The sequence below is a fragment of the Porcisia hertigi genome, chromosome 8, assembly GCF_017918235.1.
Source record: "Porcisia hertigi strain C119 chromosome 8, whole genome shotgun sequence".
NCBI classification, from domain to species: Eukaryota; Euglenozoa; class Kinetoplastea; order Trypanosomatida; family Trypanosomatidae; genus Porcisia; species Porcisia hertigi.
The window spans coordinates 3,431-125,326 of NC_090567.1; the positions used below are offsets into that span (position 1 = coordinate 3,431).

Genomic DNA, 121,896 nt, shown 5'->3' on the forward strand with positions numbered 1-121,896 from the left:
TCTTTCCCCTTTCTCCTTTTCTCTTCCCCCCCCCCCCTCCACCCTCTCTTAACACGAATGCTGCTGCTGCTGCTGCTGATTTCTTGTGCCGATGTACTTGTGGGATTGTTACACTCAATGTTTATATGTCCCCACCCCCACCCCACCCCACCCCACTCCACCCCGTCACCTTGAGACCCGACAGCGTACATGTTGTGTACGTGAGTATGTGTGCACGCATGGCGGGCGACACCCTTGCGCCTCACCCTCCCCCCCCTCCACCCTTACACACACACACTCACTCACCGTTGTGTCACTCTTGAGCCCTGCCTCCACCCCCCCCCTCTCTCTCTCTCTGTCCTCAACCTCTCCTCTCTTTCCGAACGCATGATAATGCCACTATGCTCTTTGCTTCTTGCTCGTTTTTTTCTATTTGTGCACCGTTGCATTGTCTGTGTGTGTGTGTGTGTGTGTGTGTGTGTCTGACCACGCCCACGTACACTAACGGATACACTCAAGTCTCCTGCGTGCATGAAAAATCTTCATGATCGTGATATTCGTCTCATCCTTCCATTGCCGCTCCCCTGCACACACACACGCACACACTGCGCCATCCCGTGCGACGACATCAGCCAGCCACCGTCATCCTCCCGTTCTCGTCCAGTAATGCGCGCGGAAAAGGCGGCGACTACGACAACGCAGTACACCCGATCTGCGATCTTGGCGTGGGCAAACGACGCTCTAGAGACATCCTACGCCTCTTTCCAAGAAATTCCAAGCCACGAGGTGGGTCTCCTCCTCTACGGCGCTCTCCAGCCCTCATCCCTCCGCGCCGATGTTTCGGCGGGTGGCCTCGGTGACTCTACCGCTGTTGCCGCGACAGCGAGCAACGGTGATGTACCGCTTCTTTCCGAGGAGGAGCTACACACCCACCACCAGCGGCACCAGGCCACGTGCATGCGTTATCTTCAACTTTTGCAGTTCCCTCCTATACCTGGCCCCGCCACACAAACTAACTCTGCTGTGGCAGCCGTGATATCGTTGGCCACAGCCGCCACCCCATCCCTCTCCACATCACCAGGCACACAAAGCGGCTCCACCTCCGCTGTGGCCCAGCAGCGCAACGCCGAACACGTTCTCGCCATGATTCGGGCCCTCAGCGCTGAAGAAGCGCACCTGCTGCGCTCCGAGGCCAGCGATACACCAACGGGTGGTGGCAGCGGCAACAACAACAACAACACCGCCAACGTTGTCTTGGTTCTCGGACCCTCATTGACACCGGCGACGTGGCTGAGTGGCGGTGCTTTCGTAGAAGAACTGAAGCTGTGGCGATGGATTCGACTCATGGCCGAGCGGCACCGCAGCTCGACCACCGCCATTCGCCGTGTGATCCGCGCCTACCTTCAGCACGAGGAGGGCGTCGCCCCGCCAACGCCAATGCCCGCAAAGGGGGTGCAGGCAAGTCCGGCAAACTGTGACGAATCACGAGATGCTTTGCTGGCGACGGGCTCGCCAGTCGTCACGGCAGAGATGGACACAGACGAGGCAGTCTTGCCGGAGATGAAGCGCATGCGGCCCGACATCCCACCACCCTTTGCAGCTGCAGAGGCAGCGGTGTTGAGTGCTGCGCCCCTAACTGGGTCTGTGTCGCCCGTACAGGCGCTGCTCTCCCCCATGGAGGAGGCTAAGAATGTAAATGGCGCACGTACAGATGACGGCAGCGCAACAGGCTTGAGCTATACGAAGCCTGACAATCGCCTTCACACCGCCTCCACAGCGACCATCACGCCGTACGTGGCCCAAGCTCCACAGTTGCAGGCGATGCTTTGCAGTGCTCAAGTAACACTCCAGAATGAGCTGACACTGCGCCGATCACAGCCGCAACCAAGCCCTCCTCAGCCGCCGATATCGGCGTCAGGAAGCACGTCCCACCGATCCTCTGGCAGTGACATACCCGGCGGTGCTGGCGCGATTCCCAAGGTGCCCTTACTGACGACGCTGGCGATGAACCCCTGCGAGGTGCAGGAGAATTCGTGCCGCCGACACATGGTGAACACTGTATTGTCTCAGATAACCGATCTCCAAGGTGATGCATCGGTGCCATTGCCCGTCCCCGAGGGGCTTACATGTGATGTGTGCCCGTCCATCATGGCGCACGCGATCCAGTGCAACCTCGCTGCCATTGACAACCTAGAAGATATTCGCGCTCGCGCCATCGCAGCGTGTCTCAAGAGAGACCCGGTCGCGTTGCTCGCCGCGCTTCAGAGCATTGTGTAAGAGAGAGGGTGGGAAAGAAGACAACTGTGTGTGTGTGTGTGTGTGTGTGTCTGCTCATGTTGCCTACTATCTTTTCGTGTTCATCTTAGATCTCTTCCCTGTTTTTTCTTTCCACTCACTGGATGCCCCCCGCCTCTGCCTCTCAAATCTGCGCAGGTGTGTGTGTGTGTACGCATCCAACTCAAGCAACTGAGCGCACCAGCTGCACAAACACCAAAACAAAATGCATTGGTACCTCGCAAGGGAGGGGGGGGAGGGGGGAGGAGGCCGAAGAACCCCACGCCTTTGATGTGCAACGCCAGAAGGTGATGACTCACCATCACACACACACACCTCCTGCTATCTTCCATCATGTGATACCCCTCACGTCCATGAGCACTTCCTACAACACGCCCTGGTGCTGTCGAAAAGTGGTGGCCCAAAAGGAGGAGAAACTCTGCCGCTACCATCAGCACCACAGTCCTGGATGATCTGACCCACATCCGTGCGACGCGCCTCCCTATACCCCATCGATCCCCACCCCTCCCCACCCCAGCTCACCACCACCACCACCACCACCATCACACCGTGTCACTCCAATCTGAAATATATCTGCTGCTCTGTAAGTGTAGTGCTTTTATTCTCCCCATTTTAGCTTTTTTTTAGGATTGTGCGGTTCGGGGAGGAGAGGATTAGAAGAGTGAGCACCAACGCACACACCACCACCACCACCATCACACAAACACGCGCACACACACGCGTACATATATGACCATCCGCCCTTTTAGGGACGGAGGAGTACACTTGTAGCGTATCCCTGTACATTTATATATTTATATTTATATTTCTTTTTTTTTATCCAAAGTAGCATCACGTTTAGTTGTAGCCATCGTTACCCTCCCTCCCTCCTCTCCCCCCTCCCCCCCTCCTGTTCTTCCTAGGTGTTGGACACAGCACGCAACAATGATGCGTTGTAACGGTGGCGCCGCCGCCTCGACGGCGACAAGAAGTGTCAACGTTGCTCTGCTGTGTAGCGCTCGCTGCATTGCGAGTGAATTCAAAGACATGCGCTTGCGCTACGGTGGTGCTGCACCACCGCCGTCGATCAGCCACAACGAGCCCATCTTGCCAATGGACTTCAATCCCCACATTGAGTGGTTCGAGTACCCTAAAGAGATATTCGATCCCAAGTACCCCTACACACGCGAGGAGAGCATCCGCATGACGGAGGAGTCCTGGGAAAGCACGATGAGCGAGATGGCAAGCAAGTATGGCATGCGTTTGAACATGTCCTCCAAGCCAACATTTTGGATGGCGTGGTTTATCATGTTCTTCTACAGCTGGTACACCCTCTGGGGCTGCTATCGTGCCATGGGCACCGAGCCGGGTTGGTCCCACTTCCGGAATGCCGTGCTAAACCAGCCGGTGGTGCCGATGCTGGAGGAGGACGACATATTCTTGGATCAGTGGATGCGACCCGAGATGAGAGAAAAATTTAGCCGCTACGACCGCTTCTGGAACTGGAAGCCACTAGTGAAGCGTGACGGTGCGAAGACATCGTGGCAGATCCCAATGCAACACACCGACGAGTCAGAGTGGCGCCACATGACAAGCCGCTGCTAAAACTTAGCCGCTCGCACGAACACACACGCTGGTGGTCTGATGGAGAGTAACTATTCGACAGACGAGAGAGGGGAGGGGGGGGGGATGAGAAGGGGCCGCCAAAGCTCGAACAACCGTTGCTTTCCTTGGTGTGTGCGTGCGTGGTGCTCCTCTTCTCCATCTCTCTTTCCGATGAGCTTCCTACAACCTGTTCTCGTAGATATCGAAACACGTTGTCTGACCCCCTGTCTCGTCCCCATTCTGCTGCTTTTTTTTTCATATCGCCTCACAAAGCAGCGCGCATCAAGACAGGCACTCGATAAAGCAAACGTAGGCTGTGTGGGGGCCAAAGGGCCGCAACAATATCCCCCCCCCCCCCCCCCTCCCTCCCCTCCTCTCTCTCCCCTCCGCACCCACACCCACCCACCCAAGAAGGGGGAGGGGGGAAGAGGGGAGGAGTCAAAGTCCACGGAATACACACACGCACATTCACGTAGATGGACACGCCATGCGGGGATATCTATCAAAATGTATATATATATATATATATCAGAATATGCACACAGAGAGACAGACAAGTATAGGTGCGGTTCTGTGTCTGTGTGCGAGCTAGGAATGTCAGGCTTTCCCCGTCTCTTTCACATCCCCTCCATCCCTGCTCCCCTCTCCTCCCCTCCCCTATTTCTTCCGTGCCAATGATATATGTGTGTGTGTGTGTGTTTGTGTGTGTGTGGGGGGGGCTCCCTAGCAGTGTAGCCTGCAAACCCTTATACGACGCGATCATCACCACCTCCCACCTTACATACGAACTGCGTTTGTCAAATCGAGGGGTAGAAGCCCGATCGACGTGTACCTTCCTGCAACTGTCGCCGCACGTGCGCGTGTGTGCGTGGAGGGAAGGGGGGAGGTGGTGGTGGTGGTGAACACTTACAAAGAGGGTATGAGTGTCTGCGCTCCCACCTCCATTCCTTCTTTTTTCCGTCACACACCCCTGTTGTTCCTGATTGTTCTTTTTTTTTTTTGAACGTCACGCCGGTGTGCGGGGTACTCATCTTCGCCTAATGGTCCCCACGGACTCACTTACCTTTTCAGATGCCGGTCGCGTCTGTCCTCCGGTCGACAGCGAGAGTACCGACAATGACACCGCTCATGTCGATGCTCCGAACCCTATCATGGCTGCGTCGATTCCCCTGCTGCGTTTGCGGTCGGTGTCGAACTCTGTGGTGATCCCGTGCAGTCCGCAACCTCCTGTACCCCGCATACCCTCCTCCACGTCGCGTATAACCCACTCCCGAATTGGGGGAAGTCGTGGTGCGGGTGACCTTCGTCGATATGAGGCGGATCCCGTGCCCGCTTGTGAGGGCGCCTCACTGGACTACGCGGTCTCTGACACCACAGCCTACGCGTCACTCTCGCGTACCGCACCGTGTAACAATGACAACACCGCAAGCCCCGACAAGAATGGATACACTCGATGCGAAGAGGCCGCCGATGGGTCTTTACAGGCCACCATGTCCGTCAGCCCGGCACCGCGATGCCTGCCACCAACCGCCGCAGCGGTCGCTAGTGGGCACAGAGAATCCCCGACCACCACGGTGCTGTTGCGCTACTCATGCGGTAACACAACACGTATTTTGTATGCTGATGGTCATGTCGAAACAAAGGTCTCCATCAATCCAAAGAATTTGACCGCCGCACGTCCACGCCCGCCCGCCTCGCTGAACTGTCGTCGCCGGTGCGCTGAGGACCCGAAAACGGCCCTGCCGAGATCGCCGCCGGGCACCGTCACGAAGAACAAGGCGGACCCCCCCACGCCGATTCCGGCGAACCAGCCGTGGCTGATCGAATCCTTTAACGCTGTGGCACAAGTGTACCAACAGCAGGCGCTGCCCCCCCGCCTCGATTCTATCACGCCGCAGTTTGCCCGTGTCTCTCTGTTCTCCGACCGCTCCTCGCATGCTACTGAAAATCGTCTGCTCTCGCCGAGGGTGTCAATGCCAAGCCCGTCGACGGCGACGTACTCGCCGACATCCCTTGCTACCGCCCAGACGCCGCCGTTGAGCCTGACGCCAAAGCAACCAGAGCTGCGATCTATGACCGATGTCAACATCCCCTTCTCTTCCCAGGAGACGTTGTCGCAGCCCTCAACTAGCTCGCGTGGCGACAGGGGCGTAGTTGGAGGCCCAAGGGGTTCAGCAAAGGGCGATGATACGCATGGCCGTCGGGGCAGGGGGGGCCTCCCTCCGGTGGCACCAACTGAACCGTCTGCAGTGGCCACAATCGCCTCGGCCAACCCTCACACGGATGGCTGTGAAACCACGTCCACAGCCGAGAGGCACAACGTGGTGGCGGGACCCCACTTCAGTGAGAGCGTGGCTGGCAACGCCGCCTCCACAGAAGCCTCTGACGACGGCACACGAGCGAAGATTGTGGCGTTGCAGCAGAACATCCGCACGGAGCTTGCGGTGGAGCACTGTACGCGGGCGCACACCTTTGCGAGCCGCTACGCCCGCGATATCTCCGCTTCCCCGTCCCTCTTCTCCGTTCGCTTCCCCTTCGCACCCCTCTCAGAACTCTACGCGTTCGAGGATCGTCCTCCCGAGGATCGCATGGCGGCCCCCGCGGCGTCGTCTGGCATGCTGACATCTGATCTGCCCAGTGTATCGTCCCTCGGACCCCAGGCAACACTAAGCACCTCAAGTGCAGTCGGGGAGAGGGCTCATACCTCTGCCGGATACGCATCATCGAGGCACCTGATGCCAGACGTTCTTCTGCCACACGCACAGACCACTACCCCCTCCGGCTTCACCATTCCGGAACTGCTTCAGGACCGCCTGCTTCCCCGTGAGCCTCCGGCTCTGCAACTTAAACTGAAGGAACTGACAACGACTCGCAATCTCATCGGCGCGCATGACTCACCGGCGTGTCGCCTCATTGTTTCGTTTGTGTGGTATGCCATTCTGCGCTGCCGAAAGGCGCACCGGGAGCAATCTTTGGTCAACGACTTCCATCGCCTGTCGCGCGCCCTTTCCAACACGTTCCCGCACGTCCTGTTGGGCGATGCGTTGCCGGCGCTGGATGTGCTGCAGCAGCTGCTGGTGGAGCTGCTTACGTGCTCACGCTACTCGGCAGACATTGAAAAGGCACGCAATGGTGAACAGAGCGCTGCCGCAGCAACGAGCGCCGAAGGCCCTGACAAGGAGACGAACACGACAGGAAACCGAGAAAACGCGAGTCCAGCGCTGCCACGGATGTCCATTATGCAGAGAAAAGGCACAACTCGCCAATCGGTGGACGCCAACACGACTCCCTCGATGCTGCCGCTGCACCTTCCGCTGCACGAGCACAGTGCCCACTTCCCGCTGCTGTTGAGCCCCGCGTGGTCAAAGTTGGTCCATACAGGGGCCGCGCATCCTACCAGTAGCGATCGTCGTCCAGAATCAAAGCCAGGGCACACAGAACAGCAGCAGAGGCCTCTCCGACACAAGGAACGAGGGATACTCCCGGCTCCCGGTGACTTGGATACCCTCTGCAGTGTGTATCACGATTTGTGGCTGCACCACAGCGAGTACGTGCAACTCTGTCTCTACGAGGAACTCCTTTACAAGCAGTTGGCCCGGCAGTTCGGCGACTTCGTTCGTCATATACACAAGGGACACACAAGCGCCGAGGCAGCGGTAGCGCTGACTGCCACCACCACCACCACCACCACCGCCGCCGCCGCCTCTGTCGCTCCACCTGAAGTCATTGACAGTGTTCTCAACTCCATGCTGCTTCTCATGTCCCACGCGACTTACTACAACTGCGTCTTCTGCTTTCCCAACGACTTCTACTCCGGCCTCTTTGACGAGGGGTTCCGCTCGGATGTGATGCGCTGGCTTTCCTTTTGCTGCCACGGTGTTGTCCTGACGCATGTCCATGTGCGGCACTGGCCGGTGCCAATCAAAGGTGATCACACGGATGCGCAGATCAAGCGCGAGGAGGCCCTGAAACGGGAGCTGGAAGCGCTAGGGCTCGTGCCACCGGGGGAGCAGCTGCCGGCGGGAACTCATCATCAGGCCGCTGTTGCCATCAGTGGACAGGGAGTGCCACAACCCACCGTCTCGCTCGAGCTGGCCACGGAGAGCGGGAGCCTCGATCTCAGCTCCGTCGCAGAAAACAGCGAAGCTCGGCTGGCCTACGAACTCGACCGGTATGGCCGCTCCGTTGCACTGCACATGGCAGACCTCAAGCGGTGCATGGCACGCCTCCAACGCCGCCACGTCACGGTGGACTCCCACTCCCTTGGTGGTGCCGAGCCCCTGCCACGCGGTGTAAGTAGTGCTGTTCGCACCCCCCACATCAGCTCCTCCAGCTCCACGGCAAGTACGACGGCAGCGTCGACGCGGCGCCCCTCGTGCTCCCACTTTGGCGAGAAGATAAAATCTCTAAAAGGGTGTCCCCGGCCGGAGGAGCACAAAAACAGCGTGACTTTGCGATGCGTCTCGCTGGTGGCGGCGAGGGTGGCGGGGGCGGGCACTTCTCCACGGCAAAGCACCGCCAGCCCATCCATGACAAAAAAGGGCTCATTGGCACCACCACCCACCTTTGACGCGCGCAGAAAAAACCCGCGCTCTCGGGGGACGTCCTCGACTTGTGGGCCAGCCGCTCCGCCTCATCCTGATCGACAGGAAGGGACCCGCTCACAGTACCGCACGAGCGCCGCCGCAGCGGTGGGCGAAAATCTCGTCAAAATGGCCGCGGAGTTGCGAGGCGTCGGCCACACGGGGGGTGCGACGGGCGCGGCGTTGCAAACAGATGGCCATCAAAGCACCCGCGGAGAGGGTGCCCCGGCACGTGCGAACCGAGGCCCTAGTTTGACTCTCAGTACCAGCGACACTGTGAGTGCCGGCTCTGCAGAGGTGGACTTGGCACATGACAATCCAGATGAAGGTGCCGTGACGATTGGCCAGGGCAACCGACGCAAACCATCCGAAAGCTCTCTGTTGTCGTCGTACCCGCTCTGCGTCTGCCCCAGGCCCATCCGCGACTACTGGCTGCTCATGCTCTTGCGCACACCTTTTTTGTGGACAACGCGGACGGCAATGGCGACAGCGGCTGCGATAGCCGGCACCGAGGTCTTAGCGGCACGTTACGAAGTGCAGCAGCTGAGCACGCAGCTCATGCTCTGGCCATCCAGGCCGATCGGCGCTGATGGTGAAGCCCTGCCGCAGCAGGATGTGTGTCGCTTACAAGTCGAGCCCTGGCGGGCGCTCTTCTCAGCCGTGATTGCGGTGCCACCAATCAGCAAGGAGGCTCGTCAAGCAGCGGACCAGGTCGAACTCTACGGCAAGGTACTCTCACAGCAGCAGGCACACCTGTACAAGCTGGTGGAGCTGCACAGGCACACTCACCACGTAAACCAACAGCGTTTCTCGCCGGAGGATTCCAAGGAACGGGTAGTGTTGGCGCTGGCCTCGTTGACGCCGACGGTGACCTTGGATATGATGCTGGGTGAACCTGCCGCTGGCTTCGACACACTCCAAACGCTGAGCTTCAGCGCCACTGGGCAGGGCAGTGGCAGCGCAGGAGGCGTCGCGGACATGGGGCGCGGGGGCCTTCCAGCGTTGCCACTTATTGCACCCGAAAGCTCGACGGCGCTGGGCACGTCAACGGCGACACCGAGGCCGATGATGCTCAACTCCTCCTCCCCTGCATTGAACCAGCGACGCTACGGCAAAGCGGGGACGTACCAGGGCAGCACGTCTCCCTTTTCTATGATGTACTCCTCCTACTTGGCGGCCTCTTCGTGCCTGCCCTCCATTCCTGTGCCCAACCTACCGCACCGCATCGGCGCGGCCGGCACCAACAGCTGTCGTGACTCAGTTGAAGGGACGCTGCCGGGCACCACCCCAATACTGTTCGCTTTGGCGCCCTCGAGTCGCAACTCGCCACTCGATCAAGGTATCGCTCCTGGCACCGACGCCACGGCCACAACGCCGGTGGTCATCGTCTCGGCATCGACGACACCTTCAGGAGAAGCGAAGATGAACAATCGTAACCCTGGCCGCAGTGAGCCCCTTCAGTCGCGCGGGTTCAGCGGCAAGGGTAGTAGAACCAGAAAGACGAAGATCGCAAAGAATCGCTTCCACAACACCTTCTCCATTACAGCCTTCTCGTCCGAGGAGACGAAGCTTCCGTCAGGTCGGATGGGACCACTGATGAAGGAGGCGACCGACCGGCACGTGCAGCTTCTGGCGGACATGGAGATGATCCAAAAGCGAGATCAGATTGCCCGACAGCACTACATCACTCAGCACCTGAAGCTGTCCAACGCCGTAGCCTACACTGAGTCAGAGGCGATGGTGCGGCGCTGTCGCGCACTCAGTCGTTTAGCGCTGGAGCGGCTCATGTGCGCTGATGTTCCGGATGTATCAACGACCCGCGGAATGGCGAAGGGACCAAAGGACTTCAAACTGTAAGGGGGGGAGGGGTGAAGGTGCATAGATGTATGCGCGCAGCTTCCCCCCCCCCCGCCTCCTGGTGGTGCTGCTCTTGCTGCTGCTGCTGCTGCTGTTGTGTGTGTGTGTGTATTATGTCTAGATACAAATATATATATACACATCTATAAGGTTGCTCGCTTGTTTAGTTTGCACATGTATATCCCTTCGGTATTCCCATGGACTCGTTGTTTCCCCACCTCCCTCCCCCCCCCTCCGTCTTCCCACACACACACACACACGCTGCTCGTGTTCACAAATAGGGGGCTACAGCCCACAGATGGACAATGTCTGTCTTTCCTGCCATACTTGGCTCACTTCGTACATAGATATGCGCACGTGTGGGTGCGTACCTGGATGGTCCCTCTGTTCAAGGAGTACATCCTCCGATCCCTCTTCACCTCTCTCTCTCCGATCCCCCTCTCTCTCTCTCCCTCTCTCTCCATCCGCGCATGCACCGCACCGCGCTTACACCCTGCCGCCTATGTGTGTACGCGTGCGTGCGCATCCGCCCCAAAACATTTTTTTTTAGACGCACCTCAGAATACAGACAGGAGAGGGACTGTGAAACCGGACGCGCGTGTATATGCGCACGTTGATTCACAGAAAACACGCAAAAGTGGGGGGAGAGAGAGCGAAAAAAAAAGTAGCGCACCGTTACCTGCGCGAGTCTTCGTTTTGGGTGTTATCGTGCGCTCCGGCCCCCGCCCTCCGTCCCTTCCCTCGTAGACTTCGCTCATCTCCTCCTTGATTGAGTCACCACCACCACCACCACCACCGTCTGTCTACCTCCTATCCAGCCCACTGTTGCTGTCTTCTTCTGGTGCGCTGCACACGTGAACTACTTGAAGGAGCACCCGCCATCATGCCTATCGCCACCCTCTCCTCGTCCCAGTGTGACACGCACGTCCCATCGGCATCGCCGTCTAGCCCCAATGCTGCCAAAGTCGATGCAGGTCCTCCTTCGTTGTCGTCTACTACATCACCAACAACAGTAGCAGCAGCATCCTCATCGTCAAAGGTGGTGGGCACCGCTCCCCCTCTCGACTTTATTCACTGGGACGCAACCACCATAGTAGAGGCGCTGCTGAGGATGAACGGTGGTGATCACAGTGGCCCCCAGTGGCAGGAGATAACGGCAGATGCTGCGACCCAGCAAGCCAATCGCAGCGCCACGCCACCCGAGTCAAGTGAGGCGCTACCAAATGTATCGCATGCGCCGCAGCCGCAACGGCTTTCTGCAGCGGCAGGGCTCTCTCCAGAGAGCCGAGAGCACCCCAGTCGTCTACAGCCTCAAGCAGCAGACAACCCAACTCCATCGCTAGCGAGGGCAACACAGTCGCATCATTCCCCCTTGCGTGTTTTGTTTTCGTCTTCGGTGCCTCTCGGCCAACAAGAGGCTACGGTAGCACCGCACTATCAAACGCCAACGCAGCAACGTGTTGCTGCCGCGCACACAAATGACGCGGAGATGAGCATCGACAGCGAGGAACGAAGAGATGTCGTTTTACGTGCCGCCCCTGCCACTGGTGTCACCTCTGCTGGACTGGTTTCTTCCAATGTGGCTTCACGGAGCGCGACGACACCCATCTCACGCCAGTCACTGGAGGAGGGTCAGGTGCTCCAGGCGGCTGCGCAGCGACGAGCCCCACCTGTTGCACTGAAGTCGCAAACCCACTTCGCTGCCACTGACCCGCCTGGATCTGCTGCTGCTGCTGCTGCTGGAAGTACTGCTGTGAGCGTCGATGTGGGTGGTGTGGTGTGGCAAAAAGCCTTCGCGGCGCACGCGCAGCAGCTGCTGTGTGAAACGCGGCAGCAGGTCCATGAGCTGCGCCGGTACCAGCAAAAGGCCCTGCGAGAGGCGCAGCGGGCGGACTCCCTGGCGGCTGCCAACTGTGCACTCGAAGCACAGCTCATTGAATGTAAAACGAAGCGTGCCGAAGAGCGCACGGCACACAAGGGTGCCGTCACCGCGCTGTCCCAGCAGGTGCTGCTACTCGAGGAGTCCCTGGGAGATCGAGGACGCGAAGCAGTGGAACTGCAACGACAGATACGAGGGATTCAGGCGGTGCTGGCACATCAGGAGGCGGTCCATCAGCGGGAACTCCAGGAGGTGCGATGTGCACTCGAAGGACACGTTGAAAAGCTCGTCGCGGAGCAGGACCGGCAGCGAGAGCAGTGGCGCGAAGAGCGACAGTGCCTGGAGAGAGAAAAAGCAGAGCGGGCGTCGGCAGGCGGCACCGCATCGTCCGCACATGAGACGTGCCTGGATACGCGTTGCCCTGAACGAGAGCCGCCACGCAAAGATGAAGCACCCACATCGCCGCATGCGACATGGGCGTCTACCTGTGAGGAGGGGAAGGAGCTCACCGCAGCCGCTACCCGATTTGATGCGGCCACCAGTATGGACGAGATGCAGCTCCACACCACGCCAGCCACATCACTGGAGGGCGATGCTTCGCCATATTCACGTGTGCATCGAGACGTTTTGGCTCAACAGCAGCCGCGGGAGGGAAAGATGCTGTCTCAGCCCTCCATTGGCGAGGCCACACTCCAGCCTAAGTCAACCCAGCAACAAGTAGCGGAGAAGTGTGTGGTTGAGCTATTGGAGCAGAACGAACACCTGCGAGACGCGCTGGCGACTGCACGCGCGGCTGCTGTGAGCACTGCTGGACACGTGTTGGAGCCGGTGGGGAAAGAGGAGGCGGCGATGCGTGCCGATAAAAGAGGCAGAGACAGCTTCAATACGACTGACGAGGCCACACTTCACTGCATCGCGGAGCATGATGTCGAGCATCCGCAGCACCCGCAACACGGACTGCTACAGGAGATCCGGGATGAATACACGGCACTTCGTCGAGAGAGCGCCCTCATGCTTTCGCGGCACAAAGCGAGGCAACATCAAGAGACGGTGCGGTGGACTGCCGTGCGATCCGCTCTCTGTGCTGCCCTTGACGCCGCGGGGTTACGTGACGCTCAGTGCGCTCTCGACGCTGCTGGCGCTGCCACGGGTACGTCGGACTTGCGCCACGACAGCGAATCCACCATTCACTCAACGGAGGGCCTGTTCAAGTGGACGCTGGCTGCGCTCGACACTCTGGTGGGCAACTTGCGCTCGCAGCGGGAGGCCGCCGCGGCAGAGGAAGCAGTGCGGCTCGAGCGGCAACGCTTGTCGGCGCTGGAGGAGGCCTTGCGCGAATTGCAGGCGCAGAACCAGGCGCACATCGCCTCCCTGGATGCCACCAAGGCTGAGCTGTACAATTCAAGGTGTGAACTTGAGGCTTCGCAGCAGAGCCAAAAGCAGCTCGCAGCTCGCCAGGACGCACGAGATGAGGCGTGGCGAGCTGGAAAAATGCAGCTAAAGCGGGTCACAGATGTTCTGCAGCGAGCCTTGCGAGAATACGCACGACCTCTGCCTGCGTCGGTGTCAGCGTCCAGTTTTTTGGTCGAGGATGGTGCGAGTGAAGATGTCCATGGAGCAGACGGGCGCGCCGTGAAGAAAAGAGGGAGTCGTCCACTAAAGCAACTGTCACGTACTTCACCCACCCCTGCCGCGGCCGATGCCGTTGTGCCATGTGAGGCGGCGGCCTGCGCGGGGTACAGGGAGGACAACACCGAAACGGTCGCTGATAGCGCGGACACATCCCCCTCGCAGTTGCCCTACGTATCGGATGCGAGCTTCGCCCCCTCATCCCTGGCCACGCACCTTACGTCCAAATCGCTCGACGCTGATGGCGATGCAGAAGAGAGCAACATACGTCACGATATGGCAGCGTTGGAGCAGGGCCTGCTGAAGCTGCTCACGGCATGGCGTCGTCGTCAACACACACTCATAGAGGCAAACAAGGCGACCCAGCGGTATGCCTCCAACTTGATGGCAGAGAACAGGGCCCTGTCAGCAAAGCAACAAGAGTCTGATGCGCGCCGTCAAGAGCAACTGCGTCTCTCTCGTGCTGCGGGGAAGCGCCACACGCACCAACTCGAAGAGGCACAGCGAGCACTAGAGGAACTACAGCAGCAGGCTCGGCGCGAAGGTGCGCAAGCACGCCAGCAAGCGGCAGTCTGGGAGGGCGAACGTGACGCACTACGTCGGCGTCTCCGCGTTGCCGAGGAAAAGCTGGACCTTGCCGAGCAGACGCTCGTAAAAGTGGATGTGGATCAAAGGACCCAGTGCGCCTCCCACGCAGCGCAAGCGCATGCGTTGAGCGACGTCGCGGCGGCGCGCGATCGACTTGAGCGCCGTCAGGCTGACCTTTGCGAACACGTTGAGGATCTAGAAACACAACTACTAGTCTCCGAGCGGGCGCAGAAGGCGCTTCACGCGCTGATCACGACCGCCGTGGCGTTCATTGTGAGACTCCTAGTGGACCACCAGCAGCTGCAGGACCACTATCGAGTTCTCCGCGCGCTCGCGGCGGTGGATGCGCAGACAGCGAGCATGGTCGAGCGCGTGCTGGAGAGCAGGTACTTGAGTAATGACGGGCAGGCGACCGCGGAGGGCTGCGGTAAAGGACTCACGCCCCCAATGGGAGCTGTAAGTGAGGCGTCTGCTTGGCCCGCGGTGACGGCGCCGCCCCTCATTGCTCCTGCTCCTCGCTTCCGTGCAGCTGTCCACGCGGTGCGGGCTGTGCTGCGGCTATCGTGGCTCCTCACTGCGCGCCAGTGTTTGCGGTGTAGCGTGGATGCACGCCGCCGTGATGAGGCCGTACCCTCGGCAGCAGCGGTCACCCCAGCGGCCTGGCAACCCCTTCTCGTCGCGCTCTCCTCTGCCTTCATGGGGAGCGCTTCGGCCCCAGTGCCGAGCAGCGCGATGACGCCGTCCCGCCACAATCTGCTACGGCTCTACACGGCAAGTCCCGACTCCTGCGCACTCCCTGTTGTCCACCTGCCACCAGCGCTGGAGCTGGCATCCATGGCGTTCCTTGGCACCTCGGAGGAAGAGGAGGAGGAGGTCGGGGGACGTGGGGAAGGCCCCAACGCGCGTTTCGATCTCGGCAGCTGCGCGGGCGGGGCAGAGGAAGGGGAGAAGATGCACATCAGCGCTGGACACCAACAGCAGCAGCAGCAGCTCGTGCAGCTGCTGGCCGTCGCCAAGCTTGATGTTGAGGCCCCCACAACGCAGCACCTGTGCGCCAAAGCGGTGGCCGCCGGCTCTGTGAGCGCGCTGGCCGCGACAGAGCTTCTGCAGCTTGTCCGAATGCGCCGAGCCTTTAGCGAGAGGCTGTGGATGCCCCGGGTGAGGAAGAGTCTGTCGCTCCTCCCCCCCACACCAGAGCCGGCGCTTCGGGTGCCAGATCTACACCTGCTCCTCCCAGACCGAGTCGCCGTGCTTCTCCAGATGCAGCTAGAGCAGGCCACCACACAGGCCCGTCGAGCAGCGGAGTCGGACACTCTCTTGCGGGATCTAGTGCAGCAAAATGAAACGCTCTTGGAGACGCTGCGCCTGCGAACAGAGCAGCACAACGCCACCTCCGTCGAGCTACAGTCACTCGCATCGCAGCTGGAGCTTCAGCAAGCAGTGCGAGAGGAGCAGAAAGCTGTGCAGGAGCGGATTCTCGAGACACGCTCATCTCTGTTGCAGGAGCGGAGGCTACGCCGCGAGGCAGAAGAGCGGCTGGCAGAGTTGCAGCTGGCGCGACTGCAGTGGCTCGGCGACCAGGAGCGATACAAGCGTGAGGTGTACGCGTTGAACATGGAGCTCGCCAACACATCTGTGGGAAGCCCGTCTCCTGCTGCCGAGCGCGCGCGCACGCTCAGGCCTGCGTGCAGCAACGGTGCTGGACCGGCAATAGCCAAGTCTGCGCTATCGATACAGGTAGATGACACCATCACAACGGACACGGCGCACCGTCCCGAGTCAGGAGTCTCACAAATAGATGTACTTTCGGGAAGTTCGATGAAAGGGAATAGGATCGATGGATGCGATGGCGCGTACCGTAGCCACCCTCCAGCTCTGCACGACGCTCCGGCCTTGGCAGGGGTGAGGTGTCATCAAGACGACGAGAACTACTACTACAAGTTGCTTCGAGGCGACCACCAAAGCGACGACGACGCCGACGACGACGACAACAACAACAACGGCAGCGGCGACGCTCGAAATCGTTCTTCGGGCGGCACCAGTGTGAAGAAAGAATCTCTAATGCGGGATCACGCGCACGGCGGGATTCCTCCGTTGCCCACACTACAGTATCGGCCCCGCAGCAACCTGCCCACGCCGCAGGATCTCACGCAGGATGCACAGTCTGGCGAAGACTGCTTTGATGACGCTGCTGCCAGGACTCCACGGTGGGGCGCGCAGCTACAGCCCAGGGCACTATCGCACACGCGAACCCATTCACGAGCAACGGCCGATGTGTCAACGCTGATCGCTGGAGCGGGTGCCAAGACACCGCCTACACCACGGTCGGTGATGCGTTCAAGAAGAGAGCTCGAGTTATACATACCCAAAGTGGCTCGCCATCGCGAGAGGGCTCGCAGCAGCGATGCCCAGGCGTGTGAAGCACACTGGGTGAACCCCATCGCTACGGCTAATCCAGCGCAGACGGAGGTGCTCAGGAGACCACACGGTGAATCAACGCGTGAGCTACGGCATGAGCATCGACCACTGCAGATGCAGGAAAGTCTGGGGCATTTGCAGCGATCTGCGGCTCACCTCGTTGAACCAACGTCTGCACCGATAGCCTCCGCGCACGCTGCCCTCCCCACGCCACCACAGGGGGGGCCGGCATCGTTGAGAGAGAAGCCCACTCCCCTGGGTTGGTCAGCAGCGTCCACCCTACCACACGATCATGACCACTGTTTGGACCCCGCACGTGACGCGTCCGCAGGAGATTCCCACGTGGCCTGCCACGTCAGCAGTCCGCTCTACTATATTGCCCGGTCAGCGCAATAGCCATACGCGTATCTCCAATGCCTATCAGAGCTCTGCTCTGCTCTGCTGTGCGGCGCACCCCACACACCCACACACCTCTGGGCTTCTCTGCTTTCCCTCTGCCCCCTCCCCCCCCACATCTCAACACGGGGTATCCGCCTTGTACCACTTCTAAACCGCCACCATCGTTGTACGCGCAACGCATAAACTCAATCGAACAAACGTTTGTCCCATCCCCGCCCGCACACACACACACACACACACGCACGCACACTGCCCAGCATGCTTCTTCTTTTACTGGAGCGTTGTGCGAGCTGTGTGAATCGTCCCCCCCCCCCTGCGCTCTCACTAGGGGGGAGGAGGGGGGAGGGAGAGAGACGTGGCACACAATCGACACTTCTGCATGCCGACGAGCATCAATTTATCTGCTGCCGCCACCACCACCGCCACCGCCACTCCTTTTTTTTTTTACATCCCCCTCCCTCCCAAAGCCCTAGCCCCGTACACGCAAGCGCTTACACACACACACACATATATATAAATATATATGCATATCCACACACACACCACCACCACCACCACCACCGCCATCACCATCGCCACCGCCACCCGTTCCCTTCTTGTTGACGTGAGCGAACGGGAGGGGGGGGCGGGGAGGGGAGGTGTGTGTGCACCGCTTAATCGTATCAATGTCATCTTAACCCATTTTTGTGACGTCCTGTATCCCCTTTAAAACCTTTTTTTTGGGGGGGGGATGAAGAGAAGCGAATCGGATGTGCCAACCAGCACTCCCTCAGCCGTCGCTGATACTCCAGTACGGAGCGTGGTGACTCCCTCCACCACCACGTTACAGCCGCCGTTGCGTGAAGTGTCTCCCCCAGCACACTGCACCCAAGATGGCTCGCCCAGCAGGGAAAAGGGCAGGGGCGGTGGCAACGCCGGGGGTGCAGCCTCGCCAGCCAGTGCGCTTCGCTTCACCTGCTGTCGATGCCGTCGCTCAATGGTGGTTCGTCCAGAAATGCAGTGCAGCGCTGCATCAGCAACGGTCCTGGACAACCCTCCAACGTGCGGTGCTGGATGTGTCCTTCAGCCTTTTGATCCACCCATCACACGTCCGAGCGAAGACGATCAGCCCGATCGGTACACGGACGAGGCGCTCCTCGGAGCACTGCCGCTGCATTTCTTTCAGTCAGCGGAGGTGCTGAGCTGGTCGCAACTGGCGGATCTGCCCTCGGCGGCGCAAGGGTGCCACGCTGATGTCGCCTCGACGAGCCTCTTTGCAGAGAAAACCTCAGCGGACAACCATCCGCTCATGTCGTTGCCTGCGCCACAGTCGGTCAGCATCGCCGCTCCATCCTCAGCGTCAGCCACCCCCAGAGCCCCTGCGGTGCTGGCCGTGTCACAACTTGCCTGCCTCGGCGTGCCGGTGCGACGCGAATCCAAGAGAGAGACGCGAGAAGCTGAAGCTGGAAAGGAACAGGATGCCCATGATGCGGGAGCAGCACCAGGAGTACTGGGGCACTTGACACACAAGCCCAACAGCTCCACCTCAGTCGACGGGTGCAGCCAACGTCATTCCACGGCTATTGACGAGTACAGCGGCGAGCACACCGACACCGAGCCACAGACAACACCCCCTCTGCAAGCCTCCAGTACATGTACCCTGCCGCCACCGCCGCTGTCGCCCAAAGCGGAAGAGGGAGTTTGTGAAGGGCGTGCAGCGCTCAGCTGCAGCGCCTCCGCCTCCCCCTGCACACCACCGGCGCACCCGCTCACGGCAAACAACTCGTGCGCCGACCAGTCACCGTCTCGGTTATCGACATCGCCCTCTAGCCCTCCTCCGCCACCCGCACCAGCGTCGGCATCTCACCTGGACCCCGGCATCGGCGTCGCCACGCCTGCCGACGACCTCCTAGCCTCCCTGCCCTTTGATGAGCTCTGCCGCCGCTGGATGCGTCTTCTCACCCGAACGGCTGAGCCGCATGAGCAGCCGCTCTGCATGAACTGCTGGCACGACGCCTGTCTTGTCCCGCTGCAACAGCGCACACGTCTCTCATTTGAGAGCGCCAATGCACTGGCCACGATGGTCTCGAGCGCGCCTGCAGAAAAACAACGCCTCCTCACGATCTGCTACACCGAACCATGCACTACACCGCCGCAGGGGGCCGTGGCCACCCCAGATGGCTTGGGCCGGTGTCCCTGCGAAGCCGCGAAGACGCCGGTGCTCGACTCCAAGGCGGCTGCAGAGAAACTCAGGCGAACTCTGCCGCTCATGTCACTCGATGCGGTGGCAGCAAACCTATTCGGCACAAACGAGGAGGATCTGCTGGGTTCTTTAGAGGCGCTCTCTGCACCACACGGGAGGGCTCTCCCACTCACACGAGAGTCTTCTGCGGCACCACGACCTTCGCGGTGCCCTGCTGAGATCCCTCTTGAGCAACACATAACGACCCCGGCGGGGCGCGACGTGGATACATGGACTGCTTCGTCATGTAGCCACGAGGCACAAGAGCTGATGGCGGAGCTAGAGGACCTGCAGGCTCAGCAAGCAAGCCTGGATCGGCGTGCCGCGGAGCTGCGAGACGTGCTGCACGCCTTGGAGTCTACGGCGGATTCGCAAAGTCAACCCTGGGGACTACTCGGTGACGCCGCAGCACCGTCACCACCGACATGTATAACGCGAGAAGGGTGGCTAGATCTCGCAGTCAGACACAACATACGCGAAGTGCACCTCGCCTTCACCGTTGTCGATGAAGAAGCTGAGCGACGGCACGCCATGGCGAACCTCGTCACACGCCTTGCCTATGTATCTGCGACACCAATAGATGCCCTCTGCTTCCCCATTGATGTCTCTGGACCCGTGGGTCTCATTGCAGGATTACGGCTTGGACTTGTTCCACCGTACTCTGGGTCTCGCAGTGGATGCAGCGGTCTGGGAGACCATGACGTACGCGGCAGCGGCGCTTCAGCAGCACTCGCCACGTCCGCGCACCCGCCGTGGGCCCATGAGGTCGAATCTCTGCCCGAGGAGGCCATGCACCTCGACATGTTTGTGCATCGCCAGGTGAGCTACGCCCAACTTCTGCTCAGCGGCAACACGAGCGCCGATGGCGAAGGACTTCACAGCGCCGGCTCCAAAGGGGCCGGCGGGGATCCGAGCAGTTGCGGGGATGGAGGGCAAATGCGTGGCGGTGGGGCTGCGGCAACAGCAACGGCTGCCCCGGTCGCCGCACCCAGCGTCAACACACGCGTCTCACCGCTTGAAGTGAACGCCGCGTGTGGTTATTTGCTGCTGCTGCTGAACTACCTCGCACACGTGAACGGTTTCTCCTTCCACACAGCTGTGCTGCGGCCTGCTGGGGACCGAAGTACACTGATGCTTCTGAAGCGCGTGCCGGCCCCTGCCAACGCTTCTGCTGCTGCTGCTGGTGGTGGTGGTGCGGCGTTGGTGGCAACGGCGGCATCGTTTTCTCCGCTCAACTTATTTGGGTACTTCACCAGGGGAGGCAACGTGGACACGCAGGTACGCGGTGGCGAGCAATCTGCGAGGCCGACGGCCACGCCTCCGTCCGTATTGGTGGCGGATCACGAGGTCGACTTTTACCTGACCGACCGCTTACTGGCGTGGCGAACGTTCGGTGCCGCCTGTGTTGCGGTGGCTGGGTGCGTGAAGGAGCTAGCGGACGCACTCCACGAGAGCCTGCGTTGCTGGCGGGTGCGTGAGGGCTTGATAGTCCAACATACGTCGTCCACGTCGCTGATGACGCCATCACCTGCGTCGACAGTGGAATCTTCTGGCCTTGCGGAAGACACGGAGGCTGCCATCCGCCTCGCACAATCGCCCATAGCACCAGCAGATGTCGAGGAGGGCATCCGCAACAGAGGAGGCGCAGACGGTGGCACAGTTGTGTGTGTGGACCCCCATCCCCACAATGTCCCTAGGTCACTGCCGCAACTCTTGCAAGAGTTGTCTTGGAGAGACGATCCACTGCACGTCGAGGCTAATAAGCCGGTAAGTTGCAGTGCGAAGCACAAGAGCTCGGGTACTCATGACACACTTGGGGAGTCGGGCACGACCTCTGCAAAGCGCAGAAATCATGACAGCAAGTCAGCAAGCTCGTTCTCCCAGCCGCAGTCGTCACGAGAAGCAACGTCACACCAATACAGTTTGCCTCCTCCTGCAGAAAGAAGTCGGTTCCCCCTTGAGCCCCCCTTTCAAACTCACGGTGACAAGGTCGACGGGTTTTCGGTCCGGCACGGCAGCGTCTCGGATGCGATTTGGACTCTCGGCATGAAAAAACTCCTGGGAAACGTGCAGTGGTGCATGGGAGCAACGCTGGAGCTCGAACGGCTGTACGCTGTCGCGGAAGACACACACAGGCACACAAAGGATGATGGCGACGATGAACAAATAATGTAGAAGACCCCCCCCCCTTTGTTCTCGTTTTGGTGATCCGGCGGGTGTCGTCTCGGGCATGACAAGGGAGTAACGGATGAGCTGCGTGCTTGTGCGCTTGTGTTTCAGATGTCGGGTGGGTGCCAGGAGGGAGGGGGGGGGGGGTTCGACGCCCCATTTTCGCCCAACCGGCTTCTCTGCCCTCCTCCCCCTCCCGCGCCTGTTTGGGGGTTTGGCACACCTGCCCATGCATGAAATCTCCACACGCGACCGCATGTGAACAAAATGAGGGGATCAAGTGGAGGAAATCTCAACCGCCCCCCCCCCTCTCCTCCTCCATCCATAACGATAGCAGGCAGCGAGCGTGCGTGTGGCGGTGTGTCGCACTGCTCCCGCTCAGCCCGCTGATCCGACACAGCCTGACCCGAGCAAAGGGTATAATATGGGCAAGCATGTCGCACCGCCTGTGTTTGTGACAGCTCTCCTCTGGACCCCCTCCCCATTGCGCGTATGCACCGCCTCCCACCACCTCATCCTCCTGCACCCACCCACCCTTTCTCACACACACACACACACGCACACACACTCTGCTCGCGCAAGCAGGGTTGGTCCTCGCTCCCCCCCCCCCATTACCCCCCCCCTCTCTCACACGCTTCAGACAACCCCCTACACTTCCACACTACACTTTGTGTACACAGACACAGACATACACCAGCAGAGAGAGACACACACACATACATACACATACACGTGTCTGCATACAGACGGTCATCGCAACCCTCGTTCCCGCCCGTCGTCTCCCTCCTCCTCTTCCCTGCCCCCCCCCCTCTCTCTCTCTCTCTTTTGCCCTCGCTTCAGGATATAATATATATACATATATATATATATTGTGTGCTCCCCAAACACACACACACACACACCTGCATACAGACACGGACACGTACCTGTGCGGTGGGGAACAGGCACAACCATTACAACGTCTGCATTCCCTCCCTCCCTCCCTCCCACCACCAAAAGACAGGCATGGCGTTGTCCCCCATCGCGTATATCTCTCCTGGCTGCAGTGCGCACTGCCGTCAGTGCGTCAGCGCCAAGCCAAACTCTTTTGCCTTCGCGTCCGCTCAGAGTATCTCTCTCTACCGAGTAGGCACTGCCAATGTAACGATCCCAACGAGCGCGAGCATCAAGCCCTCACCCGGGCAGCAGCAGCAGCAGCAGCAGCAACCGTTGCTAGAGACGGTTGCCATCACAGAATACTCGCTAGGGACAATATTTGGTCATGGAGTCAACGCCATACTCTCTGCCTTTGCGTATAATGAGGAGTACATGGCATGTCTGGTGTCGAAGGGTGAGCCGCTACTCGTGTGGCGCTTGAAAGACGCCGAGCCGCTCACGGCAAAGATGATCAGCAGCACCACCCTGCCGGATGTCTTCAAGCGTGAGGGGAACCCGAGCGCCATGTGCCTGGCTGGGAAGCACCACATTCTCTGCGGCACCACCACAGGGCGTCTCATATCACTCAACACGAGCCTCGACCATGCCGAACCCCGCAGCGTAATCATCCCGCCACCTCAGCACCGCGGGAACGCACAGGACTCCCGCTCACCACTGACACCCAACAAGTCGTACAACGCCGTCAGTGCGGTCGGCGCGCCCAGCTCTCTCAACCCGCCCAACCTGAGCAGCATATCAGCAGCCGCTGTGGAGTCCGTGGAGTGTATAGCAGCAGCAACAGCGCGACCAGAAGCAGTCGCGTGTGGCACCTCGGACGGGACGCTGTGCTTGCTGACACTGAGCGCGAGCACCGGCCTGCGGGTGACGGCCTCGCTGCACCCGTTTCCGCCCAAAGAGAAGAGTGACGCAATCCTGGACGTGAGCCCACTGCCGGTGACGTCCCTCGCCTTCGAGCCAACCTCAGCGCAATACCTCGCTGTCGGCTCGCAAGATGGTGGGCTGGCGCTCTGCGACGTGAATACCAACTCTATGGTGCAAACATTTGACATGAGCAAGATACCTGAGAAGCACATCACCTCCATTGCCTGGATTCCCGGTGAGGCTGGCGCCTTCTACAGCGCCAGCACCGACAGCACAGTGCTGCGCAAGTGGTCCATCTCGAGCACGTTGGCCGTTGGCAGCGTGAGCATTATGGTGGTGCAGCCGCAGCCGCACTCCACTGCGTGCGGACCCGAAGACCTGAGCGACCCCGCCCAGAGGATAGACAGCAGCGGCATCGGAAGCCACCGAATCGGTATCCGCGGTGTGGCCTGCATCGACGCAACACGTGTTGTGGTGGGGTTAACAAACGGATCTGTGAAGGTCTATGACGTTGCCCAGCAGCAACTAGAGTTCGATGTCACTACAGGGCACACCGACGCGACCTTCAGCTGCAAGCTGTCCAAGCATGACCGCGATCAAGCGGCAACGGGTGGCGCAGATGGTATGCTTCGTGTGTGGAACCTGCGCACGCTCAGCCAAGAGTACAGCATCCCAGTTGGGCCCGTGATAGTCCACTCTGTAGATTGGTCCCCGAACGGCAAGCACCTTGCTGCTGCCCTTAGCAGCGGCGAGGTGGTTATGTACTCCACGTCGACGCACCGTGAGTCGTGGCGCACGCCAGTCTTCTCGGATCTGGTCTACCGTATCTGCTGGGCTGCCAGCGACTCAAGTCTCATCGCTGTCACCTCCCGCAGCGGCGTCGCCGTCCTCTCTTCGAAGGATGGAAGGGTGGTTCGACGCTACCCAGCCACCCGCGGTGCCTTTTATGGCATCGATGTTGAGCCCATGCGGGGCAAAATGATGGCCGCCGGCTCACATGATCACCGCCTCTATGTTTTCAATCTCTCCAGCAGCAGCGAGCAACCAGCGTACGTGCTGGCAGGGCACACAGACGCCGTGTGCGACGTTGCCTACAACCCAACAGCGCCGAACTACCTCCTCTCCGGTAGCTACGACGGCACACTGCGGGTGTGGGATTTCTCCTCAAACGACGCGCACACCATCTCCGTCTCGTCGCGCGCCCTCAGCGGCCACGCCGACCGCGTGCGAAGCGTGGCGTGGTGCAGCCTGGCACCCTACTTGGCCATAAGCGGCTCCGTGGATGCGTCGATCCGCCTGTGGGACATTCGCAACGGTGTCGCCATCACAACGGTCCGCGGCCACAACGCAGATGTCGTCTCCATCTCGAGCCACGTAGACCGCCCGCTCATGTTTCTGTCCGCCGCACGTGATAGCACGCTGGTGGCGTGGAACGTGGCCTTGCTGCGGCAAGTCTACCTCGACGCCGCGCTCGGCACTCTTGAGAACTCTCTGGTGGCGGATCCGTCCTCGCTCATGGGTGTGACCACGTCGAGTGTGACCATTTCACAGGTGGCTGGCTCAGCGGTGCAGCGGCTGGTCAAGGAACTCGCGGAGTGTGCAAGTAAACCTGTGGAGCGGCTGCAGAAACTGGTGAACTTCTTCGAGTGCCCGAATGGGGCGGCGGAGGTGGCGCAGATGGCGCTCTACGCGGTAGACCCTGCTGCGTACAGGGCGGCGGTGGCAGAAGGGAAGTCGGGTGCGACAGGACTCGTTATACCGGCGCCGTGCCTCCCTGAGGCGGTGCAGGCACGTGCAACGTACACCAACGAACGTGCCCACGGAAAGACCGTCAACTCCGCTGGGCCATCTTATAAAAAACAGCGCCTCCTGAAGGCGGCTGACGAGCTCCTGCGCGTCGGTCAGCTGGAGGCGTACTGCAACGTCCTCATGGAAGCAGAGGAGTGGGATCGTGCGATTGCAGCGAGCCCAGCCATCTCGCGGGCCTATTGGCGCAGTGTCTGTCAAAAAGCTGCAGAGGCGATGGAGGCGGCCGGCGACGCGCGAGCCGTGACCTACTACATCGTCGGTGAGCATGCCAGCAAAGCAGCGCAGGTGCTGACACGCCTGTCGCAGCGCAACTACGATGCCGCTACAGTGGTGTGCCAGACGTGTCCGCAGGTTGCTGGAGACCCGCAGCAGCAGCAAGCGGCCGAACCACCGCACAACACCACCGTCGACGCAAATAGCGTGACGGCTGCCACGCAGCAGTTGCAGCGACAGCGCGCTGCTGTGCTAAAGCGCTACGCAAACCCGCAGCTCTTTGCGGCAGTCCTGCTCGCCTACGGCCATCACGACGAGGCTGTGAAGGTGCTGCAGTGCTGTGGTGACGTTGTATTGGGCCACCTGCTCGTCCACACGGTGCCACTGCGTGATCAGGCCAGCATCGATACCGCCTTTCGGCTCTCGATGCTGCAGAGCGCGCGTCAGCACAAATGGGAGACGGCGCTCATCTGCGCCACTCGCCAGTCCAACCCCTACGATGCCCTCGCGACAGTGCTGGCGCTCTTCCAAACCACGCAGGGGAAACAGCTGTCGGGGAGGGGCGTGGCGCAGTCCCTCACATCTAACAAGTTGTCGACCTTCCAGAGCGTCAGCGAGCATCTCAAGAACTTTTATGAGCAGGTGCGCGCGGAGTGTGGAAAGCTTCAGCTGCCGCTCGACGGTGCGGCTATCCAGCAGCGACACGCGCACGATGGACTGGCCTCGCAGAACCAACTGGCCGCCATGGTGCTCGCATCGGACCCCTCCTCGGGACCCGTGACGGACCTCGCTGTCCTCAAAAGCTTCAGCGGGTTCATAGAGAGTCTGCTGACCGTGGCACTGCAAGACATTGATGGCACGAACACACCGTTTTACTTGCGTCAGGCGTACAACGTGTCTGCCTACGTGTCGCTGCCACTCGATATTCCAAACAAGGCCGAAGAGAGCAGCGCGGGCCTGTCGGCCTCCACTCTCGCAACCCCGTCCATGACACCAGAGCACCGGCACTTCTTGGCCCTTGTCTTCACCCTGGCAGCACTCATGGCCGTGAAGGTGTACCGCTTCCCGAAAATACTAAACATCGCCTTCGCCAAGGCGCGCGACTTCGCCGCCGCCTCCGGTGCCCCAAGCTCGAGTACGCTCCTCACAAAGGCGCAGGGTGCTCTCGGTACGTACTCACCTCATTCGAAAGAGGTCGACTGCTCGCCCGTCGGCTGCACGCTGCCCGCACTCTCCAATGAGGGTCGGCAAATCATCTCTGCCCTCACCGGAGACCCCGTGTGTGGCGCCGTACACGTGATGGAGGACGGTGCGTCGTTTGCTTCGAAATCGGAGGCCCTCGCGTGGACGTTATGCTCACACTTTTCTCCGCTCGGGAGCGGCGCACGGCTCACCGTACTTTAGAGACTTGCAACCCCCACACCCCATCGCGTGTACCTGCGTATCCAAGTAGAATGCGGATGTCCCCCCCACCTCCCTCCTGTGCTGGGAGCAGACTGGTGCACTTCTTTCTATACTACCGTTGAGGCCGGCATGGGCCTTTTAGATGAGCGCCACCGGCGTGTGTATGCATACGTAAATATGTATGCATAGTTGAATAGTCTTGGGGAGGGGGGGGGAGGGGGGAGGCTACACGCGGCGTTGTTGTTGTTGTTGTTGTGTGGATCCACATTGTATCTTTTTTTTCTCCCTCCTCAATTAACTGCCCTATCGATGTCACTTAGGGGGGCCGACCCATCGTCATGCTTGCCTCCCCCCCCCTCCCCCTCCCGCTACCACCCTCCTCTTACAGATGGCATCGACGATGCAGTTGATACACCAAGGCAACGCGGCCCTACCACCCCACTGTACTCTCCATTAGAAGCACCAGCCATATACACAGGTCCATGTATATAGCGGGGTAATAAGAGGAGGAGGAGAGAGGGCACGTAAACCCCACTTACTTCATTGTGTGTGTGTGTGTGGGGGGGGGGGAGGGGGGCGGGATGTTTGTATGTCCCGCACGCCCGTGACTGTTATCTGTACCACTACAAGTTCTACTGGCTTTCTGTATAAATATATATATATATATATATGGTGTGTGTCGTGTGTGCGTGTGTGCTTCCTATATAGATTTGTTGTGTCCTATCGTCAAGGTGGATGTTCCCCTCTTTTTTTGTTGTTGTTCTCTTCATCCCTTTTTCGCTTCCTCGGTTGCTGCAAACGCAGTGAAAAATATCTGCCGGATGTGTACGCTTGAAAACAAGGACACAAGAACGCTGCAACTTAATCTATAGAATACAGGAATGGCAAAGGTAGATGAGGAAGAAAAAGAAATGTGGGGTATGGAAGGAAGAGAAGGGAGGGGAGAGACGGTGGAGAAGGGTAAGCGTAAGCCCGCGTCTTGAAGACGGCGTGCTGCGCCGATCAACCACCACCACCACCTTCGCGCGTGTGTGTGTGTGTGCCTCCGTATAATATCTATGCGTTGGTGTTCCCCCTCCCTCTTTTTTTTTGTGTGTATGTATGTCTGTGCAGTGTTTTCGTTTATATTCGCGTGTGTGTGTGTGTGTGTGTCTGTGCGCACGCGGATACAACGCCCAGACCGCTTAGACGCCTCTGATTAGAGCGCCGCGAAGCCTGAGAACACCTCGTTGGACATCGTAGAGGAGTAGGGAGAAGAAGAGGGGGGGGGGCGCACCGCACCACCACTCCTCTGCAATGATCGCTCCTCACTCGCCTACCCACTCCACCCCACCCCACCCCACCCCACCCCCTCCCACGGTAATGGATTGATCTCCCTGTCACTCCCCCTCTGTAGAACGTCTGTATGTCGACATGTGCTGGCATCTCTTGCTTTGAGCCCCGCGTAGAGGCGGGGGGGGAGGGAAAAGGTTTGTCACTACACCGACACACACACACGCGTGCGCGCAGAAGATGGATTCAGAAAAGCGAGAGCAGTCGAGAGAGGAGTGCCATACGGAAGGGGGCGATGTGGCAGAGAATCCCACACAGAAGAAAGTGTGGGGGAGAGGGGGGGTAGGAGGTTACGGGGGGGGGGGACCCCCTTATGGACATGCTGTACCATCTTTAACTTTTGCTTGCCTTCTGTGATCCCCAATTCTCACACACACGCGTACACGCATGTATCTCTGTGTGTGTGTGTGTGTTTTGTTTTTTTGTTTTGGGGGGGGGTTTCCTTCTCACTCCTCCCTCCCTCCCTCCCTCAGAATATACCTATATATGGAACGGAGAGAGGGAATAAAAAAGAAGAAAAAAAAAAGAGGGGACGCTGCCCCTCTTACATGTTATAAATCAGAGCTTTGACGAGCGGTTCACATGTATAACTTTCATAAGCGGGCAGACGCTGCCAGGAGGGTGGACGGCAACGCCGGCGTAGAGACGACGAGGGCGAACGAGGGCTGTGATTACGAAGAGGCATCGACGGAGCCACGAAGGTTGCCTGAAGATGGCGGCTGTGATGCGCAGCAGCACTGCTATTCTGAGCCGCAGGGGTACCCAAAAGGGGGATCACGTGCCCCTGTGGAGGGCAGCGCGGAGAGATACCTGGACTACGGACCGGAAGATCCGGGGGCCTACGACATGACCTCATACACGGACCAGGGTAACGACCCACACAAGCAGCCGCAACATCAGCAAGCGTATCTGCAGCCACAGGGATACGCCCAGGGCGGTGAGGCGCAGGGAGAAGAAGAAGATGCACACATGTTCGCAGACTACCGTGGCCCTATCGATGGCGAGCGGGCGGAGCGCTACAACCGTCGCATGCAGCAGCAGAAGCAGTACGACGATATCCCCGTGCCCCCGGACGACGCCAGCCCACAAGAAGTGTTTGCCTACTACCGCAAGCTCATTGGGCTTGTGCACTTCGTGCCACCACGGCACTGGCGTGAGATCCGCTTCGACTTGCCAGCTAACGTCGCGGAGCTGCGACTTTACCCGCAGCGCCGCGAGCGTGTCCAGGATCGCGAGCCGATCAGGCCTACCTCGTGTATCGCCATCTCGCTGAAGGGGATGCTGCCGGAGAACACGACGCCTTCCGAGTACGCGGCACAGATGGTTCAATACATGTTCGACCTTCTCAACTACCAAAACGCCTCCACCGCCATGACGGAGCTGCGCTTTGTGAAGAAGGGAACGGAACTCCTCCAAATGGTGGTGACGCTCGGCAAGGACACGCGGCTGGCGGGGCGGGTGCTGACAGAGCTCCAGGCTGCCGGACTCCGGGCGTACTACGGCAAACCGGTCTTTGAGTTTCCTCCGAACGCGACCTTCCAAGTGGTGGACTATCGCCGCACCCTCCACGACGGCAAGGGTATTTCGGCTGACGACGTTACATTTCTGCTGGAGCCGATCCGGCAGTACAACACCGTGGACATCAACGTCATCGAGGGCTACGAGCCCGGCGTCTTCTACGCGCCCGTCAAGCGACCGGAGACGGTGTACTCGTTTCTGTGGAATTACTTTTGCTCGTACAAATTCCAATCCGACCTCTTCCGTCGCTACGGCGTACTGGTGACGATGGCGCAGTGCCCACACGAGTTCCTGCAGAAGGGCATCCCCTATCACATCCAGAAGCAGCAGCTGGAAGAAAAAATTAGACTGGAACTACAGCGCAAGGGCATGGCCGGACGCGAGGGTGACGGCTACGGCGGTGGTGCTGGCGGCGGCGGCGAGGATGACGACGACTCCGACGATGGTGTGGCAGGCGACGCCGACGGGGCGACCGGCGAAGGTCCACCGCCCGCGTGGGCCGCGAACGCCGCAGACGAGATCGACATCTTCAGTTCGAGCAGCCCTGCGAGCCGAGTGCAGCAACAGTCCAGCTCAGCGGATTTGTTCAATCAGCCCAAGCACGGCTCCGGCCACGGCACCGCTGCAGCGACGGGCAACACTGTGGCGACAGCGATTACCTTTGTGGACGAGGAAGGTCTCGAGGACGTCGATGCGCTACTCAAGCAGTACAACGCTGTGACGGAGCCGCCACCGTCTGCGGCGAAGACACGTAAAGGCAAAGAGGCGACGGCAGCGGTATCGCCAGCGGCGGCGAGTGGTGCTGGTCATGGCAACGAGGGAGGTGGTGATGCCCCGCCGGACGGCGGCGGACCGCGAGGTGGCGCCTACCTACTGCCTCCACCAGCCGCGGAGAGGCCAAGCTGGGGCGGTGGTCATGGCAACTGCGGCAGCGAACAGTACGGCACACTGCCCCACTACGCACCGGACCACGGCGCATGCGAGTACCCGCAGGCGCATCAGCCGCCCCAGTACTGCCCACCGTCCGCTCCCTACGGCAGCGCTGCCCCTGGTGCACCACCAGAATTGTATTATGGCCCGTATCCGAGTAGCGCCCCACCGCCACAAGCCAGCCCGTACCCAGGCATTGCACCGCCCTCTTCTGGGCTGTACCCTGCGCCTCCGTACGTTCACAGAGACGGAAACACTCACAACTCTGCGCCAGAGGCGCTGACCGCCGCCGCCGCCGCTAGTGGTGGTGGTGGCGGGGCTCCGTCAGCGTACCCGCTGCTTGTGGATGAGGCCGATGATGAGCAGAGCGCGCTCCCGCAGCAGCAACCGCCGCTGAGCTCGTGGATGATAGAGAATGGCAATGGCGGTACCCTGACCGAGCAGCAGCACCAGCAGCCGCTGCCTACGTCCTCTCAGGCGCTGGTGCCTGCGCTGCACGAAAATGATATGCTTCTCTCGTGGTCCATGGATGAGGGCCTGGCGAGCAGTGCGGTGCCTGGCTACGCAGGACCGAGCGCCTTCGCCGTCCCACTCCCCCATCACCCTCCGCGCAGTGGCGTCAACGATGTCGGACAGGAGGTCAACGGAGAGGGCAGCGGCATGCAGGGCTACGACAGCTACTGGCCGGTCTTTGGAGAATCACACACGCGTCAGCTCAACACCTTCGAAAGTATTGCAGGTGTGGGCGGTGTGCTGGGGGACTGCGACCCAGCGCCACCTTCGTACCTCACAGGTGAAGATATTGGCGGGTACTCTCAGCCACCCCAGCACACCGCAGCCCCGTGGGGCTACGCCGACGACTACAGTGGTCCCGCGATGACGTACAGCGAGCCAATGCCAATGCCACCGCACGTGCGAGAGGCAGCCGACATCGCAGCAGACTTAGTGGAACGCATTCAGGCTGCCTTTCCTGCCACGTGGGCCGCCGCCGCCGACCCCTCGGCGCAACCGTTCCTGTTGGACGGTGAGGCGCTCGAAAATCACGACGAGTGGGACATCTCGGAGGAGACGAACTCCGTGTTGCAGCACATCCCAGAGGCCGCAGCGGCAGCCGTGTGGGACCTGCCTCCCCCAACCACGGAGATAAAAGAGCTTCTCAGCTTCCTCCATCGTAACGTCAGCCTCGTGGGTCGACTCCTTCATAAGACGACGACGACAACTGTTGAGCAGGCAGCCGAGGTCTCTGTGTTCCGCGCCCGTGTTGCACGCGCGCTGCTGATTGGCGCCACACTGCCTGTTGGCATGCCACAGTCGCCAGCGTCCCCAGAAGCGCTCCACGCTGCTTGGGAGCAGAGCTACGCTGACGGAAACGGGGCACCAGCCCAGGCTTCTGTCGCCACCCAGGACGGCAAGTCCGAAGAGTTGGCAAAGGCGGAGGAGGCCTCCCCAGAGACGCAGCTGCCGGCCCTGCTTCCCTACCTTCTTCGAACCCCATCGGGCGTCGATCTTGCGATGCTGCTTGCCTTCCACTACCCACGCGCCTTCGCCCGACGCTTTCTGCCGTATGCCCCAGCGTACCTCTTCCACGAGAACGTGGTGCGAGTTGTGTTCACAACAGCTCTGCGGCGGGATGCGGCAGCAGAAAACGTACTTGTTCGCCACATACTGGCACATTGGTGTCCACTGATGTTGTGGCTGCTGCGCGTCGCTCACCACAAAACAGGGGCAAAGCCCAACGGCGCCGAGACGAGCGTGACAGCAGTCGCTGGTAAAGAAGGTGGTGGTGTAGCCAACGCCATGAAGCAACTGGCGTCAACCCTCGGGTGCACGATGGACGCCCTTCTCGCAGTGCTTTCTCCGTCGCAACGAGAGGCATGCCGCGCCTGCAGCGAGACACATGGCTATGTAGCCGCGTTTTCTGAAGCAGTGCGCTCCAATGAAGCCCACGGCCAGGTGGAGTGTAGTGGTGCACCCCCACTGCTCTGGGGCCCTGACGGTGCACTCTACCGATCTCTAGTACGGCTCTACGTGAACGCCGATGTGTGCGATGGTGCAAAAGTGGCGGCGCGCATGCTGAGCGTCAACCGGACCTCCTCGTCCTCGTCATCGCCAATGTCTACGTCTCTCGCCAGTGCCGAGGTCTGCCTGACACGAGAGCACTACTACTACTGCGTTGCGCTACTCTCCAGGTCGCACACGGCTCCAGTGCTAAGTCGTGAAACGGCGGCCTTCTGTGGGACATTCCTGAAGCTGCTGGAGCTGCAGCACACGCGGTGGCAGCAGCAGCAGCAGCCGTCCAATGCAAACGAAGAAGGCAGCACCACGGCAACGGCGCCCTCGGTTAGTGAAAAGGAGGCAGAGCAGCTCCTGGATAACCTCTTCAAAGCCATGCAGACAATCGACGTCTACACTGCCTTGCGTGACGCGTACTTGGCAGTCGAAGTCCCCATCACGCGCTTCGAGGCGGTGCTTGCCCGCCTCAGCTCCGCAGTTCCGGCCGAGGCACTGCGGCTCCAGGTGCCGACACTGGAGGAGTGGTACAGTGGGAACGACGTCAGCAAAAGCGGTGGCATGAGCAACCACTCTGGCCACCCGCCGCGCAAGCGTGGCCCGGAGGCACCCCCCATCCCAAACATTTTTTATTATCGACCCCCTCCACGTCGAAATATGCGTGTGAACCAACCGCAGCAGCAGCAGACGTCGTCGTCGCCGTCATCGCAGACGACAGCGAACGCGACTGCTGCCGGAGGAGGCAAAAGTGGCACTAGCGGTAGCGGCAAGGGTCACGCCAGTATTGCCTCCCGGTGGCGGCCAGAGTGGACAGCGGCAATGCGCTCGTACCCGCCGTCTGGGAACCCCTTCGCCGCGTTACCCGAGGGGTGGACGAGCCGACAGAGTCGTGGATACGGGCACTACTACTTCAAGCCCCCTGCTGACCCAGCGTCACCAGCAGATGGCGCGGCAACCGCATCGACCTACAAGCATCCGGTGGATGGAAAGGAGCACCTAGTCACCCCACAAGCCTTCCTCTTGCAGGAGGCGGGAGGGGATGTGAGCACCTCTAGTGCTACCCTCGACAAGGTTCGAACACGTGCTAACACTCTGCATGCAGAGGAAGCCGCGGCGAGTAGTCTGCCACCACCGGCGGAGCTCACTACCAAGGACGCAGAAGACTGGCTTTCAGATCAGCGCCGACGTAACGTATTTCTTGACGTCTCCGCGATGGAGCTGCTGGGCATCACCTATCGCGTGACCACTGCGGCTGCCGCTGGCACTGGCGCTGAAGCCGGCAAGCGCGGTCGTGGCGCTGTGGCGGCGGCGGCGCTGACGCCGGAGCAGCTGCAGCAGTTGCTCACCAAAGCGATCCCCCCCTCGTACCCCCCAGTGGGGGCGCCGTACCCGGCGGTGGGTCGAGGCTGGTCGGTGTACTTCAACTCCGCGCGCGGGCAGTACGGGTTTAGTGGCCCGACTAGTGGACCGAGCCAGCCGCCGCTGTTCATCCACCCCAAGACGCGGATGCACTACTTTATATCGCCACAAGCGTTTGTGCAGCAGCGTAAGGTCAACTTCGACGTGGTGGCGCGTAGTGCCGGTGTGGAGAAGAAGGATGTCGTGTCATGGATGGACGATCAGCGCACCCGACACTTGTCGATTGATGCAGCGGTGGTGAAGCTGATACCAATCACCTACGGCGACGTCGACAAGGCGATCGAGGAAAACGTGACGGCGGCCGAGGTCGCTGGGGAAAGCGCGGCGGCGGCGGCGGCGGTGGCAGCGCCGGTTGCACCCACGCGCGACCGCGACCAACAGAACCCTTCGTCGTTGTCGTCGCGGCACCGCTCCGACCGCGAGGGTCGCGGCAAAAACAACAGTCGAAGACGTCAACGCTACGCGGATAGCGGAAGCGACGCATCTCATAGTGATGATGGCAACCGTGACAGTGACGACAACACCCGCACCCGCCATCGTCGCCGCCGTGAACGATCGCCACGCCGACGTGGGGGAAACGGTGGTGGTGATCGTCGTCGTCGGTAGAACTGCAGACACGCACACACACACACGCACCTCCCCTAAAAAAAAATAAAAAGACATGAACGTCTTCTCTGATTCTGCATCTGCACAGAACAAATCTGCTTGCAGTCGTGCAAAGGCTCGAAGTTCATTGAAGAGAAAAAGAAAAGGGTGAGGAGATTTTTTGTTGTTGTTCTTGTTCTTGTTTTTTCTTTTTCCCCTCCCCCCTCTTCCCCGTCTAACCCTGCCCCCCCGGCCCGACCCCGCCTCCTTTTAATTTTTTTTTCTGGTCGCTTGAAAGATGGGGGAGGAAGAGGGGATCCTAAGATGAGGATGCTTGACCGTAAATATGTAGTTTGTGTGTGTGTGTGTACGTGTGTTGTTGTTTGCTTGCTTGGTTTTGTTTTGTTTGTGCTCGATGTGGCCTGTCGCGACCACCACCATGACTGTCTGGGATTGTGGTGGCAGTCTCACTGATCGATCTTTTTTTTTCACTACTATTCTCACCACCACCACCGTTTCCCCTTATTTTTAAGAAAAAAGGGGGAAGAGGAGTGGTGGTTTCACGTGTAAGCGTTTTTGGTGGTGTTATCTGATGGAGAGAGCCCTCAAGGAGGAGAGGAGAGAGGAGGGGGAGTGGTGTAGTGTAGTGCGGTGTGCAGTCAGGCCGCCGTTGGCGACTGCTTCAAGGCCAAACATGAGCATACGTGTGTTCCAATACAAATGACGTTTGTTTGTTTGTTTTTTCTGTTGGATTGTGATGTTTGGACGACTCTGTGTGTTTGGATAGATACATATATATACATACATAATGGTGAAAAAAGGGGGCGGGGGGTGGAGGAGTTCCCGCGTGAATACGTGTTGAATCTCCCGTCCACCTGCCGGCCCCCCCCCCGCCTCCTCCCTCCCTCTCACCCCTCCTCATTGTGTGTGAGCAACAGTACGGCTCACAGCCCCATTGGGAGGGGGGGGAGGGGGGAGGAGGATGCCTGTTGTGCTGGCGTAGGTGACAGCAACGCAACACACTGAGGACAACAACCTCTGTCTGATCGCCGCCGCCTCCTAGGCGACTATGTTAGCCCCCACCCCCTCCCCCCCCCACTAGCGTCACCCATACCCACGTCCGCTGTGAGCTGGCAAGTTCAAGAGCCTTCAACTCATCTCTGGGGTGCGGCCTACATCCTCTTTAGACAATGCCTCCTTTTTTATGTCTATCCCCCTTCGATATCCCTCCTCACTCTCATTGTTGCCTGCACACTCAGTGACGCCTGCGTATTACAGACATACACGTATTATTTAAAAAAAAAACCTAGTGAGTCGAGTGAGTGAGGCAACGCGGTCTGCGTCTGTGTGTGTGTGTGTGTGTTTGTCTGTCACCACCACACCACACCACTCTCGCTCTCTCTTTCTCTCTCTCGCACGCTTCTTCTTTTTTTTTTTGCTTTTGAAATTTTGTGGGGTTTAGTGTTTGTGTGTGTGTAGAACACCACAAGGCAGGTAAGCGCGGTGCGGCTCGTGTTTTCTCAGCTTTTAACGGCGGAGACGACAACGAAGGGTGTCCACATCGGTGAAACGAAAAGAGGGTGTGCGTGTGTGCGTGTGTGTGTGTGTACGGGCATACACAGACACGATATCAAAGGCCCCGGCGCCGTTTTCGTTTTTTTTTTCATTTGGGGGGGAGTAATTTCTTCTAGCCTGCATTTGGCGCAACAGCGATAACAGCCACTCTCTATAGACGCGCGCCCCCCCCCCTCCCCCTCTGCCCATCGGCCACATCGGCCACATTGGAACCATGTCCGGCACATCGAAGCTGCGATGGGCACACTACGAGGGCGTCTATCAGCCCGCGTTGCATATCCCGGCAGAGGAGATCACCGAGGCGGAGCTGCCACCGGGTTACTCCGCCGTGTACCTGCTTGGACTTGACAGCACTGTTGTCGTTGCCGAAGAGGACCTCAGTCCCTACGACCCCCAGGATACGGCCAAGGTGTCCCACCCAGCGGCGGCTCTGGGTGTGGCGACGGCGCAGCAGATCCTGGACGGCTTTCAGGCTGACCTGGACGACAGCAGCGCAGGGAACCCAGTCGATCTGCAACGACAGCGCGAGGACGATGCGGGTGGCCATTCACACTATTCCCTCCTCGAGCGTGACGAGGATGTCGCTCCTCGGCACGGTCGAAGCAGCAGCAGCAGCAGCAGCGACCGCGCCCGCCGCCAAGAAGAAAAGAAAAAGAGAAGGGAGGCGAAGAAGGCCGCAAAGGCGGTCGTCAAGCGCGAGCGCGAGGAGATGTTATCTGTGCCAACGGTGCGCCGCCGCGGCAGCGACGATGACGATGACGAGAACGATAGCGAAGGCGACAGCGACGATGCCGAGCACCTTCTCGCTGCAGAAGCCATCGAACACAAGTACAAGCAGGAGCGTGGTCGCGGCACGGCCGATGGGAGCCGCGATGCCGGTGCCACTCGGGGGAAGAGCAGACCGAAGAAGGAGCGCGAAGATCACTCCTTGACGGCGCTCGAGGCAGAACTTTTCTCTGACGAGGAGTTCGAAGACGAGAGCGACGGAGGCGGCGCAGCTGGTCGATACGCCACCGACGCATCCCGTCGCCACAAGCACGGGCTCCGCACTGGGAACCGGATGAATCAGGCGCTCTCGGCACTGAACGTCACACGGGCGGTGCCCGATATTCCGGGCCTCTCGACATCTTGTCCGTACGCGTACCCGTACCTGATGGAGATCGACTACGAGTACCGGCAGCTCGCGCAAGAAGCCGTCAAGGAAGGGCTGCTACTCACAAAACAAGAAAGTGAAATCGTGCGCGACATCGACACTGAGCTGCGCCGCAAGGCGGCGGAACGGATGTACCTTCAGGCGGTGCTGGAGCAGCGCGTTCAGCGGCAGCAGGAGTCGGGGGAGTCGACAGGTGCGACCAACGAAGTGGATGGGCTGGCGGAAGCCATCAGGAAGCTGGATGCCCCGCCGAGTATAGCCGACATGGTGCGCCGCCTCATTTCTAAACAAGTGCCTGCCTTCACTGCCGCGTTTGACCGCCACGCTACGGCACGAGCGCGACGTGCGGTGCAGCGCCGCAGCCGCACCTTCCAGGACACGTCCGTCATCACACTCCTCGATCAGCTGCGCGCTTTTTCTGCGGCACCGCGCGAGGATGGCGCGGAGGTGATGCGCAAGTACATCCAACAGCGCCGCCAGCACGAGGAGATGAAGCTCAACATGCGTGGCCTCAGCAAGACGGGCTTCTACGCCGTGCCGAAGCCACTAGAAAAGTGGAAACGCGGGCGAGACATGATGCTGCTCGTGAACGCCGGCGCGGAGGCGCAGAAGGTGCGGCCAACCTCCTACATCTCCCAGACGTACTCAAAGATGCGGGAGCGCATGAGGAGCCATGCCGAGAAGTGCTTCGACCGCATGGCTGTTGCGGCTCGTGATGGTGCCTCGTTCCTCGACCCGAACAGCTTTGCCGGTGCCAGCATGGCGCACCCTATTTCCTCCTCGGCCACAGCCACGCTGCCGCTTTCGGCGCAGCACCACTTTATAGAGCACCAGCAGAAGAGCCGCCTGAACGCCTCCAACGCGGTGCAGCGACGTGAAGCGTTTTTTCAATTCCACAAACTGCGCTGCGACACCGAGGCGCCAGTGACGCTGGAAACGGTGCCGCTAAGCGCTGGCTTCGCCGCGGACAGCACGCTGGTCCCAGAAGTGCTTGGCTCGGTCGGTGCGACCGCCCTCGCGGGCAGCCGTGCTACGTCCGTGAGCCGTGGCAGCGAGGACGCCTCGGTCCAGACAGAGGGCGGCGTTTCGGTCTCCTACTCCACCCACAGCGTGGCATTGAGCTCGTATCCGTATCTGTTTGACCACGAGCCGCGCACGCGTCGCCCGCACCATCGTGGAGGCAGCCGCGGCAGCGTCAGCGGTATCACATCGGACGCGGAGGGGGCATCGGCGGCCACGTCGCGGGCGACCTCTTTGGCCTCCGCGTATAGTGAAAACGCCGAGGACGTAAAGACCAACAAGCACCGCCCCGCTGGGAAGCGCGGCGCGGCGGGTGCAGCATCTCAGAACGGCACCGCCACCGCCTCACACGCGTCCTCGGACTGGCGGTCGAACGCAAAGCGCAGTATTATGGAGCAGCTGACTCTCTACCGCCGCGGTAAGCACGGTAAGCCAGCGCTGCTGAATGACGAACAGTGTCGCGAGATGTGCCGCTTGCTGCTCGACCGGGCCATGCGCGCTGAGGCTGAGCGACAGGGTTTATCCCTCGCTGTTCAGTCGAACAACATAGCTTCCCCTTTCACGAAGCTCACGGAGCAGCGGCTCAAGAAGAGCGTTGATCATTACTTGGAGAGGCAGATGCAGCAGGGCACCCTGTTCGCCACCAAGACGTCCTCAGGCGTAGGTGTGCTCGGCGCCCCAACGGCTGGTGTCCTCGGAACCGGTGCCGTACTGCAACAGGGCATCCTGCCGATGAACAGCGATAGTGCGGTGCTGCAGTACGACGCAGCTGTCGAAGCACGCCAACGCGCTGTCGCTGACACACCCATCTATGAGGACTAGAGGAGAGAGCCACTTGACGATCTCCTCGCGAGACCCGCCAGAGAGTAAGATGAGAAGGGGGGGAGGGGAGTGGGGTTGGCATAGCACCACGCCTCGCGCGCAAACCCTGTACATCAAAAAATATGTGTGTACCGGTGGTTGATTGACTGGGTGCGGTTTGTTGTCTTGCGTTCCGCTCCATGTCTGTGTGTGGGACGGGGGGGGGGGGTACACTGCGCCGTCGGGCTCTTCCCCACCCACCTTCTCCAAATGTGATCGTGTGAATCCCCGTTTGAGTGTATTTGTTGGGGCCTGTGGTGGTGTGTGTGTGTAGACATGCGTCTCTTCATTAACTAAGCGAGATGGATGTAAAAAAAAAGGAATGTAAACAGGGTGAACGTACCGGGGGAAGGAGCGGGTGGAGGAGGGGGGGGGGGGGCTGGGCAGAGACGTTGCCAAACGGCCACAGCGCCCCCCGTCTCACACCATTCCCTTGCGCAACGCATCAACGAGGTGCTCCCTCCCCCCCCCCCTTGCGCAACGCATCGTCGAGGAGGGTAAAAGCTGTACTCTAGACACACACACACACACGCATGTTTACAAATGCCCTCGCCTCTATGCATCACCTCAAACACCGCCGCCCCCCCCTCCTTTCCCCACTCCCTCACACTCTTCATCTCTTTCTGTTTTTTTTTCTCCACACACACACACACATATATATAAATATATATACATACACCGCATGGGTGGTCGTCTTCGTGGGCACCACACAGCTGTGTGATAGCGAGTGGGTACGGAGTTTAAACAGAGGTTGCGTCTTCCCCGCTCTCCATTTGTGGCACGCGTGTCGGATCGTATCATCACATTCACATTACGTGTGTACCCGCGAAGTTCATCCCGATCATCGCATCTGTCGAAGTCCAGTCTGTCTCTCTCTCTCTCTCTCCCTTCTCCCCCCCCCCCTCTCCTTTCCCCTCCTCCCCCAACAACAAAAAAAAAGGCGGGCTCGACAAGCAAAGAGAAATCTTCTTGGCTTCACGCAGAGCGTGTGTGTGTGTGTGTGCGTGTGAGTGTGCGTGTGTGTCACGACTCTCAACTCCCGGACCACCAAAAACATCTCTGTTTCTTCCATTTTTTTCTTTTTGGGGTTGTGGTCGTTGTGGAAGTCTCTGAACGTTTGGACGTGGGCCGGTTACCTGATAACGGTGAGCGCAATGATCTCGTGCGCGGCTATCCAGAGGTTGGAGCGCTACGGCTCCCTGGGGCTGAAGCGACACAGCACTGAGGATTTTGTGCTCACGTCTCTTAAAGACGTGCGAAGGGTCAACATTTATGCACTCACACTTCTGGATACGTGGAGAGAGGTGGTGCACGCCGTCCGTGGCAGCGGCAACGACAACTGTGACGGCAACGCGGAGGGGTCTCAGAAGCCTGCACGCTATACAGATGCACTCGTCTACGCCGTGAGCTTCGCGGTGGCCCTCATCACGCAACATCTCCTGGAAGTTCGCAGCGCGACTACGGTGACTGCAGAAGTCCCTCAGAGCGACGGGACGTTGGCCACCGCAACGGTAACGCGCAGAAAAGAAAAGAAGGCCGCCATGGAAAGCGCGACTCCCAGTGGTGGCAGCAAGGGCCACGCCGCAGCTGCTTCTGTGGTCTTCAGTGATGCCTACGGGCAGGCTCTCGAGCTGTTGATGGTGCTGAAGGATGTGACGGTGGCGATTGCAAGTGGCCGTGTGCTGCGAAGCAACGCCTCATCGGACGAGTTTACAAAGGCAGTAGCCCATCTACTCACGAGCAGCTCAGACCTCGCGCTGCTGCTGCTCAGCAACGTCTCGATCGTGTCCAGGGCTGCCGCACCGGAAGAAGGCAGGTCGCAAGCAGACGTCACTAGCGACCAGCCGGAGCAGCAGCGGCAACAGCAGCAACAGGAGGAGGCGATGCTTGCCCAGGCACTCGTGTTGGTGGCGGCAACAGCGCAGATGCTGAGACGCGTACAGGCAACCTACCCCATAGAGGGCCTCTACTACACCCGCCCCTGCTCGGCGCTGCTAAAGACCGTCGCGAACAAGCACAAGCAGCTCCAGCAGAAGCTTAAGCAAGCTACTGCAAACGGTGGCGTTAACACGGTGCGTGCCGGGCACACTGCACAGGAGACGCGCAGCGGAGATGCTGAGAATCCAGCGGGGGACCCAACAATGGTGGCGAGCCAACCGCGCACGCTGCTAGACCTGCTTCGCCGGTACATCCAACTGTATGCGCGGCAGTCCAGCTTGGGAGACCACCAACCGTCAGCCGCTGGCCTCTTCTCACTCTTCTCCCTCTTCCAGCGCCTCGGTTTGCTGCACGGTGCACTCGGCGTCGTCGCGGCCCTTGCGAAGGGGCTTGCGGTCCAGGTCCGCGGCGCCTCTGACGATGTGCGCTACTGGCTGACCGAACTCCTGTCCAACACCGCGTGCAACCGTGCGACTCGCTACGTCGTGTACTTCCGTGAGGATGAGCGTCGGCTGATGCAGCAGAACGTCCGCCAAGCCTCCGAGTACGCGCTTTTCACCTTCGCCACAACGCCGCCGGTCGATCCGGGGCTTGTGGAGCCGCTGCTACAGGGCGTCGGTCAGGAAGCCGCCGATGGCAACGATGAGGTGACCCATACACGCGCTGCCCTCGTCCTAGCGCAGTGGTGCGTGAGTGTGCCATTTTTCTTCGAGAGCTTCTGCCAAGACGAGTCGTGGGCTTCCTTCGCCCAGGAGCAGCGGCGGCTTGTGCTGCTCCTGCAGTCCCGCGCGCGCCGCGGCCTCGAAAAAACGTCGCGCCGGCAGCAGCGGAAAGAGAAGGTGAGACAAAAATCCCTGCAGCTGGACGAAGAGCATGGCAGTCAACTCACCTCGGTGTCCTGCGGCTCCAGTGATACCGCCTCGGTGCACAGCAACGGCGGTGACGAGACGGCATCTCTTCTGTCCCTCGACGTGGCGAGCCACGCCAATCACGCCGTTGAAAGCGTCGGTGGCAGTGTCACGTCACTCGCGAGTCGTGTGTCACTTCTCTCGACATTCTCCAAGCACTCGGCTGCCTCCTACCTCTCCTTCATCTCTGTTCTGCGGCCCTCGGCCGCTGCAGGCTCTGTGACCGGTGGGACGGGTGCCGGTGGTGGGGCTGACGGTGATGATGAGGCTGGCGTGGATCGGCAGCTACATGAGTCCGAGGATGGCAACACAAACCTGCCTCTCATCTTACTCGAGCAGCTAACGTTGGGTCTTCATCGCTTCATGGAGACGTACCCGGCAGAGCTGCTGGATCGCTACGGGCTGCGCAGCGTATCGTGGAGCAGCATTGCACGCATGTTCTCGATTTTGGAGGAGTCTCTGGCTAACCGGACGAAGATAACTGCAGAGAAAGCAGCGGCACAACGCCCGCGCCATCGTCCTGGTCATGGCCTGGAACCGCCCCATCCACTCTTTAACCTTGCACAGGATATTCGCTACAACAAAGGGATGGGCTACGAGTGTCTGGGCTTAATCTTTTCAAAGGTGGTGGCCCCGTTGCTCGACATCACGTCATCGCCGTCCCCGTCGCAGAAGCATCACCCGCACAGCTCTACGCACGGGGCGAAGGGGGTCCAGGAAGGAGAGCTCAGCAGCAGCGTCGGTGCCCCTAGCGATGGCGACCGCACCGAGGAAGGTTTCTTCGCCAACGCCGCAGCGGCAGCGGCGACGGTGGGGCGCGCGGTGCTCGGCATCAGGGACGATCCTGCGACGCGCGCCTCGGTGGAGACGGCCCTGTCGACATGTTTGACGGCCTACGAAACGGTGGCACCGCAGGTGATAGACATGAATCTTTCCACCATTCTTCGTCTCGTCGCGCGCGCTGCGGCCACCTCAGCGGGGACGGACACATCCGTTGCCGCCCCCTCCTTGTCGCCCGCGTCCCAGTCGAGTGTGTTTGTGGACTTTGTGCGCGGCATTACGGTACGTCTAGGCCGAAACGACGACCTTCCGCATCTGATCGATGCGCTCCTCGGGCGGCGGGATTTTGCCTCGACTGCCAGCACCACCACCACTCCCGCCGCAGAGGCGGCGGCGGCAGTGGACGCAAACAGCGATACAACGTCTGCGACCCGCTGCCTTCGTGCTGTGTTTGCGCTGCCCTCGGTTCGACAGGCACTGATGGAAGCTGCTGGGGCGTCGTTAGACCCCGAGAGCCTTCTGCTGCACCTGAGCGGCCTTGTGACGGAGATCGAGGACGGCAGCTATGACAAAGAACACACGAGAACCCGCGACGAGGAGAGAGATGAGTTGTCTCCCGGCGAACATCTCCCATGCCAGCACGATGGGGCTCAGGTGCAGCGCATGCTTCTGGCACTGGAGCTTGTAGAAACGGTTCTCGCTGGGGTGGCACCGACCTCCGTCTCTGCCAGCGCAGTGTTGGAGCAGTCAACTCAGCTAGAGTTGCTACTCAACGCATCCTTCATGGCGACCGTGGGGCAACTGAGGAAGATCGACATGGCAGCAGCAGCAGCGGCACTTCACGAGGGCACTCAAACCGAGACCCACAACGCTGGTGGAGACGAGATCGACAACGACAGGCGTCTGCTCGTGGTGCAGCACATGTACACGATCCGCCAGTGCCGTGCGGTGACCATTCTCTGCCTGCAAGACCTCGGCACGCAGCAGGTGCATGACTACCTCCGCATGCTTGAGGACGTCCTGTGGCAACTCACAAGCCACGTGGGCAACCTTGTTGGCTCGATGACCTTAGCGGAGCTGCGGCCGTTTGTGGAGCAACAACGACAACGCCCTGAGAGAAACCTAGCGAGAGCATTTCTGTCGTCGGCGCCGGCGCACCTGGAGCTGCAGCTCCTGCCCCCGCTACTTGTCCTACAGCGCCTCTCGCTAGCGCGCGCAGTGACCGTCGCCCTTGGAACACACGCCGGGCCTCCAGAGGAACTCCGCGACATGGTGGCGTACCTGTGGGACTGCCTTGGACGCGATGACCATGCCGCAGATGCCACAGCAGGGCAGCAAGCGGGGCTGCAGGAGACGAGCGCGTCTCTGTGGTTAGCAAATCAAATCACCGCTGAGGAGTGGACCAGCTTGGTGACGCTTGGCAAAGAGAAACACGCGCGCGCCTCGATGCTGGCACTCCTTCTGCGCTCTGTCGCTCTTCCCCTCTCCCCCGAAGGGACGGAGACGCCGGCGTGGCTGTCGCGATGTCTACAGCACACCCCTGCCGCGGTGCTGCGCGCCCTCGTCGACGCATTCGTCTCTCTGTCGATTGAAGACATGTGCGACGCGTCACTCGCGAGCGGCTCATCTTCGACTGTGCGTCGGCAATGGATGGCGGTCACGAAATCACTCATGGTGGCGTACGTGGTGGTGGGCCACAATCCGTACTGGCCCTCAGTCCTCGCACACTCTCTGCGCTCCATAAAACACGTGACACATGTCTGGCGGAAGCACGCGAAGAATCACCCAACCGTGACGCAGCTCTATGATCCGCTGGTCCAGCGACTTATCTCACTGCTGTCGTGCACTCTGCATAGCGAACCACGCGCTGCAGAGGTTCTCCGTCGGGTGCTGCTGATGTTGGCGAGGGAATCGGTGGCCACGCCAACCGTCGCGGCCCTGTCGCGCAGTGGCATCTCTCTGGCCTATGTAGAAGCAATCAAGGTCCCAGCGACCTTGCTCAGTGACCTGAGTGTGCCAGCCACCCCGACAACGTCCACCCTCGCCGCAGAAGCCAACGGAGGGGAGGAGGAAATGTTGGTTGCCTTGAAGAAGGACGTGACCTTTGAGAATGAGCTGCGGGACGTATGCGTCCAACTCTTTTCCCCAGCGTTTGTGAAGCGCATCTTCACTCTGACAGACCTGTGCGCTAGCCGCACGGCAGCGACCTTGTCATTGCCTGCCCCCAAGACAGTCGCCTCCATCAGCAACATCATGAGTACGTTGGCGTTGCTCTACCAGATCTGTGTGGCAGCCGCCCAAGCATCATGGCGGGCCAAAGCCACCAACGGCAACCTCGAGGCGCTGATGCAGACGCCGGCCGTCGTGTGCCTGCACACCATCGCCTATGAATTTTACACACGCCGCGCGGCGATGGCCTCAAGCGATGGTCAATCCTATCATGCGGCATCCGATGTGCGACTAACCGCGTTTCTGGAGCGCTTCCGTGCCTGTGATGCAACAAATGCAAGCCACCACCTATTCGTCCACATCGCATCTGCCTCCACAGCAAGCGAGACGCAGCGAATAACACGCGAAGCAACGGGCGGTGGCGGCGGCGGCGTCGATGCGGCCAACGCCATCGGTACCCCGTCAGCACCTTGGACAATGAAAGTATCCCCTCCAAGTGCCTTGGAGGCAGTGGAGGAGCTGTGGCGTGGCCAGCTGCGCTCTGCTGCGTGCACCGTGATGCGTCTTACCCACGCAGTGGATCGTGAGTGCGCCGCATCCACCGCCATGTTGCGGCAGGCATGTCTCACACTCCGGCATCTCCTCGCGTGTATGTGGTCGAGCGCTCACCACAAGCAACACCAGATGTCCAAGGGTGGCGGCGGTGGTGGTGGTGGTGACTCGAAGCGTGGCCGAAGCAATGGCGACGGCGAGCCGACAGCGCATCAGAGCAGTCCCATGGCGGGGGTGAACGCATTCCTAGCCGAAGTGCTCGGTCGCGCGAGCACAACAGGCGATAGCGACGGCGACGGAGTGCGATGTCCGACAGGCGACGACTTGCGCCTCCAGCTGGAAGACTTCTTCAAGACGAGAGCCGATGGTGCCGACCCGGCGGCGGGCGGCGGCAAAAGCCTCGGCCACGAGTGCGAGCGAGCCTGGACGCAGCTGCTGTGTGCGGGCGGCGAAGCCGGCATAGTGGCACTGTGGCTCTTGTGGAAGCTCCAAGTCGTTTCGGAAACACTCACTGACGGCTCTGCGAGTGTCGATCACGTCGAGAAGCGTTCTCAGACGCGCATCCGAGCATTCCTATGGGACTACCACGACTTGAACGCCAGTGTCGAGGGCGATGCAGCCGTGGCGGCTACCACCAGCACTCAGACCCGTAGGGTGACCGCCCTGCGGGCGTCGCCGGATGTGCTCTGCATCTTGCCTTCTGAAGACGCACCCCCACTCTTCCACGAACACGTGCATCAACTGCTGGCGTGCATTATTCCCGGAGCCTCGCCTCGCGCAACGGCTCTGGCGAACTCGTTTGTCGGGGCCGCTCCGGCAGCAGCGGAGCTACTCGTGCACATGTTCTCTGTTCGACCACGCCTGCCAGAAGGGCAGCTGCTGCCACACGCGCATCACCTCCTGGTGTGGCTCGCAAGCGTCACCACCTCTGCAGCGTCGGTGGCAACAGCGGAAGGGCTCAGCAGTGTGGCCCCGTCCCTCTCTCGGCTCTGCATCCGCCTCTGCTCCGCCGTTGCCGAGCACCCAGCTGTACAAAGTGCCTCGGACGCGTCCGCGCTCACCACAGTAGGGGCATGGGTGCCGCCCCAGCAGCAGCAACGACAGCTGGACACCCGCCGCAGTGGCGGACAGTCTAGAAGAGGCACAAGCAACGCACACGAACTCCTCGATAGCGTCTGGCTGGTGCTTCTCTCTCTCCTGGGGGACTCCAGGACTCCACATAGAGCTGGCACGTCTTCGACCCCCCGGCTGCTGCGGGAAAAGGAAGTGGTGGAGCTGATTCTGCTGCTGACCAAGACCTGGCTGCGTCACTCACCCCGCCAGCAGGTCCTGTGGTCTCGCCCTGCGATGCTGCCCCCACTGATGTGCGCGCTGTTCACGTGTATAATGCGCGGCATGGAGTTGCAGCAGTACTCTCCACGCGTGCTCAACGTGCTAGTCAATGGTCTAGCAGCGATGGCAGCGCACGTGGACGCGGCAACGGCAAACGAGGGCGATGCCGACGCCGACAGCACTGACGGAGACGACGACGGCGGCGTTGATGACCAAAGTCTCGGACAGGCGACAGGCAGCGCGTCGGGCACGAAGGCCGGGGGGGAGCGTCGCCACCCGCGAACGCGTCGACTGGAAGCCGGCGCTCAAGGACGGACAAAGAGCACCGCTGTCCCTGCGCACGTCAAGCGCGCCGTCCTCGCCGCCATCGTGTCTGCGCTTTTCGAAGTTGCGCATCACTACATTCACATCTTTACTGCCTTTAGCAGCGATATGGACTTCCTTTTTACAGACTTGCTGAGGGTGCTTAGCCAACATTTTTTGCCAACTGCGACACGGCCACCCATCCCCCACCGTGCAGGTGTGCGCATCGGCGGCACGGTTCGGTCGAATGTAACGTTCGCCGACCTCGCATACGTGTGCGTCGGCAATGCAGAGGGGAAGTCACTGCTGAAGCAAGCAGCGTTGCGTATGGAAGACGAAGGCATGTTGGATGGCAGCAACGGCGGCAGTGGTGTGGCCGGCGAAACGGGGCGTGGTGCAACGCTAACAGACGGCAGCCGAAGCATTTTTCGGGTCGTTTAGCTGGTGTGCGTCTCTGAGCTCAAGTGTCGTGTTGTGTGCGTGTATATATTTATATACATGTATGGGCAGGGGAGAGGGAGAGGGAGAGGGGCGCAGAGAGGGAGGATCTCTCTCTCTCTCTTAGTGGAGAGTGTGGTTGAGTGACCAAACTTCTGTTGCCCCTCTCTCCTCCTCCCCTCTTTTTTTTTTTGTGTGTGTGTGTGTCGTTGATTTGTATGTTTGTGGTGTTTTCCCCTGCCACCACCCAGTAGTGGTGGTGGTGGTGTAGCGGTCCCTCTTCGTATATGTCGAACTAAAACTAAAGAGATGCGATAAAATGCAAAGCGATGGTGGTGGTGGTGATGAGAGAGTCGAGAGTGGAGAGCAGAGTAATCATAACTGTCTCGTGGAGGTGATTTGTTCGTGTCTTTTTTTTTTTTGCCGCTCGACTCGGTATCCCCTCCTCTGCCCACACACACACACACACGCACGCACGCACGCAAGCACGCCATTTTCGCTGTGTGACTCTTCTCTCCCTCTCTTCCTTGTCGTTTAATGTCTTAATCCAGTGAAGACTTATTTGGTCTAATCATCTTCGATTAAAATAGCGGCACACGCGTTGTTGCCGGAAGCGGCCTCGTTCTCGTTGTCGCCCCCCCCCCCCTCCTCCTCCTCCTCCACCCACACGTCTTTTTTGTGTGTTTATGTGCGTAGGGAGGAGGAAGGGGGGCGGGCGGGCGGGCGGGGGTGGGGGGGGGGGTCCTCCATTACCTCTCCAATTATAATTTAGATGGACACACACTCTCTCTCTCTCACATTTGCTGAGTAGTGGAGTTTGAGAGCAGCGACCCCCACACACACACACACACACACGCGAACACACAAGCATGTCCGGGTGGACGAAGCCCGTGTCGACAGATCTCTGCCGGTCGCATCTTCGACCCCCAACCCTTCAATGTCGCATCCAAAAAGACTCTCTTTCTCTCCACCTCACCCTCACCCTCACACTCCTTTATCGCGCCATCCCTTACTCACATCGTCTTCTCTACTACTACTGCCTCTGCAAACGTGTGTGGCGGTGTCTAAGCACCCTGCACACCTCCGCAGGGCTCCCTTCCCCCCCCCCTCCCATATCTTCTCCTCTTTCCTCTTCTGCGTTGCCACTGTCTTGCACGATGCGTGAGTACATCGACAAACTGCTGTCCATGCGACCCCGCGATGTCATTCATCAAGTCGTCTCGGTATCCCTTTTCCTCAGCGTCTTCCTAGTTGGCTGGCGTGGGGTGGCGGAGCTCACTAACTGTGAGGCCAGCATTGTCGTGGTGTTGAGCGGAAGCATGTTGCCTGGCTACGAACGCGGTGACGTGCTTCTGCTGCATCATAATCCGGCGTACCCTGTCGAGGTTGGCGACATCATCGTCTACTCGCTTCCAGGAGAAAGCATCCCGATTGTGCACCGCGTCCTCCGCATCCACGAGCGTGCAGAGGACCACAAGAGATTCTATCTGACCAAGGGAGATAATAACATGCACGATGACCGCTTTCTCTTCAAGCAAGGACGCGAGTGGGTGGAGGAGGACATGATCATTGGTAAAACCTATGCCTACATCCCATACATTGGCTATCTGACGATTGCGGTCAACGAGGTGAAGATCATCAAGTACATATTCGTAGGTCTTGTAGGATTCTTTCTTCTCATCACAGACGACATGTAGCTGTGCACGAACCCCCTCCCTCCCTCGATACCACCCCAGTGCTGCTGCTGCACTCGTTGAGTGTCTGCCCCAAAGGAAGACGAGAAGGGCTTTACCCCGGCAATGTACAAGAAAGTGTCATGATGTGGTGTTTTTGTGCGACTAGGATCTGTGTGCGTGTGTGTGTGTGTGTGTGTGTGTGTGCGTGGAAGGAGGAGGAAGGGGAGGGGGGGTAAGCGTCGCGCTCTGTGCCTTCTGCGCATGCGCGCCTCCCCCACCCACCCCCTCTCTCTCTTTCCACGCTGATTTTCCGTGAGCGCTCTTTAGGAAATGAAAATAGGCGGCAGCGCCCAACGCAGGAAAAAAATATATATGTATATTTTGTTTTTGAAGGGGAGGGGAGGTAGTAATGGGGAAACTCCGTCGAATGTCTCTGTGTGTGTGTGTGTGTGTCCTTTGATCTTGTTGGTGTACTTTCCCGCTACGAACTGCACAAACGGGGCTACTTGTGCTCCCCCCCCCCATCCTCTACTTTTATACCTCCCCCCTTCCTCCCCCTCCCCGCCTTCCCCCTCTCCGTCCTGGTGCCCCAGTGCACATCCTCTTACAAAAATACCCAGGCAAGCACAGGAGGACAGCTGTAACGGCAACGTTACCGCATTTATACAGTAGATCACGTATACAACGTACACACTGCACACGCCTCTCTCTTTTTCTCTCTCTCTCTCGTCCGTTTTCTTTGTCCTACTACCTTAGGTTCGGTGCTGCAGCGAACGATGCGCACTGTGACGCGATCGCCGCTCCTCGACGCCACCACCAAGCTGGTGATAGTAATTGTGGCAACCACACTGTGCTTCACCGAGAACAATGGTTGGGTCTTTCCCTCTGGTGTGAGGTTGGCACGCGCGGATGGCCCCATCACGAAAGAGCAGTGCCTCATACTTAACCCGAATCCAACGGTCACGGACTGCAGCACGTACCTGCCACCGGTTGTGGATCTCTACGGCGCACTTCCATACGACACTATGCCGTCCTACAGCCAATGCGTGAAGGAGCGATGTGTTTGCACGGGTGTTGCTTCCGGCACGGACATCCAGACGGTCGGCCTCTACTGCAGCAGCGCTGGGTGGAAGGAGAGCGGCTACGTAACGTGCAACAGGTTGAGCGCTTGCTTCGAGCAGTTTTGGCGGTGTTTGAACCAAGCGATCTACGATCGCTACATCAATAACCGCGCCGACCTCGTGCAGGCGGAGGTAGACATCATGGCAGATATCATCAGCCACGGGAATAAACCTGGCGAGCCGTTCGACGTGACCGATGTGTTCCGCTCCTGTCGGCTGAGCACGTGCTCTGCCGCGAAATCGCGCGAGAACTGTGGCCTCATCACCTGCCTGCCGAACTACACTCAGTGCGACGAGTACATCCGACCACCACCACTGCCGTCCACGCATCAGTTCTGCACGCAGGGATGCCGCGCAACCTTGCTCATGATGGCGCTGACGATTGCCTCGTTCTCCTTTTCCCTGTTATGCTGCTGCTGCTGCCCTGCGCAGGTACGTATCAGCGAGCCTATCGTGATGGGCGACACACCCGCAAAAAAACTCGAGTCGAACAGCGTGTCGAATGAGCCCGGTGCACCAGAAGGGGGGCAGCACTCGGGGCGCGCGCTAATAAATTCGTAGATGATGCAGGGATGTGAGGAGGAGGGGGGGGGAGGGGGAATGGGAAGGGTGGACTAAAGGCCCAAGAAAACGCCGACAGTGTCTCCTGGGTTCTTCAAAAACTAAACCCCCCCCCCTCCTCCCCCCGGCTGGTCAACACACCCTTCACTTCCCCCCCCCTCCCCCTCCTCCTCCTCCTCCTCCACCACCCCTCGGGATAGATATTGGCATTGACTTGATCCATATATACTCATGTATGTATGTGATCTCCCTTCATTTTTTCGGCTCCCGTTGTTGGCCTCCCCTCCCCTCCCCTCCTCGACCTTTTTTTTATTGTTCTTCATGATGGATTCTCTTTATTGAAGTTTTCATTTGAATAGTACACGATGTTGTTGCACCGGCTCACTCTTGATGTTTATTTTTTCCCCGCCCCTCCCCTCACACGCCTCCCCCCCTCCCCCAATCACGGCCCACATCCCACCTCTCCTCCGCCGACTCGGCATCGAGAGGCATCCTTCCTTTGGCCTTGATCTCTCCCTCTCTCTCTACGTGAATATTTGTGCGTGTGTGCATGTGTACGCGTCTGTGCGCTCACTTTTCTCCACCGATCACTACGTCGGAAGGGAGGAGGATGCAATAAAAGTGACACCATCAGATTGTCCGCTGTCTGCCCTCCCCCGGAAGGGAGACTAGTGAGTGAGTGAGATGGGTGGAGGACTCGCTTTCCATGGACCTACAAAGTGATTCGTGTGTGTGTGTGTAGTTGTTTCTGCCGCGCCCCTCCTGCCATTTTTGGGTGTTGTTGTTTGTTATGTTTTATGTACCCCTCTCTCCCCCTCAATTCTCATTCCCTCCCCACCCACCGTTACTTCTCTGTCGAGCATGTATTAGCTTCCGTGCTCTCCAGCTCTGCGGGCCCGGGGGGTACCACCCGCCCCCTCCCCTCCCCCATTCTCCCCCTAAAAAAAGAAAATAACCTCGCGGCTGCCACAACAGCGAAGGTGGGGTGGGGGGGTTCTCCATCTGTGTTCTCTTGCACGACGGTATCTCCGTGTTTTTGATGGGGGGGGTCTCGGAACCTGACGCCGTTCATTGGCTAGTGGTGTTTTTTTTTTTGGCCGCCCGCCTGCCCCATCCCTCTTTTTTTGGTGTGTGTGTGTGTGTGTGTACATTTATTTTTGTTGTTGTTACCTTGTATAGTTGCGTGTTCTCGTTCTATTCTCCTCTTCCTCCTCTTTTTTGTTGGGGGGAGGGGGGGGGGTAGAGGTGGCCGCGGTCCCACCCCCCCCCCATCCCGCTTGTACAAATACACGCGAGCGGGCGAGCACCACCCCACTCAATTCGTCCTCAAAAAATGCATTGTAATCCACCACCACCTTGGCCATCCTTGATGTGACAGGGGGTGGGGGTGGGGGGAGGGAGAGAGAGGGGGGGGGAGGGGAGAGGGGGTCCAGTGTGCTCGACTGAAGGACGGGTGTGACATCGGCACAGATGGCGCCTATTTGGAATGGAAGCAACGCGACGAGCCCCTCCCACTGTTTTTCCCTCATGTCTCTCCATCCCCCATCGTCTCCGCGTGTGTGTGTGTGTGTGTGTGTGTGTGTGTATCTGCACGCCTTCCTGCTCAGCAGTACCCCAACATAACCGCCCTTCCTCCTCTTTTTCCTTCCCCTTTTTCCGCCCCCCTCCTCCTGGTTGAGCCACATGCACGTCTTCGCTGCACACACACACACATATATATCATATTGGTGAGCAGCTACGCATACCTCACACGTCATCGCTGTCTCCAGCACATTCTCTCTCTCTCTCCTCCCCCTCCACACACACACACACGCATTCGATCCAACGGACGTGCTCTCCTATCAGACGAGAAAAACCAAAATATATAAAATAAATAAATAGAGAGCACACATATGGAGAATCAGGATCATGCCCACCAGTTGCCAGAAGGGGGCAACAACGATGCACCGCCGCCGGCGCCGGTGAAGGCGGAGGCCGCTGCTGCTGCCGCCTCGGCACAACAAATTTCACTGAAGGTTGTCAACGCCGACGGTGCGGAGATGTTCTTCAAGATCAAGCGTGGAACTCAACTGAAGAAACTGATTGATGCGTATTGCAAAAAACAAGGCATCTCCCGTGGCAGCGTTCGCTTCCTGTTTGATGGTGCGCCGATCGATGAAAGCAAAACGCCAGATGACTTGGGCATGGAGGAAGACGACGTGATCGACGCCATGGTGGAGCAGACTGGCGGGTCCCCGTGGTGAAACAAAAGCAACAGCTTGCGTAAGTCCCTATCCCAGTATCGATACGCCTCGTCCTCCTCGTCCTCCTCTCTCTTTCTCTGCCTGAAACCGCCATCCTTGCAGATGAACGCGCACCAAGGACCGAAGTGGAAGCGCATGTGCCCCATTCAGACTATTGGTTGGTGTCACCACGGACCAAGGGTGGGGGGAGGGGAGGTGGGGGAAGAGAGAAGAGAGAGAAGGGGAATGAGACAGGCAAGTAAAGAATGCTTCACCGATGGCGAAGAAGAAGTAACGTCAAGACCACTCTGTTGCTCATCCAGCTCCCGCGTACGCCCGCACTCGTTCTCCGTGTATCTGCCCGCATGCCCATCCCACCACCACCACCACCCAGTGTTCCTCGAGTAGAGAGGGGTGGGGGACTTGAAAATGGGGCAATTCAAACATAGAAAAACTTCCTTAACATCAATATTTGTTGCCGGTTAGCTGGCGTCATCCCTGCAATGGTGTGTGTGTGTGTGTGTGAAAAGAGAGAGAAGGGGGGAGGGGATCGCTCTGCTGGTCTGATATGTGTGCTGACATAAAATCGGAAGCGGGGGGGTTGGTGACGTCGGGGAAGACGATGACTTGCATCCTCCCCCTACACCCACCCACACACACACACACACACACACACAGACAGACACAACAGAGGGAGAGGAGTAGGCCACAAAAAAAAATAAGGAGAGAGAAACAGACGAGCTGTGCTTGTTGTGTATCCGCGCATGCACGGGGTTGCCCCTTTTTATCGTCAATGGTGGTGGTGAACAAGACGGTTGAGACACACGTGGAGACGACGACGACGACTGCCGGACCGGAGACTCAACAATGAGAGTGCTCTTCCCCTCATCTGTCCATGTGTCTGTGTGTTGAGAAAAGTTGATGTTGAGTCTTCGGAGAAGGGCTGCAGGATAATCCCATCGTCCTCTTGTAGAAAAAAAAAGACACCCAATTTGTTTTTTTTTGGGGGGGAGGGGGTGCGCTGCTTCATGCCTATCCTGACCTCACTCACCGCGAACCCAGCTTGCTCAGATCAGCCCTCTGCCCCCGCCCCCACCCCACCCCACTCCCTCTCTCGCGCTGTCCTCATCAGCCTCCCACACATCTCAACTCCCTATTCTCTTCATCTCTCCGATGCTCTACGCATTATGCGAACTGTCTTGGAACACCCTCACATAGCACTGCAACACGCTCTCCCCCTCCCTCGCTCCCTCGCTCTTCTCTGACGTCGGCTCCCGTGTTGACTCCAATCTCGAGAAGGTGGTTCTCTGTCGAAGGCTAACTGTATCTGCACCCCATCGCAGCAGCAGTAGCCGCCATGACGCAACTCACCCGAGATGAAATTCATATCTACGCCAAGGCCATGATTGACGCTGTCCAGACGCCGGCGTTTCAGGCGCGTGTGCGTGCCTCGATAAGCCGCGCGCCTATCCCGACGGATGCCGAGGCCGTAATGACGCGCTACGAAGAAGTGCAGGCTGACTATTTTTCGAATCACTACAAAGCCGCCGACGGCGTCTACCGCAGCCCCAGCACGAGTGGCAATGGTGGGAGCCCACCCGATACATACGATGCCCCGAAGCTAGATGGTGTCTACATAGTCGAGCAGCTGAAGCAGGCGGTAAACGTCTACAGGGACGCCGAGACAGAGCGGCTTATCACGCGCCTCTGCTTACTGATCGAGGGGCAGGTGGAGTGTCTCCTAGCTACCGAACCAGCTTTGAAGCCCCTCAGTAGTGGTTCTCAACATGGCGCCAAAGTGCCACCCCAATCAGGAGGAGGAGGTGGTGGTGGTGGCAGCGGCATCCACCCCTTCATGAACCCGTCTTCGCAGATGAAGCAAGTGATGGACATGGCAATGCGCACCCTCAACCCGAAGCAACGTGAAGTTTTCGAGAGAGTGCAGCAGAGTATGGCGAGCGGCAGCCCGCCGTCCCCAGAGGACATGCGAGACATGTTTCTCATCCGGCGTCAGCTTGGGGCGTTCATGCAAACAATGCAGAAATTCGGGCAGATGCCGGGCAACGGAGGAGGTGGTGAGCCAAACCCCAAGTAGGCCTCTCTCCTCGCCTCGTCCTCTCCCCCAAGCCCCACCCCACCCCCGACTGTCCTTCATCAAAATGTGTTCAACGCCCTTCCCTTGTGTGTGTGGGGGGGGGGGGGGGGAATGGGGGAGAAGGAAGGAGGGAGGGGGGGGTTGTACTGTTGCTGTAAATCGCTCTTGGGAGGAATAGGTTCATCATTATCATCGGCGTTTGCTTCTCGTAGCTGCACGCGCACCTCCCTCCCTTTTTTTTTGGGGGGGGGGCCCTATTCCATCTCGTTCTCTCTTTTTTTTTGCCCCAGCAGTGTTGTCCGTGTCCAATGTAATGTATGTGTGTGTGTGTGTGCTGGTTGCGATGACAGAGCAGACCAAAGCGCCATCCCTCTATTCCGCAAGGAGGGGGGGGTAATGAGGAAGGGGGTTTCAGATTATCAAACTGACTTGTCCATCAGCAATGGCTCAAGTGCTGTTCGGCCAAACGACCTTATTGGCCGGGCCTACTGCGGTCACCCTCCTTCAAATGTAGTCCTCCCCCACCTCCCCCACTCTCCCACCCTCCACACACACACACACACACCATCTTACAATCTACTCAACAACGTCATGCGCGATACATTGTTGCGTCACACAATGGAGGTGAAGGGGGACCCCCTACTCACAACGCATTTTTATTATACAGCACTCAACTCTAGCGGAACGAAACCGCAAGTACCTACGCAACAACAACAACGAACACAGCTAGCACCTCCTCCTGGTTGAGATACCGCCACACATGCCTCCAAGGTCACAGCAGTCAGCGCCGCGACGCAAGCGCGGCAGCGGGACGCGAGTGAGCGTCATCAGTGACGCTTCCAGCACCCCCGGCGACAACGGAGCTAGTGAGACAGGCGCTGCTGCTAAGCGTCGACGTGCAGACAGCCCACGGAAGAGTAGGAACGCTGGTAGCGGCAGCACGACAAGGAACCGATCACGAAGCTCTGCCTCCACTGTATCGTCGCATCCGCACCTTGACACGCTAGCAACGCCTTCTTACGCCTCTCGGATGTCTAACAAGTCCGACCCTGACACGGACGAAGATGGGACAGACGTGCTGCAGCGCTTCTCAAACGTGTCTGTGTGGCCGCACGCACAGCAAACGTCTCCGCCGACGATCTCCTCAACTCCACCGCCATCTCCTCCTCGCGCGTCTATCCACGTCGAAGACGCGCAGCGTATGCTGCGCGGGTCCTTGCCACACCCTGACGCTCACCCCGACTTATCACTTGAGTGCGATCCCGCATTCGTGCTTCCCGAATGCTCTTCTAAGAATAAAAAAAGCCCGTTTGCAGCCACACCCCCATCCAAGCTGCACAAACCCAGCCAACGCTTTCCCTCTGCGCTTCTCTCTGAACTGCTGCTGCAGGAAGCTGCTTGCGCAGAGGTAGCAGCAGCAGCAGCAGCAGGAGGAGCAGGAGCAGGAGTTCAGCAACAGGGTTATGGCAGCTTTGTGGATCGAGATGGTGGTAGCACGGGTCCTCTCTCCGGCGCGCGGACATCATTGCAGCAATTGCATCTGCCACCCGCCGCACCTAGCACGTTGACCTCACAGTGGCGCCGCCAGAGCCGTGACTCCGACGCGGCGCTCTTTCCTGGGCGATCACCAGAGTCACCTTCGCCACAGTCGCCCATGGGCTATCTCACCGTGTGCATTGGTGTCGTGCCGCCTCCGGGATCGGGGGCACCGTGTGAGAGTAGTGCCCCGCGCAAGACTAGCTGGTGGTGGCCCTGGGGTCGCACCGCTCAAACCCCAACCTCACATCTAGCAGCGGACGGTATCGGTGAAGCAGCATCCGACAAGGCTAGCCACATCAAAAAAGGCGGTGGGAGTGATGTTGAACCGAATCCGCTCACCTCTCTTCACGAGGCAACGGGCTCTGTGCACCGGCTGCGCCCGCGACGCCTTTACGTGAGTGACCAGCCGCACACAGCCTCAGTAGACCGTGACAAGGGCATACAACCTGCTCCAGCCCAGCCCCTCGGTGGTACGGCAACGGGGCTGACTGACGCTGACGTCTCGACCGGCTCCAGCTTCCACGGCAGCGGCCCCATCGCGGACGTCGTGGGGTGGACAGGTGTCTTCGCAGATGTGCCGCTCGTCCTCCCTGGAGCGCAGCAGGCGCCCCACCCTGAGGCAACTGGTGCTGCCATAAGCACGAGCAACAGTCGTCACACTCGTGATGGCGACTGTGAGAGGTGTTCGCAATCGGATGCTCTCGTGTGCAACGGTGTGGCCTCCATATCTGTCGTACTGGCATGAGCCCTTCATCGAAGTAAATAAAGAACGTATCGGAGGGAAACAGAAGCGTGGGGACGGTGTGATCGGCCTCGCCCCTGCGTGGTCGTTTGTGATACCCTTCTGCCACCATCCCCACCACCACCCCCGGCCCATCCCGTCCCCTGGGATTCGTGACATCACCAAGGAAAGTGGTGGGATCTCAGGGTGTTACTTCTTATGCACATCTTTGGCACGGGCACGCAGAGGAAAGCAATGAGTGAGGACGCAAGAAGCCGCGTGTGAAGAGTTGCACTGCTTCAACGGACGATATCCTCTTGGAGAATGAAAAAAAAAGGGGAGAGGGCGCGGGGCAGGAGGGGGAGTGGCAGGGGAATAAGTCGTAACCTCTTTTCTGCATCCCTCGCCTCTCATCGAGGAGGGGCGGGGCGGGGGGGGGACGGAGCGACATGAACGACCCCCCCCTTTTCTTCCTCTCCCAGCCACTTGAGCTTGGATGTGTAATATGTCACGCACAAATATACACACGCACACGCCCAGCACCCAAACCTTTCTTGTCTCTACTCCTCACCTCCGTCTTTTCCCCCGTCTTTCTTATTCGGTAGCAAAGATGTCGTCTTCACGCAAAAGGCCGATCGCTCACGCATCAAAATCGCCCCGTACGCCTGCCAAGCCGCCACAAATAACACCACTTGGTCAAGATGAGAGCGTCGGCAAGTGCAGCTCTGTGAGCGCATCGGCCTCCACAGACGCAGTCGACCTCGCCGCACCGCCACTGCTCAAGTCGAGGCGGCAGGTGAGATGCGTGGCCCACACCCCCATGGATCAGTTGGGGGCACAAACCAAGGCGGGCGCGACGACCTCCTGGCGGGCTCGGCTAATTCATGTCGCTACGCAGGAAGCCCACGCTGCCGCGGCATTATTGCGCCTGCATCCCCTGTCAGAACCCGCCAACCTCCGAATTGCTGCTGCTGCGCAGCCAAACCAATCGCTACTGGACACCGCTGCGCCACCACTTCTGTCGTCGACTGGCACTGGGGAGACAGCCAAGACCAAGATGCAAACGACACCGATACGACACACACTCAGGGGGGCCGCGTCCGGATCGCCGCCGTCGACTGCCACCCCTTCAACTGCCGACGTCACTACTTTGCTCACCGAAAATGTCAAATGGACGTTGTACCCGGGGCTCTGGGAGGGTCTGCTGACCCGCCTTCCCCTGGTGAACACAGCCAACGCTGCTGCAACGCCCACGCCAGCCACGGGCGGTGACAAGGACGAGATGATTGACACCCATCGCTGCCAGAAAAGGGGCAGCGATCCGGTGAAGCACCAGCGCGACGACGGGACCACGTCCTCCACTTTTGCTAGCACTGCTGTGAAGAACAGCTCCGTCCATGTCTCAGCGATGCTCCGCTCGCTCAACGATGACTGGCGCACGTTTTTCTTGCATTCCCGAAGGAGGCCCTCTGCCATGTGGGACGGTCATTACAGCACCACCCGTAGCGTTGTGGGTGACACTGTGGCAGAACGCTGCCCGCACCGCACCGTATCCGCACATGGGCGTCGGCTGGAGGATCTTGTATGCTCGCCAAACATGACGTACGCAGAGCAGCGAGCAATATCCCAGTACACCACTGCAGCCATTGCCACCAAGACAGGTGATACGCAGTGGGGTCTGCCCTCTGTCTGCGTGTTGGACCTCCTGTGACACCCATCCTCGTTTGCTTGGTGCAGGTGCGCAGAGCGCCGAAGGTGAGGCACCTCCTCTTACTCTCACCCTCAGCCCCCCCCCCCCAGACATCCCCCCGTTGCACCGCCCTGGAGGTACCAATGCACTGCTACCGACCTCTGCTAAAAAAAAACAAAAAAACAGACATGTGGCGTACCCCCCCCCCACCATCACCACCACCGCCCCCATCCCTTCTTTTACCTCACGCTTGCGGGGGGGGGGGGTCCCCACCCTTCCTCGGGTCAAACAGGCGACGCTGTCTAGTTTGCTCTTGCACTCCCTCCCATCACTGCACCCTGCTGCTGTCCCCTCCCCCACCACCACCACGCACACGCACACGCCCTCCCCTTCTGAGTGCGCTGGAAGAGCATTTAAACGGACGCAGATGAAGTAGACGTGCGCAGCACCAGTGATGAGAGCAGTAGGGGGGGGAAGGGGGAAGGGGGGGGAGATGCGCAGAAGCACAAGCCAATACCTCGACAGATGACGCCTGCTTCCACCACCAACACCACCTCCTCACACACACACACACACACCCGCCCTTTTTTTTTTCGCTTGCCTTCCTTTTTTTTATTATTATTATGACTCGTATCTATGCGCCCCCTCACTCTTCTCTCTCCATTCGGTATACGTTTGCAACCATACACCATCCCGCACACACACACCTCTCCTCCTCCTCCTCCTCCTCCCCTCTCTGATTGTCTTGGAAGCGCACTGACTGAGAGTTGAACCCCCGTCCCCGCACTCAACCCCCTCCCCCCCCCACACACACACACACACACATGATGCTGAAGACCGGCAAAGGTCTCTCAGAGGGGCAATCCTTCCACCGGCAGCTGCTCAGCGAGTACGTCACAGACATTACGCTGGAAAACTATGTCTCTTACTTTGAACTGAAGCCGATCGCGAAAAGAATTGAACACATCCGTCAGGAGTTGGAGTCAAGGTACCGTGAACGGTATGGGCACCGCGGCGCCAGCGGTGGTTCCTCGCCCAAGGCGAAGATGAACCCCGCGTCGCTACAACCGCTACACTTACATCACTACCCACGTGATGTGTCGGCAGCGGTGACGCCAACTGTTCTGCTCAAGAAAAACCCTCACAGTGTGTCTGCGTTTGAAACGATGACGGAGCGGCAGGCGAGCACTCACTCCACCGCCGCCTTCGTCGACCCACTCTCACCCTTCCTGTTTGAGACAGGGGCCTTCGCAGAACTGAAGGCGACAGACAGCACGCTGGCAGAACTCATCCAGAGCCGCATTGAGCTACAGGAGACGTTCTTTGAGAAGCTGCACGAATCCTACGTACGCGTCAAGCGCTACCTCATCAAGCTCGAGCGCGACTTTGTGAGCGCCGCAGCAGAACTACGAAGCTTCAATGAGGACCACATCCAAAACGGACTCCCACGCAACTACATCCCATCGCTCTATCTTAAGCTGGAGATCATTGTCAGGTACCGCGCCCTCAACCTGCTCGCCTTCCGGAAGATCCTGAAAAAATTTCTGGAGCGGTGCGCCTGTGACAGCCTCGAGCTGCTGCAGCGCGTCACGAACATTGACCGGCTCATCTACGCGAGCAACATATCAAAGCCCTCCTTTGACTTTCGCAGCGCCGCACACGATCTCATCGTCGTGTATGGGACCGTCTTTCGCCTCACGTACGAGCAGGCGGTCGGTCACATGAAGCAGTATGAGAACCGCAGCGGCGTCGTTGCGCAGCGAATCCTGCCGAACAGTCAAACTTTCTTCGGCGGCGACGTCTTCCCACGCCACGAGCGCCAGGGCAACTTTGCAGTACGAGTGCTCTCTGGCACATGTAGCCTTTTTTGCGAGAAGATGATCACAGAAGTCCTGCAGTGCCCGCGCTTCCCGGTCAACAGCTGCGGCCGCTTCGCAAACGGTGAAGTGAGCGTGAAGCTACAGAGCCCTGTGCGTGGCGACGACGTGTTCATTGTGCAGTCGATGGTCGCCCTCGAATCGGAAAACCTCAGCAACGCCGGGGCGTTGATGGAGCTCGTGCTCCTGGTGCACTCCGTGCAGGTGGCGGCGGCGGCGCGTATTACAGCGGTCATCCCATACCTCGCATACACGCGCAACGTCGCCTCTATTTCGGCCGTGGCGGAGATGATTGAGTCGGCCGGCTGCCACCACGTCATCACGGTGGACATGCACAGCGACCAGGTCGAAGGGATGTTCTCTATCCCCATGGAGAGCGTCTCACCCATGTATGAGTTTGTGCGATACATCTCGAACCTCCTGGAAAGCGAGGGAAACACGTTCGAAAATATCACCATTGTCGCACCAAACGGTGAATTTCTTGGTCGCGCTAAGACGTATGCGGATGCGCTGATGGCGTACAACCACCTCGACAGCGCAACGCAGTTCGTGTCCGTGTGCACAGCCGTGCGGCGGGTGGAGACGCAGCAGTGCGCGTGCGCCAGCCATAGCAACCCCCACGTCTCCGAGACACCGCGCGCAGCACCGGGGAACAGTCGCTGCGTGAGTCCTTCTGGATTGGGAGATGTGGCACCATCACCACCACTACTAAAGTCGCAACAGGTGCCGGTGCCGGCGGTGCAGCGGGCTGATTGTCGTACACCGTCCAGCAGCTGCTTGCCAAGCGTGGGAACGAACAACGTCTTGGTGAGCACTCCCATCGATGCCACCGTGGCGCAGTACATGCATAGCCCGACCACGCCAAACGCTGCAGACACAGTGGCGCCGGAGCTGGCTGCCGTTGTCGGCAACGCGTCACCGGCCGCCAGCATCAGCGTCAACAGCAATTATGGCAGTCCCAGTATCACCGCACCGACGGGCGGCCACAGCCTTTTGCAGCAGCGCCACTACGACCCAGACACAAACAGAAGTGGCAGCACTCGTGGTATCGAGAAGGCCCTCCGGCAACAGGAAGAGGGTCACCAGTCTGTGATCATGCGCAAGGAGGCAGACCCCAACGATTACAAGAACTACGTTCTGGTCGGCGATGTCAAGGACCGCCTGTGCATCATAATTGATACGGTGATCGATGAGGCTCTCAGTATTGCGCATGTGGCGCGCTGTCTACATGACAGCGGTGCGGAGCGAATTATCCTCGTCGCAACACATGCCGTCATGTCTGGCAAAGCGATTGACCTGCTCGTAGAGTCGCCCATTGAGTTAATTGTGGTCACGGATAGTGTAAATCAGGATGCGCTCATGAAGAACCCGTCGCTGGCACGAAAATTGCGCGTTGTGCCGATTGCGCCGCTGCTCGCGAGCGCGATCGAGAAGATCCACACGGAAAACACGCTTGCAACGCTCTTTGAGAAGTCGTAGCACTCGTCATCGCAGAAGATGGCGCCCTGCAGAAGGGGAGAAAGAGAGAGAGAGAGGTCAAGGGCGAGTAATGAGAACGAGTTGTGTTCTCTCTCTCTCTACACACACACACACACACACACTCACCTGCGCCATATAATATATATGTATATGTATATGTATATATTATACATAGATGGCGACATAAAACTTGATGCAGCGGAAGGAGGGAGGGAGAAGAAAAAAACAGAAAACGACAAGTTTTGACATGTCATGTATTGTAAGGTGAAAAGGGACGTGCGGTCTCCTGCCTCCCCCCCCCCCTCCGCCCCTCCGCCCCGCCGCGCTTCGTGGTGAATGAGGGCGAGATAAACCGATGATAGGCACAATGGCATGGGTCGTACGTCTGTGTGTGTGTGTGTGGTGGCATGTCCATATGAGCATCTCTTGGTGATAAGAGGAGACATCACGCGACGTGACGCAGAGGAAGAGGGGATATGAAGGTGAGTAGATGTGGATCTCCTCCTCAATGGAACACACACACACATGTACATGAGCACGTATCCACGGATCTGCTTACTATTTAAAACAAGAAAACGCTGTTAACGCAGCCGACATGCCTATATTTTGTTATTCCTTTTTTGTTGTTGTTGTTCATGTTGGTCTGGCTATGCGCTCATTCACCCTGCGCCCACCCACCCCTCCCTCATTGTCCCCTCTCTCCCTCCCCCGAGACGCGGTGCCCATCACGGCAAAACACACACAGGCACGCCGAATATAAAAAGAGAAAGCGCTGAAGAGTCTGCCTATCTCTGGTCACCACCACCATCACCCCCCCCTCCTCCTCCTCCTCTTTCGGTGAACTGAGAGGGGCTACCCCACCCCCCTTTTTTTTCGGGGGAGCCTTGCGATCTTAATTTTTTTTTCTCGCCGACGACTAATGTTATGGATTCACGCGACGCGCCTACCAAACACGAGCGAAACGTCTCAGTGTGTGTGTGTGTGTGTGTCTGACCATGGATGGTAGGGCCGAAGGTCACAGTATAATAAAGGTGTCATAGGGCCTAGGTATGTGGGGCCAGCGCAAGCGAATCTGAAAATGATCTACATTTGCAGCAAAAAAAAAAAGAAGAGTTGTTGGAGTAATGACAAACATGGTTGCCCTTCGCGAGCATCCCGAAGCTTTCCCTTTTTTTTAGTCCTCATCACACTGCGCGTGCCCTTCCTCCCTCCCCCCTCCCCCGTCTCTCTCTTCGCCAGGCCATCGCTTTGTATGCTGGATGCCATTACAAGACTTATTAGGGCATCACGACACGTCGCTTTGCCACCCGTGCCAACACCCCACCGTCAACTCCACCTTTCTGCTTGCGCACGCACGGCTCCCCTCTCCTCATGTCGCACTCTCGCTGATCGGCACCCACTTCGCCCCCCCCCCTCCCTCCCTCCCTCCCTTCCTCCCCCTCTCTAACCTCCTCTGAGCCGCTCGGCCTGGATCTGGCCTGCGAAGGTGCGACTTGCATACCGTGGCCGCTATATCGAGAAGCGCTGCACCCTGTATCGCCGTTGCGTCGGCCACACACACGCACATGCGTTACCCCCTCCCCTTTTCTCTACCGTATCAAACGTCGTCACCATTCATAACGCTTCCTCAGGCAAGCGAATCTCATTTGACACACAATCAAAATATTATCTCTCTCTCTCGTGGACGCACGTGCGCGCGCGCACACACACACACACACGAAGGAGAAAAGTAAGGTAACCTCAATTGTGTTGGTGGTGTGGTTGCTCTTTTTTTTTCTGCTGTTTTGAACGTGAGGGAAGGGAGGGGGCGGGGAACCCGCTTGTGCTCATCACTGATCACCACTTCGATACAGTCGTCACTCATTGCTCGTATTATATTGCGTGTTGATGCGTCCTGCCGCTGTCGACACACAACCATCAATACATAGAAGTCCCCCACCACCACCACCCCCCCCCACTCCCCCTCTTTACGGCTCTTGAGCGTCCATTGGTGTTTGTTCAGACTCCCCTACTGTGTGATTGCAAACGTTATCTCAGTTCGCTCATGCGCACCTCGCGAGTCTACATCAAAGATGTGCCGGCGGTCGCCCATTTGAAGACAACCCCCCTACGCTCGAGAAACGCCACGAGCAGCAGTCACGGGCCACGATGGCCTCCATGTCATCGTGGCCGCCTCGTCTTTCGCTTCCTCTTGGCAGTTGCGGTCTTCCTCCTTGCCGTACCGCCAGCCTACATTACGGCTTCGATGCAGATGGCCCCCTCCTCCTCGCCTCTCACGAGCCCTTTGCCTCCAGCCACCCCAGCCGCACCGTGGCGCACGCTCAACGAATCGCTCTTGCCCTACCCCGTCTTCTATCCAGCCATCGCCGTGCTTAATAACAGCATGGTGCTTCTCGGCGGCTGCGTCACGGCGACCTGTGCCACACCTGTGGGCAACTCCGGCACGACCATGGAAGGCACTGCATCCGCAGCCGGCTCGCCATACCATGAGCGCGTAATCGCGTTGAATGTTGAGTTGGGCACCATCTCAGCACTGTCGGCACTCACACTACCGGCCGGGCTTGGCTTTGCTGGCCGCTACGCTGCCGTCACCCTCACCGACAGCATCTACGTTGTGCGCAGCTGCACCATGAGCACGCAGTCGCCGGAAGAGATTTACAATATGAAAAAGGAAGAGCGGCAGGCACTGCAAGCGGCCTACGCGCCGGTGGTGGCCTTCTACCCCTCAGGGGCCTCACCCTCGGGGACGCGCACCGGCGACACACCAGAGCCGCCGGCTGTAAATTTGACCTACTTTGAAGTGCCTGCCAATCGGGTGCGCGTCAACGCCAGCTGCACGGTCCTGGCCACTGAAAACAAAGTGTTAATTATTGGAGGCTTCCTGCTTTCTGCACAGCGCGTCACGGCCAGTGTGGACTCCTTCGATGTCGTCACGCGTCAGTATGACACCAATGTCGCCGCCTTGAACGTTCCCGTGCTGCAGCCATCTGTGGCGACGTCAACTGGGTTTGCCGCCGTCGCAGGTGGCTGGACATACGAGAGGGGCGCCGCAGCCGCGGCAACTAAAAAAAGCGAGGCAACGCCAGAGGCTCACCACGTTCAGCGAAGCAACGAAGCAGATGCGAATGGTGAGCCGCCGGCACCCCCACCCAACACGGTGAAGACAGCGCACAGGAACATGTCGCGTCACCCCACCTCCGATCCGCCACCGTCGCAGCCAGTGTCGTCGCCGGCGTTGCTGCAGCCAGCGATACCCTACTTGTTTGATCTCCTGTTCTTCGAGCCGAACAACTTCGCCCGCGCTGCACGCGCCTCGCCTCTGAATGCGCTACGGACTGGGACAACCATCTGCGCCTCGCCAGTAGACCCATCCGCGCTACCGAGCGCCCTAGTGGACGACATTCTCCTCTCAGTGAACGGCTGCCACGTGGCCGTGTTTGGTGGCCAAGTGGTGCTGGCTGATCACAACCTAGATAACGTGGCGGTGTTGGATGTCCGAGCGACGTCACTGCGGGATCTCGCTCGTGCGCCAGCGGCGCTGAGCCTGACGTGTAAAGCCAAAAAGAAACCGGCGGCACATGCCAGCGTGGGTTGCGAAGGTGCGACACGCCACAAGAGTACTGGTGAAAGTAAAGCGGCAGAGGTGCATCACGACCCCAAGGCCGGTAGCCACAGCTGCTACCGTCACGACACGTCCACGGATGTGAGCACCAGCAGCACTGCTGATGCGCTGTTTGATACAACCTCGTCGTCCTCGTCGTCGTCGTCGCAGGCGGCCTCAGCCTCGTCATCCTCAATACCGACATCGACGCTCCCGCCGCCGGTGTACCGCTATGCATGGATGCGACCGGCGCTCATCGCAGTGCCCCACGCCCTTCCACCTGACACTTCTGCGGCGTCAAATGAAACCGTCACGACCGACACGGTTCTCCTCTACTACGCCCTCGGTGGCGAAGATTTGTGGACAGAGGCGGCCGCCGGGGCCGTCACAAAGGCAGCCCACGGTGCATCTGAAAGTCGTCTGGGCACATTGGGCAGTGGCCGCGCTGCACCTCTCGACTACTCAGATGTCGTTGTTCGTCGGGTGCCAGCACTGCGCTGGGCGCAGCGGCAGCTGCCAGACATGAGCTATGACAGCAACAACCCCGAGGTACTCGCTGTGAAGATGCCGACGCCTGTGTGGCCCGATGCGCTCACCCTAAAGACCACCACCGAGGGTACCGTCCATCTGTCGTTTCCAGACGTCGACTACACTCGGTACTGCACTTGGGAGGGGAATCTGCTCGGACGCGAGGACAATGTGGTCTGCGCCGTCCGACTCAGCAGTCGTCGCGATTGCGTCGGCAACACCGCTGGGACACTCGACAGCGCTTACAACGGTGCCCCGAATGCAACGATTCTCTTCAGCGCGAGCGGCAGCACAACCCCAGTGTATGTGTGCTTTGGCTACATGGTACAACCCACCTCGTGGTCGGTGTGCCGCACGCAGCGGTCCTTCTCCATCTTGAATCCGATGATGCCACTGCGCATCCTGGACAACAGCCCCACCAACCCACCGACACCCTCCCCGACTCCCTCTCCGACGCGCGACCCTGCCGATCAGACCACCAGCTCCCCGCTCTTCTTGCTCACCGTTGGCGTGGCGGTCGTGACATTGCTGGTGGCGGTACTCCTCGTCGCGCGACTTGATCACGTGCCAGACGATGGCCTGCTCGTGAACCTACTCGATCACGGCCCTGGCGCAGGTGAGCAGCATGCGAGCTCCATGACCAACGGCAATGGCGGCACAAGACGCAACGGACGAAGTCGACGCAAGCGCCTTTATGGTGGCAGCGGTGATGTCAACGGCACTGGGCTGGGCGAGTCGTGGATGCTTCACAGGGGTGATGCAGCTGAGGGCGCCGACAAGACTGGTGTGTACATGCTTTCAACATACGCCGAGTTCCTCCAGGCCCTGGACAGTGCGCAAGAGCAGAGTGAAGAACGCATGCTGGCGGCGGCGTCAGAGGTACTGCGCTTGCACCAGCACCGGTATCGAGTGCTGTCGCGAATCGGCCAAGGGGAACACTCGCTGTGCTTTCTCGCGCTTCGCAAGGCGCCCCCGCAGCCGCATAAATTAGGGGGCGCGGCCGCTGGCATCGGTGGAGGGGTGCGGGCCCTGGGCAACCCCGCGAGTGCCGTCATGCACCCGCCTGCCCTCTCGCGACCGCCGTTGTTCCCAGTAGCATTCCCCACACGTGGTCCAACCTGCTTGAGCTCGGCGACCACACGACCCTCGGCCACTGCCAACTCGTCACTGTGGGTCGCACGGCACGACCAGAACACGGCTGTGGTGATCAAGTACACTCAGTGCCCCGACGACGCCACCCGTGCCGTTATAACGCGCCTGTGTGAACGGCTTCGAGACCTTCATGCGGACGCGGTCACGGCAGCGTTGGGTGCAGCAGGGGTGTATCGACCGCACCGCAACGCCGCCGCCGCCGCCGCATCGCGTCACTCGCACCGACGATGCCGCCCATCGGCCATGTCATCGGTGTCGGGTGATAACACGCTTCAACCATCGCACGTGCCGACCCAGGCACTACGCGGCCCCCCTCACGACTTGGTGAGCAGCACTGGAAGCAGTGGCGATGGTGCGACGACGCTCGAGGCACCGGCCGCAGACGCCGGAGGTGCTGCCGTACCGTTGCTGAAAAAGGGAGGAAGCAGCAATGCGGCCACCTTTTCTGCGATGAGCCACACAGGGTGTCCGGCACCACCGTCACTCTCCCTTCCCGTGAACGCGGCTCGCATGATCCATGGAGACGACGATGACGACGACGACGACGACGTCGGCAGTTGCGCTTGGCTCGACGCCCATGAGGTGAACGTTGTCCTCTCACTCTTCTTGCTGCTGCCGGAGGATTTGTTTGTGTCGTACGAGGTGAGCGTTCTCCATCAGAAAAAGCACGGCAACAGTTGTAGCCAGCACGCGCACGATGGCCGCGGCGACCGCTTGACGCCCCCAGGTGTGTCACGTGCCGCGGTGGAATGGAATCGCAGGCACCTATGGCCCGGCCCGAGCACCACACGTGTAGACGTGGCTCAACAAGGCCAAAACGTGACGGCGCCATCAGTGCAACAGAGCTTTCTCGCGCAGTCAGCTCCACGCGTGTGCTGGGCTGCCTGCATAAACCCGCTTCCGCCCTCTTCCGCCAGTCCGTGGAGCCTTTGTCTGGTCATGCCCTACGAACACCACGGCGATCTCGCTGGACATATTTTGAGCTGCCAGCAGGCTCAGCTGCCTCCCGCAGAGGAGGCGAGCACGACGGGCACCCTCGACACTTGCCGGTACACCAGCCACAGCTCCGCCACCACCACCACGTGTTGGGCACCTATCGCGACCGTGCACCATTGCTGGACCGAATCACTTCTCTGCTCTGTCCTTTTCCAAGTGTGTACGGGGCTTCAGCTGCTGCACGCACAGTCGCCCCCGATCCTGCACGGCAACATCAAACAGACGAACGTTCTTCTTCGAGAGCCGGCCACCTTCTCGGTGGCGCGCCGTCGCGTAGTCGCCCCAGTACCGACAGTGACACGAGCAGGGATAGGAATGGGTGTGAGCAGCGGTCACGGCAGGTACGCGGACGCAACGATGTATTCAGACATGGCCACCGCTGCCACCGCACACCCGCCTTACATGCAGCCGGCGAGCGAAGGAGGTGGTCGCAGAGGGGACGGTCCTAGTGTGCCGAGCACTGTAGCTGATCCACGACCACCAGCGGTGCATACGCCCTTCTGGCGTACAAACAGTTTGGTGGCCGCCGCCGCCGCCGCTGTTATTCGGCGTACGGGATCGCCCGTCTCGCAGTCTCTGACACCTTTGGTGCCTTCGCCGCTTTTGAACCGTGGTGACGCGGCAGTGCCACCGTCTGTCGCGACCGACTCACACGGTGCGCTGAAGAGTGGACAGCCACAAGAATACAAGCCGCTGCGGCCAGAAGAGGTGGAGGACCGGTGCTTGCTCAGTACGCAACCCTACCTGCCAATCAGTCTCACGGACGGCGGTATGTCGTGGTGGTTGACGATACAGCTGCCACAGCGGCTACGGGGATGTTTTGGGAACACAACCCACTCCACACTTCGGCAAACCCCCGCTGGACTCTGCTGGCTGCGTCGATCTGACACGACCAGGGGCGGCGACGCCGTGCCATCCGATGACTGCATCGCAGCGTTGGCCCATTTTCTGTTTGCCTTCATCGAGGTGCCCCCGCACGTTGCACCAGAGCTGCTGTGGGGGCGACTGTGCACGTTGACGCAGTCTGACGCAGGCCACTATGATAGGGGTCCCGCTCTCGACTTCGCCGCGTCCAGCTCGTCAGCACAGCCGCTGTCATCGCTCTCCCTCACTCACAGCCGGAGAGAGCAGTGGGCGAGGAGCTCTCGCCGCGATTGCCGTCAAGGCAGCGGTGGTGTTTCACGAGGATCTGCCTCGTTTCCACCTGTAGGCTTGGCCAGCCTCCGGACCGGAGCTCCCGGCGACGAGATTGCAACGAGCGCCACAGAGGGGGACAAGCAAACTCTGAGTGTACATCCCGAGAACCAGCAACCGCAACCGCACACCAACCCGTGCGCGGGCGAAGACATGGACGACGAAGAAGTGGTGCTCGAGGTCGAGGAGGACGACATCTTCACCCGCGAAGAAGTGAGCGCACTGACCTCTGCCATGTGGAAGGCGGAAGGGCTCACTCGCGTGTCGCGCAGCCGTCGCACCCAACGCCGCGCTCCTTCTCAGCAGCACATGGCTGCCGTGACGATGGCGGACCTCTCAATACCAAACGCCCTAGTCGCAGCAGCCGCCATGCCAGGTCAAAACTGTGTCTTGGACGAGGCGATACAACTGCCGCCGAGCACCATCGTCGTGGAAGGTGTCTGTCACGGCGGGGGCAGTGTTAGCCATCACCAACCGCCGTCGACCTCGCCCGAGCCACCTGTCTGTTCCAAATTGACCTCCTCGCCTGCTGGTGCGTCTTCCTCCTCGTCTCCCCAGGGAATGTCACCGGTTCTTCTCCCCGAGACCGGCCCCGGCTGCCCGCCGTTGGCGTCTGCAAACAATACGCTGCATCCTCGCCATCACGATGTAGATCGCCAAACGTACAGCAACGGTAACAGCGGTAGTCGACCGTTGGCGGGAGGGGGCGATTCCGGGGGTGGGGGAGGAAGCCACAGCAGCTCAGGTGTCTATGAGCTGCTCATCCGACGGATACTGGCGATGGACACGGCGAGTGACGTGTGGAGCGTTGGGATACTTCTCTACGGTATGTGTGTCGACGCCCTGGACAGGCGTCAGCAGCAGCAACAGCAGCAGCAGCAAGCCTCTTCGTCCACAATGACGAAGACCCCAAATAAGTCCGATTGGGCCGCAGCCGATAGCTCTCAACGTAGCGCACACAAGTCTGCTGTCGAGACGCTATCGCCAGCCATGTTGACCTGCACGGGTGCGTCGCGGTTTGCCCAGCGCGCGTTTGCGGCACTCCTCGGGGACCTCTACAGCCTTTCAATTGCGGGAGTCCCGTCTGGCGACCGCGGTAGCAACGACTGGACCTGCAATGGCAACGCGGATCCGCGGTATTTGGGTGGCGATGCGGGCGACGGCGTGGCCCCGAGGAACTTTGACGAAGCTGCCGATGACCGGCTCCGCTGGCCCCGCTCATGTGCGCTTGAGGATGAAGTGATGCGGGCTTTTCGTGATGCGGGCTACTCTCACCCGTTAGCGGCCACCCTTTCGAGTATGCTGTCACCCGTCGCGGCACGGCGTCCAAGCGCCAGCGACATCGTAGATCGATTGCGTCTCGTGATCGAAGCCGCCTCAGCCACGGATACATCCAGAAATACTCATGGTGGTAGTGCCGGTTTCACTGATGAGAAGACGGAGTACCCCGTCGCGCAGCAAGGCCAGCCTTTACATGGGCGTCACATGAGCAGCGCAAGTGACCCTCCATCCGCCGTTATTCTAGACGAGCGCGTGGCTCGCATGGCGTTGTGTCGGTGGTGATCATGAGAAGAAAATGACATCACATGGAGGAGGAGGGGGGATACTTGTCGTCGCCCGCCCTACCACCACCTGACGGACCTACACGGTTGGCTTTGTACACGTATGTATGTGTGTGTGTGTGTGCGTGTGTGTTTATATATACATACATATTTATACGCTTCCCCCCTCCCCTGTATGTATATGTGGCATACAATATCTCCGGCCAGGATGCATGTGTTCCCCCCTCGAAAAGTGGTGTGGCTGGGGGTGGGGGAGAGAGAGAGAGAGAGATCAATCCTCTGACACTTTGGATGTCAATACACACACATACACACACACACACACTATATATACATATAGTGGGAGCTCCTGCTTCGACACCAATAGCAGCAGCCCCCTCTCCGCCCCGCCCCCCCCCCTCTGACGCCGCCTTTCTACGATGTTGCTCAGGAATGTAATTCAGGTTTCGTCCTCTGCGCTTCTTTCCAACCCAATCTACCGACCCTTCGTGGATGCCTGGGTGCGTGCCCGACAATGTGTGTGTGTGTTCCATTCACATCTGCTGTTTCACAGCGAGGCCGGCAGAGCTCCTCTTCCTCCTCCTCCCCCTCCCCCCCCCCAAAGAAAAAAAAAACAGGCATTACACAGCTTACATCGATCACTACCCCCTCCCTCCTCCCTCCCTCCCTCCCTTCCCCCGGCCATCACTGAACCCCTCTTCACACGGTTGCATCACTGCACCACATCACACACACACCTCCGGCTCCTGCCCGTTCTAGTTACATATATATAGATACTATATATAGTCATATATTCATCGACGCACTCCACAGCAATCCCTTCGGGGTGGGGGCGGGGTATAGCTATTATTGTTCTTGTGGAGATGTGCGAGAGGGACTGAGGCGTATCAAAAGAAACATTGACGCTGCACCGCCGTACCTCCCCTCCCCCCATCGCACGCCGACACAGTAGTGCCGCCGCCATGGGTCTCTCCTCCTCCTCCTCCTCTGCTGCTGCTGCTGCTGTTGCCGCCTCCCTTGACTCACCATCACTAGCAGGCTCCACCACACATGCGATCCCATCGTCTTCCTCTGCAGCAACGGCGCTGTCGACCGTGCAGGCCACAAAGCTCGCCTGTAACGAAGCGGCAGCGTCTTCATTGACGAACGGTGGCAGTGGTGGGGGTGGTGGCGGTAGCAACACGGCATCTACGCTCACCCGCACCAGTAATGATGCCCTTGTGGTACTTTTGGCTCTTGCCTGTGTGCTGCTGGTGCTCACGACCATGTTGTTAATCACAAGTCTGCGCTTACTGAAGCACGTCGCAGCAGCAGCAGCAGCAGTCGAGGGTGGCCGAGTTCAGAACACGCATCTTCACTACCCTAGACGTGGAGAAGCCGTGGAGCACGTGAGTTCCTCCCTCGACCATCCCGGCAAATCAACTCTCCATGCGCAGCGGAGGCCTCTTGGGCACCATGTACAACACCACGGCGGAGCCAGACATCGTCGCAGCATAACTACAACTCTACGCTCAAGGTTGGGTCTGCGCGACGCACGCCGCATTCCTCTTGGCATCTCCCCCACAACCCCCACCGCGAACACGACTAGAAGTAAGAAGACGGTGACGCTTCAACGCCGATCGAAGAGCCCTCATTTGGGGAACCCAGCGGCGCGCGAGCGACACCAATCCTTCCCAGCGCCCGCGTGCCCGCCCTCATCTCCGGCGTTGTTGCCCACAGCTGCAATCGAGTCCTCTTCCGCACACGCAGCGGCTAGAGGAGGATCGGCTCAAATGGAGGCGGCGGTGGCATCTCTGGATGCCAATCACAGAAGCACGCCATACTGTAGCTGCTGCACCCAACCGCCGCCTTTCACCGCGACCACCGAGGAGGACACGGTGGTGTACAACACGACGCACGAGTCCCGCTACAGCCTTCTGCGGCGTATCGGTGTGGGGGCCTTCTCTTCGGTCTACTTGGTTCGGCACAAGACAACGGGAAAAAAGTATGCGCTCAAGTATATCCTGTGCCAGGACGACCGCCAGCGACAGGCGGCACTGCGGGAGTGCGATACGATGCACCGCTTACAAGGCCATCCCCAGGTAATCCGCATCGTGGATATGTTTATGAGCTACCAGTTCCAAAATATATCTGCGTCACCCCCGGCCGCAGACGACTCCCTGACCGAATCGCTGTCCCCCTCAGAAGGCAGGGGGCAACAGGCGGCAATCGCGCCGACATCATCCTCAAACCCGGCATATTATGACGCTCGTGCTCCACTGAGTCTGCGGGCACGCGTTCGCAGGTTGGACATGGACATCTCCGGCGAGCGCCCTGCCGCAGCGTCCGACGCGCTCAGAGATGGGCATGTCGACTGCAGTCGCGTGAGTAATGCGACGAACGATCCGCGCGAGTCGAGGTTTACGCAGTTGCAGCTGGATCGCCTCAATCGCAGCAGAAGTAGCAACAATGTCAATAATGGACGCCCATGCAACAGGCAGCACGCGCGTCCGTGCGGGGACAGAGCCGCCTCTATAAGTGGCACAAACCTCACCAGCGGTCTGCCTACGGAAACAAGCGCTATCCACGACCGCCTGACTGCAGTCAACGCCGCCAAGCACGAGCACCCCGGGAGGCCAGGACAACAGTGGAGTCAAGCGACTCCTCGAGACGACCCGCCGCCCCCTCGTCAGCGCAGCGTGCAACCCCTCGTCGAAGGTTACAAAAGTGTTCACGCTTCCTTGGCTGCTGCTACCGCGACAACGACGACGACGCATCACTGCCGGACACATACCACGCGCGGCACGACGGTGTGCTCACGCGTTGGTGCCTCATGGGAGCTTGGCAGACTCGACGACGCTGGCGATGGTGCTCACAGCAGAGGAGAGGACGCACAAACGCAGGGCGTGCCGATGGAGATGGCAAAGCCCGCCTTGCAGCCGCGCGCGAACCTGTGCAACGACTGTTGCTTCGACGGGCGTTTCGATAGCCACCCCGATGTCGATGTGAAGACCAGGGAGAAGGGGCAGGCAGAACTGCGCAGTAATGTCAAGGACGACGACGGCGACGGCGACGATACACACTCCAGTACGACAAACTCTAGTGGCAGCCAAGAAGAACCCATCCAGCCTATTCACCGCACCACCGCGCCACCGCTGCCGTCGTCGTTGTTGTGCACGCATCAGCACGCCCACGCGCCAGTGGAGGGAGGCCCCACAGCGCACAACCGATACTCCAACCTTTCGACGGCCTCTGCCGGGGACGCACCGGCGCTCGTTGGATCAGTGATGACTAACGACCGCGCTGCGCTCTCCCCGGTGGAAGGTGGTGTCCCCGCAGAAGCGGTGGTTGGGTCCCCGCCAGGAACCGCCTCGCACGCATCGCCGGTCAATGTGTGTGACATGACCGTTATGATGTTTGACACCCCCACGCCTCTGCCGAGCCAGCAGCCCAGACGTACCTTGTATGCGCCCCAACACGAACGGCCACAACAGCCGCAACACACGCAAAGCATGTCGTCGTCCGTGGCCTCGTACGCCCCTCTCCGAGCCACGGCCCCATCTGAAGGTCTCAGCAGCGATGCGACCAGCTCGCGTTCAGTGAAAGGCTCTATCCAGTGCAGGGACTCTGTCCAGACGGTCAGCCATAACAGCGTAAACGGGCTCGCAGGCGAGCAGGCGCACCAGCAGCCAGTCCACCATCGTGACCGCCCCGCCCCACGATTGTATGGAGCCGTCGACGCGGGTACGGCAGAAAAAGGAGCCGCCGTTGTCAGTGCCGTAGGGCTGACACGGAACCCCGAGACGTGTGCGTCCGTGAATCCCGATGTGGCACAAGCTCTCGGTGGAGAAGCGGTGCCGCTGTCACGCACAGCACCGTACGCACCCGGTGGTGGGGTCCGCCACAGTGCCCTTGTTGTGGTGTCAGATGCCTCGGCGTTGGAAACGTCGAGCACCGCAGTGAGCCAGCGACCCGTAAAGTCTGGCAGCGGCACCGATACTCACATCTCCAGCAAGCGCAAAGCAAGTGGTAACGAATGGTCTCGCTCCGAGATGACCACCTTGGACAAGAATTCACAGCACCCATCCATGTCAGCCCCCGTGCTCCACTCTGCTGAGTGCCTCACCACCCCGCAGTCTCTGGCGAGCGCTTCACCAGCGCCAGAGACTGCGGTTCGACACACATACGCGCCGCTTCGGTATGGGAACCTGATGCAGACGACAAGTCCAGCGCTACCCGCCACCTCGGACATGAAAGGTCTCCATGCCATGTCGCAGACGCTGCCCCGGGCATTCCCGGCAGCGATTCCAGCCGCACGCGCGGAGCAGCGAGAAGAGCGGATGGGCTTGAGCAGCGATACACAGAAGGTGAAGGACGCCGGCACAGCCCCTTGCGCGACAGTGCCCTCTGCCCAGTACAGAGAAGAGCGACTACCCGCGTCGGGCTCGACGGCTACACCCCAGCATGACGCCTCATCGCCTATGAAGACTCTGTACATGAACCTTGGTCTTGATCCTGCAGGCCCCAGCACGACGGCCGGCTCTTCTATTTACTGGAGAGCACGTCCACATCCTTCTGGTGCGCCACCGCCATCGCCGCAGTACACCCTGTCGAACCTCCACGTCAGTGAAGAGGTCAGCAAAGAAGATCAGTACAGCCACAGCGAAGCCAGACAAGCTGGCACGGCATCGTACTCGTACTCGTCAGTGCGGTACACCAACGCTGGAAACCCGAAACTGTGGAAAGCATATAACGCGGACACGGTCGCAGTGGACTCGGCGTCGGCCGCCGCCGTTGCGGCGCTGATGGGTGTGCCGCCAAAGATCTCTGCAGAGGCTTCCTCAGTAGCCGCCCCCTGCGCCGGGGCCGCTGATGCCAAAGATCGCAAGAGCAGCAGGACAACGAGCACCGCAACACAGTGTGGCCGCCGCCAGTGCAGCAGCAGCAACAGCAGCGTCCTGGAGAATGTCCGCGACACCGGTTATCTGTGCCTCGTAATGGAGTACCATCCTATGGGCGACCTCTGCCGGTACGCTCTTCGCACCAAAGATCAACTGGAGCGAAGTCACCACCACGAACCGCAATCCAGGTTGCAGCCGATGGCGCGCAGTCGCGTGCTGAGCATGACGACATCCCACTTCACCCATGAAAACGCAACCGATGAACACAGCAGTCATGTAGGACCGAGCGCATTGGGGCCGAGCCCACCGCCCTCTTCACACACATCCTCGCTCTCGTGTGGTGCGGCAACAGCAGCATCCCCACTGGCGGCGACGGCGGCTGCCACCGGGGCGGTAAAGCCGGCCACCAATCAAACCGGCGTTCATCCGGCGCTCTCGGCCGGAGCCGGTGGCGGCAGCGGCACCTCTCGAAGCCGTATCGCTGCTGGCGCCGATAGTGCTGAGCACGCGCACGACTTCGATCCCCGGCTAACGGTGGCTGCTCCAGCAGCCGGTCCCACGAGTGATAACCCCCTCACCGAGCCGCAGCTGCTCTCCATTGCATACCAGCTGGCCTCGGCGCTCGACCACATGCATCGGCAGAATCCCCCCGTCATTCACCGTGACCTGAAACCCGAGAACATCTTAATCAAAGGCGAGCTGAGCGACTACCTTGACGTGCCTGTCTCGCCCCCCAGCACTGTGGGCGACGGCAACCAAGACAGCGCCGTGGACAAGCTCTCCGTGTCTCCGCAGCCACTATCTCTCACGACCCAGGCGGCAGCCACCCCTGCCGCAGCGAGCGCGTCGCTGTCGCTGTCGCCGGCGCCGCCACCGATCCAGATCACGCGCGCGGTGATACCAATTGTTCTCACCGATTTCGGGCTGGCGATTCCCCAGGACACCCGCGCCTGCCCACACCGCAGCCGCGGCGGTGGCACTCGTCCATACATTGCACCGGAGTGCTGGCATGGAGGCACGTGCACGGCGAGTGACGTGTGGAGCCTCGGCTGTGTGCTGTATGCGCTTGCCACGTGCCGTCTTGTTGCCAAGGATGTGAGAATCATGTCACAGGAAGCCAAGCAGTACGGGTTTGCGTCGCGCATGCTCAACGACATCATGGCGAAGAAGTACTCGCTGGCGCTAGCGAGCTTCGTCGTGTCGCTACTCGTCGTTGATCCAGCAAAACGGCCAACAGCGTGGCAGGTGACGCAGTGCTTCTGCGTTGTGGACGGTGAGGTTCGATTTGATTTCAAGAGCCCCTTCTTCAGCAACGTGCTCGACCTCTAAGTATATATATATATATATATTTATATGTGTGTGTCTGTGTGTGTGTGTGTGTGTGTGTATGACGCGCATCTCCATTTCGTGTTCTTCCCCACCCCACCCCACCATGCGTGTGTCTGTGTGTGTGTGTGTGTGTGTCTGTGTATGCCATGAAACTCACTCCCATACAACCACCATCCTCATCCCCGCTTTTTCTCCTCACAGGTGGGGCTGACTGTTTGGGTACATCATCATCATCATCAGCCCATTACCCCCAGAGAACCCGTTCCGGCATATCATTTCCCTCTGGACTGCCCCGCCTGTGTGCCCTCTCCCCCCGCCCAAGCACACGCACGTGCGACAAGCACAACGCCGTAGCCACACACAAACACACAAAGAAACGAAAGAGAGAGGGGAGGGGGAGGGGGGGTGACAGTGGACAGCCGCCAGTCGCTAGTTGCGGGCACGAGAAGGTTGTACTCCCGCCTCAGCCGGCCTTCCCCCCCCCTCCCCTTCACAGGCGGCCCCTGTCGAGAAATCGTAGAGGGTGGGGGGAGAGCACGAACTCACGGACACCAACGCCACAGCGTTCTCGCATAGCCTGCATTGTAGCATGCTCCATATCACCGCTTCGCACTTGTCGCCGCTGCAGACCTCTCGCGCCCTCCTCCTATTCTCATGGCTTGGCCGGAGCAGCGCCGCCGCGACGCAGCGAACCAACGCGAAGAACACCTTCATCAGCGAGGGCGCTCTGGGTCTCGGCAGCAACGATGTGGGCCAGCCCATGGCGAACGAAGCCTCCGAAGCGCTGGATGGCACGGGCACGAGCACCGCCAGCTATCGACAAGCTAGTATGAACGGCACTGGGAGGTGCGGAGTCAGTGACGGGCAGACTTTCCAAGTCGGCAGCGCCATCGCGCCAGGATCCACCGTCCCAATGCAGGCCATAGACGAGATATTGATGGAGCGCGCAGAACACTTGACCGGACCGAGCCGTCGTCCGATCTCGTACGACCTGAGTATCCACCGCGCCGCCCGCGCGCGCGAAGCGAAACAGAGACGCGACTCTGAAAACTTTTTGCAGCACTTTGACGAGCAGAACATGCCACGCAACCCGCTGGACCCACATCGACAGCGTGCGGACTGGGAGTTCACGCCAACCCCAGAGCACAAATCCCTCGTGCTGCTGCTATACCGAAACGTTCTGAAGGGCCTGATAAACTACAAGAGCGTCCGGCGCCGCAGCATGATCGCCTACGCCCGCATGTGCTTCCGCCGTCGCGCCATGGCGACAGAGAAGCTGCTCATAGACGAGTGCATCGAGGAGTGTCGACGCTCCATCTACGTGTTGGAGAAGCACCACAACTTTACAAAGACCGGCACCTATGAGTTCGACACCATGACATTGCCCAAGGATACGGGTCAGGACGTGAAGACGTACATGGAAGAGGTGTACGACCCGGAGCAGTCCCGCATGCAGTTCCAGAACTTTAGTGATGTGCAGCCAGGCAAAGAGCACCTACACCGACAAGGTCTTGGACCCACGTCTGGCGCACATCACTGGAAGAACCAGAAGTCGTCGGAGGGTTTTAAGGTGGAGATTCGCGACGAGGACAGGGTGCTTCGACCGCCACCGCCGCCGGACATGGCGAGCTGACGCGCGTGGTCTATCCTGCCTGCCCACCAAGAAGGTGCTGGGGGGAGAGAGATATTGATCTGACGCTGTGTTGTGGACAACCTGGCAGTGGTTCGCAAGTGTCCTGGCGGTGACGTATCACTGAGATGTATTCTCCATCTCCGTTCTGTCTTATGGCACTCTCCACAGATGATGCTGAGAAGAACGCCCTCCCTCCCTCCTTGGCGTTCACATCATGTTGGCTGCTGCAGTGACACGTCTCTCTCTACATATATATATATATATCTATACACACACACACAATTTTTTTTTTGCTGGGGACTGTCGCAGAGGCACTCTCGTCTTATAAATATTCTATCGTTCACTATACTTTCAAATGTGTATGCGGAGCAGCCTCTCTCTTTCTGTGACTTTAGGGACTTGAATGTATTGGTCTGGGTGGCAATGATAGCGCTCTTGCTCGTCGCCAAAATTTGGAAGGAGGACGAGGAGGAGGGGGGGGGAGGGGTTGTGTGTCATACATATGTGTATCCCTCAGAATAGGGATAAACGTGTGCCTCCCCCCCTCCCCCCCCCCTCCCCATCCACACCATTGTCGTCGTCCTTGTTTCCCCACACCCCACCCCACGGTGGCACCCTCTTGTGTGTCAGAACCATTGAGCGCATCTATGTGTGTGTGTGTGTGTGTTTTCCTGAATGGCATTGTGTGAATGCAGGGCCGCACGTCTCTATGTGCGTACTCACACTCCCTCGTCCCCTCCTTCCCCCCCCACCCACCCACCCACTGCCATTCTCTTGAACGCGCGCAACGGTGTAAACAACAAACGACACCAAGATCATAACTTCCCAAGTTCTGTCACTCTCTCGCCTCACAGCAGACCCCAGTCAAGCTAAGATCTCCACACACTCGCTCACACACTCTCACACACACGGGCCTCCTTTAACAAACCACTACAAAAAAAAAAGCAAGAGCACCGCTAAAGAGCACATCAAATGTCGCGCGAAGTTGGCCGCCAGCGTCGTCGCAACGCCGACAGCGATGAGAGCAGCAGTGAGGATGAACCCCAAACGACGGCCACTACAGTGCAGGAGTCCACGGGGCCGGTGCCGCCGGCGCGCGTACGTGCAAAGGCACCGGCGGCAGCGGTGGTGAGCGCGCCTCACCTGGCGCTGCACATCGATCCGGCGGCAGCCAATGTGACGGCACCGGCCCCCGTCTCGGTAGAGGTAGACACCGAGGATGACACCAGCGATACCGAGTCAACCCCGGCAGCGGCGACGGCACAGTTGAACAAACTCGCTGAAGAGATGGAGGCGATCAACTACGATAAGCTGACGTACGCTGAGCTGCTCAAAATCATGGAGAACGCTAGCCGCCCGGCGATTGAAGAGATGATGGCGCAGCGGGAGCACATGGTGGAGTCGACGGTGCAGCAGCAGCAGAACCAGCGCTTAGAGCGCTTCCTGGACGGGCCCATGAGCAGCTCGGCCGCGGCGGAGGCGAACGGCAGTAGCGCCGAGGAGGAGGCAATGGAGGGCTACCGCTACAACGCGATGCTTACCCGCCTCTTCGAGGCGCTGAACCGGAACAACGAGGGCAGTGCCATGACGGAGCGTAACCAACTGCCTGTGCCCATCCTGGAGCGCATGGGTAAGAAGAAAACGGTGATCGCCAACTTTGGTCGTATCTGCGACGCCTTCCACCGCCCCATGGAAGACGTGAAGGACTTCATCGAGAAGGAGCTCTCCATCCGGGGTAACCTCGATAGCAACGACGCGCTCATTCTCAAGTTCGAAATCCGGAAGCAGACGGACTTTGACCGCGTCCTCATCAAGTACCTCGACGAGTATGTCAAGTGCAACTCGTGCCATCGCATTGACACTACACTCACCAAGGATGGCCGGCGTTTGGAGCTGCGCTGTAACGTGTGCACTGCGACGCGCACCGTGACGGCGGCTGGTACAGCCACGTTCAGTGCTCAAATCGAGAAGCGCTCTCGCCAGCGTGCGGCCATGGTGCTGTAAAGATGTTGACCTCCCGCTCCCTGTGTGTGTGTGTGTGTGTGTGTGTGTGTGTGTGTGTGTCTTTTGGGGGCGGGGGAGGACTAGTGGAACCACGAAAAGCACAGCTCTCCTCTCCTATTTTTGGCTTTCGGACCGATGCGGGTGTGTACGCATACACTAGGCGAACATTTGTGTTGTCCTGTGAGCGTGTCGCACCTCATTTCTGTGCACGTTTGGCCGCTCTGGAGGGGGGGAGAGGAGGAGGAGGAGGTGTGTGAATGATGGGTCGAATGCGGTGTGTGCTTTGCCTCGGTGTTGACCTCTGTGCCCCCTCCCTTCGCTGACTACTGCCGCACGCCCCCGGCCCGCTCCACCACCACCACCATCACTGCGATAAACTCTCAGGGTGGGACACAGTTTGGAAAGCCCGTTTCTGCACGAGCAAGTGAAATCGTAAACGACGCGCATGCTCTTCCTCGGCCTCTTCCCCCCCCCCCCACCCACTCCTCCGTCCCCTCTCATGGAATAGGGGGTCGTGATGATGCTACTTTGTCTGCTCATCTGTTTGGATTTACTTCTTCACGAGGCTACATCACCCCAAACACCGCAGGACTTCCCTCGTCGTCGTCCTTGCGGGTGGGGGGGGGAGGGCAGGGGAGGGGGTACACACGCACATTCGTCTACGTCACGCCCAAATATATTTTTTTTAATGCAAACAGATTCGGACCTCCCCGTGTTTTTTTTTGTATTTTGTGTTTTCTCCCTTTGCCTGAGCAATGGTCTGTGTTGTGTGTTGTGTGTGTGTGTGTGTGTGTGTGTGACCGTTTGAGTCAACGGTTGCTCCCTTTATGTTTGTTTTTGGGGAGGAGAGGTGGGGGAGGTGAGAGGAGAGGGGAGAGGTGGGGGAGCAAGAGTTGTATGCCCCTCCTCCCCCTCCCCCCCCTCCCCCTCCCCCTCCTCCTTCTCCATCTCCTCTCCGGAGACACCGGGCCCATGTCCACCAATATATATACATGTACACATATGTATATTTTTGTGGAGCAAATAGCGGCAAAAAATATATATATATATATTGGTTGTTCTTGGCGTTGTGAAATGACACTATTATGGGTGTGATGGTGGTGGTTCGGGTAGCACAGGAGGAGGGGGGGGGGGGGCGATCCATGTGGAATAAGGAGGAGTTGTGTGGTTTTTTTCTCCTCGACTTGGGTACTCTCTCTCTCTCTCTCACCAACCAAAGGGAACGAATATATTACATGTTGTAGTATATATATATATATGTGTGTGTGTGTGTGTGTGCATGTGCGTACATATATATATAATATATATATATATATAATTTATAATTGAGAAAACACGGTGCATGTTTGCCATCATAATTACAGGAAACGAACTCCACAACTCAGATAATCAAGAGATGATCAACCAAGCATGCACTCGGTTCCCAAAAGTGTTTGTGGGGGCATCCCTTCTTGGAGTCCTACTCGAGGAACACACGCTGGCACATACGCCACGAGCGCCATCCTATTTTTTTTGTAGTGTGTTTTCCCTCCCATTCATCGACTCCCTTCCTCTCCCCCCCCCCCCCACACCCCTCTCTCTCTCTGAGAAGGTATGGGTGGCCTCCTGCAGTGGTACGTCCTTGGGGAATGGAGGCGACGGGAGGATCTGGGGTGGGTGGGTGGGAGGGGGGGGGGGTGCAGCGAGCTGGATACCCTGGGGCGTTGTCTGCACCCCCCCCCTCCCCTCCCCCACACACACACACCAGATCCTTCCACCCGCTTGCGCGCCTTTTTGCCGGGGCACGTTTTTTTGTTGTGGTTGGCGTCTAGAGTCGGAGGGACACTCTTGGAAAAAAAAGGGGGGGTAAAAACCATCGAGCGCTTCATGTTGAACACAAATGCGTGTCCATCAACGTCTCCCTCCTCTCTCTCTCTTTCTCGTATCCGTCTGTGTTTTTTTTTTTGGGGGGGGGTCTTGTGCTTGTGCGCACATGAACTCACTCGCACACACACACACACACACACACATGACACACACGCGGGCTCAAAGCGGGTCAAGCGGTGGCCCCACCCCACCCCCTTTCCTCCATTTTTTGGTTTGGTGATTTGTGCGCTGTTGTTGTTTTCGGGAAGGGGCCATTCATTTTTTTTTTTTTGCAACTGCGCTCTTTTTGGTCTCTCATTCTTCTCCTCATCCTTCTAGATGCTCCGCAAGTCGGTTGTGCGGTGGGTGTGGCTTGGCGGCACCGGCTCCTCGCCGGCGCTCGGGCTCGACCTCCGCTCTCCGACCGGGCAGTTTGTCAACGTGGTCCCAGAGGGCATGCAGCCGCGGCGGCGTACGGCCGGTCACTTTAACCCAACGCCGCAGGCAAACAGCCTCGCCGCCACCCACTACGCACACGCGCCAGAGCTACGACACATGGCCGATGGAGCCGCGATGTCACTCAGCGGACAGCGCATGCCTCTGCAAAAGCCAACACTCGCTAAATGGTCTCGCCAGCTGCGCGCCGACATATACGATGAACTGCTGAAGCTGCCGCTGCGCTACGCGCTACATGACTTCCGCGCTCTTCAAGCACACATCCACGCTGTGCCGAGCACCGCCACCCAGGCGAACGGCGCCGCCTCTCCAGGAGAGCGCCTTCCACCGGGCGTGTACCGCGCCTCCAAGAGTCTCTCCTCTGATTCACCGGATGCGCCGGCGTACTACGCGGTGGCAGGCCGCGACTCGGCGGTCGGCTACGCGCCGCCATTAGGCCCCGCCGACCCCGTCGACGTCATCCCCTTTTTTGTGCACCGCACCAGCAACGGCCACCTGCCAGGTAAACTCTACTCCATGAACGCCAAGACACTCATGCCAGCTTTTTATATGCGCATCCAGAACATTGAGGGCGACCTATTCCGCTTCGAGGAGGAGTTATTGAAGATCTTCCCTACCAAGAAGACCTTTGTGCGCAGTCACTCTGTGTATGTGTACAATGTAAACCTGGACGGGCGCGCTGTGCTACATCACTGGCTGCTGGGCCTCGGTTTTTAACATGTTTGCGTTTAGCGAAAGGAGAAAGACAAATCTATATATCTATATATATATACACGTACGCACATAACCCCACCCCCCAAAAAAAAAATTTGTGAGAGGTGCTCCGCGCACTGTCCGCAAAAGAGAAAAAGAGAGAAGCGAGGCGTCGGTGAAAGTGTGGATGTGTGTCTGCACGCACACTCGACGCGGGTTGAGGAAGGAGAGGGAGAAGAGGTGTGCTGCATTTGCCATCTGTAGAGACTTTATGCTCTCTCTCTCCCCTCCTTCCCCCTTTTCCCTCGGCGCTCCCTCACCCCCCCCCACCCCCACCCCATCAAGGGGGGGGAGAGGGGGCACTGCAACCCACGCACACGAGGAGGCATGCTCCTCTCGTGTACTATGGTGGAACGCATCACTGCCTCTCTCCCCAACTCCACCTCTACCACCACCACCACACACACACACACACCTCCTTGACTTTGGCTTTCACGTGTATGCATATGTCCGTATATATATATATATATGTGTGTGTGTATGTGTGGTGTTTAGATTTGTCGGGAGTAGGCAACACCAACAACATATAGTTATATATATATATATACGCGCACACACGCACGTCTCTGTGTGTGTGTGTGTGTGCGATTTGTATGCTGTTGTTCTCGAATCGTTTTTTTTTTTGGGGGGGGGGTCTTGACTTCTCGGCGGAGTTCAAATATATCCATCTATCCAGCCATTGATTGGTGTATGTGTACAGCCTAACGTCTCTCTTCTGGACGCCCACTCACTCACTCGCGGTTGCGCATCCCTCCCACGACAACTGACTTGTTGTTTGTGTTCGGTATTCGTGGGGGTTCTCCAGAGCCTCCGCTTGCTCGCTCGGCGCCTACCGGACCCCCCCCCTTCCCCCAGAAAAAAAAAAGGCACTGCCCACTGCCCACCACTCTCCAGTTTCTAGCCTCGCGGTTGACCAACCGGGTCTGGGAGCCCCATGGCACTCACCGTTCTCGACTTTGTGCGCTGGGTGCAGAGTAGAAAAGTCGCTGTCATGCTGCTGTCCATGATCGCTGCATGGCACCTACGGTGCATCGCGAAGCCAAGCGCAACGATGGCAGTTGCACAGGGATCGGCCTCCACCAAAACAGGCTTATGCAGTTTTTCTGACTGGGCCACCACGCTGCCACCGTCAGGGGGGGAGGCAGCCATCGTCTACCCACCCGACTCTGTTGCTTACCATCGACAGAGCCTCCCTACCCCCTCAGAGAACCCCCTATCAACCTACTGGTTCGTATCCATCGGCCTCATTGTCAGTATTGTCTGCGGCTTTTACATTTTACTGGCGTTGTTAACTATGCACAATTTTCAAATGCAATCGCAACATCAGGCGAAGAAGGTCATACCAGCGGCCTATGCCACAAAGGGCCACTGGAGCCCCCGCAGCAAGGGACATCACGGTGAATGGTTGACGACAAGGACGCTTGGCAGCGCGAGTGTGTCAAGCTTGAGTCACCCTCAACGTTCTGCCTCGTACAGTGATACAACCTCATCTTACAGCGACAACTATAGCCACAGTAGTGAAGAATCATCGCCGTCCTCGGAAGAAAACGAAGACGACGCTATCGCTCATCTGAACCCCCTTACGCGCTAACAGCGACTACAACCCCAATCACGACATGCTCCTCGACGCCATACTCAAGCACACACGCAGCCCCTCCCCCTCTCCCCCCCCCCTGCACCTTTGCGCAGCGCGAAGCCTTGACAGCCCCCGGATTGCAGCTATCGCCAACCCAGTCAGCTCACCGCAGGGGGGGGGGTCTCGGTCTCCCCCCCCCCCCCGCCTCGCAGGTCGCTTCAAAGCCAAAAACTCGTTATCATGTCGATCCCGTACATGTTAGCATCCCTCTTTTTGGTTTTTTGGGGGAGGGAAGGGAGAAAGTGGGTTGGCTGGCCGGCCGGGATGCGTTGAAAATATCTCAGCACCTTGCCTATCCTGTGAATGACGCAGATACACACACACACATACGTGTTCGCGCTACCCCAGCAGAACAAAATTTGATTGTTGTCCGCTCGCTGTGGGAGAAGTCGGGGCTTTACCCTTTCTCCACTTTTTTTTTCACTCCTCACTGACTCACCCTTTTTTTTCGATACTAAAATCGTTTCTTTTGCAGAAGACAAAAAAAAATGTTATTACTTCCTTATACAAGCAGACATGTGAACAAATCATGGTGACGGGGTGGTGGTGGTGTTGATGACCATCGCAGTTTATATAAATATATACATACATATACGCGTGTGCGTGTGTTGTTGTGATGCTATTGCTTTTTTTTTTTTGTGTGTGTGTGTGTGTGGGCAATCACACTTTTGTCTCCCCCCCCCCTCCCCTCTCTCACAGTGACACTTGAAAAATGAGTGCTGTACATGTGAGGGAAGGAATGGGAGGGGAGGGGGGGGGAAGGGGGAGGAGTCGCTGATCTGCCCCCCCCCCCCACACACACACACAGAGAGAGAGACATCAAAAAAACAGCGTCCACAGGCACCACCACACTGCAGGAGGAGAGGGGAGAGGGAGAGGGGATCGCCCTCGATAATGGAAAAAAAAAACATGAACCAACCCCTTACTTCGTGTATCGTGTGAGCAGGTGAACATCTTTTCTTTATATATATATATATATATTTTTTTTTATTCAATGTGCAACAGAAGTGGGGAGTAGCCAGCGCATTGCGCGTCGAGTGCGCGTCGAGTGCGCGCGAGTGTGTGTCTTTTGGGGGTGGGAGGCGTTCCCTTGGCATTGCATATGCCCGAAATATCCAAAGACGCGAGCCCTCCTGCATTCTTCCCTCCCCAATCCCCCCTGCCCGTGTGGCGTGTGGATGTCGCCCTTGCGAAACGAAGAAAAAAAAAGCAGACGATAAACGAGGAAAAAAAAAGGGAATCCCCCCCCCCCCCACTCTCTCTCTCTCTTCTGTAGGCTTTGCTCTCCTTTTTATTTGCGTGTGTGTGTGTGTGTGTGTGTGTTCCCCCACTTTCCTCCGGTGTGCTGCCATCCGCGCGTACCACAACGCCGCTCCCGTATATAAGTCCACGAAAGGGATGTGCTCAGAGTGAAGGTTTTGTGTTCCCCCTCGACACTCGCCGCACTGCTGTCTGAAGCTTAAAGCTAACCGCTTCCTCCTCCGTGTTCTTCGGCACGCCCCTCCAGGTCCGACCCCCCATACACACACACACACCTGCCCACAGAGATGTGGATGACCACCCCGGAACCACTGCCCGGCGGCGAAGTCGTATACCCCAGCAACAGTGTTCCATATAATCGTGAAACGTTTGAGCTGCCGCAGCCGCCGCTTTTTTTTTCTCACTGGTACGTTGGCGTGATGATCATTGTGCTCATGACGCTCGTCGCCTACATTCTACTGGCAGCACGGATCCTCCAGCGCTTCGAGTGCCTCAAGCAGCGCAAGGCGAAGCAAGTTGTGGCGCAGGCATACCTCAGAGATGGTTTCTTTGACCTCGAGAGCTACACCAACAAGGGGTCGATGGGCTCGTTCGCGCACCGGCAGCATGCCAGCAGCGGTGGCAGCCCATCCCTGTCCTCCAGATCTGGGGTTCGCCCTGGGGAACTACTCATCGAGCATGGAGGAGGGACTCACAGCTCAGACAGCAACAGCCCATCTTCGTCGGAGAGTCAAGGTGCTGCTGTTTGGAGGAACCCCCTTCAACGGTAGTAAGGTAGCCCTTGAGGGAGAGTGCGCAATGGTCACGAGATGCTGTAGTGCTTGGCGCGCCGCTCCTATGCCCTTCGGGGAGGGGGGGGGTCTTCCTTCCCCCCTCCCTCACACCCATCCCCTACCCCCCCCTGCCGGATAACCCCCACATTCATTCATTCGTCTATCCATATGTTCATGTATATACATATATATTTATATATTTATATATATTTATATCTGTGTGTGTGTGTGTGTGCGAGCGCGTGCCCCTTTCTCATTCTATCGTTTTTTTTCTCTTTCGGTTCGTTGTGATTGAGAAGTGGAGTGGAGCGCTGTGCACACATTTCTCAAATCCACGTATACATTTTCTTCATGTGTACACATGTCTTGTTGATCAGCCTTGTCCACCCCCTCCCCTCCCCCCCCCCCTCAACCACCACCACCACCACCACCACTACTACTACTACTACTACATTATTCTCTCTCTCCCCGCTTCTATGGCCCTTTACCTCCACCTTCCTTCATTTTTTTTGTTGTTGCTTTTTTCGGCGGGCTTTCCCCCTCCCCCTCTCCCCCCTTCCCCCTCGTCCCGGGCCGAGATCACCGCTCCCTCGTTTAAAGCAATGCACATCCTCGCTGTCTGAGGGGGATATATCTGTGACGGCAAAGAAAAAGAGGAGGAGGGGGGAGGGGGGGAGGGTCAAGTAGTGACTCATCTCTTTCTCCATTGATGTGGGTACGCTGTGTGTGTGTGTGTATGTGTGTCAGAACCACAAGATGCAGAGATGTCAGGCAGCGTGGCGCCCGAGCGGGCGTTATAAATCCGCACGCGTGTGACGAGTGATATAAAAACAGCTCATGGCTCGCGTAGTCCACTCTTCTCCCCTCCCCCACCCCATTCCCCCTTCCCACTCTCGGATACTGCAATACCTAAGCTCTCCTAGTGCTCTCGGTTTGTGTACACCAAGGCGAATTCTCGCATCATCAACAACACACACACGCACACTAACAAGTACGTACATAGATACAGATTTGGAGCTACGGATAACGTGTTGTTCACGCATACCGCACGCACCGAACACTCTCTGTGTACGCAACAACGTCAAAACCAAAAAAAAGGAAGAGGGAGAATGGGTAAAAGTATATTTTAACATTTTTATTTTGAAGTACGCGCCTACTTTCACATCTCGAACTCCTCCTCTTTTTTTTTTGTGGTGGCGCCCCTCACAAGATAGCCCGCCCACGTCATCACGGCACACATATCTCTATTAAAAGTAAGTGAAGAGGGGGCGGAGGGTGCACACGCACACGCACACACACACACACACACACACACGTTCCTGTGAAAGCAAGACCGAGCTCATTTTCCTCCACATTTTCTGCATCTGTAACAATATTTGTATATATATATATATTGGCGCCGAGCCCTTTGCCCTCTCTCCTCTCTCCTCCTCCCCCCCCCCCTCCTGTCGCCCCGCTGCTCCCTTCCGATCTGTGAACACGAAATGCCACTGCCGCGCGGTTCGGACAATGCCCCCCAAGCCCCCCGTCAGCAGATCGAAGTACGCAACGGTGTGCCGCCCCTCACCGCCCCCCTTGCCGCCCTCTCTTACTGCATCGTTTTTTTGCTCTACATCGCCGCCGCCTCTGTGATGCTGCTCGCCGTGGCGCACCACCGACGTTCAATAAGACGCACTCAAACGCAAAGCAAGTCGCCTTCCCCCTTCTCCGTTTTCCTGGGAGCAACGAACATCCGTGCAGTATCCGATGCGAAAACGGACGCGAAGAGTGACGTGTTCTCGATGCGGAGTCTGCAGACTTTTGAAAATATCCCAGCAACTGAGCGGGGCAACCTCCTCCACATAACGGATCTGAAGGCGTACCGTCTCATGAAAATCCAGAGCCGTGTAGAGAGCGACCTGGATGATGACGACATCATCCAGGAGAGAGGCACCGAAACCCCGCACGCTGCGGTGGTGTCCGCCCTCGGCAAATCATCGCCACTGGAGTTCCGGCTTCGCCGTGCTGAGACGTGCAGCAACGCAGACACGAAGATGGGGCTGCCCAGCCTCTTGCGTAGCACCGCCTCTGAAGAAACCAACGACGTAACATTGAAGGATCTACTGCCAACCGAACAGGTGCAGCTAACAAAGTCGGTGCAGCCCTCTTCGGCCTCGTCTTTGATCCCGTGCGCCACCCGTGCAACGTTCTCAGCAACGGGAAGCCTTTGTCGTCGACGTCGCCGTCACAACGAGCACTCTCATCGAAAGGACTGCGGCCGTGGCCGCCGAGGTTGCGGCGGAGAAACCGCCGCTGACGCATCCGCTCGCTTCGGCGGTACGGCACTCTGGTTCCTGTCGTCGTCCGAACACTCGATGTCTCAGCCCTCTGAGTCGTCGTCTGCAACGCTGTCCGACAGTGAAGAGATCGTCACAGCCAAACTAGAAGAAGCGGGAGAAAAAATGCTGGTGTCCGCTAACACCAAACTAATGCCGCACGCTCTGGCAGGCTACGTTCGCTTCTGTCCTACAAGTGTACCTCAGCGGCACCTGTCGATGCTGGACGTTGGGTTCGAATACGAGGCGGATGCCGAGATCGATGTGTCTGATGTTTGTTCTCCGACGGCTTCGGTGGCGGTGACGCCGAGGCCGCGTTCGATGATGGAGACAACGAAGTGTGTTTGAGGGTTGTACAACGACAGGCGCCAGCGAGAGTGATGCAACGGACACATATGCCCTACAAGCAGTCCAAGCCTCGTCGAGGGCAACGCTGAGGCGTCACAACCGTGTCTCAGTGGGAAGTACCCGTATCCTCCCCTGATGCCGGGTCTCTCTCTCTCCCTCTCTCTCTCTGTTTCCCTTCACCCTCGTCTACTGTATCGTCGCACACTTTCACGTTGAGAAAAGATACGAGGCGTAGAGGCCGCTCCACTGATGAGTGGTCCCTCAAGTAGTACAAAAATGGTCACCCTGTTAGCCTCCGCCCCCCCCCACCCCACCCCTTCTCTCTTTTTTTTTCCGTGGCATGCGTGTATGTGTGTGTGTGTGTAAGTGTGTGTAGTGCAAATGAGCAGTGCACCGCTTTTCTTGTGTTGTTTGCTTGACTGCCGCCAGCAAACTCCCCTCTCACTCCCCGTTTATCGCCTCCTCCACCCTGTCATTGCATTCAGCTGTCCTAAAGCACATACACTGCTGATTCTCTTTCCCTCCCTCCTTGCCGTCTCTCGCACACCGATCCCTTCTCTCGTTGCTGTCGTTGTGTTGTTGTTTTTTTTTCCAAGGGTTTGTTGTCTTCGTTGTTGTTGTTGTTGTTTTCACTGTTTATCATCGTGCTAATACGGAAGCCAAACGAAAAAAAAGCGATACGATTTACAGCACACCAACAGTGAGTACTTCCACCGACACACACGCACACGCACACAAAAAAAAAAAAGCGACAAAGCAATGGAAAGAAAATCGTACCGGGTGTGTGTGTATATATATATATGTATGTATATGTTAGTGTCTGTCTCTGTGTCTCTGTCCGTGTGTGCTGCGCTGTCGATATCCCCCTTCGACTTTTTTTTGATGTTTTTTTTTTTTTAAACAGGAGAGAGAGAGAAAAAAAAAATTTGGTGGCGGTCCTCATTCTTTTTTTTTTCTTGGCCTCTTGTCTGTCCTCTTCCTTCAATAAGCACACGATGAAGATAATGTTTTTTCAGATCCCCCAACCGACAGAAAAAGAAAAGAATTCGGATGTGCAAGAAGTAGTCTTTCTTTCTGTCTCGTGTGTGTGTGTGTGTGTGTGTGTGTTGGGAGGGGGGGGGGGGGGAGATGGAGGGCTCCCCCCCTCCCCCCCCCTCTCTCCCTCCATCTCTATCCCTTCAGCCCCGATCTGCACAATCGAACAGAACCTCTCCTCTTGCGATGTTTTCTCATCTGTATTTTGTCTGCTCTCTACTTACTCCTCGTGCTCTGTGACAGCCCCCCCCCCCCACTTGCCCCCTCACCGGCGCGCTCTCGAAGTGCAAGCGAACATACACATATTTATCTCGGCACGCACACGCGAAGAGAGAGAGATCGCCGTTGTGACCGTAGGCCGGGAGGGAGGGGGAGGGGGAGGGAGGGGGGGGGGCACACAGAGAAGCGTCATTACCGACAAGAAGAAGGCGGGGGGCTATGCTCTTCACAACGCTTAGGGCATTCTGCCTCCCTCCCTCCTTTTCTGATATTTTTGTTTTTTTTTTGCATTCAATAGTCTTCAGTTTGTCTGATGTGTCTGCATGCCCAACAACTGCACACGTGTCTATATTGTATATATATCGGTGGGGGGGACCTGCGTACAGATGAGCGCACATCCACCAAATACATGAAAACATAACACGTGTATGTGTGCCTGTATATATGTGTGTGTGTGTATGATTTTACATTTTTGTCCCGCCAAAGGCTAATGAAGTACGCCACGCTCTGTCTCTGCTTGCCGTCGGCTGAGTGTGTGGGAAGGGTAGTCTATCTGTGTGTGTGTGTGTGTGTGTTTGTGTGTGTGTGTGTGTGTGTGTGTGTCATCAATATTTTCTTTTGATTCCTTCTTGCCTACTTACGCATTTTTCATCTCTTTCCCCTCCTCTCCCAGTCCGTCCCCACTTCTGCCATCCCTACCCATCTGGACTACGCCCCCCCCCCCCCTCCCTCCCTCCCTCCTCCTCTCGTCTGTACGTATCTATCTATATATATGTATATATAAATAAATATACATTTTGTTTTGATTGTAATGGCTTGCCCCTCTCCCTCCCTTGCCACCCCTCCGCCCACCTGCGTATCTGTGTGTGTGTGTGTGTGTGCGTACGTGTGTGTGTGTGTACGTGCTGTGATTTTCAAATGCATTTACCGTATCACTCTTCAAAGCCAACGCGACCATCACATGAGTGGAAAAAAAAAACGAAGATTTTTTTTTAAGCTCGCAAGAGAGGATGGCCCCCCCCCTCCGCCAATGCTCATGAACTCGTCTGCCTCTTCGTCTTGCATAGGCCACACACCAAACCTCACAAGGGGGGGGAGAGGGAGAGGGAGAGAGAGGGAGAGGGAGTACGTCCAGTGACTCCACAAGGTCTCCGTTGATCTCTCTTGTCCCCCATGGCATAATATTCCCAAGAGAGGATGAGGAAAAACGAAGAAAACTGAACACAAGCGCAAAATGCGGCTCGCCCCCTGGCGTTCCCTCGCCTCGCACCATCCCCCCTTCTCTCTCTCTCTCTCTCAAGACACACAACCACCCATCACAAGCGATACACCTTGTGAGTCATTTTTTTTCCTTTTCACCGCTCATTGGATTGTGTGCCGGTGTGTGTGTGTGTGTGTGTGTGTGTGCTCTGTTGCTTGATCATCGACTCCACCCCCGTCACCCTGGCCGACCCGCTCCGTTTAACCTCCTTCGATATACATGGATCTACATATATCCGCTCTGTGAGCTCGCAAGCTTGGCGGCGACGCGTGTTGTGTGTGTGTCTAATCACTGCAGCCGCTGTTCCTTCGTGCGCACAAAAAAAAAACCACAGCACCCCCTCCCCTCCTTCCCCTCCACACAGACACACGTACGAGACTTTTTCTCGCGCTCTCGCCCTCCACTCATTCTCTTGGGCATTACGCATACACACACACACACACACACTTCTTCACACTTGACCTTGGTGAGAGTCATGGCGATCAGTCTACGATGCGGTGCAGTGCAGCAAGCAAAACGACTCATCGCCGCGCTTTTGGTCGCCACGACGCTGTTAGAGGCGCTTAGGGGCGCGTCGCTAGTCCCCCGAGTTGCCGCGGAGACACCCGCTCCAACCCCGTACGTGCGACAGACGTACAAGGTAGATGTGGGCTTCTTCGCGCAGTACTGGTGGGTGGGGTTCATCCTTATTTTTCTTGGCGTTCTCTTCATTCTGTTTGTAATTCGCATGGCAGTGAAGTGCCACTTTAGGGAATCAGAGCAGCACCGTCGTAGAAAATTTTTCGAAATGAAGAAAGTCAACCCCGATAACATCATCGACGACGACGATGACGTAGGGAGCGATGTTTTTTATCCGCGCAGCCAAAGCGGGCGGTCGCAACCAACGAACCCGCTTTGCGGTCGTCACTAAGCTACGCATGTGATTGTGCATCACGAGCCCCCCCCCCACCCCACCTATATATATATGTGTGTGTGTGTGTGTGCCTGTTTTATATTTAGCGCCCAGTGGCTGCTTGCCGAGGAGGAAGAGTGGCAGGCGGTGGTCACTGCAGTATTCGCTCTGGCTTTGTCATTATTTTTTTCTTTTATCCCTCCCTCCCTCCCCCCCCTCCCCTCCCCTCACACACGCTCTATTATCTCGGCGTGACGGAGGTGGGTAAACACATATGATGGATCCCCTTACTCTGTTATGGCTGCAGCCACAGCAACGGGGTGTGGTGGGTGTGTCATTACGACTGTCTATTTTATCTTTTTTTTTAGCTCCCGGTTGAAGTAGAGCAGCATTTTGCATGTGCACATAAACCACACACACACACTCTCTCTCTCTCTTTGGAAACGGGAGAACAAAGCAGATCAATGCTGCCCCCCCCCTCCTCCCTTCCCTTCCCTTCCTCTATTCGCTCGTGAAGACCATAGTGGTTGTTATGTGGTGGTGGTTGCTGTTGTTTTGTACAACCACTCCACGCACGCCATACACACTAGTGAATACATATATATATATATATATATATACGCGTGTGCGTGTGCCTCTTTTTTATTTTTGTGTAAAACCTCTGCTATCGTGGGACAAGGGAAGCGAACAATCGCACGCACGCACGCACACACACACACAAAAAAAAAAGAGAAAACACAGCAAAACACATCAAACAACAAAGACTAGAGGAAAAGGGGGGAGGAGGAAGAGAAGGGCGGTGAGGCTCTTGGGTCCCATCAAGCCATATCATTACAAACAACAAAAAAAAAAAAGAATGCAAAGCGAGTGCACGCTTACAGCTGGGGATGCGCACACGCGGCAGTAACGCCAGCGGATACATCAACAGACCTCTTCCTCACGCGCAAAACTGAAGAAATCTGATCTCCCTCTCTCTCTCGCTCTCTCGCTCTTTTCGCTATCGTGATGGTGGTGCTCTATACACATACACACACGCATATATATACATATATATATATATATACCACACATATTTGTGGATACATGTAGTCTCTTTGTTTTGTGTCGTGTGTGTGTGTCTTCTACTTTGTTGTTGTTGTTGCTGGCGAGCTGTTTCTCCTCATATAAAAAAAGTGAAAAAAATCTCTCCGCGAGCGCACGCACACACACGCACGCACGCGCGAGCGGAGGAGGAGGAGGAGGAAACAGAACGAAAAAAAAAACAGTATTTGCCTTTCAAAGGGAATACATACATATACATACATATACATATATATTTATATTTATACTCTTCTTTTGTCTTCACAGAAGTTCCCTCCTTCATAGCGCACACCACATCACACCCCTTTGTGTGTGTGTGTGTGTGTGTTTGTGTGTGTGTGTTTGTGAATTCGCGGCTCATCCTTCTTCGGTGTGACACTACCCTCACCGAACCCCTCCCTTTTTTTTTCTGCTGGTGTGTGTGTGTGTGTGTGATCGTAGCATTCAAGAGAGAAAGAGATCGAGTCGGCATTTTTATGTGTTGAGAAGGGTGTGGGTAGTAAGAAGGAGAAAGAGGGAGCGTAACGTGTTCCACGGATTTTTTTCATTAGCTCGTTTTTTTCTTTTTTTTCCAGAGCTCGCATCCCTCGAATCGACCTGAACACACATACACACACACACACACGTACAGACAGGGGAACCTCTCTTTGTCGTGTCCTCTATCCACCCGTGCTCCCCACATCCATTTCGTTTTTTTCTGCTGGTGTGTGTGTGTGCCTGTCTGTCTGAAGCATCATCAAAACAATGGGTGTCCTTCCCAGCCGCGAGAGCCATGAGTACCCCGGCGCCTTCCACTTCGCTCAAAGTGGCAACCACGCCATGGCGATCCTCCCCCTCACCGCTCACTTTTTCCCTTCGGTGGACTCGCTGGCCTTCCGGCAACTCTACGCAGGCCGCGACATGCAATCTGCCAAGTACAACTTCTCACTCATCTCACCCGAGCTCCTGCGCAAGTACCGACACCGCGCACTGGAACAGTGGGAGACGAAAAAGTCAGGGAAGGGGGAGGCGACGCCATCGCCGCCGGCGAACCGCTGGAAGCCCCAGCCCTACCTTCGCCATGGCCAGCCGCCTGACGATGACTGTGACCCCGATCAGAAGTGGATTGCAGTCGACACGATTGACGTGAGCAACTACAACCAATTCTTCAAGGACGACACCAACTGCGTGTCGCCCAACGAGTCTATGTGCCCGTTACCCGATGGTGACGAAGAGGTATGCGGGGAGCTGCAACGGCCAAACCCAGCCGCACACTGGCGCGTCCACGAGGCCGCCAAGAAGCTCGTACAGGAAAACAAGCTGAGCGCTCTCAATGAGCACAACGGCTTGAACTCAGCTAAAAGAGAAAGTGGACTGTGCTGCTTTCCTTCGTCGATGACGTTGTCGAGCTCGTCTGGGCAGCTCCTGTCGAATGATGAGACGCATAGCGCCTCCACAGGGGCAACGGCTGGTGGCAGCGCTGCGGCTGATGCGGTAGCCGCAGCCGCGGAGTTCGCTGCCGAGGAGCGCGACATCGTGAATCGCTTCTTTGCCCGCAGTCCGGAGGCGCTGTACAACGCGCTCGTCGTGGAGCCGAACGAAGGCTTCCTAGTTGACACGAACAAAGAGATGTGTAATCTATATGCAGCGGAGCAGCGCTGGAAGGATGCGCGGAACGTCGTGCGCTCCTACCGACGCCAGTGCAAGCAAGATGACGCATCACCGCCGGCCGCCGGCACGTCCCCCAAGCCTCCGATAGACCCATCACAGCCACGCATTACAAAGGAAGAGGCCGAAGAAGCAGCCAAGGTACCGCCACCGCCACTGTTTCTGCGCCCGGTGCCTCAGGTGATTATTGTTCGCATGAGTCGTGAAGAGGAGGAGGCAGCGCGCGCGGCGTACTTCGCGAAACATCAATCAACGCGCAGTCGCACGGTGCAGACAGCAGAAATGCAATCCGGTGGTACCTCCGACCTCGTTGCCTTGACATCGCCCTCTGTGGCTGTGACGGATGCCGAAGAAAGGAGCAGTGACCTCTACTCGCCCACTCGCTCGCTCAATGTCCCGGGTGATGCCAAATTCCCTGGTAGCGGCGATCGAGGCAGCGTCCCGTTGTCACCCTCGCCGCTGCACGTGCCGACGACACACCACTACCGCTTTGAAGACGATCCCAAGTACAAAGATGGACGCATCCACCTGGTCGAAGAAGAGGGTGTCTTGTACATGTTCGCCTACAACACCGCCTATGTCGACCCACGTCTAAGCGTGAAGAAGAAGAAGCAGAGAGAGGATCTCCTGAAGCAACAGCAACAGCAGCACGAGCGCGGGGCAGCAAAGCAACCAGAAACGCATGAGAGTCGCTCGAAAAGCGGCGAAGCATGTGGATCCCCCTTGAATACGACACCCACTGTCACCAGCACCGCCGCTGAAGCGACTGCCAGGACAGCAGCAGCAGCCGCCGCTTTCCTCACAAGCCCCATCGCAGAGCGGCATGACGCAGCCTCCACCTCGAGGCCGGACGGCGACGACGGTGACGACGACGACGACGGGTTGCTCTGCAACACGAACCGACAAACCTCATTCTTCTACCACACCGTCTGCGCCTTTGGCAACGAGGAGGGCGAACAAGGCCACGGGGTCTACGGGATCAAGCCCGGACGGGTCAATGATACGAGCCCTAGCCATGCAAGCGCCACCGCGTCTTTTCAAAACGCGTTGGACACCCTCCCTGTGGGCACCGTCGCGCTGTCGCGGAGCACCGAGGAGGGCGAGAACGAAGAGAAGGACGCAGCGCTGTCATCCCCCTCTGGTGATTCAGCGGGGATGCCTCAGCTGCAACCAAAGCCTCAGAGCACCGCCGCCCTTTTGGGTGGTGATGCCCCGCTGGCGCGCCCTGACGGAAAGTCTGCATCCTCCAGTGACGACGACGACGACGACGCACGCCGCCGCCGCCACTGCAAGAACGCGTCAGCGTTGGCAGGCTGCGTCAGCACGACTCGGGCATCCGCTACTGGGACGACGCCCGCATCGGCGAGGGATAAACGATTGCGTGAGGTACAGCAACTGGAACTCGTCACGGCCGCCCCGTATATTCTCCCTATTTGTCCTGTTCGCGTGGTCGGCTGCCATGGCTACACGGAGTCGAGCTGCCGCGGCACGCCATGGTTGCGCGGCTATGAAGACGAACACGAGGAAGACGCCTACGTTGAGTCCCTTCCAGTAAAACCACCGATCATGTCTGGTGGTGGCTTCATTGACGCAAATGTCGGCGACAAAATTCTCAGTCGTGCATACCTGCTTGGCTTCCAGGTGTACCGAAACGTCTGCCTGGACGCCGGCCTACCAGAGACGCTGACGCGCCCCTTCTGGACACTGGGATTGCTGTCGAATATCCCGCTGCTGCAGATCTCGCGCGAGATGCGCTTCCGCATGCGGGCGGCGGCGGCGGAGGTAGAGCTTGGCTACCCCGGACTGCGCGACATGATTAAGGGCACGGAGAATGACCTGCAGCGTTACATCTACGGCTTTTCGGATATCCTGCCATTCCTCGAGCGGGCATCGCGTGCACGTGTCGAGCAGGCAGAGGCAGAGGCCAAGAAGGCCGAAGCGATAGAGGCCGGTGACAGCGGCGGTGCCGCCACGGCGTCGCAAGGCGGGTCCTCGCTTCCTGTTGGGCACGGCGTGGGGCAAGACGCAAAGGAGACGGACCAGCCGCTGGCCAACCACCTGCCCGTCTCGCACCTCATTCCAACCCGGTCCTCGCAAGCAATTCCACAGAAACCACTGCTCTTCCCACGGAGCGAGATGGAGTTCTACACACAGTTTACAATCCGCGGCAACCAGACACTCGCCCGCGTCCGCTGCGAAGCGCAGGAATCTTTTTTTCGTCTGATCTCCGAGTCCACTGCACCGGTGTCAACGTCTCTCTTTATGAAGCCGCTGGAGCTGTCCACCTACGACTACGGGGGCGCTGTCCGGCTGCACCTCTTGTACAACCGTGTGACAGGGGCAGATGAGCTCCAAGTGCTGCCGCCGCCGCGCAACCTCGACCAGCTCATCTCCGATCATCAGCAACGACTGAAGCTTCGGCGTCAGTCCCGCACGTCGGCGGGCGGCAAAGAAAAGCCTCACTCGCATGCCAGTTTGGGAAAGGGGGAGAGGGGGGAGGAGACGGCGGAGGGCGATGCAGCAGCAGCAGCGGTACCGCCGTATCTTGTTTACACAGTGGTGCACCCCTCTGGAAAGGCACGAGGACCCTCGTTGGAGCACTACAAACGCAACATGCAGAGTCCCGACGACGGTGTCGACGCCAACATGCTCGACGAAGCGGAGTTTGCTGCGTCCACCACCACTGGCAGCAGCAGCAGCAGCAGCAGCGGCGACGGCAAGTATCCGTCGCACCAGTACATATATCCCCCTGACTCCTTCGTGGACAGCGACATGGTCATCTATAACATCCACAAGGGCCGCTGGGAGCACTTTGAGTACTTCCACCACCAACAGGTGCTCCAGCGGCGCGCGCGCAAGCTGCAATCGCAGGCGCAGAAGAAGACAGAGGAGGCGGCGGCGGCGGCCGTTGAAGCAAATGACAGTGAGCCGGGGCAACGAACCAGCGACAACCCAGCTGATGTCACTGCAGGGAAGCCGGCTGCCCAGAGCGGAGAGGCCGGCAACGGTGCTGTAGTCACCAGCGTGCGCGGCAATGGCGGCCTTCGTCTTGAGGATGACGAGGATCAGCAAGACATCCATCTCGAGGACATTCTGTTGTGCTGGATCAAGCGTCGCCTGCAGAGTGCCACGATGCGCAACCGCGCTGACCCGGGGTGGCTGCGTGACAGCGAGGGCAACATCGTGCAGGAGGGCCGCTACCACATATGGGGCTTCGAGCAAGACGGTCAACAATACTTTTATGGTTTGATTCCCAAATTCGCAAAGGAGAAGCGAAACAAGCGTCACAGCACGACTAGCACCAACGCGCACCATCACAACAACGACAGCCACACCTCCTGCAGCCTCACACTGGGCAATGTGAGTGGGCCGTTGAGTGCCGGGAACGGTCATCAACGACCTCAAGCGGGTGCCGGCAGTGACGCCGGAACCCCGCCCGCACTCGGGACCTCGTCGAAGAACATGTGCGTCGACAACGCCCAAGAACGTCGGCGCTCGACCGATGGAAGCGGTAGCAACGGCAGCGCTCGTAACCGCCACAGCGCATCACCGAGAACCCGCAGCCCCGTCGGCAAGATGGAGGACATCGAGGGTGATGGAAGCAGCGAACTCGACACACGCCCTGTCGCGCCGCTGAACGTCACCAACGAAGATGCGAGCGCGAAGCAGCCACAGGAGGAGCAACAGCACCCGGGATCACCACCCCACAGTGTAGGAAGTGACAGTGAGCGCGGTACGGTCTGGGCGGACACGGGTGCCGCCAGCTCTCCCATTGCAAGCGCGGTTCGCTTCAATAACAACTCGAGCGATGCGAAGAGAAGCACACGCACGGCAGCTCAGACTAACAGCGCATCCCGCACTGGCGTTAGCCAGAACTCATCGCCCCTGACGTCACCGAACACTACATCCACTGTCATAACGTCGACAACGACCCTCACCCTCACCAACAACACGCCAGGCGTCGCGGGTCGACACGTCTCAGGCACGCGCGCAGCCGCGTCGCCGTCGTCGTCGTCGTCTGTTGCAGTAGCGTCTGGAAAGCCCAATGAATCCGAGGCACCGCTAACAGGGAAATCGGGTGCGGCTGCAGCAAGACGCGGTGGCCCGTCCCATGCAAACCCTGCAGCAACGTCACTGCCGCCCTGGTCTGTGGTCGTTGGGGGAGCTGCAGCCGGAACAACAGGCGCATCCCCCGCCAACCCTCGCACCCATCCGTATCGCCACAACGCTGCGAATCACTCCAGCAGCAGAGGCGCTGCCTCCCATGAGCCGCAGCTCACCACCCCGGCCCCTATCGCTGCACAGCACCACCACCACCATCAGTCGACCAGTGCACCCGCTGCAGCGTCGTACATGACCGCCGAAGAGGCCCGGTTCCGTCAAAAACGTGGAGAGCGGCGAAGCAACGGGGCAGAGTTACCCTACGTGTCCCCAGGACCACAGCCACGTCAGCAGCACCACAAGCTCTGCTCTGGAAAGATGTCCTCACCTTCGCCGCCGCCCCCTGCTGCCTACGCGTACCCGCCCTATGCGCAACAGCAACACCCCGAGTTTCACGCAGCTCAATACCTCTCGTCGGCGGCCTTTCCCCTCGGCTCTGCGAACCCCGTGCCGCCGCCGCCGCAGCAGCAGCAGCAGCAGCAGCACACGAATTTTCGCACCAGCGACCCCGGCCCAATGCCCTTGAGCTACAAAGGTGCTCCGCAGAGCCGATATCATGGACCGCAGCATCAACACCACCAGATGGAATACAGGCAAGCGCCATCATCCTCCGCAAAGAATGGCCAAACCACAAACAACTGCAGTGCTGGCAGTTGTGCGAATTGGTATCCTGCGGCATCGTCACAATCAGTAGGCCATAGCGCTTCAGACATGCCCCCTCACCCGCCCCCTCCCCTGCCCCCGCCGCCGCCGCCCACGTCATCGCCACTGTCGCCGCTTCTCCCCGACAGAGGGGACAACGCGGGGTGCGAGCAACTATTTCATGGCTACCCTGTAAAGCAGCAGCAGCAGCAGCAGCCCAACCACCACCACTATAACTGCCAGCAACAGCAGCTCGTGGGATCTCCGCCCCCGCAGACGCATCTCCATCCACCCAATGTTTACATGAACACAGTGAGCGGGCAGGCAAGCCTGCGCTCTACGTCGTCGCCGACAGGACCGCATGAACTCCCTCCTCGTCACACACGGCAACAACAGCAGGTCCAACAGCAGTACGCGTCGTATGACACCAGGCCCTACCAGCAACAACAACAACAACAGCAGCAACAACAGCAGCAGCAGCTGTCGCACGTGTCCCATCAGGGGTATTCAAAAACGCAGCGTGTTAGGGCAACCGGTGTGGCAAGCGCCAACGTGCTGCAACCAGAGCTGGTGTCAGCCTCATACCACCACCATCACCACCCCAGCCAACAGTATCCGCAGCAAATAATGACGATGCCTCTGTCCAACGCTGGCCCGGCTGCTCCACCGCCGCAGTCGATCCAAGCTAGCGCCGCTATGAATACAAACTCTACTCGCTACGCTCCACACACCCGGATGGCAGCCAGTGGATCCGGGGCTTCACCAACGCAGCGGCAACACCAGCAAGCCACTCCGGTGACGCCCGGAACAGCCGCGCCCTCGCCTGCATTTGCTGGAGGCAATCATCCATTCTCTGACGCGTCGGCTGCCTCTGTGGCGCCGTCAGCCTCGCGGGCCACACCCCACAACCGCCCAACCCCCCCACAGGCGTCCTACAGTCCCCCCTCGCAAACGGCGACACGCGCCATGCACGCCGCAGAACTCCACGGCAACGCCGTCCCTCCTCACAACAGCTCTTATCCCTCCCCACCGCCGACACCTCAGCAGCAGCAGCAGCAGCACCAGCCACACCCGCATCATTGGCCGCATACACACACCTCGTCAGCGATTATGGAGAAGAGCACCACAGCCGGGCAAGGAGCTGTCGCGAGCCAGAGCTACGGGCCGATGCTATCACCTGCTCCACAGCAGCATGTATGCCCCCAGGAGCGGGGACACCGCAACACCAACTATGATGGGGTAAGCAGTGGACACAACCTCGGCTCTGACGCTGCAGTCACCACCACCACAGCCGCCAACAACAACAACAACAACAACACCGCCGTCGGAGGTGGGGGGGCCAGCAGCTTCAATCGCGTGGGGATTCCACTACCCATGTCGGCAGGGACGGCGAAGATAGCCTCAGGGGGAGGGGCTGGCACCTCCATACTCGGGAACAGTGGTTCTGTGTGTCCGCCGTCCACCGGCAGCGGCGTTGGGCGAGATGCGCAAGGCTACCTGCCGCAACCGTCGGGGGGGTACCCCATGAGCGGCACCGCTGGCCTCTCGCCGACCTCGGTAGTAGCGGCACCACAGCCGTCATCTGTGATGATGACCGGTGCCGATGGCAGTGCTGCCAAGCCCTACCCTCACCACCAGACGGCACCGTACCCACCGCAACAGTTCCAGACAGCACCCCTGCAGCAGGCAATCGTGAGCGGCACGGCCGCCTATACGACAGCGGCGGGGGCCTCTTCCCCAGCTCCAAATCCGTATCACAACATCCACCCCATCCCCCAGCAACAGCAGGACGCAAAGTATCCGGCTCAGACGATGATGCAGTCACACACCAACAACTATAACTGTGGACCGGCCACGACAAGTAGAAAGGCTTCGAGAGGTGTGGCAGTGGGCAGTGACGCCGAGGACAGCAGTAGCTACGATGACGCAATGGTGCATGGCAGCCGAGGTGTTCACGCGGCAGTCAGTGAATTTCTGCTTCCGTACCCGCAGCAGCCCCAGCAGTACCTCAACTCCGCCTCCCCTCCGCCATCGGCATACGCGGCTGCACCGCCTCCCCATCAGAAGCAGCGCGCACCACACGCAGGCAACGGCAACGGGAACGGCAACTACGGCCATCGACGTCAGGCCAACCCACAAGCGAGCCGCTCTGGTGCCACGGCTAACGTGAATGCGCCGTACGCATATGCAGACAAACGGCAAATCTCTCCGTATCCGCAGTACGCGACGATGCCGTCCACGACCTCGGCAACGTCTGTTGGCGGCGGTGCAGGTGTTGCCACAGCGCCTCCTGCAGCAGCCGCGCAGCCGTCTACAGCCATGCAGAGTGCAAACGAGTACACCAACCACACCGCACACATGACACCAGCATCCCCCATACCTGCTGCCGCCGCGCAGCAGCAACATCCGCAACACACCGTCACTCGGAGTTCTGCCGCACCTGGCCCCAAGTATTACGACGCCGGTGATGGTTTCATTTCACCAACGCCGTTCATGAACACCGGGGGTACCTCATCTGGGCCCACCAGTCGTGCCCATGTGCTGCATCAGCAGCCCAACTGTGATCCACTTTCTCCCACGCCCGGTGGATGCCAGCAGCGCCAGGCTCCAGTGCAAACACAGCAGCCGTTTGCAGCACCGAAAAAGATAACACCGACGCTGAACGCAAGCGGTACACTGCTCCGCACCACGCCTGTGTCACACCAACGTTACAACCACCAATATCAACGGCGGCAACAAGAGCAGGAGCACCAGAAAAAGTATGTGTCTTCATACGCCAACGAGAAGACCCACGACAACAACATAGGAACCGCAGAGACCTCAAACGACTCGAACAACAGCACTGCTGCTCAGCGCTTTGCACACAACCCGTACGCCATGCAGTAGAGGGGGGAGAGAGAGAAACCAAGACGACGACGACAACGAAACCACCGTGTGAGTGTGTGCGGAGGGGAGGAGGGGAGAAGGAGGAGCGGGGGGGGGGGGTTGGTGGTGCGTAAAGTAGGTGGGTGGGGGAGTACTGGGGAACCAACGTGCATACTTGTGCGTATGCAGCGCCCCTTCGTCTCTTCTTTTTGTTGTTGTTTTCTTCTTCGCTTCCCCTGTCACTCTGCCCAACATACACGTGCACACATGTGTATGTCAGTGCAATGTATTTTTTTTGATCCTTCTTTCTTGTCCCCCCCTTCCCCCCTTTCCCTCCCTCCCTCCCTTCTCCTCCTCCGTCTTCCCTGTAAAGACACACACATTCATGCATCCATCCATAAGATCTATGATATATATACCTATATATATAAGTGATGTGTGTGCGCGTGCGCGAGTATCCCTCTTGCCTTGCTCGACATAGTATCACGATCATGATTATGATTACAATGTTGATCTCCGTCGTTGATGCCCCCCCCCCCCTTCCTCTCCCCTCCCCTCCCTCCCTCCTCTCTCCCTCTCTCCCTCCCTACCCACTCCTCCACCCTCCCCTTCCTTTCTCCTTGCTGCTGTGGTGGATCCTTTTTGTGTGTGGAGAGCGGAGGGAGATGGGCGGGGGGGGGGGGGGGGGAGATGGGCGAGGGGGCGTGTGATGTGATGTGTATTGAATCCAACTTGTAGGCGCATCTCCCCTCCCCCCCCCCCGGGATATTTGTGGTGTTGGGGGATAAAACCAACAGAAAAAAAAGGGGGGGAGAGGCGCGCGTGTGTGTGTGTGTGTCTATGTGTGTGTGTGTGTGTGTGGTGCCGCTTTGTGTATCTGTGTGTGTGTGTGTGTGTGTGTTGGGGGGAAGGAGGGAGGGGCGATCGGTCGGATTCGCATCTCACTCGTTTTTTGGCGTTTTCTACTTTTATTTTTGTCTCGTTCACTTATTTTTCGACTACCCCCTCCCCCCCCCTCTCCCTCTCTCTCTCTTGTTTGTTTCTCCTCCTCAATGTGGTAGTGCCGTTTATTTATATGTTCGTGTGTGTGTGTCTGTCGATGCATGTGTGTATTTTGTGATCCTCCTTTCCCTTTTTTTTGGGGGGGGGTGCCTGCCTCATGATCACCCGGGATTCTCTGAAGTCCGTTGATAAACGCGGCCCGGTGCATCTTTTTTCTTTGAAGCGCGATCTGTGCGCGTATTCGAGTGTGGGGCGGGCAGGGAGGGAGGGAGAGGTCAACAAAGACGTCAAGGTCCGACCCAGATCGTGGCTCTTTGCCGCGCCACAAACACATCCCCAACCCCTTCCTTATCCCCCGCCCCCCCCCACTCGTCCACTGTACTTTGCCCACACCCATGTACCTCTCTACGTGTGTGTGTGTCTGGGGGATGGGAAGAAGGGAGGGCCCGTCATCCCCCTCCTCCTCCCTCCCTCCCTCCCTCCCTCCCTTTTTTTGTGTGTTTTGTTGTTTTTGTATAGCGAAAATGTCGCTCGTAGAGGTGACGAAAAAAAAAGAAATTTTTCAACACACACACACACACACACACTTACACGCGGCGAGGGGGGGGGAGATTGGAGCATCGATTGCGCGTGGGGAAGAACGACAGATGGATAGGGAAGACAAATGTTTTTCCAATAAGTGTAAGCGCCACCCTCTCCCTCTGTGTGTGTGTGTGTATGTGCGCGCGCTCCCTCTACACCACTTGGCCTTCGCAACGATGTCCTCCCCCCCCCCCCCCGTGTGTGTATATAATTATATATATAAATATATACACACGTATTTTTGGTATGGAGCCTCTCCAATCACGAACGTGCAGATATGCCTCCATGTCAGTCATGTGCGTGACATCTACCAGCCTTCCCCCCCCCCCCTGCCACCACCACCATCATCACCATCATCACCTCCTACTGTTTTTCTTTTTTTTTTGCTGCACATCAATCCGCGCCACATTCGTCCGATATGATACACGCAACACTTCCTCGCTTCTACCCCAACTCACCCCACCCACTCCATCAGTGTAATACAACCACACACGCACTTGTTCATTTGGTGGGGGGCAAAAAAGCTGTTGGATAGCGAAACAACGTATCCTTGGTGAAGACGCTCATGTATCACCCAGACACAGTCGCCGACCTTTGACCATCCTATCGCGCAACTTGTTTATATATATATATATATATAAACATACAAAATACGATTGTTTTTGTTTGTGAGTTGGAGTGTGTGTGTGTGTGTCCTTCCACCCGTAGACCACTCTGGTCATCTCTCGTGCAATAAAACGTTGTGACCCTCCCTCCTTCCCACCACCACCACACACACACACGCAACCGTCAATCACACCATCAGCACGGCCACCACCACGGTCACCGCAAACTCGTTGCTGCTGTGCGGAATTGGGTCGGTATCTCTGCATGTTTTTTTCCTCTCCCCCCCCCTCCTCTTTCGTCTGCTGTCGTCTCTTATATTTGCATCTTTTTTCCCCTGTGCTGTTGTTCCTCGTGCGCTCTTCCCCTTCCGTCCATTAACCCGTCTGTCGGTGTGTGTGTGTGTGTGTGTGTGTGTGTGTGTGGCCTGTGCCCCCTCGACTGAACCCCTTCACGCCCACTACCACTACACACATCCCCTTCGAAGTACAGCAACACACCAACAATCGCGTGTTCGAAAGGACAACAAAAGCCAAACGATTTTTTTTTGTGCGTGTGTGTTTGTGTTTGTGTGTTTTTTTTTTCCACGTGCACTTTCGCTTGTTTCTCTTATCGCCACACCCACACACGCCCCTGTTTCGATTGCCCACCCCACCCCACCCCACCCACCCCCCACACTCGTGTTCATCAAACTGTTGTACATTTTTTCTTGTAAACTCAGTGATTCTTTCTGTTTTATTTTTACTTGGGTAAACTCGATTTTCACCCTCTTGTCCCTCCTCCTCCCCCTCTCCTCTCCTCCCCTCGACCACCACCACCTGCAGCATCCGCTATAATTTATTACGATTCTCTTTTTTATCTTTTTGTCTTCTTCCCTCGCTGCAAGTTGGTGGCGTTGGTTGTTGTTGTTGTTGTTGTTGTTGTTGTCGTTTTTTGGCGGGGGGGTGAGAGGAAGAAGAGGAGGGACAGGTGGTGGTGCTACTCTGGACTGGGGAGCAGAGGAAAGAAAAGGTGACGCAGTTGTGAAATCGCATCTCAAGTGCCGGAACCACACGAACACACACAAAAAAAAAATTATATATATTAAAAAAAAAACTAAGAAGGGGGAAAGAGGGCGATATGGGCGCTCTACCGAGTCGAGAGTCGAATGAGGACCCCTCCTCCGTCTTCTTCGCAAACTGCGGCTCGCACATTGTCTTTCACATCCCTTTGACAGACCACTTCTTTAGCTCCCCAGACAGCCTCGCCTTCCGTCAGCTGTTCCACGCACGCAACAACCAATCGGCCCTGTACTGCTTTGAGATGAAAGACGTGTCATCTGTGACGTCAGAGGACGTCGCGGAGGCGTTCTGCAAGGCTCAGGAGGAAGACTGGGGCGAAGAGGCGGAGGAAGCAGATCCGAGCCTGCACTACTGCGATGAAGAAATCGACGAGAAAATTCGTGAGTGCGTAAACAACGGGGATGCGTCCCGCGGAGATGCCGACACTGCCGTGCGATGTTCGCCACGCGTTGGTCGGCATCTCCGCCCCTCCATCGAGGACCGCGAAGAGCTCTATCGTGTGCTGGTAACAGAACCGATGGAGGGTACCCTCGTCGACACGGACGAGGAGATGTGTGCTCTGGTTGAACAAGAACAGCGCTGGCGGGCCGCATTATCTCACTTTTTCAACGCCCAGGCGCAGCAGCGTAGTGACAACAACAGGCAGAGTACAGCGAAAAGTAACTGCGGGGCCTCCGGTCACAGCGACGACGGCCACGCCCAGCCAACCAGGGACACGAGTGCGAGGCAGCAGCACAACCCCATGAGGGCGCTTAAGGAAGGTGGAAAGCAACGGGCAGCCGATATCTCATGCGTCGCAGAATCAAACATGTACTCGTCGTCGTCGCCGCAGCCGAAACAGCCGCCACCGCCACCTGATAAGTTTCTATATCCGCTTCCCCAGGCGATTGCTCTGCGCATGACCACAGAAGAGGAAGAAGAGATGCGTGCCGAGTACTGCCGCAAGCACAACATCCCCTACGTTGCCCCGACGTTTCACGACGTCCGTCCTACCTCCGCCGGTGGACCTTACTCTCAGAAGAAGCAACACGCGGCGCCGCGGACGGTGCTGCCAGTAGTGGAGCGCCGCCACTACCACTTTGAGGATGACCCACAGTACCGCGATGGCCGTGTCCACCTTGTTGAAGAGCATGGCGTTCTTTATCACTTTGCGTACTTCCCCCAACGACAGTCGCAGACGACGACCGCCGCCGCCGCCGCTGCTGCTGCTGCTGATGGCTGCTCCCCCCCGCGTGGTGCGAACAACGACGAAGCAAGGGGCAGCGCGGTGCCATCTAAGGTATTGGCAGCCGGTACAACGCCGATCTCGCAGACGCCAATCGTCTGCGGGAGATGTTTGCACGATGTGGTGTACTGCGAGAAATCGTGGACCCACTCGGACCCCTCCGCGTCGTCAACAGCAACGTGCACGGGTACTGAACCGGAAGTGGCGCCGCCCGTGCGCTATGGCTGGTGTGCGCGCTGCGGGGAGCAGGTGGAGCAGCGGATGGACTACACGCAGCTGCGTCGACTCAAGTCCTCGCGTGCACACCGCCGCGCCGCGCGGGAGAGACACGCTGAGGGCGCCGTGTATTCACCCACGGAGGGGGGGGAGGACCACGGCGAGGACGACGACATGGACGATGTCGCCTCCAACACGGAGCGTGTCGACGAGGAAGGGGAGGAAGAGTTCATTATCAACATCACGCCTGTTCGTGTGGTCGGTATGAACGGCCTTCTGCCGTCCCGCAGCCGTGGCACACAGTGGCTTCGCGGCTACGACCGTGAGAGCGAGGCGGCCGAGGATGCCTGGGTAGAGCAGCTTGACCGCAAGCCACCAGTAATGCGAATGTGCCGCTTCATTGAGGGCACCGTGGGCGACAAGATTGTCAACCGCGCCGTACTCGTCACGCTGCTTTCCTATCGCCCAATGTGTCGCCAAGCGGGACTGAGGGATGCCCTGACGCGGCCCGTTCGGTCCATGTGCGTGTTGTCCAATATTCCATATCTTCAAATGGTTCGGGAGACGTTCTTTCGAGCCAAAGCGGCGGTCGCCGAGGTCGACGACAACGACTTGCTGCTGCGCAACTGGCTCGATGTTGTGGATCGAGAAAACAACTTTCATAATTTTATCAATGCAAATTTATACATGATGCGCGACTTCACCCCACCGGAGCGAGCGGTACGGCAGCGTGAGCAGGCGACGGACGATGCCGCAAACACAAGCGCACCCATGAATCGGAGACCAACGACAGCTGGCGCTAGTGGTGGTGAGGGTGCAAGCACCGGTACTTGCCCCGCAAGCGCCTCGTCAGCGGCATCACTGCCGTATTGCGAGACGGACACCTTCCCGTGTGCCGCCGCCGAACCCTCACTACCGGCCCCCTCAGGCGCAGTGTGCACGTCAGCGGACAGGGCCGAGATGGCGGCAGATGCAACGACGCAGCGTGTGAGCCGCACGAGGAGCGGCAAACGTGGCGAATCCAAAGCGGAGGAAGGCGACGGCTGTGAGCTGCGCAGCCACCACCTCACACGCGCTCTGGAAGAGGTCACCATTGGGCGACCCGAGGGTCACGGCCTGCGCGATCAAGTGGAGGAGGAGGAGGACGACGACGACGTGGATGAAGAAGGCGAGGAGCGAGGCACCGGCGATGGTGTTGCCCAGGGCGATACAGCTACCAAGTTCGCTGCAGGGCGTGAGAAGTCCAAGAAGGCGATGCGGCAGAAAAACCTGGAGCGTCCCCTCTCCGCGTTCTCCCCAGCATCCCAACCTCTTGCGGTGCCGTCCATGGCCCCGAGTCTCGTCGCCGCCGCATCGATGTCAACGTCGCACGCAGGGGATGCGTCAAGGACAGGCAGCGACAGACGAGCTGCGGTGGTGGGCAGTTGCCGCGAGAGCCCGCAACACCGCTGTGGTGGCAACGAAGATGGGGGAGAGACATCTGGCAAACCCTCTCCCAGCTGTATCACCACCCCACACACACAGTCAAACGCGGTGACCGCGTGTGCCGCCACTGGGCAGTGCAAAGTTAGGGAATCCGGGGCAGTGAGGCCTCTTGTAAGGCACGACGACGACGACGACGACATGGACCTGTCTATGGAAGAAGAGGGGCGTGGCCGCGCGCACACGCCTCTTACGAGCACGCCGACACCGCCGAGCTGCTTCCCTCCCCCGAGGTCAGTAGAAACACCGGGGAGGAGGAACACAGATGAGCAGTGTCCGCCGCCGCATCCAGCAGAGGTGCCGCCGCGACCGAATTTTCAGTTGTTCTCCTCCCGTCTTGAACCGCACGCACCGCTGTCGCTCTGCAGGCTCTTCGACTATGACGCCAGAGCTGATCCGGCAGCGAAGACGACGGTCACGGAGCTGGCCGCTGCTGTGTCGGCTGGCGTGGCTCCAAGCAGGGACGGTGTCGATAGCGGAGGAGGGGACGGCGTCGTCCCGGCGACCGCCGCCAGTGCTGATGCGCCCATCTCCAACACTGCGTGGCCGAGTTACGTTCAGCACGATATCCTCCGTGAGAATGAGCGACAGCAGGCGGAGCCCAAAGCCACGCGACGCCCCAGTCATGCCTTGTACGAGTGTGGCATGCTGTCTACGACCCGAGGTCGCAATTTCCTGTTTCTTCTACGAGAAGACTGCGTGCAGGCGCTCCTCTTCTACTGCTCTGCCGCCGCCGCGCCGATCTTCATCGGTGCGTACATTGAGCCAGTGGACACGACAAGCGTCAGCTACGGTGGCGCGGTGCGGCTGCAGCGAGCGAGCACCCTCGACGTCCCCCTGGACGACAGCGACCACGATGATAGCGGCCCAATCACCTCCCCTGCGCACCACGACGACGACGACGACGTCGACAGCCAGCGGGTGCTGATTGGCCCAGTGGAGGATATGGAAGTGATGGCCGAGTACTTCGAGAAGAAAGACATCATCACGTGCTTCAGCGTGTCGGACGTGGACAAGCTTGCCCCCGGGCCGAGTGCCGCCCACCGCTTGCACAAGATGGTACTGCCATCTGCCTCGCCACCCACCTCAAATGAGCAGCACGCCAACAGCTGCCGTGATCGCGCAGCGAAGGAATCGAGCTCGCTGGCGACTCGGCAAGCACGGGAGCTCGCAAAGTACGGTCACGTCTTCACCTACGCGGCGAACGAATTCTGCGATGGCGACCTGGTCGTCTTCAACTTTGAGCAACGCCGGTGGGAGCACTACGAGCACGTGCAGCTGCGCCGAAGATTTGCTGCAAGGGCAGCAGAAGCCGCCGCCATCGACAATGCGGTGGCAGCGGTTAATGGATGCCTGCCCTGCACCAACTCCGTGACCCCGGATCCTTCCATGTCGGCACGACTCCTGTGCGTCGGTCTAGATGAGTTGCTTCTGAGTTGGACCAAGTGGGTCGTCGACAACCGATTCTACGAGGACCGAACCGACCTGGGCTGGCTGCGCCTGCCAGACCGCAGCCCTATCCAATTTGGAGGTCGATACTTCCTCTGGAGTTTCCGGCACAACCATCAGCGGTACTTCTACGGTGTCATCCCAAAGTTCACGAAGGGGCGGATGAGACGGCAGAAACTGCAGGAGCGCCACCGCAGCAGCAAAAAGAAAAAGGACATCGAGGTGCAGCGCCAGCAAGTGGAGATGCTGGCGGTGACGTCGACAGTGGCCCCGGTTGCCGCAGGGATGATGGCTGACGTCGCCGTGACACGCACAGCACCATCAGCGCCAGTGTTGGTCACCGCTAGTGTTGCCTGCCAAGACTCTTTGCAGACACGCAACAACGCTCCCGAGGCTCAGCCAGAAATGGCCCACACGCAGCCCGGGTCTGAGATGAGCAGCGGCCATTTGCATACGGATCCGTCTGTTCATAAACAATCACACTCGTTCCCCCGACATGTCAGCCCATCTAGCCACCCATCTGCTCGCACAGGCACCTTGCCGAAGCAACCGCTGCCACACGAGTCCCGCACTTTGCTGGCCGCTGCACAGGAAGCACCGAAGAGGGTCGCGAGCGGCACTCACCCTACGTCAACGCACGTGCGTGAACACCACGCCCCTGCTCATCCTCAGCCGCACCAGCCGATATTCGGGGCGTCGGTGCCGATGCCGCATTGGGCCAACGCGAGTGCGACCCCCTTGTATGTTGGTAGTGCACCAGCGAGAAGCAAAGGTCGGACTCCGCAAGGCCACTTCGCAGGTCCTCTCAACTCTTCTGGCAGCCTCCCGTCCCGATGCGTCGGCAGCAGCGCGACCCAGCCGACCCCCGGCCTCTCCGCCACGGCGCTCGACTCGCTGGCAGCCGCAACCAATCCGACGAGAACGGAGGTGCGACACCCCCCCTTCATCACTCCTCCATGGCAGAATTTTGTCAAGAACAACCGCGACCGCGCCGACACGCTCACGAGCCCCGTCCCATACATCCCTAGGCGACGGTGTGACCCCCGCGGTGCACCCAACTACTACTACCAATATGGTGGAAACACCTTTATACAAGACGGGAAGCAGTGCGAGAACGAGTACTACCCGCCGCTGCCCATGCACACCCCGTTCCACCCCGTCACCGTCGTCCAGAACCTCGTGCCGCTGCCCCACCCACAAACGGGGCGTGGAGGCATTCCGGCCATCTTCCGCTTTTGGGGCCCCATCGGGTCGCCTGCGCACCGCACGCCGGCTGCTGCGTCCTTTCCGTCAAACCCAAGCGGAGCAGCAGTGAGCTCGACCACGACCTCGTGGGCCACAATGCTGACCTCACACATACAGCATCAAATGCGTTCACTCTCCCCGCAGCACCCATTCACGGGCCAACACGCTGCCGTTTATCTCGGCGGCGGCGGCGGTGGTGGTGGTGGTGGTGGTGGGAGTACAGGGGTCAACATTCTGGGGGCATACCATCACAATGCCGCTCCCACTGTCGTCATGAATTCTTCCTCCACGGTGCCGGCAAGCGTTCCCGCCTCCACAGCGGCCGCAGCCTCCAACAACTTGACGGTGCGCCTTCGCCGGCGCACCCGCGGCGGAAGCCCAGCAGCGATTGGAGCCATCAGTGTGAGTGGAAACGCCTGCGTGGCGCCGCTGCAGCCACTCTCACACGCCGCTCCCCTGACAGCGACGGGGCCGGGGACGCCCCACCCCCACAGCCCCGCCACTTCATCGAGCTTTCCCGCCACGCCGTTGTTTGCTGAGCTGGTGTCGATGCCACCGTTGGTTGACGACAGTGGGTCCCGACGGCTCTCGCCGACTAGCATGCTTCCTGCCAATCTTATCAACGAAGGGTCGAAGACAAAGGGCGAGTCCGTGCTGCGTGTAGAGGAGGACAAATACGTGCAGCGAGAGGCGTTCCGTTGGAATCCGTACGCGAGCACCAAGTGGGTACAGGGCCAAAACGGCAGCACCGGCGGCGGTGCCAATGGCTCTGTAGAAGGCGACATCGGAAACCCCCAGTAGTCAGCATTTCCATGGGAAGCAACGGTGCCTGACCACAGACCGTTTGAGTCTTCGCCTCTCTCTCTCCTCCTCCTCCTCCTCCTCCTCCTCCTCCTCCCCCTCCCCCTTCCCCCTCCCAGTGGCTCGATCGAACACACGTGCACCCTTGACTTGAAGTCACCTGGTCTTCACTACTTTTTTTTTCCGTAAAGGAGGGAATGGGGAAGTGAACACACGCACACACACACCTTTGCTGCACTCTGGCGTGTTCAAGATTTATATTTACGTATCCATATATATATAATATAAATATATATATATATATTTGTATATATATATTGTGTGTGTGTGTGTGTTCCCCTTGCCCACTCTGATCCACGCGCTGTATCACTGACCATCTCCGCACGCCATGACAAGAAAAGAGATGCAGACGATACCGATAACAGTCATTTGCCTAGGAACGGAGTTGTTTGCCAATGTCTGTACAAGTAAAAGAAATAAAATGAGGACCCCTTCCCCCTTCCCACCACCACCATCACCCACCCCACCCCCGAGTACAGCGGAATGGGGGGGAGGGGAGGGGAGGGGAGGGGAGGAGGGGGCAAAGCGCGGATGCAACCAATGAGATCATCCGATCAACCACAGCCAAAGGGACACACACACGCACGTGATTCCCCTCTTCTGCCTTTGCTACTCTTGCTTCTGCTTCCCTCCCTCCACCCAACACCGACCAGTAAGAAAAGAAGAGAAAGACTCCAAAGGTGATAACCCATCGGGTGCTGTCGAACACATCTCTCTCGTGTTTTATTTTATTTTCGATTTTGATTTGCTTCGCGAGTGCGCAGGAGGACACAACTACGTTCACACACACACACACACACGCACACACACACAGGGACAAACAAACAGAGAGAGAAAGACAAAACGCAGGATAAGCTGTAAAAAAATGTGGTCACTGCATACAAAAGTCACCATTGCCCGCTGCTGCGTCGTTTTGCAGACTGCGATCGCGGCACTGTGCCTCAGCGCCACGGTGTCTAAGCCCATTTTTTCTCTTAGAAGCGATGCCCTGAACTCCTCCATCACGCAGTCGCTATGGACGACGAGCATCTACACACCCATCGCGGAGAAGCACATTCCTGTAGAAGTGTTTCTGGGAGACTGCCACAACCTGGCGCTAGCGTTCAAGGCGGCGCAGGTGATCACGCTCATCGGCATCGCCGCCCTCGTCTTGACCTTCTTGCTGGCGCTCCTTCAGATGGCACAGTCGATCCCCTCGCGCTCAGATCGAAGTGCGTCAACTCTGTGTGGAGTGATGATCTGTATTTTATTCTCGATCTCCATCATTTCACTGAGGATAAACTTTTTGATCGTCTCGGCCATGTACGATGTCGATTGGTGTACGAACGAATCGAGCCCCCAGGCGGCAGCCGTGTCCCTACTTGCGGCTGCCCACATGCCTCGGTCTATGGCTGCTCCTACTGATACGATTCCTGGCCTCTCCGGGGGCTGTAACCCGTTCGACGGGTGTGTTGAGTCCTACCGTAAGATGGGCTTCAAAGTTGCGGAAGGATCGCAGCTGATGCAGTACACGTTTTTCTTGGCCGTCTCTGGACTCCTCGTGGAATTCATGACGCTTCTGTGGAACCGCAGTCAAACTATGGAAGCCGGTGTGGGTGAAATGGTCGCGCTGCGTCGTGACGACGACGAGCGGCTGCTGTAAAAAGGACGAGTAGGGGGGGGGGGACGAACGAGAGGGAGCCATGCGGAGAAGATGTGAGAGAGCATAACACTTTAACGCACCGGCGCGCCAGCACAAGAAGAGTCGATGAGAGGATGATACAGCTCATGGACACGCCACCCCTCTCCGTCATCGCTTCGCGTTGAGAACAAGAGAAACAGAGAGCGAGGGACCTGGGGGGGAGGGGGGGGGCTCCGCCTTTTTTGTGTCTGTTTGTGTGTTGTTATTTGCGTTCTTTTGCGCGCGTGTGCGTGCTACTCTTCCTCCTCCTCTTTTTTTCTTTTTTTCCCCTCCTGAATACTAACTGCCCCCATTCTTTGGCAACCATCCCATCCGATCTCTCCCTACCTCTCTCTCTCTCCCCCCTCCCCCTCACTAACTCATCCTCCCCGTCTCGTATATATGTCCACCCTTCCACAAGATGGACACTCTCTTTCGTGTGTCCACCACCCATTTCTTTTTTCTTCTTCTTCTATCCGCAGAACAGCGGATAGAAGGAAAAAATTGGGGGGGATACGGCAAGGGATGCTCAACAGAGAGGTAAACTATTTTTCTTCGCCCCATCTCGTTTTTGCTTGTGTATGTGAGGCGGCACCTGTGTAAATGTATGTACACAAAACTGAGTGCCACCCCCCCCCAACCCCTCCTCCTCCCTGTGTGGCCTGACTGGGACTCTCATCATCAAGAAGTCCAAAAACATATCTACTGTATGTGTGAGAATAGGGAAGGAGGGGAATACAGAATTCTATATTGATGCTTACAATGAGGGGGGTGGTGGTGCTCCAGCCGCCGCCGCCCCCCCCCCCCAAAAAAAAAAAAAAAAGAAAAAGAAAATCTCGTCATCACCACTGGATAATACACTCGTAAAAACATTTAATTTAGGTACGTTCATGCTTGCTTTCGTGCTTTGAATGGGTATCTATCGTTTTTTTTACTTCTGTACATCCATGCGTTTCTGTATCCGAGCACCTCTCTAGGTCTCGCGCACACGATCCTTGTCGGTTTTTTTTTTGGTGGGGACAAAGAGGTTTATTCGGAGGGGGGGAGGGGAGGGGGGGGGGGGGTACACTGGCGATGCGTAATGAAAATCCATTGGCCACTAGGCACAAAAAGGAGAAAGCGCACGCGGGGAGACCATGAGGGGAGTGGGGAAGGTGTATCAAACACAGACACACTGACGCTCTCTCTCTCCCCCCCCTCCTCTCTCCCTCCCCTCCCTCCCCTCCCCCTCCCCCTCCCCCTCCCTCCCCCCGCCGCTGAGGTCAGAAACACGCATACCTGAGCGCAGTTTTCTGAGCATAAAAGACATCACGCTAGCCTTTTTGCGTATGATTCTAACCTCTGGACACACCCTCCCCTCCCCCTCTCCCCTCTCCTCCCCTCCTCCTCCCCCTCCCCCCCCCTACCCCCCAACCTCTGTTGGTGACGCAGGTGGGTCAACTGCTGCGCTTATATATATATTGGAGCCTTTTTTTGTTTTCGCGACCACCACTACTCCTCCCCTGCCGCTGTGCGTATTGGTGTCTCTTCACCCACCCAGACAAGCACACACACCACACACACCACACACAAAAAAAAAAGTGAAGTAAGAGAGGCGAGAGGGACAAACAAAAACTGCGCTGTCCTGTGGATCGCCATGCAGACCCTCTACGACGTCCTCGGTATTCCGATGAGTGCCTCGCAAGACGAGGTTCGGCACGCGTACCGACGCCTGCTCACTCGCGTCCACCCGGACCGATGCTATCACGACAATGACAGCGTAGCGTACAATACAACCCGTCAACTAGACCAGGGCCAGTTGCATCTGCTGCAACAAGCGTATAAGGTGCTGGCCAACCCCCTAGAACGGAGAAAGTACGACACCTACCTGGCACCACAGTGGGGTAACCGCCCCGCTGCGTATCAACAAACCTTTCAATTGGCACATCCTCTGAACAACACAGGACAACGGCAGGCGCTCGCCATCGGCAGTGGTGCCGACGGGGGCGCAGGCGTCGTGAAAGTGGTGATGGACGTGGCGGCAGTGAACAGCAATCGTGCGCCCTCCACGGCAGGCCCCATATCGGCGTATCAGCAGCCCAGCCTGTCAAGGGGAGTTTGTGGCGACGCAGGGGATCCATCATCTACAAACCCCATGACTCGAGTGTTGAACACACAAGTCGGTGTCGCGGGGACAGCGGCTGCGACAGGGGTAGACAGTACGGAAGATCTGGACAAGCTCACTACTTCCAACACACCGCCAACGGCTCCAGTCGTATACACGGCTTCGGTGTCTATGCAGCGTCTGCCTGACGGCACCCTGTCGGTGCGCACCATCAAGACAAGTCCCCGCGCTGCCAATATTGTTGTCACCACCGACGGTGGGATTGCACCAGGCGCCGCGCTCTCCACAGAAACGCCGGAGGTGCACCCGCAGCAGCAGCAGCAGCAGAAGCCGTCGGCAGCTGCGACACCCTCCGAAGACTCGGATGTCCACATGCCGCATCGAATCTGCGTTGTGAGAGAGCATTTGGTGATGCGTCTCTGAAGGTGATCAACATATCATCACCGACCCCCACACACTTCCCTCCCTTCCCCCTTCTTATCTGCTCTCATCGACCCCCCCCCCTGACGTTCATCCGCTCGACGCGCGCATTCTCCACTGCCGATGGAAATAGAAGAAATAAAAAACTGCTAGCTGTGGTGAACGCACGCATCGAGCGACGGCGGCGCCGGTGGGGGGGGGGGGAGATAGACAAAAAAAATCTCCTCCCCCCCTCCCTCCCTCCCCCCAATGCCTAGGCGTGTGGCCTTTTGCTTTCTTTTTGGTACCTCCTGCGTTACCTCTGCTCACTTGCATGTGGGTGGAGAGGGGGTGGGCGGTCCCGCTGCATCCCACCCGCCCCCTCCTCCTCTCTGCTTGAACGACTAGACATGTGCAACCGATAACGTGTATGTGTCTGTCTGTGTGTGTGTGTGTGTGTACCAGGGGGAGGGGAAGGGAACGCCTATTCCGTCGTACACAACGGTCTCTGTTTTTTCTCTTCCTCCCTCCCTCCCTCTCTTCCTTCCTCCCTCCCTTCCCCTCCCCCGGATTATCATCAGCTTACGTTGTTGCGTTGTTGTTTTCTCTTAGTGATGGTGACATGAAACAGATGTAAGCACACACACGCACACACACAGTCATGGACTACGTGTTGGCCTCCACTTATTGACGAACGCGCTTCTTATCTTATTGGGGCATACGTCCCCGTGCACGTAAACCCCACAGACACGTCACGGATAAAAACCCCGTGGATTTTTGTGGAGGGGAGGGGGGGGGAGAAGAGAAAGGGAAAGGGGGTGTGTGGTGCCTCTCTCTCTCATACACATTCATGTCTCTCTGTGCTGGCTGTTGCTTTGCTTTTCTGTGTGCGGTGTATTAAAAGGTGGCTGGAACACATTTGGTTTCTTCAGCACTGTGATAGCGTGAGCTTGATCACACGCACCGGTAGACTCTATTGACGTGTACACACCCTCCGCTGCGGCTCCCCCTCTTCCCCCCCCCCCCCACACACACACACAAGCGCGCGCGCTTCCTTAATGACAGGAAGACATGGCTTATATTGGGGGGAAGAGTGGAGGGTGCACCTGTCGTTACGCGTGTGCACCCCTGCCTCGCGTCATTCGGATGGACTTCTGGACTGGCCGAGGTAGTGGGTGGCGGTGTGCCTGATATTATGCTGTGTGGCAGAATGAACAAATACAATATACATATATATATATATATATATATACCTGTGTGTGTGTGTGTATGTAATAACCTCTTGAGGCAAGTGAGGAGTGATTCCAGTGGCACCCTCAAGCTGCTCTGTCTCACTTTGGGTTTCTCTTGTACGCAGTCACGCGTGTGCGGGCGTGCGTGCACGCTTGCATGACTCCCAGCGCGTGGTAGGCACTTGTACCAGTACCTACCACCCAAGTTTATCAGCCGCTCCCCGCCCCCCCGCCTCCCCTCCAAAAAAAAAATGTATTCCCTTGCTCGTTTCCTTGGGCAACTTGAATCGCCTATATTATTCCTGCTCTGTGTGTGTATGTTTGTGTCTCTATCCCCCTCCCCTCCTCACTCACTCTCTTGTACGATGCACTCTCCACCCTCCCTCCCCACTTGGCCAGGATCTCCTCTTCGCTGCATCCAACGCCACACGCAACACTCACACCAAGCAAAGAATTTCAAAATATATATTGTTGTTTGTTTGTTTGTTTGTTTTTTCACTGTACACATTTTGACGGGGTTTATTTTCTCAGCTGTACTTGAACCGCACCAAAAGCCTTCAAACACCTCATCCCTCCCTCTCCCTCTCCCCCCCCCCCACCGGCCACAAGGGTAGAGCTCGCTCTTCTACATATATAGCTTCAGCTATCTCGCGGCAGGCAAGTCTGTGAGACAGAGAGAGGGAGAGCCTCAACTTTTCTGTGTCTGTGTGTGTGTGTGTGTGTGTGTGCGGGGGGAGGGAGGGGCAACCTGCAGCAATCGGCTGCCCACCACTAGCCCACGCCGCACCACCACCATCCCCGACCCACCCACACTCACCACATCACTCAATACAGTTTGGCAGAAGTGATTTTTGAGAAACAACATCAAAAAAAAACATAAACGAGGAGGGGAAAAAGGAGAGTGAGCAGCCTCAGCCGCAGACCGGTCACATTTACGTGCATTTGCTATTCGTCATGTCGCACGATCGCCTTCGATCCTCACGCGCCGATGACGCGCTGGTTGCGCGTCATCCGCGTGACTCCGCCACGCAAGTGGAGCCGCGTGTTAAAGTTGATCCGCGCACCCACGCAAAGTCCTTCTACCAACGGGAGCCCGATGGCAGTGAAGTGTACGCATGCTACTACAACTCCAACGACGACCCGACCTTCCAGGAGCGATATAACAATCAGAAAAACAGCCGCTCCTTTGTTCAGAGCATGCAGTGCGCGTTTGTTTCGGGCGGGGCCGGGGATCACGGTCCCAACACGGGCTACACGCAGCACCGCCACGCTACCAGGCCAGGGCGCGTGCGTCCTCCGGTCGTGGTCGAGGAGGCAGTGGACACGGACGGGCGCGAGGTTCACGCCGGAGAAGGAACAAAACAGACGAGCCAACAGAGAACGAACGATCCCATCGTTGAGGAACCCGACGAAGGTGACGTCGCTGACAGTGGCGCCGCCTCGCGAACCCGCGGCGTCAGCAACAGAAGGGGTGATCTCCGCGTGCATCGAGACTCCACACGATCGGCATATTCGCCCAACAACTCGGCGCCCGTGAGGGACCCATGGGGTATCGACTCGATGATGGCACAGATGATGCAGCCTCTCTCGGCCTCGCACAGATCGCATCGGCACGAGCTCATGCCCAACAACGTTGGTGGAATCATGGGTGGCCCCTTCTCGAGCCCTTTTTTTGGATCTGGCGAGCTCGACAGTCCATTTCGCATGATGGATGCAATGCGGTACCACATGCGGCAGCAGCGCGCCGCCATGTTTGGTGGCGTCGACCCCTTCCCGCAGCTCTTCTGAGATGAAAATACATTCACCCCCAAGTGGAGAGTGTGCATGCTGTGTGGCCATTGCTGTCGTCGCCATCCCCCCTCTTCCCCCCTCTCCCCCCCCCTCCCTGCCTCCGCCTCCATCACTGCTCTTGTTTTCACCCTGGCTTCCCCACTGATCACCATCACCAACATTCTCGCGTCATTTCATTCACCCACTTTTTTCCCATATTATATCATGTGATCCTGTGCCCCCCCCCCTTCCCTCCCTCCTTTCTGCGTGTGCGCCTTCAATAAACCCTAAAGAGCACTGCGCTCTGGTT

General features: G+C 58.4%; 29 protein-coding genes across 29 annotated transcripts; all 29 read left to right on the top strand.

Moving 5' to 3' along the window:
* Nucleotides 1–645: 645 nt before the first annotated feature.
* JKF63_07860 (uncharacterized protein) lies at nt 646–2,256 on the top strand (the record flags this gene model as incomplete). Its single annotated transcript, XM_067903788.1, has 1 exon — nt 646–2,256. The coding sequence occupies one exon, from the start codon at nt 646–648 to the stop codon at nt 2,254–2,256; it is 1,611 nt and encodes a 536-aa protein (XP_067759260.1).
* A 942-nt stretch (nt 2,257–3,198) lies between these two features.
* Nucleotides 3,199–3,858, top strand: JKF63_07861 (uncharacterized protein; the record flags this gene model as incomplete). The annotated part of the gene is made up of 1 exon (XM_067903789.1): nt 3,199–3,858. One exon carries the CDS (start codon nt 3,199–3,201, stop codon nt 3,856–3,858), a length of 660 nt encoding a protein of 219 aa, XP_067759261.1.
* Nucleotides 3,859–5,009: 1,151 nt separating this feature from the next.
* Nucleotides 5,010–10,298, top strand: JKF63_07862 (uncharacterized protein; the record flags this gene model as incomplete). Its single annotated transcript, XM_067903790.1, has 1 exon — nt 5,010–10,298. One exon carries the CDS (start codon nt 5,010–5,012, stop codon nt 10,296–10,298), a length of 5,289 nt encoding a protein of 1,762 aa, XP_067759262.1.
* Nucleotides 10,299–11,787: 1,489 nt separating this feature from the next.
* JKF63_07863 (uncharacterized protein) lies at nt 11,788–17,208 on the top strand (the record flags this gene model as incomplete). The annotated part of the gene is made up of 1 exon (XM_067903791.1): nt 11,788–17,208. The coding sequence occupies one exon, from the start codon at nt 11,788–11,790 to the stop codon at nt 17,206–17,208; it is 5,421 nt and encodes a 1,806-aa protein (XP_067759263.1).
* Nucleotides 17,209–18,205: 997 nt separating this feature from the next.
* JKF63_07864 (uncharacterized protein) lies at nt 18,206–21,607 on the top strand (the record flags this gene model as incomplete). The annotated part of the gene is made up of 1 exon (XM_067903792.1): nt 18,206–21,607. One exon carries the CDS (start codon nt 18,206–18,208, stop codon nt 21,605–21,607), a length of 3,402 nt encoding a protein of 1,133 aa, XP_067759264.1.
* A 999-nt stretch (nt 21,608–22,606) lies between these two features.
* Nucleotides 22,607–26,824, top strand: JKF63_07865 (uncharacterized protein; the record flags this gene model as incomplete). The annotated part of the gene is made up of 1 exon (XM_067903793.1): nt 22,607–26,824. One exon carries the CDS (start codon nt 22,607–22,609, stop codon nt 26,822–26,824), a length of 4,218 nt encoding a protein of 1,405 aa, XP_067759265.1.
* Nucleotides 26,825–28,738: 1,914 nt separating this feature from the next.
* On the top strand, nt 28,739–34,639 carry JKF63_07866 (uncharacterized protein; the record flags this gene model as incomplete). Its single annotated transcript, XM_067903794.1, has 1 exon — nt 28,739–34,639. The coding sequence occupies one exon, from the start codon at nt 28,739–28,741 to the stop codon at nt 34,637–34,639; it is 5,901 nt and encodes a 1,966-aa protein (XP_067759266.1).
* A 1,768-nt stretch (nt 34,640–36,407) lies between these two features.
* On the top strand, nt 36,408–39,188 carry JKF63_07867 (uncharacterized protein; the record flags this gene model as incomplete). The annotated part of the gene is made up of 1 exon (XM_067903795.1): nt 36,408–39,188. The coding sequence occupies one exon, from the start codon at nt 36,408–36,410 to the stop codon at nt 39,186–39,188; it is 2,781 nt and encodes a 926-aa protein (XP_067759267.1).
* A 1,193-nt stretch (nt 39,189–40,381) lies between these two features.
* Nucleotides 40,382–47,650, top strand: JKF63_07868 (uncharacterized protein; the record flags this gene model as incomplete). The annotated part of the gene is made up of 1 exon (XM_067903796.1): nt 40,382–47,650. The coding sequence occupies one exon, from the start codon at nt 40,382–40,384 to the stop codon at nt 47,648–47,650; it is 7,269 nt and encodes a 2,422-aa protein (XP_067759268.1).
* Nucleotides 47,651–48,804: 1,154 nt separating this feature from the next.
* JKF63_07869 (uncharacterized protein) lies at nt 48,805–49,344 on the top strand (the record flags this gene model as incomplete). Its single annotated transcript, XM_067903797.1, has 1 exon — nt 48,805–49,344. One exon carries the CDS (start codon nt 48,805–48,807, stop codon nt 49,342–49,344), a length of 540 nt encoding a protein of 179 aa, XP_067759269.1.
* Nucleotides 49,345–50,099: 755 nt separating this feature from the next.
* On the top strand, nt 50,100–51,005 carry JKF63_07870 (uncharacterized protein; the record flags this gene model as incomplete). The annotated part of the gene is made up of 1 exon (XM_067903798.1): nt 50,100–51,005. The coding sequence occupies one exon, from the start codon at nt 50,100–50,102 to the stop codon at nt 51,003–51,005; it is 906 nt and encodes a 301-aa protein (XP_067759270.1).
* Nucleotides 51,006–52,897: 1,892 nt separating this feature from the next.
* On the top strand, nt 52,898–53,248 carry JKF63_07871 (uncharacterized protein; the record flags this gene model as incomplete). The annotated part of the gene is made up of 1 exon (XM_067903799.1): nt 52,898–53,248. The coding sequence occupies one exon, from the start codon at nt 52,898–52,900 to the stop codon at nt 53,246–53,248; it is 351 nt and encodes a 116-aa protein (XP_067759271.1).
* Nucleotides 53,249–54,584: 1,336 nt separating this feature from the next.
* Nucleotides 54,585–55,322, top strand: JKF63_07872 (uncharacterized protein; the record flags this gene model as incomplete). The annotated part of the gene is made up of 1 exon (XM_067903800.1): nt 54,585–55,322. One exon carries the CDS (start codon nt 54,585–54,587, stop codon nt 55,320–55,322), a length of 738 nt encoding a protein of 245 aa, XP_067759272.1.
* Nucleotides 55,323–56,082: 760 nt separating this feature from the next.
* JKF63_07873 (uncharacterized protein) lies at nt 56,083–57,606 on the top strand (the record flags this gene model as incomplete). Its single annotated transcript, XM_067903801.1, has 1 exon — nt 56,083–57,606. The coding sequence occupies one exon, from the start codon at nt 56,083–56,085 to the stop codon at nt 57,604–57,606; it is 1,524 nt and encodes a 507-aa protein (XP_067759273.1).
* Nucleotides 57,607–58,192: 586 nt separating this feature from the next.
* JKF63_07874 (uncharacterized protein) lies at nt 58,193–59,293 on the top strand (the record flags this gene model as incomplete). Its single annotated transcript, XM_067903802.1, has 1 exon — nt 58,193–59,293. The coding sequence occupies one exon, from the start codon at nt 58,193–58,195 to the stop codon at nt 59,291–59,293; it is 1,101 nt and encodes a 366-aa protein (XP_067759274.1).
* An 803-nt stretch (nt 59,294–60,096) lies between these two features.
* JKF63_07875 (uncharacterized protein) lies at nt 60,097–62,628 on the top strand (the record flags this gene model as incomplete). Its single annotated transcript, XM_067903803.1, has 1 exon — nt 60,097–62,628. The coding sequence occupies one exon, from the start codon at nt 60,097–60,099 to the stop codon at nt 62,626–62,628; it is 2,532 nt and encodes an 843-aa protein (XP_067759275.1).
* Nucleotides 62,629–64,873: 2,245 nt separating this feature from the next.
* Nucleotides 64,874–71,662, top strand: JKF63_07876 (uncharacterized protein; the record flags this gene model as incomplete). The annotated part of the gene is made up of 1 exon (XM_067903804.1): nt 64,874–71,662. One exon carries the CDS (start codon nt 64,874–64,876, stop codon nt 71,660–71,662), a length of 6,789 nt encoding a protein of 2,262 aa, XP_067759276.1.
* Nucleotides 71,663–73,433: 1,771 nt separating this feature from the next.
* JKF63_07877 (uncharacterized protein) lies at nt 73,434–77,870 on the top strand (the record flags this gene model as incomplete). Its single annotated transcript, XM_067903805.1, has 1 exon — nt 73,434–77,870. The coding sequence occupies one exon, from the start codon at nt 73,434–73,436 to the stop codon at nt 77,868–77,870; it is 4,437 nt and encodes a 1,478-aa protein (XP_067759277.1).
* A 589-nt stretch (nt 77,871–78,459) lies between these two features.
* Nucleotides 78,460–79,503, top strand: JKF63_07878 (uncharacterized protein; the record flags this gene model as incomplete). The annotated part of the gene is made up of 1 exon (XM_067903806.1): nt 78,460–79,503. One exon carries the CDS (start codon nt 78,460–78,462, stop codon nt 79,501–79,503), a length of 1,044 nt encoding a protein of 347 aa, XP_067759278.1.
* A 972-nt stretch (nt 79,504–80,475) lies between these two features.
* Nucleotides 80,476–81,507, top strand: JKF63_07879 (uncharacterized protein; the record flags this gene model as incomplete). The annotated part of the gene is made up of 1 exon (XM_067903807.1): nt 80,476–81,507. The coding sequence occupies one exon, from the start codon at nt 80,476–80,478 to the stop codon at nt 81,505–81,507; it is 1,032 nt and encodes a 343-aa protein (XP_067759279.1).
* Nucleotides 81,508–83,691: 2,184 nt separating this feature from the next.
* JKF63_07880 (uncharacterized protein) lies at nt 83,692–84,525 on the top strand (the record flags this gene model as incomplete). Its single annotated transcript, XM_067903808.1, has 1 exon — nt 83,692–84,525. The coding sequence occupies one exon, from the start codon at nt 83,692–83,694 to the stop codon at nt 84,523–84,525; it is 834 nt and encodes a 277-aa protein (XP_067759280.1).
* Nucleotides 84,526–85,495: 970 nt separating this feature from the next.
* On the top strand, nt 85,496–86,152 carry JKF63_07881 (uncharacterized protein; the record flags this gene model as incomplete). The annotated part of the gene is made up of 1 exon (XM_067903809.1): nt 85,496–86,152. One exon carries the CDS (start codon nt 85,496–85,498, stop codon nt 86,150–86,152), a length of 657 nt encoding a protein of 218 aa, XP_067759281.1.
* Nucleotides 86,153–87,744: 1,592 nt separating this feature from the next.
* JKF63_07882 (uncharacterized protein) lies at nt 87,745–88,227 on the top strand (the record flags this gene model as incomplete). Its single annotated transcript, XM_067903810.1, has 1 exon — nt 87,745–88,227. The coding sequence occupies one exon, from the start codon at nt 87,745–87,747 to the stop codon at nt 88,225–88,227; it is 483 nt and encodes a 160-aa protein (XP_067759282.1).
* A 5,656-nt stretch (nt 88,228–93,883) lies between these two features.
* JKF63_07883 (uncharacterized protein) lies at nt 93,884–94,318 on the top strand (the record flags this gene model as incomplete). Its single annotated transcript, XM_067903811.1, has 1 exon — nt 93,884–94,318. The coding sequence occupies one exon, from the start codon at nt 93,884–93,886 to the stop codon at nt 94,316–94,318; it is 435 nt and encodes a 144-aa protein (XP_067759283.1).
* Nucleotides 94,319–96,124: 1,806 nt separating this feature from the next.
* Nucleotides 96,125–104,716, top strand: JKF63_07884 (uncharacterized protein; the record flags this gene model as incomplete). The annotated part of the gene is made up of 1 exon (XM_067903812.1): nt 96,125–104,716. The coding sequence occupies one exon, from the start codon at nt 96,125–96,127 to the stop codon at nt 104,714–104,716; it is 8,592 nt and encodes a 2,863-aa protein (XP_067759284.1).
* A 3,285-nt stretch (nt 104,717–108,001) lies between these two features.
* JKF63_07885 (uncharacterized protein) lies at nt 108,002–114,361 on the top strand (the record flags this gene model as incomplete). Its single annotated transcript, XM_067903813.1, has 1 exon — nt 108,002–114,361. One exon carries the CDS (start codon nt 108,002–108,004, stop codon nt 114,359–114,361), a length of 6,360 nt encoding a protein of 2,119 aa, XP_067759285.1.
* A 925-nt stretch (nt 114,362–115,286) lies between these two features.
* On the top strand, nt 115,287–116,063 carry JKF63_07886 (uncharacterized protein; the record flags this gene model as incomplete). The annotated part of the gene is made up of 1 exon (XM_067903814.1): nt 115,287–116,063. One exon carries the CDS (start codon nt 115,287–115,289, stop codon nt 116,061–116,063), a length of 777 nt encoding a protein of 258 aa, XP_067759286.1.
* Nucleotides 116,064–117,717: 1,654 nt separating this feature from the next.
* JKF63_07887 (uncharacterized protein) lies at nt 117,718–118,608 on the top strand (the record flags this gene model as incomplete). The annotated part of the gene is made up of 1 exon (XM_067903815.1): nt 117,718–118,608. The coding sequence occupies one exon, from the start codon at nt 117,718–117,720 to the stop codon at nt 118,606–118,608; it is 891 nt and encodes a 296-aa protein (XP_067759287.1).
* Nucleotides 118,609–120,770: 2,162 nt separating this feature from the next.
* Nucleotides 120,771–121,604, top strand: JKF63_07888 (uncharacterized protein; the record flags this gene model as incomplete). Its single annotated transcript, XM_067903816.1, has 1 exon — nt 120,771–121,604. One exon carries the CDS (start codon nt 120,771–120,773, stop codon nt 121,602–121,604), a length of 834 nt encoding a protein of 277 aa, XP_067759288.1.
* Nucleotides 121,605–121,896: the final 292 nt, after the last annotated feature.